The 143,723-nt window shown below is 44.8% G+C and overlaps 4 protein-coding genes across 9 annotated transcripts in view; all 4 read right to left on the reverse strand.

Moving 5' to 3' along the window:
- Positions 1–6,389: 6,389 nt before the first annotated feature.
- Positions 6,390–12,732, reverse strand: LOC115405372 (40S ribosomal protein S17-like). Its single transcript, XM_030114973.1, has 5 exons — positions 12,654–12,732; positions 11,202–11,353; positions 7,705–7,810; positions 7,556–7,621; positions 6,390–6,496 (listed from the first exon to the last, which is right to left on the reverse strand). Exons 1-5 carry the CDS (start codon positions 12,654–12,656, stop codon positions 6,419–6,421), a joined length of 405 nt encoding a protein of 134 aa, XP_029970833.1. The 5' UTR covers positions 12,657–12,732; the 3' UTR covers positions 6,390–6,418.
- Positions 12,733–13,941: 1,209 nt separating this feature from the next.
- Positions 13,942–58,516, reverse strand: csnk1g1 (casein kinase 1, gamma 1). 4 transcript variants are annotated; one of them, XM_030110082.1, is made up of 14 exons: positions 58,254–58,516; positions 45,447–45,864; positions 45,153–45,193; positions 42,114–42,183; positions 32,258–32,409; positions 30,882–31,116; positions 30,714–30,799; positions 30,102–30,186; positions 29,539–29,687; positions 29,352–29,459; positions 27,764–27,874; positions 24,494–24,600; positions 19,617–19,640; positions 13,942–17,890 (listed from the first exon to the last, which is right to left on the reverse strand). In XM_030110082.1, the coding sequence occupies exons 2-14, from the start codon at positions 45,631–45,633 to the stop codon at positions 17,836–17,838; spliced, it is 1,410 nt and encodes a 469-aa protein (XP_029965942.1). In that variant the 5' UTR covers positions 45,634–45,864; positions 58,254–58,516; the 3' UTR covers positions 13,942–17,835. The 4 variants fall into 4 exon arrangements, with proteins under 4 accessions (XP_029965942.1, XP_029966101.1, XP_029966023.1 ...); XM_030110241.1 differs by lacking the exon at positions 27,764–27,874 and having other exon boundaries at positions 58,254–58,515; XM_030110163.1 differs by lacking the exon at positions 19,617–19,640 and having other exon boundaries at positions 58,254–58,515.
- A 2,114-nt stretch (positions 58,517–60,630) lies between these two features.
- Positions 60,631–68,611, reverse strand: snx1b (sorting nexin 1b). The gene is made up of 15 exons (XM_030109379.1): positions 68,480–68,611; positions 66,902–67,073; positions 66,650–66,786; positions 66,360–66,426; positions 66,200–66,243; positions 65,969–66,110; positions 65,815–65,893; positions 65,382–65,457; positions 65,149–65,265; positions 64,734–64,827; positions 64,428–64,633; positions 64,199–64,342; positions 63,991–64,071; positions 61,980–62,051; positions 60,631–61,604 (listed from the first exon to the last, which is right to left on the reverse strand). The coding sequence occupies exons 1-15, from the start codon at positions 68,594–68,596 to the stop codon at positions 61,554–61,556; spliced, it is 1,599 nt and encodes a 532-aa protein (XP_029965239.1). The 5' UTR covers positions 68,597–68,611; the 3' UTR covers positions 60,631–61,553.
- Positions 68,612–88,080: 19,469 nt separating this feature from the next.
- Positions 88,081–143,723, reverse strand: part of neo1a (neogenin 1a) — a 205,012-nt gene continuing 149,369 nt past the window's right edge. The window contains exons 8-29 of one of the 3 annotated variants that reach the window (XM_030106726.1): positions 122,538–122,706; positions 120,229–120,383; positions 118,256–118,404; positions 116,501–116,639; positions 115,762–115,811; positions 112,290–112,434; positions 108,833–108,943; positions 108,488–108,682; positions 106,570–106,665; positions 103,085–103,317; positions 97,774–97,912; positions 95,643–95,750; positions 95,071–95,265; positions 94,254–94,286; positions 93,973–94,041; positions 93,588–93,723; positions 93,259–93,503; positions 92,450–92,542; positions 92,033–92,203; positions 90,525–90,812; positions 90,288–90,424; positions 88,081–88,751 (exon numbers count right to left, since the gene is read on the reverse strand). In XM_030106726.1, coding sequence (XP_029962586.1) covers positions 88,599–88,751; positions 90,288–90,424; positions 90,525–90,812; positions 92,033–92,203; positions 92,450–92,542; positions 93,259–93,503; positions 93,588–93,723; positions 93,973–94,041; positions 94,254–94,286; positions 95,071–95,265; positions 95,643–95,750; positions 97,774–97,912; positions 103,085–103,317; positions 106,570–106,665; positions 108,488–108,682; positions 108,833–108,943; positions 112,290–112,434; positions 115,762–115,811; positions 116,501–116,639; positions 118,256–118,404; positions 120,229–120,383; positions 122,538–122,706 — 3,209 coding nt within the window. In that variant the 3' untranslated portion in view covers positions 88,081–88,598. Of the gene's footprint in view, positions 88,752–90,287; positions 90,425–90,524; positions 90,813–92,032; positions 92,204–92,449; positions 92,543–93,258; positions 93,504–93,587; positions 93,724–93,972; positions 94,042–94,253; positions 94,287–95,070; positions 95,266–95,642; positions 95,751–97,773; positions 97,913–103,084; positions 103,318–106,569; positions 106,666–108,487; positions 108,683–108,832; positions 108,944–112,289; positions 112,435–115,761; positions 115,812–116,500; positions 116,640–118,255; positions 118,405–120,228; positions 120,384–122,537; positions 122,773–143,723 lie in introns of all 3 variants that reach the window. The other 2 variants (XM_030106658.1, XM_030106578.1) reach the window with 2 other exon arrangements.

Genomic DNA, 143,723 nt, shown 5'->3' on the forward strand with positions numbered 1-143,723 from the left:
TGTGTCGTCCCATCATGGTATTACAGCCATCCGATCCAAACCCCACAATGTTTTGAAGTGGGATGCCTGCCTCTGTGAATGACTTCATCATTTCTTCATACAGCCTTTCTGCAGTGGCTCCTTCTCTGACAAGATGTCTGTTTTCTTCCGAAAAGATCTGCACCAGCTTCCAAAACCCTGTTTGTACTCTCGTCAAAAAAGCGAACCACAACACAGAGCGTTATGACTATAGCTGGGCTGTTAACGGCGATAACACGCTGCGTTAGCGCGAGAGTCTTATCGCGCGAGAAAAAAAATGTCGCCGTTAATCTAATCTGTCCTGCACCCCGAGCCTGAGTCACACCGCGCTCCAGCTGAGCGTCAAAAAAACACACACGCGCTTTTGGCGGTGAAACACGGTCCATTCCTCATTTTTTGCCATATTGAACTCGGCCGAATTATAAGAAAAATCACGAGGAAAATGCTGGTATGAGGCACAAACTGAAATAAGGAGCGCAAATATGAAAAAAATGAAAGTGAAACATAAATCGCGTGTTTTGTCGGTGCAGCGTTTCAGCCAGCTGGGCGTTTTTCAGGCACTGAAAACACGCAAAAATAAAGTACATTTCCCTTCAACACACAATCTGGTTTAATAAAGGTTAGTATGAGGCAAAATTCGGCGTGACTGAATTTAGGCTGTCATGGAGATAGGATGAAGTTTGAGGAAGTGAGTGCGCATAAGAAACTTCTATTTTTCATCTGCTCTGTTATTGGTGGTGTGTGTGTGTGTGTGTGTGTGTGTGTGTGTGTGTGTGTGAGCGAGAGAGAGAGAGATTATATATATATAGAGTTGCCTTTTTTACTTTGTTCAGATATTATTCAAGCATGCGCAATTTATATACTGTAATTTATTTATTGATCTTGTTTATCCTTTGTTTTTATATTTAAGATTATATTTAACACAATAATCCAAAAAAATATAATGTATTGCTATACATTGTTGTTTTGGTGGTGGGGTTTGGCAGTAAATTTTTGTTGGGTGTGGGGTGGGGCTTGGGGGGAGCAGTTTGGACGGTTCTCGCCCAGGGCGCAATTGTAGCCAGAGCCGCCTCTGTACTGTCTTCTTTGTGCACTTCTTCATCAGTTGTTTATATTTGCTGGCATCTGGTCTGTTGGGGAACCACTCCATTTACTGGATCCTCTGATGGTTTACCATGAGTTCATTACTTCAAGACAGTGTCTAAATAAATGTTAGATGGAATCTGTTCAAGCAGGATATTGTCCTCGTCCAGCTCTCCTCCTGAGTGAAGCGAATGCTGTGGTCACCAGAGATCAGGCCCAAACACCATCAGCTGTTCTGACTGGGAGAGAGCCTTCATACTGGAGGAACAGTCATCCTGACTTCCTTCGCCATGTCGAATTTATTACGTGTTACAAACAGAATGATGTAAATAAATAAATGTATAAATGTGTGTAAATGTCATCCCACTGCAGAACAAGTCTACCTCCGGGTATTAATAAAGTAACCTGAACAAAGTCTTCCATGAAGTTCTGTGTCCTGGTAAAGGGTTCTGGACTACAGCTCAGCCAACACAGAACCAAAACATGTAGAGAGAAGAAACAAACGCCAGCCTCTTTTCGATCTTTGATTAGGAAAAAGTTCCCATTAATAATCCTTTTTTCAACGTTTTTATTGCGTCATCCTGATGGCTCTGCGCATGCGCACTGTCAATAGGCTGATGGCTGTTGTGGAAATTCTATTAATAAAATGCACCTGATGAGTTCCTTTTGATTCCTTTAATTCCAGTTGCAACAGGAGAGAATCACCACTGTCCTCAGTCAGGGTGAGTTCTGAAATTCTAAGACACAGACCGATATTTATACCCTGTCCTGCTGCCCTGAACCCCTGCGGCCAGGGGCAGACATGTTAATGTCATTATCATGTCTTACAGGCTGCCTTCAGTCAGGAAGGGACACATATTTAACATATGAAGTGACAAAGGAACAACTTTGGGGCGACAGTAGCTCAGATGGTAGAGCGGGTCGTCTTATAACCGGAAGGTTGGCGATTTGATCCCCACTCCCGCAGGCGTAAAACTGTCGTCGTGTCCTTGGGCAAAACACTTCACCCACCTTGCCTGGTATGAAAGTAGTGTGAGAGTAGTGTGGTTGGTGATGGTCGGAGGGGCCGATGGCGCAGACTGGCAGCCTCGCTTCCGTCAGTCTACCCCAGGGCAGCTGTGGCTACAATAGTAGCTTACCACCACCCAGTATGGTGTGAATGAATAATGCAATGTAAAGCGTCTTTGAGTGTCCAGAAAAGTGCTATATAAAATCAATGCATTATTATTATTATAACTCCAACCACCCAACCCACTTCAAGCCCCTGTGGCTGCCGATGCATCAGAGAAGAACAGCATACAGGCCACAGGCACCTCTTAGAGATTACGCCCGGTCAGGAGGAGACACATCTGCTCAAAATGCAACAGGACAAACAGGAAAGAAACCCCCATTTGGGTTTGCTTGGTGTCAGGAGTCCAGGGACCTAAGGACCTAAGTCTCCTAAGGAAGTCTACTTAAAGCTGATAACCATCACATGCATCAAATACATAAAATTTCCATTACACGGCTAACCCGACAAATGTATCATTTTAATATGTCCAAGTGTCTCCTGGTTGTTGTCCGCACTCCCGAATAACCTCCCCAGAACTCTCCATTCTCCTGAATCCCTGCTGCCTTCACCAGCTAGCATGCTAACGCTGTAAGCAAAGTTCCACTGCTGCTGGATGCTAACATCAGCTAGCATGCTAACGCTGTAAGCAAAGTTCCACCGCTGCTGGATGCTGGGTGGCGGGCTGTGGGGGTTAGGGGGTTGGGGAAGGTGCGTGTACGTGTATGTGTATATGTGTGTGGGTGTGTATGTGTGAGTATGTATGTATGTTTTTGTATGTGTGGGTATTTATGTATGTGTATGTGAGTGTGTGGGTGTGTATCTGGATATGTATGTGTATGTGTGTGACTATGTATGTGTAAGTGTGTATGTGTGTGTGGGTATGAATCTGTGAGCGTGTATGTATGTGTGTGTGGGTGTGTATCTGTAAGTATGTATGTATGTCTGTACGTGTGGGTGTATATGTGTGGGCGACTGGAGCTATGTATGAGAGGGTGCGGTGTCCTGTGGGGGGGGGGGGGGGTGGGGGGGGCGGTGGGCCTGGGGGCAGTGGGCCCTGGGTCTGGGTCCTTCTGCTGCCCCCTGTCTGTCCTCACCTTCACTCCTCCTGATGCATGATGGGCGTGGGCTTCTTGGGTTGGTGGCTCTCTGGCCATGGTCGCTGTCCGCCCTGGTCCTGGGGGGGGGGGGGCGCTCCTGGCCCGGTCCTTCATCGGGGGGCTCCTGGGTGACGGGGGTGCTGCGGCATCCCCGGACCCCCCTCTCCCCCCGCTCTCATGCACACACATGTAGGGCTTTGGGAGGCTGGCTTATCAGGTAGGGTGTGGTGGAGGGGGCCATCTAAGTGGCCCCAATCACTGCACGCTTCGGTGGCTCGCCTCTCAGTCTTAATTGCACTTAGTCATCTAACACGACCAAATACATACAAACACACACGTCGGGGGGTCTTGGCACGCCGTGTCGGGGGTGGGGCTGTTCAGGTGGATGAGACTGCTCGTTTGGCCTCACTCGCAGCACGGTGTGGTTACTGCCCCTCAAATTTTAATCGCAAACAACATATACTCCATCAACACTCACGAGACGGAGGGGGGAGAGAGGGCAATGGGGTCTTCTGCGCCCCCGTTTCCGGATTCCTTCTGGTGGGGGGTGGGGCGGGGGGGGGGGCTGTTGTTTTCCCCACAGGCCTGGGGTTTGGAGCGGCTATGGTTTGGGGGGCTGCTGGCTCTGGGGGGTGCATATCTGTCTGCGGCGGTGTTGTGGGGGGGTGGGGGCGGCAGTTGTGGGTGGCGGGGGGTCCTGGATGTGGGGTTCGGTGTTCCCTTGCCTTCCGGGGGTGTCTCCCACAGGATATGACAGTTGGATGACGCGGGAATGTGAGTGTGTTTGGGTTAGGGTTGACTGTGTGTGTGTGTGTATGTGTGTGTGTGTGTGTTTGTGTTTGTGTGTGCGCGCACGTGCTTGTTACCGTGTGCGTGAGAATGTGAGTGTGTTGGAATGTGAGTGTGTGTGTGCATTTGGTTTCGGGATGAGTGGTTGTGTGTGTGCGTGTGTGCATGTGTGTGTGTCAGTATGAGTGAGTGGTTATGAGTGTTGGGTTGGGGCGGGGGGTAGTGAGGCGGAAGAGGACAGGGGGTGGGAGGGGTGGGCCGGGCGGTGGACGGGAGGGTGGGTTCCGGGTGGGGGTCGTGGGGGGGGGTGATGCCCTGGATCTCGGGGTGCGGGGCCGGAGCACTGGGGGGTGTACTGGCCTGGGGTGGGTAGCCGCCCGTGTGGGCCGGTTCTCCCGGGTGGGTCATGGCCCTCTGCCCGGGGTGGGGGGTCGGCTCCTGGGCTCTTGGGCCTTGGGCTCTCGGCCCTGCCCGCCCCGGGCGTCCGGCGCCCGGGGTGGACCGACTCCTGCCGGTCGTGGCTCCGCGGGGCCCGGGCCCCGGGGTCCCCAGCCGGGGGTTTCCTCTGCCCCGTTTCTGGACCGGAGCGTGGGCGTCTGCCTCGGGGGGTGGCTTATATCCGGGCTCTGTGATGACCGCCGGCTGTCTGGGCTCTGAGGGCCTCTCTGGCCTGCTTCTGGCCCTCTCAGGGGTCAGAGGTCATATATGCATGATCACTATCACCATCACTGTCACTATCATATTCACATGATCACGTTGATCTTTAATCACTCTTCACATACTCGGTTACCTTGTCTTCTTGTGGTGGTGAGACTAATGGTGATCTGTAGCAGACCTCTCTTGATGCACGCCCCGAGTTTACTACTAGTTACGACTAGCTATATTAAAAAAAAAAAAAAAAGGGTTTGTGGTGTCCTTGCATTTCCTTCCTCCCCTACACCTCCTTTTATTTTTGTGGCCTGGTCTGTTCACTAATGTGGTTCGGGAAAAAAAAAAAAAAAAAAAAAATGTATGTATGGTTCTGTAATTTTCTGTGTTGGTTGTCGGCTCTGTTTTGGTGTTGTCTGGATTGGGGGTTTGGGATTGTTCTTGGTTGCGTGTGGTGCGTCAACAACACTGTTTTGTATTGTGACTTTGTACATAGGTTGCCCCCCCCGCCCCGCCCCTCCCCCCCAGTTCTCCCTCTCTTTCTGTCCCTGCTCTCTGAGCGTTTCCGTCCCGGTCCTGTCCTCAGCCATGCCGGATGCCAGCTTTAAATAAAGGCAGCAGCAGGAGGAGACTCAGTCTCGTCCTGCTGCTAACATTAAAATCTGTTCGGATAGTAAAAGGCTACAATCATACAATATTGCACGCCCCAGCTGCCGAACAGGACAAGGGAAAAGAAGAAAAAAAAACTAAATTCCTACTGGAACACAGAATCAGGACCAAATTGACACCAAAAGACTCACTTACAGCCTGGTGTTTTAGTCCATGCGACGACTCCCGAGCTGAGATTGAATATTTGTGTCTGTCACCATTCTTGTGTGGTCTTTTCCTTTTATTATGAAGTTTATCTGTTTGAACTGATTAATTAAAAAAGTAGGCTAGTGTCTTGGAAATGCCACAAGAGACTTTTTTTTTTAACTTACAAACATGTTCATCTTTACATTTTCAATAAAATCATTTGAAATTATCCCAGAAATGATCCTTTCCGGGAACATTTCTAATAATACTCTATAATTGTATTGTATTTTTTTCTTTATGAATTCTCTACATAATGTATTTTTCTTTTTACATGCACATATCAATCCCTTTGTGATTCATTGATTTTCATGTCTTTCTTTTCCGCTGTATTTTTTGACTGGGCAGCGTTTATCATAGAGAGGCTAAAATATATTCCAACAGCATCAGCCTTGTCAGTGTTTTTTGTCATGAACTGTATTTCATTCTTCAGTTTCTCCCGACTCTTCTGTTTTGCTTCGCCTACAGTGAAGTTTATTTTCTATTTCAGTGTTTCTGTGGATATCATTTGTCATTTCATTTGTTAATAATCTCACATTATTGAGTGAGGTCAAATATAATATCAATGCTGCAGAGTGAATTTATTTCCTAAAATCCTCCGAACCAGCAGGATCACTGTTCAGACGGTGTATTTCTTTGAATTTATGTCTTCTGGCATTTATTAAACGTTAAAATGACATTTGATCCGACATAGTTTAGAAGGTTAAGCTGTATTATGGATCACCTGTTTGATGTTAAACTGTTCTGGAGTAAAAGACTTGTCTTTAATATATCAGAAGGAAGATCATTTCCCCACAAAGCTCTGGGTGGAAACACGAGTCTGAGTGGAAATAAAGAAACATGGGCTCTTCCATCACTTTCATCCTTTTATTGGGAGACCTCACAGCCCTCGTGGAGTTTTGAAGCTCATCCCGATGGTCGGCTGAGTGACCTGAAGGTTTGAAAGGCCACCGAAATCCTGCAGCAGGGAGAGAGAAACATTAAAATCTCCTGTTACGTACGACACCTGTTCATGATTTAATGCTTATTTCTATAGATCTTTTTGAACTGAGATCTTGTTCTCTGAAAACTGTTATCAGTGAAAATACAGATATTTACTCTGCAGAGCGACAAATAAAAACTTCAAATTGGCTGTTATACTGGCTCAGTCCACTCAGGATGAAATCAGGCCCTCTGTGGCTCCTGAACCGAAATGTCTTTTACACAAATTTACTGTTAAATAGATTGTGGATTACATTTTTTTTAAATCTGAAAGGTATTTTTATGCATAATTTTGTGAAATTGTGAACATTTTCAGTCTGTACTCAAGTTTTCTGCACAAAAACTGAAGAAATACTTTGTGTATCCTCAAACGCAGAAGCTGAAACTTATGAAAAGTTTCCAAACTAAATAAAGTCTAAAGCTGCGTTCACACTGGCAAATGCTTTCCGCGATTTTGCGTCAAAAAACAACTGAAAACAAATCGGAACGCGTGTTCCAGCCGTGACGACACGCAACGCGTCGCAATTTAGCGTCCGACGCTGAAGTTGGGAAATCTGAACTGTGACGCGTTGCGATTTTGCGGCAAACCAATCAGAGAGCGTCTTTATGAAGACGTAGGTCAGGGAGCGGGGACCGGTGAAAGCCACACTCATCCTGGCGCAGCTCCTTGAGCAAATAGTGAAACTCGCCAAACTCTGACCGTCTGTGGATCCTATCGTGCTCCAGGCACGGCGTCCTGTCCGCCGACGGCGTCGTTGTCTGGCTTAATGAAGCAAATAAAGCCAAGCCACCCGCTCAACAGGGTTAGCCATGATGCTAAGCTAACACAGGAAATGCGGCCGGAAGCCCCGCCTTCCCACCAGACGCGATGCGTTTGGTGTGAAGGCAGCTTTTGGCCCCGCGTTGTTCAGCGTTGGACCTCAGAATTGACGCGATTTTTGATGCAAAATCGCGTTCGGTGTGAACGCAGCATAACCGTGTAATGTAAAAAGCGTTTTCCTCCTCTGAGGTCCGAAGTGAGCGTCTCCACACTCACCAGCATCTTGAGCATCTCTTTGGTGTCGGGGTCGACCTCGATCAGCTCCTGGTCCAGAGCAGAAATCTGCACAAAGAAAACAACAACAGGTCAGCGGAGGACGACGGGACGTCAGTAGAAGGAGGAGAAGCACCGGAAGCAGCAGTGACCTCGGGGACGTAGTTATCCCTCCTCTCTCTCTCCTCCTCCTGCAGCTTGATGGAGATTCCTCTGACTGGACCGCGCTGGATCCGCTTCATCAGGTGAGTCACATATCTGACAGACAGCAGCAGAGCAGACAAGGTTTCCAGTAAATCACAGATTGTTACTAAAATCCTGAAAACGGCTCTTTGGGTGATAAAGGTCACAGACCCTGTTCTCCATAAATGAAACTCTAATTTAGAAGAGCAGCTGCAGGAAACTGACAGAATCTCTCTGTTGTTCAAACGCTTTTGTTTTCTCTCTCTCTCCCGCAGAATCGGACCACTTCCATCAACAGACAGGAAACCAGCTCTGACACCAAGAGCCTGATTATATGCAACTTCTACAACAATACTTCCACGTGGAATAATTACAAAAAGCTGAGAAACAGACAAAATAAAAAAGGGGTAAAAGCACAAGAACGAGACAAGCAGTCAATAAAAACAGAGACAACAGTGTCATAAGATTTTTGTCCTAAAATATCCACTTCTGGTTCGCCGTATAAAACCAGCTGAGCTGCTCAGACACGTTTCAGCTCCATCACTCCATCTCCTCTGTCCAAAACCTCGTGTCCACTTCAACTTTTCTTGGATCATTTTTAATAGAAACTGATCCCTGAAGACGGGAAAGAGCCGAGAATCAGCTTCCAGTCACGTTTTTTCATCGGTTTTCTGCTTCCAACTCGAGAAAACCACTAACAGTCTCATACTTTAACACCAGCCCTGATTGAACCGAAGCGGAGGGAACACCGGGTCCCTCGAAGCCTTGCAAGTGGACTTTATAGCAGCTGTAGCGAAAAGACGTGACGTGGAGCACAGTGCATTATGGGTAGCGAAACAAACGAAGCCAACGGCGCAAATCACGAGAAACAGACGTGCAAAGAAAGAGCTGAAAAATATCTGGTGAGTCAGGAGCTCACTGACTGGTCAGAACTGCTAGCAGCTAGCAGCTACTGGGGCGGGGCATCCGCTGTCGGTCCGGACCAATCAGTGAGCCGCGTTCCTTCCTCATCACTGTTTGGGCCGCCGCCACCTTAAACGACCCTCTGACACAACAGCATGACGCCGCCAGGTGTTTGATCCACTCGTCAAAGAAAACCAAACCACAGTGAAGCAGCCTGACCAGGTCCTGCTTCGCAAAATACTGAACGAAAAACTAAGAAGCTTCCTGAGAACTAGGGCTGCACGATATTGGAAAAAACTGACATTGCGATTTTTTGGGGGCTTGCAATATATTGCAATATATATTGCGATATTAAAAATAGAAGAATTTTCACCAGATGACCTGAATAGCTGTATTTGGGGAGATGGCCACTTGAGAGAAATATGTGGTGTTTCATACCGCTTGTCGAGCATGCGGATCATTTTTTTAAATCCCTCTTTAATGATCCACGGTGTTCAATGGCACCATGTCTTTCGCCAGGTAAAAAGTTATTACATCCATGATTTGTCGATGCTGTTTGGAGTTCCTATCATACGGTGTTATGCCGGCAAAGGCTTCTGTAATTGTCCTGGAAATACAGGAGCTTGTGATGGCGTTTCAAATGGTCCAACAGGTTTGACGTATTACCTCGTGTTGAGGCAACCACGACGAGGCACTGTAGGCAGAGAACGTTTTTTTGTTCCGTATCATCTTTTTTTTTATAGCCGAAATACGTCCAAATTTCACATGTTGACCTTCTTTTGAGGACTAAATCCTCCGTTGCTTCCTCCTGCATGTCACCTGTGTTCAGAGTGTAGCCTGAGAGCGGCCCCTCCCCTCTCCTCTCTGCTGTGGAGGTTGGAGGGGGGCCGGTGAGTGCCGAGCAGGAGGGAGGAAGAGAGTGCGGCTGTGCTGAGCATGGAGCTTGCTGCTTTTACGAAGCAAAACAAAAGTTAAAAGTAATAATAATAATAAAAATATTGCACATCCTGCGATGTGACTATTGCACATGTGCACATTGCGATGGCGATGTTCAAACGATATATTGTGCAGGCCTACTGAGAACACTTCATCTCCATGGAAACGGGTGAAAACAACTTCTCTCAAATGCTGCCAGTCACCGTAACAACAATCCAACTTAGTGGTCCGTCCATACGTAGCCCCCACTGCTCATGTTTAGAGTGTATTGTTCTCTGCAGTGTGTGTGTGTGTGTGTGTGTGTATTTGTGTGGATTCATTACAAAAACAAACAGCTGCACCAACTCATGCTGACATGCTAACTGCACTGTTTTCAGAATTGATGTGTAAATGCAAAACTTCTAACGCTGCGTTCACACCGGACGCGTCGTGGGTGTCGTCGACGCTTGGGACGCCTCGAAGCTAACGCTTGTGAAGCTTCACGACACTTGACACCAGGTGGTCACAAAGCTCACAACGTTCGCGACGCTCTTGATGTGGGAGGCTGTGATTTCTGTTTCCAGCTATGGCGGATCGCATCAGGAGAGTGGCTTGGCTTTATTTGTTAGCTAGCTAACCCTATCCTTTCTGTTCTTGTCTCTGTAGCGGTCTGACGACGTGCCATCGTTGTCTTTCTTTTCCGGACTCCTGGTCCTGACGTAAACGACGTGAAACGTAGTGGCGTAGCACCGGAGAGATCATCTCTGATTGGTTGACGCCCAGCGGCAGCGCGTCGAAAGTTCAGTTTTCTGAACTCTCAAAAAGCGACGCTCACGGCGCTCCTGACGCCGGGGACGCGCGTCCTGGGCGTCAGACGCTCGAAAAGCTAGAAACACTTGAAAAGTCGACGCTCCTGAAGTGCTGCCCCGCCCCCCGTCGCTCGTCCACCATGGACTTTGCATAGAAAAGCGCTGCCCACGAAGCTTGCGACGCGTCCGGTGTGAACACAGCAAAACGAAAACAGAAACGATTAGTTTCCACTTGAAAAGACGCTGAAAGGTGAAACGCTGAAAGGTTAGGGTGTTACAAGTTCAGTACAACAAAATATGTTTCCATTCATGGTGTATACAGGAATCAACAACCTTAACTTACAAAATGTTTGAATATTAAAAGTATGATTAGTAACAAATTATTCAAGAAAAAAAAAAGGAAAAAGCTGTAACTAAGTCACTGTGCAGTTTGGAGTGAATTATTAAACATCCCAGCTACATAGTGCACAAAAAAATCGATCAGCAAATGCTGCATATTTACACACACAACACAGACTTCAGGAAAATATCTCTGGAGAACAATCACAGATCATCGCAGAAACAATGTAAACACTTTCAATCTGCTGGATATTTTTGTATATTTCTGGACTAAAACTGTCGTTTGACTGAACTGATGATGAATTTTTCACCGGAGCTGCTGACAGGAAACTAAACCGAGCTGCTGCTGAGTCACAGCCTTGACTTCTGTCCACGTTCTTTCTAACGATACCAGACATTTCACTCCGCGGTGCCAACTCCCGCGACCCGGAGGTCAACTGGAGGTCAACCACAAAGCCAAGCCAAAGTCCACCTGCACACACTCGCTCTCTCTCACTCACCCTGCGATCTTGTTGCGCAGAGGCTTGCTGGGGATGATGGCGATCTCCTCACACACCCTCTTGTTGGTGTGGAAGTCGCTGCCCAGGCGTGTGTAGTATTTCTCGATGATGACCCTGGCGGCCTTCTTGACGGTCTTTGTCCTGACGCGACCCTGCAGAGACGATGAGAAGAAGACTCAGTGTCCACTTCGACTCCACACAGGACCAAGACGTTACGACACAACGTGAGGAGAATCTGAGGTTTTCTATTCAAGAGGTTTATCTACGTTAACCATCAGACGGTTCCTGGAACACTTAACCCTGTTTTGACACATTAAAGTAAATCAAACTTAATTGGGGACAAAAACCGAAAGAAATACATTTTTAAAAAACCTCCAAAAAAACACTCTTTTAAGTGTTGCAAGAACATCAACAGGGTAAAAACACTGATTAGAAATTATCAAGCGCGGCTTTTTCAAAACATTTATAGGTTGCAAAGAACTTTAAATGGTCATTTGTTGAACTTGCAGCATCAAAAACATCTTAACCGGTCAAGCTACATTGACATATTTGATAGCAGCTTCACAACTCTCATACACATTACATTAGAGCTGCTGCTTGAATTTCTTAGCAGGAAGTCAGAATAACCACCCAGAGCTGGGATCGTGGTTTTCAAAACATCGACATATAAATCAAAAATTTGTAAGAAATGCTGTAGTGTGAACAGGGTCTTTAAAAACAGTTCAACATAATTACTGTGCAAAACATTATTCCTGGAGCTTAGCCTTGTCGCTGTCTACAAACAGGTGGGGTGGAAGACATTCATGATCATTATTACTTAACAGGCAACTGTGCAAAATAAAGACAATTTAAATGAGTGATGGCGTGAATGGTTTGATTTGCTACTATTGAATTACTGATTCACGGCTGACTCCCGATTTTTTTAAACTTGGAGGTGTGTAGGAATGTTTAGAGACACTTCGTTCAGGTAATTCACTGCATGTCAATTGTTTAAAAACCTAAGAAATGACTTAATAACGAACAGAAAAGTGACATTAAAGAGATTTTAAAGGGATGTCAAGCAAGTTCAGCAGAAATCTTCTAAACATTCATCCGGATTTCCCAATTGTTCAGATTTTATAAACTACTAAGTTAGCGACAGTGAAACTGCCGCATAAAGTTCAGTCTTTATGTGCAATTCGCAAGCATAAATCCTAATATTTGAAAGATAATTTAAACTTTACAGTTTTGGCTGCTGTAGTCTGAGCGGCTCTCTCCCTCCGTTAGCCAGTGACACTTTTAAAACTTTTCTACTTCAAACGTCGCCATCGTTAATCAAGACCCATATTTTGCATTTCTTTGCCTCTTTTTTGTGCAGATTAATGCTTCAGACCGCGGTGGGGATGAACACAGAGAGACGATTGAGAAGGATTGTGTGGGGAAACTGGAGTGTGGTGTTAGCGGTGTACCCACCATGTTGGCTCGGACCGGTGGAAGAGAACCAGCATCCGGTCACACCGGAAGTTTATACAGCGGCAGGTGGAGGAGCAGCGGTCAGCGCCGCACAGCGGCAGGAGGCCGGAACTGCAGAGGCAGAACAACAATGCTCCCACACAAATCTTCAGAGAAAAACTCAACATATTAAACCACGATCCGGAGAAAAATGTTAGATTAAGATGGGTTTAGCTAAAAAAGTGTTAAAGAAACAGTCTGATTAAGCATAAACACGTGCAATAAAGTGCAAAAACGCTTTCTTTTGCACAAAATGAAAACACAGAATTTTATAGAATAAACTTAACTCTTCAGGAGAGTCAAGAAGCCCACTCCTTCCCACCAATAAACCCGAATAAAATAAAAATATCAAGGAACAACTAGCAGAGAAAAAAAGCAACATCATGACCAACATTGATTCAGTCACAACAACTCTGATGAGCAGGACACAAATTAAATTTGTTCAGATTTCCACATTTTGGGCCCCTTCAAATTTGATGAAGAGCTGGATTTACTGAACTGTTACATGTTGATGTGAGTTTTTGAAGAGTCTAAAATTGAGTGTTTTGTCTGTTAGTTTCCCAGTTTGGCAAAAGGTCGATTTCAGGTCACTGGATGATACAACGTGTGGCCAAAAGGTGGAACAGTGGTTCGCTCTCACCTCACATTGAGAATGTCATGGGTTTCCGTGAGGAGTTCGCATGTTCTTCCCGTGTGTGTCAGTTTCATCATAGTGGAAAATCCTGCATGTGAGGTGAATCGCTGAGCCCTAAGTGTGTGTCTGTGCTGTGATGGACTGGAGATCCGTCCAGGGCAGATCCTGGGATTGGCTCCAGCGCCAGGTGAGCCTGCGACCCAGAACAGGATAAAGCAGTGGAGAAGATGGACAGACGGCCAGCACACTTTCCAATGGGGAAACCAACCTTAAACAAATCATAGCTCACATTTATTTTTATTAGTGTAAATTCCACGTAATTTCCAACCCAAGGTTTTAGTTTGAACAGGAATTATGATTATTTTTAATACCCAGGATTAGCTCAGATTGCAACGACCTTCAGTGCTGATCACCATAGAATACCTGACCATATTTTGCACTGAAACTTTCTTATCCAACAGTGTTTTATACTGAGTGAACTCAGTTTTCAACAAAAGCATCTTCCAGATCCTGAGGTATCTTTTACTGATAGTAATCAGTTACTCTGATTATTTTTGATCTGCTGTCAAGTAGTAACAATTCAATAAAACCCCAGAATAAGTCACACACTTGTCCCACGAGGTGGAGAGATTTTTTTATTGTACATAAAAAAGGGTGCAAACTGGAGTTTCCCTTTAGGTGTGGAGGGAATAAAAAGTGATTCTTATAAGGTTCATGTGTGACATATTGTATTATATGAATCAGAGGAGGGGGGAACAAAAAACAAAAAAAACAAACGAGGCATCTCCGATTAAAAAAAGGCCTTTTAGCATCCTGCAAATGAAAAATATGAAACAAATAAAAAGAAGAAATGTGGGTCCTTCATTCTTGAAGCCCTTGAACTAACTCATTCAAATACATTTTAGAAGTGACATTCATATTTCAACACAATAATATCTATTTACAGTTTTAAGATTCCTCTTAATCATAGCTCTAAAAAAAAAAACAAAAAAAAAAATAAACAAACGTAATGCTGAGGGGAGGATAAACTTTCAGAGCTGTACAACATGATTTTCCACAGTCTGAGAGAGAAAAATAATCAAAGAATACGTTCTTATACGGATTCCCAACAGAAACAGAAACAAAAACAAGGACTACAACTGTGAACTCTGTACAATTTACAGTTTTCAAATAATCATCACGACATTGCAGTAAGAGTCGCCCCACACCTCTCCCTCAAAGGAAAAGATACAGTAAATCCAACACAAGTCTACAGTACAGCAACCAGGCGGAGAAAGTGCCAGAGAACCCAGAAACGACCCAACACGCACGCACACACACACTCTCATACACACACTCACACACGCAGAGTGCGGGGAACAGGAGGACTGGAAGTACACCTCAGTAATATCACTAACTCTAGAAGCTGATCAGTCTTTCGACTCTGGGTTCCTCCAGGAAAACACTGCGCGACGCTCGGCGGCGGCTCCCGGCCGAGCCGCCCGGCGAGACGGTCAAATGGCGGCGGACACGGCGAGGAATGATCAGTAAGACGACAGACAGAGAAAACATTCAACTTCGTGTCTGCCTGGCACAGGTGAAAGGCGAGGAGGGCCGGTCGTCTCAGGACGGCGCTGGGGGTCGGGGGTCACAGACACAGAGAGGAGCTGGGGATGCTGCGTTCCAGTTGACTGAGAAACGCGATTTTCGGGATCAAAGATCGGGTCCCTCCATCTTTCAAATCCATTTGGAGATTTGATCAAATATATTTGTGGATCGGCACGACGCAAGAGAAGCACGGAGATTTTTCACCGTTTTCCCACATTGATTCAAGTCAAGATTCATTAAGACTGGTTACAAAAAAAAGAAAAACCAAAGGAAAGCTCCCTGGTTTAATCAGGTAAATCAGCATCATTTCTTTAAGCTGTGATGATTATGGCATGATTATAAAAACAGTAAAAACACCAAATATTTTCATAGTTTTCTGTCCATATTTTATGGGAAAATTAGCATTTCTATTAAATTTCGTATCCCAATGTCTTGTAAAGTTACCGAATCCATGTTTGACAGCATTGAAGTAATTCAAAAACCCAAAAATGAAAAATGTTTCTTCTAAAAAAACAAAACAAAAAACGAAACAATTCCATTTATTTCTCCAGCTTTAGCAATTTTCCTTATTTTATTGTAGTTGTTCGCAGGCGCTATGAATATACAGCTATATTACTTTTTTCTCTGTAGTTTTAGTTATTTATCAGTTTTAAGTTTTAATGTTCATTCTAGATTTATCTGAAGCCGTTCTGGAGCCGCGGGCTGCAGCTGGAAGTGCACAGAAGCAACTGGAAGGCAGCACGACCTTGACGCGTGACCTCTTCTGGTCGGAGACGGCGACTCGACACTCTCTGGGAACGAGCTCGGGGTCTCCAGAGGGCGAGCGCGATAAGCGTCACCTTCAAGGCGTCTCGGAACGGCCTGGAATGAGCCGCCACCCGATCCCCTCCAGCGCCGCGCGCCCGACGACGGCGGGGAAACGAAGGAAAAGGTCCCGCAGACCCTCAGATTCAAGTACTTTAGAAAACACAATAACTTAAAGACCCCCGAGTAGCGGACATATGGGGGGGGGGGTAGGGGTGTTAAGAAAAAAAAAAATAAAAAAAAAAAAAAGATCAAAAAGCTCTACAGTGTAAAAACACAGAACAAGCAGGTTTACATACTGATTCATTGATAACTTGCAACATGTACAACACTGTAATGCTAACGCTGATGAAGCAGAGTCGCTCCTCTGGGAGTGTGTGTGGGGGGTGGAGAAGAGGTGTGTGGGGTGGGGGGGGATGGCACAAATAAACGGGAGCGGGCAGACAGAAGCTCTGCACCGCGGAGGGACGGCCGATTCACACCAGGCGGCGGCAAATAAAGTCCGAAGCACGTCGGGAGTCTGGAACGGAGAGGGCGCCGACTCCAGGACTCCGGGGGAACAAATGTAGTGCGGAGCTTCTCACACCCTCTTTCCCCAAAAAACCATGGCTATTTGGAATGGAGACACACACACACACGCTCACACACACACACACACACAAAAATTCACATTAGCAATTCGATGAAAGAATGAAGCGGCGATTCGCTCTCAGTCTGGAGGAAAGGCAAGGTGACGCACTGATTCAAGGCGGTCCTCCGTCACACTGGAGAAAATGTTATGGACATGTTCACTTCGCTCGGAGGAGATGGGGGGGGGGGGGGGGCGCATCGGACAGGACACACGAGGGGGAGAAACATCTGGAACATCTGGAACACACACTAAATCACACCAAACCTCACATTTGGCATTGCTTTCTCCAAGGAAATCTTGAGTGTGCGAGTGGGAAGTCATTAACTGCTCTGTGAGTGTAGCTGGGAGCCTTTTGGCCTTTTAAATATACAAGTGAGACCCCGCCCCCGCCCCGCCCCCCCCTCCAGCCGCCATGCTGCTGGCCGGACTCCGGCTGGGCCGCCGCTCCCGGTTAAGGCATCGGACAGAAGCGTTTTCAGAGGCTGTCACGCCGGCTCCTCCTGTCAACCGTCCTCCATTATTATTATTATTATTATTGTTATTATTATAAGATGACAAGCGTTTGAAGACCCTCCCAAAGCGCTCACGTTTTGGTCATCTGGTTCGACTCCCAAACTGCAATTTCCTTCCCATGCACATGACAGATTATAGAAATGCTCCGAAGTCACTCACTCCTCCGTCCATACATTCAGTGTGTATGTCTTAGAATTAGTAGGAAAAACAAAAACTGGTGGCAACTAAAGAGATAAATAGCATAAATATCTTTTTTTTTTTTTTTTTTCATTTTGTTTTGTTTTTTTGTTGTCGGGTTTCGGCCCTGTCTGTGTCGGATCACCGCTCATCATCACAAAGACAACAGGAGTTCAAAAAAAAAAAAAAAAAAAAAAAAGAAGAAAGAAAAAGGCTGCACGAGAGTCAAAAGTAGTGTGTGTGTGGAGTGCTTGAAGCGAGCAGGACTCCTCCGACGCCCGGTCCTGTCCGGCCCTCGTCCAGGGGAAAGTGCACGGGCCGGACGGTGAGCCTGGAGGAGGCGGGAGGCCGCTCCGCTCCGCTCCGGCCTCCTCGGGTTTTACATTCAGTTCCACGTCAGGAAAGACCGACAGGAGGCTCGGGGTCAACGTGAGTCAGCAAACCAGCGAGGGGCGGAGACCGCCGGAGCTTCGCCTGGAGGGAGAACAACCCAACGAAAAGCTCTGGCTCCTCCGAGCTCAAAACGCAGAGGAGGAACCGGAGCAGACCGAAGATCCTCCTCCTGGATGGAAAAGCTTCCCGCTCCGCGGGCCGAGCTGCCAAACGTCCCGGCAGAAATGAAGACAAAAACAGAAAGGTCTCCTGTCAAAGCGTCTCGTACACGTCGACACAGCGTTTCAACAATTCACGTCCAGGTCTTCAATCGGCCGAGTCCCAGAGGGACGGCGCCCATTTGTGAACTGTGATGGACAGAGCCGGACAACACGAGGCTCGGGGCTGGGCCGCGGGCGTGGCCATCATTTGTGCCTCGGCGTGTTCTTCTTCCGTTTCCGCTTGAAGAAGCAGCAGCACCTGTGGACAGAGGCGGACAGGAAGTGAGCCGGCGGCCGGGGGCGGAGTCAGACCGAGCGGCTCGGGACAGTGTGTGAGAGTCGCCCCGGTCCAGAGGGACAGGGACCCGTTTACACCCCCGCCTCTTCAAGAGAAAACGCTCAGCTGCCGCTGTTTACACGGCAACGGCCTCCATGGAAACACCGTGTGATGTCATTGCAAAGACAGCCAGCAGGACAACCAGTTCTCGGTGTTTCCGCCGTTTCCGTGGAGACAAGACGTTTTCAAAAACGTTGCCACGTAAATACTGAATTTCCCCGAATCGAAAACACGATGCGTTTTCCCTCGAGGCGTTGTCGTGTAAACGGGGTCTCACTCACTTCTTATCGTTTTGTTTTTTTTTTGGGGGGGGGTGGGGGCGGGGTCACAGCCGTGAGGTTTTAGTACAAATCAACAGACGTTTGCACTGTCATCCACTGTGTGTGTGTGTGTGTGTGTGTGTGTGTGTGCATTTTAACACACAGACAGCAGAGGGCCATGAACACACACAGCAGCAGACGCACTGATGTGCAGGGGGTGGGGGGTGGGGTTCGGGGGTACAACAGAAAAAGATGGAGCAGTGCACACACAGTTCACGGGACACGGTGAGCCTGAACGGGCCCGTCAACACACACCACACGCAACACACACACACACACACACGAGAAAAGCAGTGGGTCAAGACGGAGGAAAGGGCTAAAGGATGCACCATGCAATCAGAGGCTAAAACCTTCAATACAGAGTGTCTGGATAAACACCACTCATGAAAGGTCCTGAAATGACAAGACTTGGGGTGTAGAGTCGGCTGACTTTATTTAGGTGTTGATGTAACTTTGCTTTAAAGACACACCATCATTTTTTTGTTTTTTTTTCGGAATTGAATATTCATTTAAAAATGAGCCACAGTCCATCTTGAGTCCAGCCCTGAGGCTAATTTAGCCCTAAATCAGGGTATCACACACATTTTAGCTCAGCAACATACAAACATAAGGCCTGTGGGCCAAGAGTGGCCCACAAGAGGCTCCAATTGGGACAAACCAGCAAGCAAATTGGATATTTTTCCAAAGAAAACACTGAATTCTTTGGGACACATTGCTTAAGAGTAACGGACACAACATGAGGCCGAGACCCGAGTGCAGAAAGTAATGATCGGTGAAGTTAGAAAACTAGCTTTAGCCTCAAAACCTCGCTGCCAGGGTGAGTTGGTAAAAACATGCAGAATGCTATTTTTGGCATTTCACTTGATTTTGAAGGTTAAAGTTGAGACTGTAGTCATTTTTGACTGTGATTGTTTGGTTTTGTGAAAATACAGACATGTACTCTGCTTCCACAACAATTTAAATTTAAAGGTTCTGATACCAGTCCGGCCCACTCAAGATGACATTTTGGGTCCCTAAGCTTGGTAGATACCACCTGACGCATAAAACTGCATTTCCTACATCTTACACGCTGGAAGCTTTAAAGTTAATGTCGTTAAGGAAACTGCCTCTCACTGGACAGGAGGCAGTGGGAGAAAAGGGCAAACTGCTGATGGTGAATACAGCTGACAGTGTTCTGGAGGGGAATACGGCACGGCTGTACCAGCGAGAGTCTGGATCATCTGTTAAACACACACACACACAATCACACGAAACTCCACTGGGCCCAGCCTAGGCTGGTCCACTCCCTGTCCCATGAGTCTGATGTGGACGAGCAGAGAGGGACTCACCACAGGTTGAGCATTTTCACGCAGCTACAGAAGAAGAAGAAGAAGAAGAAGAAGAAGAAGAGAGAGAGAGGGGGAGGAAAGAGTGTAAAGAGAAAAGAAAGATAGATTAATACAGCGAGACCAGGGTGGTGGACTGACTGGACACATGCCACACAGAACATGCACACAGACAGGACGTGTGTGGATGCAGAGGGGAAAGGTCAGAGGTTAAAGAGCAGCTCCGTGTCTCCTGGGATTACAGGGAAACGGGGCGATGCGGCACCACCACCTGCTCCCTAACATTTAAGAGAAGCGCTCCCTAATAGTGCCGTTTTTTTTCTGTGATATTTGCAAATTGAATTTTGTAACCTGAGAGCAGGAAAAGGCTCACGGCCACAAACTGACCTCTCAATCGGCGCCTCGGCTTCCTGACATTCTGCAGTTGACCAGCTGATTTGTTTACCACATTACTGCAAATTATCCTCAAAAAACAGATTCTAGATCAGCGTCTCGACGCCTCATGCACAGACTTTAATGGCGTCGTCATCGTCGTCGTTTTTATAGTTTCCGTCTTTGCATGTGAATGAGGAGATGAAAAGCCGCCTGTTCACGGTTCATTGATTTGAAACTGCTCCGCCTGATGTTTGCTCAAGAGGTGAGACATGAAGTGAATTGCATCAGAAAAGCAATCTGTATTCATCAATTGATGCTCTCATCTCACGCCACAATCAACCTGCGTGTCCAAGTATCAAAGAGACGCCGATCATCTTATCAAATAGAAAAAAACATCAAAACCAGCAGCAAGAAGCATCTCCTGCAGACTCCAGGTGCCGAATCACAGCTTACATGAGATACGAGGATATGCAAAAAGATCAAGTTTAATTATTTATTTATTTATTTAAAGTATGTATTTGGTGACAACTTACTTTGGGAAACCTCGCGTCCCACTGGACACATGGATTTATACATTTTGGCATTATGCTGAGAGATTTCCTCTGAGGTGAAATTTGTCCCTACATTGCATGTCACAGCATCATTTCCATTTCTAACATTTTTACTACATGTGCAGAATTCAATTGAAAAAAAATCAAAAATGTAATTATTGACATTTGTGCACAAACAGAGTATTTGTGAGAAATAGTTCAGTTTCTCACTGCATCGTTCAGAGCAGGGCCTTCAAACTCATTTTAATGAATGGGCAGCACAATTTGATCTACAAAACAACTGGAACTCCCAAACTCTGTCTTTGTTTCAGCAAAACAAATGTAGATATCATTAAGAAATTCACATTTAATAAACAACCCTTTTATTCAGATTTCAGGCTTGTGATTTGTTATAAAAGAACTGCAATTTCAACATGTTCTGTCTGTATTATGAACGCAAACGAGCGTCTCATTATACATTTCTACTGTTACTGTTGACATGCTTGCTCTCCACTCAATTCTTTTGCTGTCCTCAAGCTGCTGTAACAATGCTAATTCCACAATTGTGGGACAAATAAAGCGGCAACGATCAATCCCTAACCTTATCTATCTTCCTTCACACCTTCCAGCTCACAGTGGATTTTTCTGACACTATTTCCATCTTAAAAGTCACGAAACATCAGGCCACATGTATCTAGAGCTTTAAAATATAGTAGAGTATCTCATACTATGATCAGAATAACTTGTCAAATTCTACACATTATCATTAATGGACACATATTCCTCCATTTGTGTAGCACTCCTGATCAACAACTGATTCAACACACATTACAGACTAAAATGCGCCCCCGGTGGTCAAATCAATGTGCTGCAGGTAATGTCATAATGGCGCGCCTGGTTTAGATCGCTTCATTAATCTGAAATCAGATTTTTATCCCATATTTAGTGTGATATAAACAGGTTCAATGACTGTGGGAGGTGAGCAGAAGAGAAATTTAATAGATGGTATTTCTATTTTAATGAAGTGAATATGGTGCAAAGTGATATTTAATGATAATAATAATAATAATACTTTATTAAGTAATTTATTAATAATTTAACTTCAAGATCACTTGGTTAGTTTTAGTTTAGTGGCTCATTTAGCTAAAGCTTAACACAAACAACAGATCACGGACCAAACAATCCTATTGTTAATGACTTTGAAGAGTTTATATATGAGTGATTTTCTGCGAAAAGCTCCACAAGTTTGTTTTTTTCCCCATGTAAACTGCCAGAGAAAGTTGTGACCTTTAACATGCTGCAGAGGTCAAGTTTTAGAGGACAGTTAAAAGCACATCTGTACGAGACGGCGTTTCACATCAGCCCCCCGCCCTGCTATAACTCACAATGCTTTAATGCTCTTTTATTGCTCCTCCCATATATTCAGCTTTTATTGAGCTTTTATGGTTTTCATTTCCTCGGATTTTATTGGTCTTTTATTCGACTTTGGGTGTTTCCACGTCGTCATTTCCAGGTGATTGGTGCACAAAATGTGATTTTTTTTTTTTAAATTTCAATTACTATTAACCTGTTCAGACCTATCAGCCAAAACATTAAGACCACATGTCCCAAATTCACAGTGTGCGCTTTACTGCATTCTGAGCCTTTTCTATGAGCACCAGCATTAAAGTTAACGGAACTACAGGAGCTTGTCGACGGTTCACTATTTATGACAGATGTTGACCACTGCAGACCTCGAATGACCCGGGAGAGCCCCTGTCTAATACACTGCAGTGCTCTTTGGTTTTTCCCTAATTTGGAGGGAAAAAATCTGAAATGTTTTTGCTTTGTGAAGTTCGCCAGCAAGGAACTTTATATCATAATAAAAGCTAAAAAGGAGCCAGAAACTCATCCGTCTCATCCTGAGTTGAGCCTTAAAGCTGTTTAGGCCTCGTTTCCTTGACAACGTTCCACTTAAAAATGCATAATTTTTGTGTTCTTTTTTCCTCAGAGCTTTACATTTACACTGCGACATTCTGAAAATGACGTCCATTTCCATGACGATGGCAGAAACACTGAAAACAAAGTAGTTAGCATGTTGTATTTAGCTATAAATATCAACAGCGGAGAGCACGCAGCCACATGGACAGACCATGAGTATGTATTGCCATTATGGTGACTCTGTCGGGTATTCCAGCTACAAGCGATGAGCTCTAAGGAAAAGTGCGAACAGGCACCAATACGTATTTATGTGTATTGCATTAAACCACTTCCCGAGGTCATTTGGCATGGATATGCAGTGGAAACAACGTGCTTCTTGAATGTGGTCGGGGACGGCAGCGCAGCCAAAAAACATCGTACGCAGTGGACGCTGCTGGTAAATTTCTTAGGTGGGGGCTTCGTAATTCTTAAATTTCATTCAATATTCTGAGCGTTAACGTACAGTGTGTTTATAGAGCAGAGAGCTACGGACGGTATAAACTTCTCCCCGAGCAGCAGCCATCAAAAGGCGCTGGTTGGTTTGATTTTTTTTGTCATTCGTTCATACTGTTAATCAATGATTGGTGGAACGGTTACTAAAGCCATCAGGTTTTCAAGTGCTTCAAGCTATTTTATCTGCTCTTTCACTGCAGATCATTTATAGAAAATGAAGCACATATATTGTTAGGTTATTATTCTTTAGTATCAGAGTTTATTTTGTATTTTTTTTATGTTTAAGTTGTGTGGGGGGGCGGAGCCGTAAGTCATCGTCTCCTGATTCATTCTCCAAACTGGCTTGTTCTTTGGTCTTTTAACCTCCACGAGTTACAGTGAAAGGATCTCAACAGCTGATGGAAACATTTATCTCCACTGAAGCTGCAAAGGTGATGAATTAAAGTCAAAGACTCAATAAACTCGTCCCATTTATCATTTAAAAAGAGAATGTTTTGGGATTGTTTTCATATGAAATCCAGCCATGTTCAAGAGAAAATTCTTCAGCTTCTGCCCTAAAAATACAAGTTTAAAGGAACTAAAGTTACTGAGCTGGTGTATCTATCCATGAACACAGTAACTGATAATAATGAAAGAGTATTACAACAGAAGCTGCATGTGTGGAGATCCCACTACCGCCTAAACAAATGCTTTGTGTATCAACAGAGCAAATTTATTTCCCCATTTATTTCTGTATTTGGTCACATTTCAGACTTTTTTTTTTTTTTACTTCTATTGAAGTCAAAGTGTTTAATTGGTAGTTGACCAGTCTTTAAATAACCCTAACCACTCAAGTAAAGGATGTGAGTACTTCTGTTAATTCTGGGGAAACATACTAAAAATAATGCAACCCATCTGCAGAGTAAACACTGATTTATTAAATTTCATTCATCGTCTCTCAATGTTTGGCAGAATGTGATTGATTCTGATGCATTCCTTGAAGGTTCTGTTCCTGTATTCGGCTCAGATCTGTGAGTTTTGTCCTATGACGGCTGAACCATGTGACGCCGAGCTTTCACCACAGTGGGCAGCTCTGCATCTGCTGCCAGAGCAGATCCGAGATAAACTGATCCAAATCAGAGCTAATAACAGTGGTTTCAATGTGTTTTTTAAAGCCTCACGGGCAGAGGGAGATGTGACGCATGCTGTGACTTCACGTTCATAATATTAATCCATGTGACTCAGACGCCACATGGACTGTCAGCTGCCTCCTGCTACGCTACACTGGAGGATTCAGCGCCGTTATGGGCAAAAGGTACAAGTGCAGTAAATCTGTAGTGACTTTCTGTCACTGCAGTAATGTGATCGAGAGAGAGGAAGTCACACCGAGATCAAAAACCCACAAAGTGAGACGGAGAAGAGGGTCGGGACGACAGCTGGAGGTGGGTGCTGTCAAAACTCTGCACCGTGGTGAGAGAGAGAGGGAGAGACGGAGAGAGAGAGAGAGAGAGAGAGGAGCAGTGGGGAGAGAGGAAGCCACAGATGGACATGGCAGAGGAGCGTGCTCAGAGCTTTGACACATACTTGGCCTCGTCGACCACTTCCACCTCTGCCTGAGCTGTGATGGGCGCGTTGGAATGAGCCGCCAGCGGATCGTCGGCGTTCAGCTCCCCGTTGGTCGAGCTGACAACCTGTGGCACAGACCGGTGTTACTTCACACACACACACACACACCTAACACACAACACATTCGCATGGATCCACAAAACATGATGAGCAAATGTGGCAAAACACAAAGCTGCGAGGCAAAGTCTGTCTAGGTAACAGAGAGCATAAAGTTAGTTTTAACATATCATTTCTATGTATTTCCTGTTGTTTCTTGGGCCCAGATTACAATGTTGGAAGTGATAGTGCATTGTTTTAGCATTTTAATTTCAGAAAAGTTTCACGTTTTACATGGCAAACTTCTAAAAAGATAACAGTTTCCACAGAAACGACAGAAACACTGCAGTTCTCATGTACATCCACTAGTGAGTGCCGTTTGTTTCTGTAATGAAATCACTCAGGTGTGCAGAGAAGGAGAAGCTGTGAATGTTAACAGTGGACATTCCAGCCGGAGCTCCTTCATCTAGAGATGTTCCGATTCCGATACCAGTATCTGAAATTGCGCCGATACTGCTCAAAATGCTGGCATCGGTATCGGCGAGTCCTGGAGTCCAGGCACCGATCCGATGCCACGTCATTAATTAAATTAGTAATCTATTTACTGATCAGCTCCGTTAGCTCCTTTAGCTCCGTTAGCACTGACACTTCTTCTGTAATGTTTTGGCAGCCTGCATCCCGTTGGTTGCACTACCGCCATCTGCTGGTTGTTAGCTCTGACACAGTTCTTTGCCGTGCCGCTGCTGCAGCTGCTGTTCTTGAGAAGAAGAAGAATGGATCAGACGTACAGCGCCATCAAGAAGCCTACTTTTTTATTTAGAGTGCAGCTTCTGCTCGTTGGATTTTTATTTTTTGAATGTGACTTCATAGGTTAGTTTTGGACTGTAACATTTTGGAAAGTAATCTTTTAAGTTGCTGTTGAACTATTTTTTTTACTGTTCTATTTAAATGCCCTGTTCTTTTTACTATGTTATGTTTGCACCCTAATTAAAAAAATAGATTTGTTTATTAAGTTACTGTTGCACTACTGTTATTTATACTGTTTCATCTAAATTACTTCATTTTACAATATTGTGTCTGCACTTCAATTTAAAAATGCAACAACATATATTTGTAGATATAAGTTGTCGTTGCACTACTGCTTTATATTGTTCTATTTAAATTCCCTTTAATTTAAAAAATATTGGGGCTGCACTTTAAGTTATTGAAAATAATTATTCCTAGACTGATTTAGTTCAATTGTATTTGCATTGCTGTTTTTTATACTGTTCTATTTAAAAAGTAAATGGCTTGAATCTGCTGTATTGATTCATGTTTTAGAGGGTTTAACCTGAGCCAGGCCTCACCACAGTGATAATCATGTGACAGTCATGCAGGCGTTGCATGGGATTATTTTATAATGTACTGGTATCAGCTCGGTACTCGGTATCGGCCGATACCAACAGTAAAAGTATCGGAATCGGTATCGGGGGGGCAAAAAATGGTATCGGAACATCTCTACCTTCATCTCGCCGGTGCATGATTGAGTGGAGTCGGTATTCATCCTGCTGCTCAGGCTAATAAAACATGCTCACAACAACCCTGCATCCAGGTTCAAAATGCAGCAATAAAAATGTTCTTTTTAAAAAATTACATTTCAAAATCCGGAGGTATAAAATTTTGGAGCTAAATGTGAGCATTTTCTTCAGCCCTGTTCACACGGCATCATCTTCAGGTGGAAACGGTCTGTGTGAGGTTTTCCAGTAAAAGGATCTTGGAGGACGGAGTCACCCAGCCTTGAAATGTTCGACTCCAGCTGTTGTGGCTCTTCCCTCCTCAGTTTCTTCCGTTTTGTGCGAACAGCTAACTACACCGTTTTCAGTGTTTCTGATGTTTCCGTGGAAACAGACATTGTTTTCAAAACGCTGGCACGTCATGTTTTAACTTGAAACGCCGTCGAGTAGACAGGGTCTCGGACCAGAGGTTTGAAACCAACGACAGAGTTTTTTTTTTTTGTTAGTTTTTTTTTTCCCAACTCAAGTTTAATTTTGAAAGTTATCACAGAAAAAACAAGTTATTTCTCTGTAAAACTCTAGTCAGATTTAAAGAGGCTTCAGACATAAATTTCCTTCATTTGGATTTCTGGTGTTTTAAGCATTAAAGAAAAAGTTTAACAAATCTTCACAATCAAACCGTGTCGCAGCTCAGCTGTGCTGTCTGGACTGACGGCTGACTGGCCATCATGCTGCTCGCTCACTTCATTTCTCCATGAATACTCAGAGAAACAGATCCATATATACTGCAAAACTCATGAAGATCATCACATGCCTGGAATCGCTCACATTTCCATCCTGCCTCAACAGGTACGTCTTTCAAAAACACAATTTCAAATCAACACAAATAAACCTTCCTGAAGAACGGCGCAACCTTTACTGTTGGCAAGAGAGTAAAAACGTTATTGCAGGATGTGTCTTTGTGTGTAACGACTCTTTACGGCTTAAGAGCATGCACTTAGCCGGGTCATCCCGCCATGCAAGAGGCGTCTTGTTTTCTCAAGGCATGTCCAAGCGTCATGGAGAGTCGGAGGAACCCGAGATCGAAACGCTGCAACCAGAGCTGCTGCTGGCCGAGCTAAGAAATCACTCTTCTACCATCTGGGGTGGGGAGCACCAGATGACATGCATGTGGTGGAGCAGAAAAATAACATTTCCCAGCCAGGGGTAACGGGGTGGGGGAGGTTTATGGTTGTAGATCTGTCTCACAAAGAAGGTTAAAGTACTCCACAAATGATGAAAATGTTTCAAAGCCCCTACTCTATTTTTACACGGGCACTAAGAAATGTTAGCAGCAAAAAACTTCTGAATTAGTTCTACATTTCAATTTTACTACATCTTGTAAAATCTGGTCTAAAATATACAGGTTTTTAATACAGCAGAGCTTTAAGCAGCGAGCTACTGGTAGCTTGCACGACATGGCGTAAAAGAATTGGTTAATATAAGCATCTGTGGATGCACCGATGTCAGTATCGGGTCTGATACTGCACAGCACCCTCAGAGCGGTTCAACTGAACTACGTTGATCAACTCAAAACTGACCTCATGAGAGCTCAAGACATTCTAGAGATGGACTGATCCCGGATGAGACGCTATGAGACAGATCTGACTCCATGGAGACCGGGTGGGGCTGCCGGCTGATCGGGTGAGGGGGTGTATACCTGCACTGAGCCTCCGTGCCTGTCCGCTGCCAGGTGGGAGGTCAGGTAGGAGGAGTTTGCTTGGCGTGTGGGCTGCACCTCCCATGCTCCTCGTCGATCTGAGACTGCTGTCTGCTCGCGAGTCACGAGGGGTGGCGTCGGTGACGTGGGGGGAGGCGGGATTAGGGGGTGCGATGGGAGAGGGAGTGATGGAATAATGGCGTTAGGAGAGATGGGCATTTGGGAGTGCGAGGCAAGGTACCATGCAAAGCAGCATGAGATCATGAAGAAAACAAAAAGTAAACAAAATAAAGGAGTGAATTAAAATCAAAGCAAGGCTTCAGCCAAGAACTCAAACAGAAACTAATGAGTTCGAAGCCAAAATGCGGCCTCAGGCTCATTATACTTAACATATTGCAGAAAAGCTTTTTGGAAACCAGGTGGTCGTTTTTACTGCAGCGTTTAATGGTAGCAATCAATCTGTGAGCCTGCCTCAATCTGCATGATCCAAACCAGGACCGAGATACAGGTTTTCTGTGAAACCACAAACTGACCGTCTATTAGAAACACCATACAAACCAGCCTGCACCCACAAAGTCGGCACATTTCTCAATAAAAAAAAAACAACAACAAAAAATAATCTCTGCATTCACATCTGACTGATGTTAAGTCTACCTCAGTATTCTTTTTATTTTAATCTGATTTCAATAATTGGAGGAAAAACTCAGCTATTATCAAACCACAATAGCTGGTTCAGAGGTGTCAAAGTCATTATGGAGGCTGAAGACTGTAAAATACAGTAAAGTTAAGTTTTAAACGGGCAGGACTAAATCTGTAGATGCCAGATCTACTGCAGATCCACAGTAATATGTACATGCTATTTCCTAATGAGAAAATTATACCTGAAAAGATTTAAATGGCTTTAACCAAGAATATTTTTAAATGTTTTTTTTCCCTTTCATTTGAAATAAAACAACTTATTAAACAAATGAAAAAATATCAACTACTTTTGCATTCAGTTAGGATTTTCCTTGGCAGGTCCTTTTGGGTCCAGTGGGCCACGTGTTTGACACCTTAAAGCCAGACTGTACAGCACGGATGGCCAACTCTGATTCTTTTATGTGGGCAGCAATAACTTAATCATCTTATTATAAATTTTCAATTAAGGTTTTACCAGAGTTACAGCAACTAATTTAATGAAAAACATTTTTTTTGCAGGTCTAAATTAAAAAAAAAAACCCTCCAGAGGAATCCAGTAATACAGTTATTTAGAATAATTTAAATTCCTAACAAGCTAATTAATTCGTTAGCATCATGCCAATGTGAAACCAATAATCTATCAATTTTGTAATGTTTGTGGACAAGGGGGCCGTCGCCACATCTGGCCGGGGACCACCAGTCTAGTGCAACGACTGCAAACACCCCGGAAGCAATTCAAACAACACTAAGGGCACAAATTGCTTCAGCACTGGTAACAATTTTTCATCCAACAGATGAAAATATGTGGCTGTCATAAAAGCTCCAAAAACTCCCAATTTACAACTTCCAACAGTCAAACACTGTTTCACGGTCCGAACGGCACAGCAAACCGGAGGAAGGCGGGACCGACCTGGTTTCTGATGGGTTGGTGCTGCGAGGGTCGATCTCTATGCTGATGACTCTCTCTTGTGACTGCAGACGCCCCAGAGTCTATGTGGACGGATCCCACCGGCGTCGGCTGAAGGCAAGAACAATCGGTCACATCCTGCGCCCCTGGATTACCGTAAGAGCTGAGCCGAACATCATCTGCCACTTACGATCTGCCTGCCGACCCAGTCGTAGGTGTAGTCGAAGGTGTAGCCTTTCCTCTCGAACAGCTCGGTGAACAGCGTCCTCAGATATTCGTAGTCGGGCTTTTCAAAGAAGTCCAGCCGCCTCACGTATCGCAGGTAGGTGGCCATCTCCTCTGAATTATAGAAGAGAGGCATTCAACAAAAAAAATACATCACTCATTTTTTATTAACTAATCATTATTAGACGCAGATGCACACCGTTATCCATAACATTATGACCACCGAAATGAATAATGCCTATCATCTGCTCATCATGGCTCTAATTAGTTAGCTAGTTTCGACAGCTAACAAATTGCCTAGCTCCAACTGACTAGTTTTACCGACATTAACCAATCAAATCAGTGAATACAGTGAGCACTAGTCAATTACAGACAGAGTACGAAAAACCGGGCTCGGCGATGCTGCCGAGTGGTGCATCATGGGGAAGTTGGGAGTGGGTGTAAAACAATGCTGATTCAATACACCACTGGGCCAGACTGTCTGGTTTCTAATAAAACTGATGGAATGAAGACGAAACCTGGTCGCACCTGGGAAGTTTTCACACAGCACTTCGATGGGAGTGTTCCGTTTTGTGTCTCCGATCTTCTGGTATCGTTCTTTCAATGTGTCAGCCTGTGGAGTCAAAACAAGACACATCACACACCTCTGATGTACATGATTAAGCAACTATCATCAAAATGAGTTCCCGGTTAAAGATTGGCTATGAGGAAACTAGACCAGGGATTTTCCAACAGGCTGGTTGTACTCTGCAGACGAGAAGGCAGCATAATAACCTATAAGTAACTACACCTGCAAGTTTTTAACCTGAGCTAATAGGTTTAGAAAATACAGTTTCCTTTTCACAAATTACCAAATTATGAGAGGGAAAACATTTGTATTAATGTAAAACTTGATCAATTAATTTTTAATCTTTTCTATTCAGGCATTGTCATTTTGTTCTCAGTATTCATTGAGGAATATCATGATGAGCATCAATGAAGACAGAATTTTTTTTTTCTCACTTTGATGCAAAACTGTCAACATGTTTTTTCACATATTTCCAAGAAAAATTATGACTGATGATGACTGCACGGATCTGTGTATTGATTAAGGTGCACTGATACAGTAATACACGCAAAACGAGTTTGAACTCGACTGACCTTTAGTCCTTGCCACGGCAGACTCCCACGGAGGAAGTACATGAACATGTGGCCTAAGGCCTCCAGGTCATCTCGCCGGCTTTGCTCTGTATCACAGTTTTTAACAAGAGTTAAGTAAAGGCCTACAACAGAAAGGCATCAGGACACACAGCTGACGTTTCCCCTCACCTTTGCCTAAGTGTGTGTTGATGGACATGTATCGGGCGGTGCCGGTCAGGCTCTTGTGCTCCCGGTAGGGAATGTGTTTTTTGGTCTCGGGGTCGATGTACTCTTTGGCCAGGCCAAAGTCGATGATGTGAATGATGTGCTCCTTTTTGTTCCCTTGCCGACCGATGAGAAAGTTCTCGGGCTTCACGTCTCTGTAGATGAGATTTTTAGAGTGGACGTACTCCATTCGGGAAATCTGGCGAGGAAGGGAAAAAAATATGAACATTTACATCGGATCAAAATTTTAAATCAAGATGGCACATTTCAAAAACTACTCTATAAATCAGTTGTACCAAGTCTCCTGTCGGTCCTGTTCACCCTTGCAGCCTTGCATTCAACAAAAACAGCATTAAAAGTCAGTTTCGAACTGCTGTGATGCAGAACGATCCTGCTGAGACTGAAAACTACAAGCACCAGCGAGCGCCATCAAAACAAAGTTTTTATAGCATCAACCTTTAACAAAGTAGTTAAAAGTTGCTAAGAGGTTAGTGACTAATTAGAAAGAACAGCAGAACGGCTTCACCCAGACTGAGGCCGGGACGTCTGCGCAGCACCCTGCAGTCGGTTTCTGCTCTGCAACACTTTGCTCGTGTTGTGCTGGTTTGTGGGTTTTCTTGACAAACTTGCAGAAGCTCTCTATATTACAGGAGCTCTGCAAATTTTATGCTGACAAAATGAAATGCTAGAAATTTGGAGACGTGCGAGGCGCCCCGGAGGCTGGGTCCAGCCGGCCGACGCACGGCTCAGAATTCGTGAGAGTCGCTGGTAACTTTGCTCGTCCTGACAGGTTCCAGCCTCCCTGCCTCACACCAAAGGGATGCAGATAAGGACAGATTGCTCATTCGCAGACTGTGAGGGGAGACTGGTGTTGGGTCCTCCACCCCCCTGCCTGCTCTCTCGGGTGTGTGGTCTGCTGGCTCCACTTTGGAGGCAACTTTTACAGACCAGCAAGTTTTACATTACAATATTCATAAAGAGGAAACCCTGTCACACCGGCAGGGAGACAGCTGATCCACTGTCTTTAGGTGCAGGTGGAGGTGGTGGAGGAGGAGGGGAGCACCACAGAGGTGTGTTCAAGGATTTGCCTGTTTTTATGTTTTCTCAGGTCTGTTTCCCTCTCAAGATGAAATCAGGCCGTTTGGAGCCCCTGAACTGAAATGTGCTTTTTTTATCTGTTAACTGGTTCTGTGCAGGTGTCACACAGTGCGAACGCTGCACGACAGCTGTGCAGCACATGCAAGGTTTCCTGGTCAATGTCAAGGTTTTGTGTGTTTTGCCTTCAAAATAGAAATGAAAAGTGTTGTAAATATCAAGATGGATATTTCCTTTGGACCCACCAGCTGAATTGCGATCATTAGCACGGTCTTCAGTGAAAATGTCCGGTCACAAAGGTCAAAGAGGTCTTCTAGACTCGGGCCCAGCAGCTCCAGAACCATCGCGTTGTATTTCCCACAAGGCCCGAAGTAAAACACCTGAGGCACGCCTTCGGCTGGAACGCAAGAAAACATGAGATCAGAGTTGAAAAGAGACAAGAAGCCTTTTCAGAGTTTAAAATGTGAAAGAAAACCAAACTTATCAAAGATGACAGGTGATATTTTAACTGAGCGAAATGCCACTCGGATGGAGAGATAATGTCTTCAATGTTTTTCACTTCCATAAACAACAGGAAATGAAAGAACGGGGGGGTTGGCAAACGTGTTTATTATTCCTGTCTCCCTTAACTGATGATACTTCAACCCGAGGTCCAAGGTGAACTACGCAAGGACTGGAGCTGCGCCGCCGGGGGCGGAGCCCGCCGAGGTCGCCGAGGACAGAGAGAGCTGCTCAGTAGACGTTAACCCTTAAGGAGTGCCAACACCACCACGCCGCCGCCGTCCTTCCGCTGCTGCAGAGCAAATCTTTACTCGGCCTCGTATCACAACCTCCCCACTGAATCACATCCTCCCTGCTCCAAAGTCCCGTCCATCTGTCCGTTTGGCTCCGGTTCTGCTTCTTGCCACCGTGCGGCTCGGAGTCGGGTGGTGGTCAGTCCCGTGCGGCTGGGACCGGAATATTGGCAAACGTCCTTTTACTGCCGCGGGGCAATTAATTTCCCTGAAAACCTGCGGAGGGCTGAGTTCAGCCCTGCACAATATCAATATATTTTAGTGAATAATATTTATACTGTGAAAAAACAAACAAACATAAAAGCTTTCTTAAAAGGGTTTACAAGGATCAAACTTTTTTCTCTTTTTACCCCACTTTGGCAGATAAAAGGCAGTTTAGGACCTTTCATTGTTACTGGTGTAGACCTATGAATGTGGCCAGAAACTGTAAGCACAGGTGAAGCGCTACATGTTTCCAAAATAAATCCTTTTCCCTCTTCAAGAGTTCGAGGCATTTCAAAAGCTTTGCAGTGTGGAGGCAGTTCTGTCAAAAAGTCCTATTTTTAGTGACTTTCTCCATCATAAAACTTTCATTAATCTCAATTGGTGTGAACAGGAAGTGAAGCTACAAGACATCTAAATCAAAAGTATAGCGGGCAATTCTCCCGTAATCTCCTGCTGTGTCTTCTATGAACTTACATTAGCTGTTAAAATTGAGTTTCAACTGGTCAAAAAAAAAAAAAAAAAAAAAAAAACAACTTTCTGGATCCAGAGGTCAGAAAAGCATCATTTCAAGCATGGTCCTCAGATGTATGCATCTTTCAAACTCTTCTTAATCCTCGATGATTTTTTTTTTTTTTTTTTTTTTTTTTTTTTGGTGAAAAAAGGAAATTTGGCATGCAGGGGAAAGAAAGAAATCTCATCCAGCACCTTCGTTTTATCTTAAAAAAGGATTCAAACTGGCAATTGGCAAACAGTTCCGCCTTGAATCAAAACTGCGGATAAACAATGACGATGTGCAAAATCTGCAATTTCACACATGAACAATCTGCACTTACAGTAACATGGCACACACACACACACACTTGTTAATCTTTACACATCTTGTGTTTTTACAATTAATTCTATTATAGAAGTACAATAACGTTCATGCAAATGTAAAGCTGATTTTCATTTAAAAGCAATTTATCTAGCAGCAACAAGCGACTTTTTCTGAACTTATTAATTACCAAAAGCTTCAACATCAAACATCAGCAGTATGGATGATATCTGTATATATATATTTTTTTTTTAATTTGTTTTTGGATTTCAGATTTTATGCAAATACAGCTCCATGTCCAGTTTAATAGTCTGCTTTTAGCCATATGTGCGTTCTTTGTTGTTATCATGACCACATCCTGAACTGCAGTTTCAAAGAAGAGGAAATCAGGTCAAACTGCTAATTGCCTTCGGGGAGAGCAGGATTCAAAGTTTGCCTGTGCTCAATGCGAGTCCTATTAAAGAGGTCCTCTCAGAATCTTCAAAGAAAGCTTCAATCATGCAGTCCTTAAGCTGTGCTCAGTCCTGGGAAATATATAATTGCGTACAAGTTAAAGACATATGAGAGCTTTATGTCTGTCCCCAATTCTGCTTTCAACGCAGGAGCAACGAGGAGCTCCTGAGTTAAAATGGAGCAGCTTCATTATAAATACTGGCTTCACTTGCTTTTGGCCGTCATCAATGATGGGTCAACGGCACCCAAAACGCAACGAAAGTTGAGCATTTTCATGTAACGTTATTGTGTAAACAAGGCCAAAGCTGTTGTTTTAAGTCTATGTTTGCATCGCTATGTCTTCAACACCAGTGTCTGTGCTGTAAAATATTGTTTGATTATGAAATCTCGACTTAAAACCTGCACTGTTTGCATTTCTGGTGGCTTGATGGAAGTCCAGAAAAACAAACAATAAAGTCAAGACATGTCACCAATTTATGAAGGTAATATTGATAATTAATATTGAATAAATTAGTATTTTCACACAATATTTGCACCTTATGTATGCAAAAGACTTCACAGTTTCAAGGTGAATTTAAGATATGGACTCATCAACTACTAATATTACTTGAAATAATATTTAATCAACAGCATAGCACTGTAGGAAAAGTAGAAAGTACATTTTTCAAAAATTAATTATTTGGTTTCATTTTTAAGCGCGTGTATTGTCAAAGCACATTTCTCTAAGAATTCTATTAGCCGCAAAAATGAGCACAATGACCCCAAACTAACCTCATTTTTGGATAAAACACAGACTATGTCTACAAATTGCAGCAAACTGAGAAGTGTGATCTTAAAAGGAGCAAACTGCGCAAAGCACAGTCGAAACTGTACTTAAGGTAAAACTCCACACTTGAAAAATTACTCAAGAAAGCACAAGTACCCAAAAGCACTTCCTAATCACAATTATAGAAGTATCTGGAGAGATTACTTCCACCCGTCTGTGTGCTGGGTTTGTGTTTTATAAACCATGAAGACGTAGACAGAAAGAAATCCGTCTGTACAATAAAGTGAAGTGAAGTGATCAAAGTGCCATCGTAAAGCCATTTACTCTGCGCTTCCAATTTAACCAGACTGACAATAAGAGGCTGAATGCAAACTCTCATCCTAATGTGGAGGAACTCATGACATATTTATGCTGAAGACGTTTGCCTTGCCAGCTGGGTACTGGGAATCAGACTGCAGCAGGAAAAGTGGCATGGATGCTGTCAGCTCAGCATATGGGCATGTAGGAGTCCTGCTGCGCTCCATCCTGTCTTTCTGGACACCATTATGTAGTTCTGTGGGTTGCTAATTGTACCATAGGAATGAGAGCTTTGAAACCCTGGGTGGTTGTGGGAGGCCTGAAAATGTGTCAGATTGGAAATGTGCTGTAAATAAGTCCATAAACAGGAGCTTTTCAGCAGGAAAGGAACCCTGGGCTTTGGTGAACCACGGTGCATTACAGCAAAATAACCACCAGAGACTGAATGTGTGTGTCCTCTGCTGAGAAGTACACTTTAACTCAACTGCAGGCCTCAAATTTTGATGGAAGCTACCAATTTAGGAGGAACGTTTCAATGATCACGTCCAATTTTCTCAAACATCATGAGGGTAGTGCCTGGGTGGAGTACTAATCTGGGATATCAAACTTTACTGCGTTTGTACGAGCTACACGTGGCGGAGATAAAGACGTTTCAAGGAAAATGTCCAGAGCAAGGGTGTCAAAAAGAAGGCCCACATGTCTGAGAGTAGCGGACACTGAGAGGTCAGTGATGCTGCCGTGAAGGCAAGCAACCTCGATGCTGTCAAACTGGCATTAAGGCCGTGCTGTCAGGGTGAGTTTGTGAAAAGAGGCATAATGCAACAGCCATGGGAGAGGGTTACACAATACACATGTTAAAATGCTAGTAAGAAACAAAGTAATGACATTCAAGATGAGTACGGTCCCCATAGCAGTGAAGATGTACAATTTATTTCCAGAAAATATGGCAAAGGGAGAGGAGACATACAATAAAGAGGACAGGGCTCAGGACAGAGCTCTGAGGGACACCGAAATAGAGGGGCGACAGCTGGTATCTAAAGATTTTCACTGAATGAACCGAGTCATCCAGAGGGGTGTGAACTGAACCAGTCCAGCGGTGGATGGAGCAGGAGATGGTGTCAAGAGGAAGAGGATGGATGAAACTCTTCAGTCAGCTGCAATCACCAGGTCGCTGAAGACTTCAAAATATCCACTTTTTAACAAAAGACATTCTTATAACTGGATTTATTGCAAACGTAATGGAGCCTTTTTTTTTGTTTCATTTGCTCAGTAAAACCTGGCAGGAATCTCAATAAAAAGTTTCTTCGGCATCGTTTGTCTGCCGCTGAGTAAAACTACCGGGATACATTTTCCTATGCATTACTGTAATCTAATAATAAAGCTACTGGCAGCTGCCCTTTAGAACAAAGAGGGACTGAGGCAGACTGCATGAATGAATATGGCTTGTTTTGAGTCAGACCGAAAGACACTTACCTAATTTGTTCTGTACAGCGATATGCATGAGAAAATAAAACTGTGGCGGGCCCGGCACACAGCCTGGACGACTTTCTGATTTTTATTTTCATTATTATTATGCTATAATCAATCAGAGATGTTGTTGTGTAAAAAGTTCAGTCAGTCAAAGTCATGCCTGATTTGTTAAAGTCGCAACTGCACTGCAATCTTCAAAATTAGTAGCAGTAAATAAAGATTGTGTAAAGATTATATGGATCTATAAATTATGGCACCTTTGTGAAATACTGCATTGAATTACTTTAAGTTTCCTGTGTGAAGTCTGCATGATGTTCTTGTGACTGTGTGTGTTTCCACACTATAAATATGTGTTATCAGTCATGTCATCGATGGTTCAATCTAAGTGAGGCATAAGCCCCCACTCACCCAGAGCATGCTGGGAAAGCCTGACTCCCCACTGAGATTGATGGACAGAGAATATTTTACATTTCAGATTCACAGCATGTTGCACGTGCTGCATGATGGAAGAAGATATCTGGACAACGGAGACGTCGAGGTGGGGGTGCATGACCAGGTGAAATGCTCCACATGTGAAGTCCATTCACCAATTTATTATTCTTTTTAAAAGCATCAAGTCCCTGTTTGACATCAGGTCTGAACAAAACACACATCCACTTACGACTGACTGGTTTTGCTGGTCATAGATGCGACTGATAGCTAAACTTGTGCTGATCATCGTCCTGTTCATTTTTTGGATCATTTATTTGACTAGGGAGCCATTTTCATACAGCCTCTTACATCCTCTGTTTCAGACTTGTAAAACCAACAATTAACTTTTTATTGTCTAAAATTAATTAAAACCAAAGAAATGAATTCATTTCATTTTATTGGTGGAAGACTGGAGGCTTTCAGTCAACATAACTGTACAGCTGAAAAGACTGTCGCACTTCAATTCAAAGAGACACCAAATCAGCATGTAATCGCACTGTCTGGTGTTGCATTCTCATTATTGGAAGAACTCTCTATCTTGAACTCGCGTGTCTCAAACATAAAGCTCTTTGATTTTTCAATGCATATTTAAAACTCGCTCTCTTGTTTTCATAGCCAAGCTCAAACCAAACAACTGAGCGAAGTTAATTTCCTTCAACAATGATGTATGAACTGATGTGTGAAGGAACAGACAGTGGCACCAACAAAATAAACACGGGCAGCTTATTTTGGCCTGCGCTGTCTTTCCAAAGTAATATTCAGAGAAGAAATCATAATTTAGGAAAAAAAAAAAGAAAAGAGAAACACTAAAACTAATAGATTTCATCAAACAGTTCACTTTACATCCAGTTCTTTCAGTATTGAATGTAAAAAGTGTCACATTTAGATGACAATGTCTTGAAAACATCCGTTCACATGGAAACAGCAGAAAACCTGTATGTAGCTGGCACGCCAGACCACCAGCTGACACAATAGTTTTTATCTGGAATGACGCTACACACATGCGCTCAGAGAACCATACGCTATACACATTCACAGATGAGTGTCACTCGTAATCATAATCCAACCTGGTTGTCTGTCCATCTTCTCCCATTGTTAAACTACCATGTCCAGGAGAACATGGACAGGGAGTCAGGCCACTCTGGAGACAAATGTTATTGTCCGTCTACTCGTGCTTGTGTAGAGCTGTTTTCAAAGAGTTCTGTCTTCAGTGGCTCTGCGCACCGCTATCGTCTGAACGGATTCCCAAAACGCAGCAGAAGTTTTCCATTTCTACTTAAAAACAGCACGTAAACAGAGCCTCAGAGAATATTTCAAAGTGAAACGTCAAACTCCCCAGCATGTGGGCGCTCGATGACATGCGTGGATGAATCGTGAGCCGGCAGCATGTACAATCATTTACTCGATTCACTCTGACTTCACTGCTTTTACTGGCAGAGCCACTGCAATAAATGATGAGCCATGTCTCCATTTTCGCTCTCATTCACACCAGCAGCACGCTGCTAACACTAAGATAAACAGAAGTGCAGAGCACGACTGAAACGTTCTGCACCTGGATTTTCAACCGGCAAAGCTAGCGGTCTTGTCAATGACGAGAGCAAATACATAGAATAAGGTGACTGGGTTTTCTTTTACATGTCTGGGAAATCTACCAGGCTGTGTCACTATTTACTCCTTCGGACTGCAGCGGTTACAGGGATGGTTTCATGTTTCATGGCGAGGTCTTCTGAGCGTGTTCATCCACCCTTGAACAAATCGTCCTTCCCTTCAAAAACATTCTTGCCGTCTTCACAGCGACGTGTTCTAATCTCTCTTGTAAAACCAACACGGCTACACGACTCTTCCTGTTTCTGACAAATAGTCTCACATAAGTGGAAGGAGAAGCTTGATTCTTGAATTGAATCATCCTCATTAATATCCAGTGACAGCTGGTTATGCATCGGATAACAACACCTGTCTGAGCATCTGAGTCAAGCCGCATTAATTCAAAAAGGCCCTGTGACAACCACATCGGCTGGGAGGAATGTGGCACCGCACACAGCCAGGAAGAAATGAGGCCACGTTATCCCATCTGGAGGAGAGGACGGAGGCAGGTTAGTACTAAGAGAGGCAGACCCACTCTCTAAATATTTAATGAGTTTCCGCACAGTTGGCCTTTTCCAGTCCTTGCCTTTGCAAAACAATAGCCATTACTCTCTCGGTCGGGCGATCACGCACACACGTGCAGATCCAAAAAAGACCATATGTTAGAAAAGTGGCTTTTAGTGTGTATAACTACGACTGAGGACATGATCAGCTAAGATGCATGAAGCCACAAATATTCTGTCATTTCACCCACTTCCATCAAGGCAGCATTAAAAACTATGTTCCATTGTCTGTGGCGCTCCCACCCATTTCCTCCAAGACCAAGACTAAAATAAGCTGGCACTAATTTGATTCTCAGTAGTGGTCATTTAATTGTCACAAGGTTCTCGTCAGCGGCCGCTGTAGCAGCGATGCGTCAGCAGGCCTTGACTAATCTCTTGATGACAAAGTGGGAAATTTTCAGAGGAGCACGGTGACTGGATGAAAAAGTCAAGAACCACTGATTAATGTACTGTTTTATTCTGAATACTGAAGGATAAGGTTTAAAGGACACCAGGGAAAGAAAAAAAAAAGGATTCAAGACAGTTTGGGGGCATTTAAATGCAACCTTTGGTCATTATGTTAACAAAGGTGAAATATTAAGTTGAATTTTTCAAACAGAACACACCAGCCCCTGAAATCAGGAAGGTGACATCCAAAAGGCTCAAATTCGGCCCCCAAAATCAGTAACTAAACTGTGAAAATGTCAGAGATTAGAGGGTATAACACACTAATGAGACCCAAGCTGAAACATCAGTGCCGCTGTCATGAAAGCTAGCTGCCTCGTTGCTATCAAACTAGCATCAAAGCCATGCTGTCAGGGCGAGTTTATCAAAACATGTACAATCAAATAGCTGGAGGGAAGGTTTTTAGACATTTCACTGTATTCTAGACCTGAGAGAATAATCAAAATGGGCTTTATGCTGAGAAAGTGGACATTTTTTTCTAACGGTTGTTTGGGATATAGATATTTTTCTATAGTCTGCCACACAGCAAAATAAATAAATAAATAAATAAAAATATTAAAATTGAAATGTATGGGTTATTATGGCACTATTTTTCCAGTCCAGCCCATTCAAGGTGAAACTATGCTGCATGTGCCCCCTATAATAAAGTGTGCTTGACACACCTGCTTCAAATAAAACAAAATATCTAATTTAGACTGTATGTGTTGAAATATAACCTGATTATTTTGTTCATACAGGACTCAGGCTAATGAGTAAGGTGGAGTCCAAAGAAGTGTGTATGTGGGACCTAAATGGGTTACAAGTACAGAAAGATGACTCAGTATGAATGCTGATATTTCTGTGTCTGCTGCATGTGTAAATAAGTGTTTTCTGACAAAATCACCATGTCAGCCTCCAAAGATGACACATCAATGCTGCGTTCACAGCTTCTTTCCACTGAAGACACTATAAACCAACAGGGAAGTATGTTCCACAGCCAAGCCTTTTAATTCACTATGAACTGAGAAACAAATACACATCAGCATGGGTCCAATGCAACAGGCACAGAAGGCATTACGCTGCCGTCAGCTCAATCACAGTTCTTTCTATAACACATCACCTGTGTCTCAATTCAGGAGTTTATGCAATGGCATGGTTCTCTCATCAACACCACAATTCAGTTACACTGGTTGCCTGGGATTCATGTCAGTCTCGTGACCCCTTAAGTCTGGTGTCCCTCAGGGTTGTGTCCTAGGCCCCTCGCTGTTTACCGTAAATCCTCTTATAGTAGCCGGGGCTTTTATTTGTCTCAACTGTAGCTGGCACCAGGCTTTTAATGAAAGGAGGCATGTATAGAGGCTTATATTTTAAAATTTTCAAAAAGAGCAGAAAGATCTTTTGTAGCAGCATGACCCCAGTAAAATGTACTGAGCTCATTTATTGAAAACAAGTATCAAACAATACTAAAACAGTAATATACAGTAGTGCAGTTTAAAGCTGGGCAATATAATCAAATTAATTTGATTAATCTGATTTTATTTTTTGAATCGATGAAAAAAATTAAATCTCAACATTGAGTTTAATGTTTTCTGTCCCTCCGCCATTTTTACCAGACACGTGTAATACACACAGTCGCCATACCAGGAGGACTGGCGCTGTAGCACAGACTACTGTCAGTACAGCACCGTAGCGCTTCACAGAAAAAAAGAAAACAACAACAAAAAAAAAAGCTTATATTGGGAAGCGGCTTTTATGAGCTTTCTTCAAAGAAGCACCGGGTCATTAAAGGAGACGGGCTTATAATGGAATACAGGTCATTATTAGAGGATTTACGGTAGTCACTGTGTGCACATGTAAGCCACACATAGTTCCAACTCAGTGGCCGAATTTATTTACGATACTGCAATCACAACTATGAGACAACGAAACAGTCCTGAGAGACCACAAGAGCTTCAGGTACTCTTGAGCCAACCCATGTGTCTGTGTTTCTAACCACGAGGCGATACTGAAGTCATGTCAACATTTAGCAAGTCTGCTTTCAAGCAAGTTCACCACTCGGCACGTTTTCAGCGCACACGCACATTCACGTGCACAAAGTCCTGGGGATTAAGAGTCAGTTTCTGACCCAGCTCAATATCAATATGTAATCTAGGTTTGAGTAATCACTTGTTGTGGAAATGATGGAATCTCTCGACTGGAATCTCACATCAGTATTACACAATCACATGAAAACGCGGGTGAGGAAAACAGATGTGTCCTTACCTGTGGTTCCCAGGGTTTTATAGAACCGGTACTCTAAATGCAGCTGTGGCGCCCTCGACTTCACTGGTTCCTGCACAGAGCACAAATCTGAATGAAAACACTGATCACTGAAGAGGCATCCACACTTCTTATCTTCTTATCAGCACTTATTTTTGATAGAAAGAAAAGACCGCAATATTTTTAGAAATTTAAATGCACTTAAAGATATTGATGCCATGAAAGCGTAAACAGTTGATCCATCTACCATTCATGGGAAGAAAGGCAATAAAATATGATTTAGAGACGGGGCGTCAAACGCATGTTAGTCAATTTCATCTTCAGTGGACTTGACTGACTAAATAGTGCCACTGTAACTTTAATTTTTTTGGTTTTATGGTGCTAAGTGATGACAATGTCTATATTCACACAAAAACATGACCTAAAATGACTACAATCTCAAAAAATAAAGTCAATTTTTATGATACCTGATGCATTACAAATGTTTATATAAACTCACCCTCACAGCATGGCTTTGAGACTAGTTTGATAGCAACAAGGTAGCAAGCTTTCATGGCAGCATCACTGATATCTCCATTAGGTCTCAGTGTTCTGTTGCGTCTGCTACGGTTCAGAAACTTGTGGAAAAAAAAAGTTTTTTGGTTTGTTGGATCATATTGGAGCCTCTTGCTGGCTAGTTTTGGCCCGCTGGCCTTATGTTTGACAAGCCAGAAAGTATCATTAAACCTGGATTCATGTTGAGATTGCAGTAATTTCTGGTAGTAATTGTTTTTTGTGAAAATATTAGTGCTGTCAGTTTTAATCGCATTGATCGCAATTTAATCACACTGATCGCAATTAATCGTGATTAATTCATGGAGAACTGTCAACAAATAACTTTTTTAAAGTTGAGATTAATTGCAACGAAGAATCTAATCCTCATAAATCAGTCCCAATGTCAGGAAAAAACACTATTATCCTCTAGTTCTTTTCTTTGACCCAATTGGCAGACCTCAATGGATTAATCGCGATTAAAATTGACAGCACTAGAAAATACCGACATTTCCATCACATACACTCACAAAAACAAACTTTAAATTTACAGGTTATAATGCCACTGTTTTACTGGTCTGGCCAACTCAAGATGAAATCAAGCTGTATGTGACCCCTGAACTAAAACATGTGAGAGACTCCTGCTTCAAATAGAACAAAGGTGTGAGTGTGACTGACGGTGTGTCTCCATTCACCCTCACATACACTGCTAGCTTGTCTCAGGTGCATTCTGAGTGGCTGCAGCACACCCTGACCCTCAACTGGATGAAGAGGTATAAAAGATGGATGAAAAAGATCATCATAGTTCATTAATTTTACCGGCTTTGAATCTCCTCCTCCTACAGGATAGAGCTATTCACTAAATCCTGTTTGGCTCAGTGAACGCAGTTCTTTGATACAGTAGAAAAATACATTCTTTGAGTGGGCAAACACAGGGGCATGTGTCAGGAGGAACAGCAGCCACTGGAAAGACAAACTGAACGTCGACGCTGGGAATGTGCCACTTTGATCAGTGGAGCCCTACTCAAGACCACGGGGCCAAACTGTGAGCGAGCACGTCTTCAGAGCATGTTACGACTGCTTCAAATGTGCTGAAAATGACCGTGATCTTTCCATTACATGCAAGACGAGTCCTGTTTTAGGAAATTCAAAGTATGGGGACGGAGGCCACATGGGATCCTGGTTCTACTTTTTATATTATTCACTGTAAAACAGAAAGCACCATCGGCAAGAAGCACTTGAATGTACAGCTGGGGGGGGGGGGGGGGGGGGGGGGGGTTAATTGGCAAATTCTCGCTATAAAATCACAGAACAGGGACTTTACAAAAACATTGCTTAAAAGGGATTGAGTAAATACCTTTGTTTGTATAACTACCCATGATGCAACATCTTTTTTTGGTCCCCAAACAGAAGTGACCTTTTTAGTTTTAACCAAAAACAACAGGAAGATTTTCAGTTACACTTTAGTACTTCTCGATTACTGTGCCAAACATAAGGCAGGTGGACCAAAGCTGGCCCGCAACAGGCTCCAATCCAGCCCGCTAAACCACCAAGCAAACGGTAAAAAATTCAAAGGAAATGTTTAAATTTCTTAAAGGTGCATTAAGGAGTTTTTCAACTTTAAAAATACTTATTTTCTACCATAAATATGTTACACATTTTTAATGATGTGTACAATGTGCCCTGACATATTCATTACAAGTACCTCTAACAGCGCTAAATTGTCACTTGAAAGTTGCAGTGCCGGTTCGGCACCAGAGTTTTTTTGGGGAGAATTTGACAGGAATGACGTAATGCAGGCTCCGGCTGGCCTGATTGAGTTAAGTTTCGTTTTGTCCACCATTACTCCACCAGATGTTTAGTGAGCAACAACTGAGCAGGATCTTCCAGAAAGTAAGAAAAGACTGGCTTCTAGCACTGCCACAGCTCCACACAGACTCCACCAGGTAGAAGAAACTTAAAACTTACTCGACCGCTACTAAAAGAGTGAGGAAGGAGTTCCCCTCTTCCGTGCACGCAAGCCACAGGCACGAGTTTTTCACTAAGCTGCATTACGCCCAAGGCCTGCAGGGGGCGCTGTTTTGCATAAAACGTGCAAACTCCTTAAAGCACCTTTAAATTTCTGAATGTGTGTTTCATGCCAGAAAGTTTGATTAAAATGGGCTCTATAACGGGTTGTTAAGTCACTTGCAGAGTAAACTTGGGTAGTTTTCACACGACATTTCTGCTACAACTGGGATTCAAACCCTGAATCCAGACTTCAACTGATATTGCTCACTGCGGGCCGTGAAAAACCCTTAAAGAGCTGCAGTTTTGGAGACATCGACTCAAAACCAGAATATTCAATTCTGTCATAGCACTGCGTCTCTTTAGCTAGACATTTTTACACAAAATTAGAATAATACACACACTTGTCATTTCATCAGTCAGCTTTAGAAACAACACATGGACTATACAATTCACTTTTAAAAGCGCAGATGAACAACCACAATGAAAAGTGTGCACACTCACCAGTTTAATGGCTACATACTCATTCGTGTAGAGATTTTTACCTGAAATCAAACAGAAAAGTAAAGGAACATTTAAGGTGGCTTGAAGAAATACAATTCAAAAGGATTTTGCCACAAATTCATTTGCGAGAAGGTTTCGAGTAGGGAACGTCTCAATCTGTTTACACGTTCTGCAGAGAATCCAATTACAAAAAGGTCGATAACAGATTACGTAGGCTTAATAAATAATTAGGAACTGCTGCAAATAAAGTCACTTCCTTGTGTGGTAAATTATTCAACACATGACTAAACTTACCAAGCTTCAGTTCGCCGAAGTTTCCACAGCCGATCTTCTTGCCGACGCGGAAGTTGGGCCCCACCATGAGCACCCCGGAGGAGCTGGAGGAGCCGGACGGCCGGGACGAGTGTCCGCTGCGGCTTCCCTGGGACACTTTGGTGCTCCTGGCCGGCCGATCCCCATATTTGTCTCTCTGCTGCTCCATGGCGTGAGCGGCGCAAGTCGGCGTGAGCCCGGAGTGATGTACAGAGAGGCCTCCTGGGCCGGGCCCACCGCAGCCACAGCCCTGGTCACTGGCGGCGCCTGGACGGCAGAATCACTCTCATGGGACTGAAGCCGGTCGGTGCAGTCCGCTGACGCTCCTCCACGTCCTCACCCAGTCACCGCTTCAGTTGTTGGACCTCGACATCTGTCCAGCAGGGAGGAGGTGGAGACCCTGAAAGAAACGAAACGGCAGGGGGATCCGCTAGTTAAAAATAAAGAAGACTCCCATTCTGACCATGTGTGATGAGATCAGGAATAATTCATGCCATTTTTTTTGCATCTTTATTAAAAAAAAAAAAATCTAGACAACAATATGTAGGCTGAACCACGTTCACTGAATGACGGCGTTTCCTGGTAGCCATGCACAGGCCAATCAATTCATGCTGTTAGCCCACCTGAAGTGAAAAGATAATGCAGCTCATCATGACAATAACCCCACCAGACCTGCTACACATCCACTCTGTTGAAGGTTAATGCTTCAGCAAAGTTAATGAGAAATGTTCAGGGTGATTACATAGTACAAGTACTCCATTATGCTCAGTCTTGATTGTTTGGGTGGAAGTAAATCAGGGTGTCAATCATTCGGCCCGCCAAAAAGTCCAACCCGGCCCACAAGAGGACATTTGCCCGCTGAGAAAAAATCATGACATTAACCGCAATATATTTATTTGATCACCAGGGGCACGCTTTAGTTATCCTGGTTATTCTGGCCATAATATGAACTGGTTCTTTGTTTGTGCCTGCCCCTGGCAAGGGGCAAAGATTATAATTCCAGCCGGTGGTTTACTAAAAAAAAAAAACATTGCTGGAAAATTAGCCATGTGCACCACAAAAAGCACATCAAAATGTGAGGGAAATTTGGGATTGGTGTGCAATGACTTTTCACAGCGTTCTGGCAAAAGAATTCCAAGAATATCCCAAAAACCGGACACAATTTCCCCATGTAAACAGATAAGAGAGAAAAAAAAAATCATGCCCGAACAAGCCTATCATGCCTCTCTATACTTAGATGTAGAGACATCATTAAATATCAAAACGTTGCTATTTCTGTCCTCCATCCAGATGTGAAAACCTCATTTCAAAATCTTCTACTGAATCTAAACTATGAGCTTTAAAGTTTGGTAAGAATTTCAGACGCTGTTTTTGGAGTTTATGATGGGAGTGAATGGGAGAGGGCGAGAGTTGGGAGGCTGACAGTCAAAATGGATTTTTTTCATCCTGCAGGATTGACAAAGCGGGTTTTTCCCAACTTTATTGGATTCTATGGTAACTAGGAGTGTAACGGTATTTGTATTCATCCCGTACCGTCACAGTACGGGGGTCACGGGTCGGTACACACAATCACACGACGAATACACGAGTAAAAAAAAAAAAAAAAACAGTCCTGATTCCAACCTTAGATGGCGGTAATGAGCCTAAAAGCTGCCGGCCACCACCATTACCACAGAAGAAGAAGAACAAGTAGGTCCAAACATGAACAAACAAACGAAGAGGAAAGTACAAGCAGAATGAGAGATGCAGCGTGTGGCGGAGCGGATTGAAGGGGGGAGTATTTGTTCTGCATGCGTTCCCTCATACGGAGTGACGTGTGGCGTGCCAGTCAACGGGAAGCAGCACAGCCAAAAAACCAGCAGAAGAACGCCACGGTGGTGGAAAAACACTTTTTTAATAAAAAACCCCGACAGAAAAAAAACATCGGAGAGGCGAGATGGAACCAAATCGCGCAACAGCGAGTTGTATAAAGAGCCCCATAGCAGAATACAAGCGATCGCCGGCTGGTGTTATGGATTAACTGGTTCCCGTGTTAAAGAATGACGACGGAGGTCTGTAAACACATGCTGATTATAGCAGCTAAAGTAAGACTCACTAAAGACTTTAAATGTATACACTCACTGTAACTGCTATCGAAACATCGGATAGCCGACGTTCGCCAGAACGACTACATGTTTCAGTCATGAGTCACAAGTTCACACGGGCACCAGTTAATTCGAAACATCGGCATGCGGCGCAGACCTCACACCGAGACGTGCCGCTCGGCGCAGCGGTGCTGCGGCCAGGGGAGCAGCCGCTCCTTCAGCAGCGTATCATGGAGATGTTGGGACATTATTTGAGCAGATATCAGCAGATGAAAACACTCTGCTCGGCGCTGAGGACTGCTGCTGCAGAGAGGAAGACCTGGAAGTTCCTCGTGAGACTTTGTGCGCATGTCACAGGACGCTGTATAATCCGCTTCACCAGGGTCCTTGTAAACGAGGATTCATCGTGGATGCTTTGTATGCTGTACATGAATACACTCGCGTTTAATACGATTGTTTACAATCGGATTGAAAAAGCACCCATGTAAACTGGGCCAATAATGTGTCGCGTGGGAAAGCTTGGGAAAAATGTTCTGGTACATTTGTGAGCTTTTGTTACTTTTCCCCCACTGTACCGAAAAACGTACCGAACCGTGACCCTTACACCGAGGTACGTACCGTACCGTGGCTTTTGTGTACCGTTACACCCCTAATAATAACCGCTGGCCATTTTCCGACATTAAATCAAACAAAATGAGAAAAAGTAGTAGAAGTCTTTACAGATGCCTAGTTTTGTGAAAAAAAAAATAAACATAATAATAGGACCATAAACAAGAGGACATGTTCATCTACAAAAAAACCAGCCTAAATATTCTGGACTTCAGAGGTTCAGTGAACCCTTTTTTTTTTTTTAACAAAAAACTCAAGACAATTCTTTAAAGTTCGGACAATAAAAACACTAATCATCAAAATTACAACACCAATGGTAAAATTTAATTACATGACATGATGAAGATTAAACCCCTGCGTTACGAACTCTTGACTGGAATGACACTGCTGATTCCAAAGATGCAATGCAGCTCTGTATAAAAGACATTATAGCTGCTTAAAAAAAAAACTGCCTCTCTGACTCAAAATGTCAGTAAATGCAGCACAATAAAGTCAAATGAACTACAAAGTGGAACCAAATTGGGCTCAAGCATTTAATAAAGATCAAGTGCTTTGTTCGCAGGCAATGGCAGGAGCAACACAAGGCAGATATAATGCTACTGAAGTCACATCGCTACTAATATAAGAAAAATGTATTAAAAAAAAAAAAACGGTGCTGCACATTTCAGTGGAGTTCAAGCAAACGGCGGCTGGTGCAGTGCACAGACAGAAAGGAGTGATGTGGCAGGCCTTCTTTTATGGTTTTGATTCACAAAAGCACCGTGGAGCTCCGTCTGAGGTTTTTGAAATGATTTTTTTTTAATCAACTAATATTGAGATATAAATAACAGCATGCCTGAAAGAAATGCTACAACATTTCAACAAACATCCAGATTTACTGTACAGCAGAGTAAAACAATGTACGTCATATAGCCAGTGTCAGTATGGACTGTAGTGAACGGATATGCAACAAAACAAAGCACACACACAAAAAAAAGGAAAAACCCACAATTAGATCCCATTAATGCAACATTTCCAGTGCAAACATTGTCATTTCAGTAAGTGAATACACTGAACAATATGTAGCGAGCATGCCAGGCCACAAGTTGGTGCTCTTGGTTGTTTATGTAATGAAACCACACACGTGCTTCATGAACACATACGTAATAAACACTAACAATGGTGAGTACACAAACATTCGGATGGATAGACAACCAACTTGGATTGCTATTACAGGTGACTCAACTCTGAAATTACCAATTCACAGGAGAATATGGACTGGAAGTTATGACACTCTGGAAGCTGCCATTGTTGTTATTATCGTCCATCTACTTGCGCATGTACACAAGAACTATTCGCCATGGCCGTGGTGCACCTGTGCAGCAGCAGCACTTCAGACAAGTTGCGTTTTCCTCCATTTACATGGAGTAACTGTGTTTTTGGAAAGTTCCACCTTGGGAACAGCTTTCCAAAAGTTGGGGTTTTCAGTGGGTCCAAGTACTGTTGTGTAAACAGACACCTAAAATGCAAGGAAAGTTTAGAAAATGCTGCATATACAGTGCTTTAGCCATGAAAATCTATTTTCCAGACTATTGGACGGTTATTTGGCTGGTCAAGCGTTTTATTAAATGAAACCATCCACACCTTCGGGGACCACTGGATGTCATTGTATGACAACAAAAAGCTACCACAGTACCACAAAACCTCATTTATGCCCCTTTCACACTGACGTACTGCGGTACACCATGGTACAAAGTTGTACAAGAAGTAGTACTCCCATTCACAATGGACTAGGTACTGTCGAGGGAGGCAAAATGCTGGTATGTGGCTTTACAAAATTATGTAAAACCAATATGCCACAGTCCAGAGCTTTCTGATAGTGTCCGAAATGATTTTTCAGAAAATGAAACATGTTTAATTTTTTGCTGCGGTCTATGGCGGACTGGCTGGTATGGGGTTATACATGAACAGTTCGAAATCAATTGGGAAACTAACTGTCTGCGGCGATGCGAGATGTAAACATGACACGCCGTGCACCATCGCACACCGCGGTCCGCCGCTGCAGCAATACGCAGAGGTAAAAGATTCAAAGTATTAATATTAAAAACATGTAGCAGAAAGCATAAACAGCAGCAGAAAAAGGTTCAGAAGGTCTGAGAAACCTGTGAGGAACTGGACCAAAGCAGAGAAACTGGTACCGAGCTCAGTGAGCATGACAATGGCAAAATGGGTAGAAACAAATTAGAAAAATCTGAACAAAAAATACTTGGTGGGTAACTTCTAAATCATATCGGGTGCGGTCTTTCATGACAATGTCTACAACTGGCCCAAGAACAATGTGTCTATTATTCATGGAAGATAGGTGCTCAAAGACAATCGGGCTAAGACAGGAAGTTGGCAAACAAAAGGCATCCTGCATCTAGTCATTTTGAAAATTGATGAAAATGGGTCTCATGTCACTTCATTGTTTTATACCAAGTGGGCACAGGTCAGAGGTCAGAAGCACAAAAATCAAGTCAAAAAACAGCTCTGCTTATGAAACCCTGACTCCTCAGGCCTAAAGTGAAAGAAGCCTATTGCAAACGGACCCAGGTTGTAAATGCTACAGTATGCAGCTTTGACTGCTGATTTTTTGTAACTTCTTAAAGTACACATTTAAATCAAATCTGACATGTTATAAGAAAATATTCATAGTTTCATCAAAAGATAAAATTGACTCATTTCTGAAGGTCATGAGTCTTTTACGGGCTAAAAAAAAAAAAAAAAAGCCTGTTTACAAGTAGACAGTGTGAAACAAGGACAGAAAAGGCACACTGTAACAGTGCTGCAGGGCCAAACAGATAGTAATCAAGTGACAGTGGTCACACAAAACACATAACCAGTTTGAACACAAACCTTAAGCCGTAGTTTGTGATCACGAAGGCAACTCAACACCCATGGCGAGCCCGGCGGACAATGTCAGCGGGGAATATTATGTAAACAATTACATAAAAACTACGTCTGCTCGCAAGGACACCGAAGCTTAACTTGATGGACACTGGCCGGGTTTTATCAATAGCTCGGCAAAATCCTTTTTCTTTAACTTACCTCTCATCTAATGCAGATATTGACTCTTTTTACTACTACTTCATTTTATTAAAAAAAAAAAGACTGAGATGAGTCAGTACTTCTGTGACGTTTTGACTATATCTGTCAGGTCTTGTGTGTTTTGACGGTTCTGAGAAGCTCGTGTTTCAGTTCTGTGAATGTTGTGATTGGACAGTCATACTTAGGAAGTTCAGAAGTTCACTGTAATGACTACTATGAGTGCCAAACTTCATTTCTCTATTTCTGGTAGCGGTCAGATTTTCTGGATGTTATAAAAAAAAAACTGAAGAGGCATCATAATGCTAAATCATGTCCTAAATCACGATTACAGCTCATGAAGGTGGTTTTGTATTTGTTGGAAGTCCTATTCTGTTTATAATCGAGTGCAAATGGGTGTCCTGGACAATATAAATCTTGGAAATACCGCTACTTAACAATAAAGCTTTTTATTCTTTCGGTTGAAAACAAAAACAACAGCTACTACGGTTCTCATGACAATGCTGTCATTCCTGAGCATGGAAAAGGCTGCTGCTCAAAGTATTTGTGTGTGGGCTTCTGGATGACTCATGCTCGGTATTGCCGGCACAGATCTCAGCATCAAAGACAGCCAGTTTGCTCTCAAGGGCAACTGTGCACTGTTGCTATTACATAAAAACCAGGACCGGAACAACACGGCCATAAAACAGGGTTTGCAGCGGAGACCGATGGCGAGCTGTAACAGTTTCCATTGTGCAAATAATCATTTGTAGGCCACTCTAATCCAGCCAGCACCGGTGTTTGGATTAGCTCAGCTAGGTGTTTCTCCCGACGGAAGAAGACGACTCTATTATCATGCACGCACTGCGCCCGGCCTGCCTTCTACTCATTCACACCAGACTACTGCGTCTGATTAAATCAGTTCAAGAACCTGACAATAAACCAAGACACCTGTGCAGACATTAAAATAATGGCTGCAGTCTTTATGCAAATGACTCGCTTTGTTATTTTCAGCATCATTTTTCCATTTTCAAACAGCTTCACAAAACACAAACTCTTACTTGACACACTGTGCATGACGAAATCGCCACATATTCTCAAAAACGCAAATTACATTATGAGTTGTGTCAAGATGAGTAGGAATACACCGCTGAGTCACAATAACACTCCAGAACAAAGCCTTGAACTTCCAGTTGACGCCGAGCTGTTACTCTACTGTTAACGTTTTTAAAAGAAAGAAAGATATTTTATGATCCAAATGAAGTCTACTTTCACACCTGATGTTTTTTTTTTGGTCAACCCAGTTGAGTTATGGGACTGAGAGCAGTGTGACAGTGCATGTGTGAACACGACACCACGGGATGTTCCTGGTAAAGCCTTTTTTCCTTCATAAAAAGACTAGTCTCAAAACTTAATGAAAACTATGACCATTGTGTATTCAATTTCAACATATCTCATTAACTTACTGAAGAAAAGTCTGGTAAAAGTATATTTTGCCAAGACATGACGCCATTAGCTTGACACCATGGAGGATCCCACTGCCTCAGTTTGAATTGGCTGTAAGGCGAAGAGCACTACCACCAGCAACCACCATCGCTCGGTGCAGATGATCAGTCAAACTTCATTTAAACGTGTCTGAGCACCACTCCCGCTAGCGCTCATATTCTCCTCATGTTACCTGGTTTTCAGCGTCACGGGTTTCACTTGACCTGAGCACTTCCATGGGAAAGGAGGCTCTGCTGTCTAACGGCTCTGTAGCGCCGACCAGTGGCCAGTGCCTGTTCTGCATCCGTGAAAATGAATGACCAATCACAACCCTCACAGTCTGCTTATTTATTTATTTATTTATTTTTAATTTTGTGCTACTTTGATGCATCTTCAGAAATTGTTGGAAGTGTGTGTGTCAGGTGACACAGCGGCTCTGTGGAGTTGGTTTTGTGGCAACACCGTTTGTGTATCCTTTGTGTGTAGCAAAGGGCTTCACTCACTGAAACTTTCTACAAGTTATAACGATCAATAACCACTTCAGTACTGCTTTCGGTCAAACACGAATTGACAACAAGAGCAATGGAGGATCAGTTATGACACTCCTCAAGACGTCACAGAAACATTAGGCTGCGGCCAAAGCAGCAATATAAAGTTCACATTTTGGTCCGTGGCAAATGCGTTCTCTGATCTGCACTGTGAAAGAATCCAAAAGGAACATAATCTGAACCTGAATTAGTCTCAAGAATAAGTGATGATAATCCAATGCAGACATCTGGTAGGAGGCAGCCTGTTAATAAGAGTGTGTTCAGAGCTAATTTTATACAGACGCTCAGGGAATCAAGAAGGATATTAAGACATTTATCAAACACCGCACACTAAATAAAGCTAAAATTTGTTTTTCAAGGAGGATTTGAAACCGTGCGAAGAGAATTTGTCCGTTCTGTGCACGTATAGCTTCTCAGTAGGATTACACCAGCACAGCCAGTCAGACAGTTTCAGACATGTTCAGGCATGTCTAACTGAGGATTAGCATGCAGAAATAAACATTAATGCAGGGCAGGAAGCTAAAAGGCCAACAACCTCCAACTATCTCACCCTCATGATGAAGCAGTAGCTTCTTTCTGCAGTACTTTATTGAGCTGCTATAACTGAATAGAGAAACAAGAATAAAGCACATTTGTGGAAAATCCTGACATTTCAAATCTGGTTCTATCAAGCTTATGAGGGTGCAATAGTATTAACAGGAGTTATTAAAGCCAATGCAATTCAAACAGAAACTGGAAATTTCTATGAAAGGGAGAAAATTACAAGAGTGGGCTGCATTTTTGTTGCAAAATAACTCGCATGGCAGACTTGCTTCATGGTATTCACTGTTAATTTAGGAAACAGAAAACCACTGCACGCCAAAGGATTGTGCAGGAGAATCTATCCAGGCCCTCGGTGGGCTGAACAACGGGCTGGTTCAGGGATGATGAATGGCTTGCTCAGGTTTGATGAAAGGTGGGGGAATCCCCCCCCCAGCTTTATCCGGTGGAGGTGCCGTGTCTCCTGATAAATGAGGGCATGTTTGAGGAGACACACCTATTGGCACCCTACAAAGATAACTGCATTTCTCAGCGGGAGAATCCACGAGAGGCATTCATGGGATTTAATCCCCACTGCAGATCATTAACTGTTTGTTTTCCTGGGGCAAACTGAAAATGCTGAGTATGGTCATCAAGCGTTCTGAAATTGTACAGTTTAAAAGCCACGTAAACAATGAGTCAGCGTGAATAAAAAGGGATGGCACTGTGGCTCAGTGGCATGCACTCTGCCTCGCAGATGGGTTCCATTTCTTTGTCCTTATCTGCAGGTGCATGTTTCGGTGTATTGGCCAATCACATGCAAGCTCTGGGATCCATATACACAACCAAAGTGTTCTGAAGCACTGGAAATAGCTTTTAAAAAAGCAACCCAAGGTGAAACTTTTTGAAAACAATATGTCTTTGTGGAAACTCAACTTTGCCGAAACGCTGCTACTTCACATGCACATTACCTCTGCGCACGTGCAAGCAGATGGGCAATAACAATGGCGGCCTCCAGAGTGTCAAATGCTAGACTAATGCTAAGCTACTCTAGCTACTATAAGCTACTATATTTTCAATATCATGGCTGGTTTATGCTTATTAACAGATGATCAACATAACTGCCTGCTGTATGGCTTTATAACGGCATAGCCTGATGTTTGATGCAGAACTCATTTACACCGTGACATTTAACTGCCAGTGGGTTGGTCCTGTACGGCACACTAAGGCAATGCTACCAACACTGTGCACTGATTAATCAACTTGTTTAGATTCCCCACTCAATTTGCCTTTGTGCAAACGCAGTTGCGAAAATGACTAATGAGCTCACTCGCAGCAGGCAAGCGCACACAATAAATCTCACGCAATGGAAGGGAGTGCACGTCTCCAACAATCGGGAGCCGTGCACGAGCGAAACGGCTCGTCTCCAGAATCAGGATATCCCTCAGACTCTCGGCTTTGAATGACGCTGCTTCTGCATGTACAGGAAATGTCTCATATTACCAAAGATGCTCTGAAAATTGCGCTGTTATAGCTGCAGGTGAGAAGCTCTGCTGTGCTCCCCTTTGTCACGCCGTCGACACCCTTTTCTCATGGAAATGTGCATCATGCCATCTTATCTTCCAGTCTGAGGAAGGAATATTGCTTGTGAGGAAATGTTAAACAGGATATGACTATTGTTTCCATACCGCTGAGTTTACACTGCTGTGATGTGGTGGAGAGTATCAGTGGATGCACGTAAATACAAACACAGAAGTGTTTGCAGTGTAACCACAGGCGCGAGGTTTTGTTTGGTGATGCTGGAGATCAAAAGCTAAGCATATTATCAATCCATGAAAAGCTGCTGTAATTGGTTAATAGCTACTACTTTTTATATATATCATTTAAAAGTATGGCTCCTTCTATGACACAGTGAGATGGCACTGCAAAAAAAAAAGCCCAATTACAAACCAGAAATTTGCCTGTCAAAATGTCTGGAGGAAGCTGATTAGTGTCTATTAAAAGTGACTAATCTGTTGACATCTTTTCATTTTGACTGAAACATAAAGGCTGTGAGTGCAGTGATTAACCTTCAGTGGAAAGATCAGCCTGAGCGGGGGCCCTGCCAACAGTGCAGACTCCCACTGTGGCAGTGCCAGCGAACAGCTGCCTCTCTCGCCTTACAGCCGGCTGGTGTGAAGTCAAACTGGTGGGAACGGAGGAACCGAGCACCTCCACACTCCTTCACAAATTCACATAAAACAACACATGCTTACCCGGCCTTTGTGTGAACCCACATATCTGCCAGCGTAGATGCTTTTAAATCTAGATACAGCCAGATCTAATCAGGTTGAAGTGTTTATATGATGCAATTTAAATCGAACTGGAGTTTCATTGGTTTCCTTAGATCCGTTTACACGACAACGTCTCAAGTGAATGCACTCAGTATATAAGGCAACGTTTTGAAAAATGTCTGCTTACTGGGAATGCACAGTTCAACTATTTATACGGCCGACGTGTACACACACACACACACACAAACAGTAGCATTTCCCACAATTACATGATGATGCAACATTTTCAAAAATCTCCACCTTCTGAGCAGTTTTTAAAAAGCTGTATTTTCAGTGACTCCAAGCATCACTGTTATAAAAACAGATCCTCTGATACAATGAAAGTTCTGCCTCTTCACTTGAAAACAGGGCCTTGGGCCCTGCATGTAACAATGGACTGGAAACTGCATCATTTTGAATTTTTGTTTCAGAACAGTCTCACACTGAGACGGCAACATCTGGACAACTATCGTATAATTGTACAATACACTGTTTGCAATACAGCCATGCATGAATAAAACAGGGTGGTGAAAGCGGGTCATCTTCACCACATTAGAGACCATTTGACATATATAGGAAATGTGTCCCCTCCGATCCCAGTGATCCAAGTGCAAATTTGAATTTTGTTTGAGAAATCCGAAAGTTAAGCACGAGCGTAACATTTGTCACGATCTGTCAGAGGTCCTGTTGTCCATCTGACTGAACGTGTGCAGAAAGCTACTGACGGCAACCATTGTGCACACGTGCACTTAACACAGACAATGTAGCATTTCGCAAACGTTGAAGCTGTTTTCAAAAAAGTGATGCTTTCATTGACTCGCAACGTCGCTGTTGTGTGAAAAAGGATTAAAAACACAACAACAACAAAAAAAACATGAAATCCTGAAGATAGGACCTCACATTGAGTTCTACTTCATTAGTGAATTATTGCTGCTTTTTCATAACTCCACTCAGTTGCATTAGCATCACGTATCACCACCATAGCCGCCTTAAGTTATGGATGCGCAAAACAAACGGATGTGGAACCACAACAGAACCTCTTCGCGAACCAAATGGAAAACACATGGTTGAGAGTCACCATAATAACAATCTAATCTGTTCATACAAATGTCTGCGTTCTCTCGTTAGTAATTAGAGTGAACTGTTCTCCAAAACAAGCAACAGCACCCACCTGTGGCCAACATGAAAACTAGTGTTTGTGTCATTTTCATGTAAACGAACACAGTTTTCAAAGCGCTGCAGCGATAAACATAAAACTTTGAGAAAATGAACGCACGAAAACAGTTTTTACTTGTTACAGCATCGCATAAACATGGGAATCACTTCGTTCACTTGGAAACCCTGCGAGTTGGTCAACAAATACAAAACACGAAAAAAATCTCGCCCTGATAGCTCTGCACACATGTGCAGAGTCACTCTCAGAATTGGATTGCACTGATTTCCTACAGCATGCCACCATGCTATCATAGTGGAAAATGTAGTAACTAATTACTAGACCAGATAGTATTGATCCAGTAGTAAGCAATCTATGGATGATCAGATTAGGGGGGAAAATGAAAATTAGCATCACAAACTCCTAGTTGTGCTGTAAGTGCTCAAATGCATCAGGCCCTGGTTAAACCGTGCGCCATCCTGTCTTTGCAGCCTTACCTTGCAGTAGTGATATTAAGTTAAATGTGTGTGTGTGTGTGTGTGTGTGTGTGTGTGTGTGTTGCAGAGGCAGCTCGGATCTGATATGAAGATGATCGATCCTTTGTAAGCAGGCCTCCGGCTCAGTCAAAACAAGGAAGCGAGCTGGCAGCTGTGCGCCAGCGTTTCTCGGACAAAGCCAGCCAGCCTGACGGTCACATCGATCAACCAACCAGCGAGCCACCGAACCAGCAACCGAGTCAAGTTAGCACAATAACACGACTAACCAGCCGCGAGGCTAACGCTAGCAAAACATGACTTAGCCTCAGTGGTTGGTCTAGCTTCAGATGAAAAACAGCGACACTGATATTTCCTTGTAATCCATCGTACTGGGTTAAATTAAAAGCTGCAAAATAATCCATAAACAGACATTTATTAAGCGGGAAGGCTTTTAGCTAACACCCCCTGTGTGACAGCTGGACCGAGCGCAACAAGGAAATTAGCTTCATTAGCAACGAAAATATTAGCTTAAAAAAAAAAAGAAGAAGAAGAGGCTCCAACCTGAAGGCTGCTCAAACAGCGGCTCTCTCCCACCTTCCGCTTCGCCCGGCCACGGCTGCCGCTGCTCGGTCACGGAGTGTGGAGGACCGCCCGGGGCTCCGTGAGCGCCTTCTGATGCTTCACGCTAACAGCCGAGCGGCGGAGGTGGAGGAGGAGGAGGAGGTGCTGCTGGCGGCTAGCGGCTCTCTCTCCATTCTTCGTCTGCCTTCGCTGCCCGTGAAAGGTCCGAGCACTCCGGATGTAGAAGCGCGGCACCGCCCGCTCCAGCACGCACACTTCCAGGTCACAGCGATACTGGCTAATTAGGCATCACACCACCAGACATCACTCCGCCAGGGTTAACTCTTCACACGGTCTGAGGCTCCCGCTGCTGAGGCTGCTGCTGCAGGCGCCCCGGATCAGCCAGAAAACCCAGATCCCACCCAGGAACCACCGTCCTCAGCCCTGACCACCCCCCCGGACAATAACCCTGACCACCCCCTGAACCAAACACACACAAAAAGAAAAGCATAAAAAAAACTGCTGTAAATAGGTCTGACCCCCCCCCCCCACACACACACACACACAACGTTGTTCCTGATCCCCCAATAAATGCCTGATTTACCCATAAAACCCTGATCCCACCCGATCCTCCCAAAAACCCTGACTCTTCCCCCTGATTAACCCTTAATACCCCCCCAAAAAACCTTAATGCCCCCATGAATCTCCGACCCCCCCCCCCAAAAAAAAAAAAAACCCTGATTCCTCTCCTAAATAACCCCAATCAGCCCCTCAAAAACCCTGATCAATCCCAAAAACACTTCTGATGCTCTGATAAATCCATGATCTCCCACTAACAATCTATTATCCCTCTCAAAAAAACCCTCCTGTCCACCACGAAGACATTTTCCTCTGGATCCCTGCAAAAATATAACCCCCCCCCCCCCCCCCCCCCCTGCAAAAAACACCTGATTACGAAACAATCTCTGACCCTTGAACTGTCCTGTCATTCACACACTCACTAGAAACACACTAATAACAAAATTAAGAATCCTCATAGACACAATCTGAAGAAGACATAATAAAAATACAAGATGATCTGTGTTTAAAAGAAATAAACAATAACAAGAATAATAGGGGAGTAAGATAAATAACTGGAGCAAACATTCCTGAGATAATCAATTACCATGGCAAGAGATGTAACAATTATACAAATGGAAGAAATTATAATAATAAACAATGAAATTAGGAAACATACAGCAAACAATCATTACATTATTAATAATAACTGGGGAGAGAGAAATAAAAGCAGAAAATAACACAATTAAATAATAACAGAAATAGGAGAAATTAAAGAGCTTAAATACTTACAGGAATTGGAAAATATGAAAACAAACAGTCGGAACCAATAAAAGAAATTGCCAATAAAAGTAATGGAACTCTAACAGGAACAAATAACATGCTAATAATGCTCCCAGAATTATAATTACAAAAGAAGTACAAATCTTTGTGTTTAAAGGGTTCAAAATGTGAAAAGATAGAAATGCATCCAGATCATCTTTTTCACCATCATGTAATTTTCATATACTTTGAGTTTAATAAGACATTCAATATTTCAGTTAAATTGAATCCCTGCTAAATATCCGATGCTTCAGAGGTAATTCTAACTCTAAGCCATTTTCAAGAGGAGAGCTTTGTGTTCTTAAAATCACTTTAAATGATGGAGGATACCCGCGTGTTGTTTTCTTCATGTCTGAACAGTACGATCTACTGAAGTGTGTCAAATTCTTAAATGTTTCACTTGAACATCAACCAAACAATAAAGCCTGAAAACATTTTAGTCTGACTTAAAAACTCTGAAACTTGATTTAGTTTGAAAGGTGTGCGTTTTTTTTTTTTTTTTATTCCAGTAAGAATTCTATAAGTTACGTTTTACGGCACTAAGATGAGCAAGTGATGATCAGGAGAGTATTTCAATTCAGTATTTCAATAAGTCATGTCCAATGTCATATCAGTTTGATAAATCCATACTGCACATATTGTAAAACTGTCTGGGCTGCATCAAAACCAAAACTCCTCTCTCAAACCTTAAGAATCACCTTCTATTCCGTATTACTCTCATGCTGGACTTCTAGATTCTATTCTGAGTAAATAAAGAAAAAAAGCTGCTAGCTGTCCTGCAGATTGACTCATGAACATAGCCCAGGATCTAAACATAAAACCAAATAAAAAAACTCTACACACACACTGACAGAAATATACACACACACATTATATGTGTATGTATTTATATATATATATATATATATATATATATATATATATATATATATATATATATATATATATATATGAAAAAAACCTGGACTGAAAGAGATGACATTCATGCCAAACAGACGGGAGGCAAAGTGTAACCAATCCTTTATTTTTTACATCTACCTGTTTTCATGTTTTCATGGTTTAAGGAAATGTGTGTGCTGATGCAGAGTGGTTACAAAAATAAAGCCACATTATTACATGAATATGACATGACAGAAAAATAAGAAACTACATTTACGGTTAGGAAAATAACGGACCGCGTCGTTTGGATGCGTAACGGCGAACATCTGGCGACCTGCAGCAGATCCAAATGAGCTTCAGCTTCTGACGCCGACAACAATCATCTGAACCTTAATATAACAAACATCTAGGACATGTCAACAGTGGAGTTCCGCTTCACTTCTGTAAACTCACCATTCGCCTGTTCGCTTTAAAGTCTGTAGGATTTATTTCATTTTGCATGATACATTGTAACAGTGTGCTAATAATACTCCTGGCAAATACCTTCAGTCATCAATAGTGGTTTCTCTGAGTAAAAAAAAAAAAACACTTTTTCAACTATACAATGCATTTTAGTGCATCAAGAACATGACCTGACATGCATCTATAGACAAGGTCAGTTAGAGTGGAATGACTGATTGACGCCTATTCTCTACTGTAAACTGTAGACAGTATGATCTCCGGGCAGTACCTCAGTTTTAACACCTCAATATACTGGATTCAGCAACTCAAAACAAACATAAATACATCTCTCGCTGTCAGGACAGTGAGTTTTACAAATACTATGGTCGGATTCAATTCTTAAACTCCAGAACAAACGCCAAGGAAACGTGTGAATGCGGCAGCTTATTATATCAAAGACCTGTACAGGAGAAAACACGACGATTTGAAAGAAAGGATGGATGGAAGCTTCTTTCAAAAAATTGTCCTCAGTTCCTGGTAAAGAGGTAAAGTGTTCAAAAAAAAGGCAGTCGGGGTCTTTAGAAAAAGTCTCCCTCTTCATTAAGCTATTGCCTTTGCCTCCGGCAGGAACGCTTCCCAAAACTTTATAAGCTGGAATCAGAAAGAAGAAAAAGAAGAAGGTCAAAGGTTGAAGACGTGAAGGTCCAAACCTTCGACAATTTGACATGAAAGTGGCTTCTGCGGTTGCTGAAACACAGATGGCGCTAGCTTTGTAGTGTATGGTTCTGGGCACATATGTGAGTTTTCATTCCCAAACAGCCCGCAGCGCCCCCTCCTGTTCTGGCATGCTCATGACAACGTTTTCCTTGTTTCTGAGAAACGGTTCCATGTTCAGTGACTCCGAACATCGTTGGCGTGTAAACAGACCCCCAAAACGCTGCGAAAGTTTTACGTTTTCACACGAAATTATTGTCGTAAACGTGGTTTCTCTCAACATGAAAACTAGGTGGTTAAATGTTATCTTACCCGCTGCTGAGACTGCAGCATCGCCTCCAGATATTTAATGATCTGGGTCTTGAAGTCCTTGGATTTTTCTTTCTGAGAGGAGAAAAGAGAATCAAAGTTAAGTGGGAGTTCAAAAAGTTTGGCAAAACTTCTCCTTGGTAACCGGTTAGTCTTGTTTGTAACTGAACTCAAAACCCGGAGCAGACTTTTTAAAACTGTTTGGAGTTGCAAACGCATCAAATTTCAGCTCAACTACTGTAAAGCCATTTTAGCTCTGGGGCCACAAACAGGCCAGCTTCATCTGGAGTGGGTCTGACCGGGAGAACAGAAACATCATAACCTTTAAATGAAAACTTTAAAGCTTTTATTTAATTTATTTGTTGAGGAATAATGTGGATATTTGCACAAAACAAAACAATTACTATGGAAAATGACATCAATCTCAACTTAGAGCCAATTTAAATGAAACCTTCTGATGCAAAATCCAGAGAAATGTCCACGAACATGGCTCCTGTTGCTGCTGCATTATGGGTGTTTTTACAAGTTAGCTAGTTTTCATGGCAGCATCAGTGACATCTCAGCTCAGGTCTCGGTGCTGTGTCCACTATTCTTAAAAACAACAGTTCTTTGAGATTTTTCCAGTTCGCTTGCAGGATTAGAGTCTCTTATCGGCCAGTATTGGCCCACGGGCCTTATGTTTAACACCTCAGCAGTACAAAGAATTGGGAGAAGAGTCACAGGTTTGATACTTTTGTTTGGAAATATGGCCTACATATTTAATCTTTATATCTATAGTGACTGAAAAAAAGCCTTAAGATGAAAACTTGTAGATTAAAGTGTTTCTCTAGTTAATCAATACTTGTGAAAATCCACATCTCTCCACACACCCGTCAAGCCGATCATTACCCAACCACCCTCACGTGAAATCAGCATCCGCCCTTATTTTGAAATAGCAGCCCGACGCCTGATCAGACACAGTGACTCATCCACGCGGCTTTACTGATTTCCTTGACCAATCGGTTTCTCCTCTCAGGACTCCACATTCACACGCGGCTCGGATCATGCACCGCCTTCCATTTCATGCACAATAAATACCAACAACTGATTGAAGTTTCTGTCATGGAGGCTGCTCACTTCAAACCCGTGCAGGAATCCTCTGACACGCTCTCATTCAAGCACCGACGTTTCCAGCGTTTCCGTTGTTTCCGAGAAAATGGACGTCATTTTCAAAATTAAACTTTAACTTAAGGTCCTTTCAATTTGGTTCAGGGATTATTTCTATTTATTTTACTACTGTTTTTAACTGAAATGCATTTTTCCACATTTTGAAAGAACTTCAGGTTACGGTATTCATATCCGAGTCCATCAGCTGTTGACTATGATCCATTTGAGTTTTTTTTATGTTGATTTTGGGGAAAATACATTTGGACAATCAAAATGCGATTAATTATGTGTTTGTATTTTGTGTATATTTTAACATGTATGGAACTAATTAATAATAAAAAAAAAAACAGAAAAAAATTTGAGAAAATAAACCTGATGTGAATAAAGCTTCAAAATGTTTGTCTCTCATAAAAAAAAAAGACTCCATGTCGTTGAAAACTTGCCACTATGTTATGATTTCCTTTTGCATGGTCTCCTCCGTTAACTGCCACAGTTCTGTCCATTTTTACTCATACCAGTGAATGTATGTGTTTATATTTCTGACCTGGTGCGGTGCTCTACAACAGGTCACATTTAAAGAACAGATAAATGTATTTACTTCGACATTAGACCTGCACTGTATGAAAATATGTTAACGGTGAGTGAGTCTCAGCGCATATTGAGAAGTGGCTGCGTCAAGCCTGTCCTGGACCCGGGACGTTCTCCCTGTGTGTGGATTCCCTCCGAGTGTTCCGGTCTCCTCCCACAGTTCCAGGTTCATTTTCATACTTAAAGCCCTGTAAGGCCTGAATCTGAGTATCTCCTGATGGACTGCTGACCTGGAGGGATGAAAGAGCTGGAGGAGTCGTGGAGCGAACTAAATACTGACCTCGAATCTGAGCACCTCTTTGCGTACAGTCATGCCAATCCTGTCAAAATCTCGCTCGTACTGAGTGACCTTCGACTCCCACTGTGGACCAACAGGAAGAGAGGCATCAATTAATCCGAAATGAGATCTTTAGACTTGAAGTCTTTGTGAACAGCGTGGTAAAGTGTGAGCGCCGTGCTGGCTGCGTGGGAAGGAGCAGGGCTTGTACCTCGGTGATCTCTTCCTTGGCCTGCTGCAGCTTGTCGGGCTTGTTGGCCCACAGCAGCTTGGCCTCGGCCTCCCTCTTCTTCTGCAGCGTGCTCTGAGCCTCCTGCCACCGCTGCCACGCCCGCATGCGCTGGTCGAAGCAGCCCTGCGGACGTCCACGTCACATTAGACGACGGCGGGACCGAAACCCGACGCCAAAGAAAGATGGACCCTCCTCAGGGCCGGCTCACCCGCACGGCCCCCAGCAGGCGGATGTAGTCGGCGAGCAGCTCGGCGAAGATGAAGAAGTCGCTGGCGGCCTGCTCCTGGTGCAGCTGCTCCATCTTGTCCTCCACCTCGGCCAGCTGGGACAGCGCCCTGGACAGGGCCGTGTTGTCCTCGGAGTTCCCCAGCATGGCCATGCTCTTGGCGAACACGGCCGTGTTCCCGCACAGCTCTGAGTGCAACAGGAGGAGGGAGCGGAGGGCGGAGTCAGGGCGGAGTCAGGGCGTCTGGACTGAAACAGTACGGGGGGGGGAACGCCGCGGGGAACTCACCCTTCCGGTGGTTCACGAGCAGGTCCACCACGGCGTGGAGCTTCCTCAGCTGCTGCTCCTCGGCCTCCACTTCCTGGAAGCGGTCCTCAAACCACTGAGACAACAGGGACGTCCATCACGGTCATACTGCTGTCCAGCAACTCACTATAATCTTATTTTATTAGATTTTTCTTTGTTTTTATTTCAATAAAATATTCATTTTCAATCTATATTTATCATGTTTTTATTTTGCACGAGCAAACAGACTCACAAAAGAAGGGAGAACAAATCGTCTTAACATATTCATTATCGAGTCATTCTGCACTGCAGGTGAGTTAATTGCATTACAATTTTTTTTTTAATGAGATTAATCATGATGAAGGATTAATCGACGATAATATAAAAAAGAAGAGTGAATTCTTTGCGGTCTGCTCACCGTGTCGGACTCGTTCATCTTGATGGTCATCTTGTTGACGGCGTCTGAAGCTTTATTGATCATTTTGAGGAAGCCCGCCCCGCTCAGTGCCTGAGTGTTCACCGCCCTGGGGAGTGGCTAACAAACAAACAAACAAACAAACAAACAAACAAACAAACAAACAATGCAGACGTTAACACCAGGGGTTTTATATTATAGTTTGTTTTTTTTTATTTCAAATCTTCTTTACTCACATCTTCTCTCTCCAGGAACTCGCGGACGTCAGGATCTTGCAGCAATGTGGGATGAGCCACGATCCTCTGAAGATACCTGAGAAAACAAACTCCAGTCAACATTTAGAATCAATCAAAGATCAGAACTTTGAGTGTGGCTGAGGTGAAATACCTTTTCCCCTCCTGTTAATGTTAAGTTGAGTGAATGGTGAAATTAGACTGTCCCCACTTGTCATCTGTAAATAAATCACTGCATCGTTCCTTGAGGAAATCGTTTGGTCTGCCGTTTGAGGATCAGGGAAGGAAAAATGCTTCCATTTTGCTGTTGTTGTTTTCAGTGTTTCTGCTGTTTCTGTGTCAGCTGACTTTGTTTTTAAAAGACGAGAAGCTTTCCTGTATCTCTAAATGTGAATATCAACCTGTCAAAGTCTGACGGTCGTGGAGGAATCCTCACCTCTCCAGAGCTGCTCTTCTTCTCTCCACAAACTCCACCGAGGATGGATCGTCCATTCCGACCTTCACCTTGGTCATCCCTGCCGTCCGGAAATGGTCACATGATTAAAACAGGAAGTTGATAATCACGAGAACAGAGAGATATTGGCACCTACCCACGACGCTCTTCTCCGGCGGCGGTGGGATGATGCATCCGTGGAGCGACTGCTTCACTGACAGCTTCTCATAAAGGCCCAGGAAGTCGCTGAACCGTCTCCGGACCGAGAACGTCTTACTCCGGAACATAGACAAGGACGTCTGGTGGAAAACAAACGGAGTACAAGAGTCAGTCAGGATCATCACAACATGAGTGCACACAAAATACATCACAGTAAGGTGACACAGACCCTGGTGGACACTTTGTAGGCCACATATGCATTCATCCCATCTCCTGTGAGAAAACACACATATAATCAGTATTGACAGTTCAAATCATTGAGATTTCAGAGGGTGAGGTTGTGAAGATGAGCTATAAAATCACAAAGTTAGCATAATGTTCAGCCTGACCAATTTTCTCAGGGTTGGTGACGGCAACATCCACGTCGAAGCTGTCCCTGGCTTCTTCCTCCTCCAACTGTCATCGAGAAGAGAAAACATGCTGTTCAAACTGAGTGCAGTCAGATGGACCTGCAGCTGATCAAGGCTCCGCCTACTCAACCTATCAAGTGAAAACGCATCACTTTGCACTTGTATTTCAGAAAAGCTTCACGTTGTCGCTGCACGGTTTCAAAAACGATGCTGTGTAGACGGGGCTTAAAGTTCAGGTGTTACAAAAACATAGGAGCTGCGGTTGGTACCTGCTCCAAGGAGGTGGGCTGCATGGCTGCAGGGCTGGGAGTGAAGGTGGGGGCAGGCCGGGGGGCGGAGGAGGAGGTGGAGGTCTCCTTCTGAGCTGAGCTGCTGGACTTGTCTGTGCTGAGCTCCACATGTGCTTCTGCGCCAAGAAGAAGGATTTACTTACATCAACACATACACATTCATGTAGGTTCGAGGGTGCAGGACTGATGGATGCTGTCTGCTTCACACTGACAGCAGGACTGCGTCCTCACCAGCGAACAGGTCGCTGTCCTCGTCGGAGTGGACGCCGTTGGACTTGGCGGTGCTGCGTTCCTCCTCCTCCTCCTCCTGCTGCCCCTCCTCGGTGAACAGGTCTCCAGGCGCCTCCTCCTGGGCTCGGTCGGGCTGAGAAACACCCCGACTCACCGACAGTGGCGGGTTATTCTGCAGACAGCACAAAGCAGTCAGATGTGTCAGAACTTTCCACAACTTAACCCAGGGAAAAAAAAAAAAAAAAACTAAACAAAGTGGATTATTGTATCAGTGTGACTCAGCAAAACATCTGTTCAATGAGTCCTCACCAACACATGAAGGTGGAGCACATTACACCCAAGCTTCATTACCGGCTGCCTGTGTGTCAAAGGATCAACTTCAAGATCTGATTCCTGTCTATCAAGCTTTTAACAGTCTGGGGACTAAATATATCTCAGAATTACTTGTGGAATGTGAAATGTTCAGGCTCTCAGGTTTACTAAATGCTACCAGAGTCAGAAGAAACAAGGTGAAGCAGCTTTTAGTTAGTGCTGCACACCGGCCTCCTTTAAATCAGGCCTTAAAACGCCATCAAAGTCAAAGCGAGCTTTACAGTCAGTAAGACACACGATGGAATTGAAATTCCATCACACTTGCCCTCCTACGCCATAGACACGCCCCAAGGGGGGCAGGCTTTTCTGTGTGCAGTTTGCATGTTCTTCCTCTCAGTCCCGCAACATGCATGTGACGTTAGGTTAGGTTGCTGACTTTAAAATTGTCCTGGGTTTGAGTGTGTGTGGTTGTCTCTCTGGTCCTGCCCTTGCTCAGGGATTGGTTCTCGCACTCTTGAACATGTTTAAATACAAGACTGCCGGATGGATGGATATGAAGTGTGCACACGGCCTCCCTGAGGCCAGATGTGTTGTTCCACATGGGTTTGGTTTATTTCCTCACGCTTTCCAAAAAACAACAAGGCTACAAGTTGCTGCTCTTCGTGCTTGTGAAACAAACTTCTGACACTTTGAAAACATAAAGCACTGTTATTTACTCCGGGGTTTTTCTTCTCTGCATGCCTTTTCAATCCCTCTTTTCGCTGCGTTTCCCTGCGCAGCTCTGTGAGTTGAGCGTGAATGGTGGTGGAGGAATAACGTTGTCCGTTATAACACGCACTGATAAGCAGTGATGTGGCGCGGTGCAGTCATGTGAGCAGGCAGCGCATCCAAACTTCATTTTCCAGACTAATTATCGAAGTATGTGACCTTCAGCAGTTCAAACAACAACAGCTAACACAGAAAAAAACACATAACTGAGATCAAAGCCTTAATATAAACCGAGGCATGTTAAAAACAACGAGGAAACTAACCAGCTGAGTCGGAACTCTGCATTTAGTTCATTAACTCTAGATACTTGTATGAAAAAACCCAGCGTCTGAACATTTAAATCTAGATTTATTCCTCCCTTAACTGTGAGTGATTGTTTGTTATTCTGGATTAAATGCAGCTCATCTCAGATAAAGAGTCGGCTCATTTCTCGGCTCCGACTCGGATTAAATGATAAATATCAGCTTTGTAATAAACGCCACCGAGCCGGAAACCTACGCTGTTGATGAAGATGTCTTCTCCCTCGTCGCTGTCTCCGTCTGCCATGTCAGGCAGTCCCGGTTCGGGCTCCTCTGCGGGGAAAGGCGGAGGGTTCCGATCCGAGCTGGCCGCCATAGTCCGTGTTGTGGAGACGACTGGCGAACCGGAAGTGGAGCGGAGAGGCGCGGAGGCGGGGCGACGGCTGCAGCGACTCCTGCAGGCCACTGCCCGTCATTACACCTTCAAAAAAACAATCCTGATTAAACTGTTCTGCCTGCTTTTAAGGCTTTTATCAGTGCATGATTCCTCAATCGATTGGGTTTTCCCTACCACAGACAACTTTACGTATGATTGGAGCTGTGATATATGACATATAACGATATATGACTGAAAGTCTGGATTAAAAAATATACAGTACATCTTTTCATCAGTGTGACTCTAGTTTACTTCTGCAGCAATCAGCTGAGGTTGAGACTTTGACTGAAACAAAGTAATGCTCAGGAACAGCAACATGTTTCGCCATAACATCAAATCAATCAATCAGTCCAATTTTATTTGTATAGCACTTTACAACAACCAGGCTGATCAAAGTGCTGAACATGAGTAAAAACAAAACAAAATATATCATAATACATCAGACATAATACATCAGAAATGTTTGTAGCTATTGTATTTTGCACGATCTCACAAACTCACCATGACAGCATGAGTTTGAGTATGTTGTGAGGTATCATCTCTTGTCGCAGGTCTCAGTGTTATGTTATGCCTGCAACTCTTGAAGAAAATTGCTAGATTAAAAAAAAATGTGTGTGTTTTTTTTTTTTAAACATTTACCATTTGCTTGGTGGTTTGTTGGGCCGGATTGGTTAATCAAGAGGGCTGATTTTGGCCACGGCCCATAAGTTTTCCACCTGTCCTTTACACCTTTGGGAAAAAAAAAATGTCTAGAATGTTTTGTGCGGAACTTGTTTGGAACTTCCTTATAGCTCCAAACGATTTATCCTCCTGAAGAAGCACATTGAAGTCAGTCATGTTTTTTAGAAAAAAATTAATTGACTTTTTCCAGGGTTGGATTGGGGCCTGAAATTTTGGTCGATGTTTTTCAGGACTTGGGAACCAGACATCCATCTTCTCACCGTCATCACCGTCAGGCTTGGTGAAACCAGATACAAGAGAGACAGACAGCCATACACTCATGTTTACACCAGTGAGCAACTTAGTGTGAGTGACTATCCTTAAATCCCTTTTTTTGGACTGTTGGAGGAATTTCCAGAAATGATCCAGACACACGCAGGGAGAACATGCAAACTCCACACTGAAAGGCTCACATGTCAACACAAAGTTCCTGCTTTTTTCTTTTCTTACTTTCATTCTGCTTTTAAGCACCTGACCTCTTGCTCCAAACATTTTCAATACTGGTATTTTAAGGAGAATATTACCACAGATCACAGATCGGTGAGCTCTGTGAGCAGCCGTCCATGTCTAACCTGATCTGTATTGAATTAGGCCAGTGTTTTGCTGTCAGTGTCGCTGAGCATTTATCTTGAGCATCCTCAAGATAAACATTGATTTCCAAATTTCTCCCACTGGTGTGTGAAGACCTTGAACGTTATCTATCACTTGATTACATGAACTGAAGGCTGACGGATCGGTGAAAGAGCTGCAGTGGACTCTGAGTGAAATCCATCCATCGTATCCTAACAGTCTTTGGGTTTTTCGAGGAAGACGCAGTAAAACCACCAATTTGGTGGAAAGTGCATCATCTTCGTCCTTGAGTAAACTGTACTGAACTCTACAAAGTGTTTTCACTCAGAAATATTTTCTTCCATGAAGTGGAACTTGTACTTTTGGGGTAGAGATGGACTCACCTTAAGTGGCGAGGACGGCTGGAAAATGTTCCACAAACCTGAACCGACTCTTAATCCCTCTTCTTTAATGTCAGTCCAGAGAACGAGGCCAGAAGCGTCCAGCGTTAGATTTGGGACGGCTGGTTATTACAAGCAGGATTCAGTAAGAACGAAGGTGTTGCTTTGATGAACGTAAACCAGGGGTGCAAACACGTTTCGGTTCGGGGCCCCAAAACAGTCCAATTTCATCATGAGTGGGTCGGGATTAAATTTTTTCTCTGTTGATGCACACAGCGTGCATCATAAAAATGTATTTTTCACCCTCTAAACCAAGCAATTAGTACAGGAAACCAGAAAATGACTGCAATCTCAAAATTAATTAACTGTAATGATGCCATCTGTTTCATAATACAGCAAAATGTCCAAAAAACTTCTCCTGCAGCTGCTGCATTATGCACATTTTTACAAGCCTTCCCTGACAGCATGGATTTAAGCTACTTTAACGGCTGCCAGGTTGCTCGCTTTCATGGCAGCATCACAAATATTTCAACAGGGGTGTCTGTGTTGTGTTAGAGAGATAGATAGGATATTATATGTCAAACGAAAGATTTATGGCCCCCCAATAAACCCCTCCCCTTGCCATTTGTCCACCATTTGTCCAGCGTATGTCCACTGCGCATTTGTCTCCCCCCCCCCCCCCCCCCCCCCCCCAAACTTCCTTCCGTCTGAGGTCTTTTGAAGTTTTTACGACGGGTTAGGTGTTGACACATCTGAAGGGATGAGAAGGAGCCAGACAGTCGGTTAGAGGGGGATGAATTTATATTGATATGGCGGAGAAACGTGTCATGAAGAGGTTATATTACAAGCCGAGTCATCCTGGTAGTTTCGGTGGGGTAGAGCGGCTTCATAAAGCGGTTCAAGATGAGACGGGAAAGAAAGTCAGGGTGGAAGATGTGAAAGACTTCTTATCATCTCAAGACTCCTATACTCTGCATAAACCGGCTAGGATACATTTTCTAAGGAACAGAGTTTTTGTTACAAGACCTCTCAAACAGTTTCAGGCAGACCTTTGCGATAGGAAGACGGGCTCACCTTTGAGCGTGGTTGAAAGATTTAACCGAACGCTAAAGACTAGAATTTCACTGCTAAGAACACTAGACGGTACGTGGAAGTCCTACCAGACTTAGTAAAAAGCTATAACAACACTCACCACAGCAGTATAAAAATGCGCCCGGCTGATGTGCTGAAGGGCCTTCAAGTGTTTCACAATTTGTACGGTACACCTACACCACGAGACAAGAGAAAACAAAAATTTAAGGCAGGATTTAAGGTCGGCGATGTTGTCAGAATATCCAAGTTGCGAGGGGCCTTCAATAAAAAATACGAACAGAGTTTCACGGATGAAGTATTTACGGTGTCAGAATGCATTCTGCGTACTCCGCGTGTATAAGATTATGACGGCGAAGCGATCGAAGGTTCATTCTGTGAGCCGGAGCTGCAGAAAGGGAAAAAAATAGACTCATTAACATTTAACTCATTAACATTTCTCAATCATACAATTTTCAAACAGGCTGTTAGATATTACATTTTACTACAAACAGATATGTCCGGGTGTCTGTAGCACTTTAGGTGGTTATATGACCTTTTTAAAGCTCTCCAGAGGTGAACCTAAAAATTATGATCTAAACAAGAAACTCAGGTTTCATCTTAACATGTAAAGCAAATAATCAAAAGTGTTTCTATTTGTGACCTGAAGATAACCAAATCTGCTCCTAACTTGAAATTTTAAGTTACTGCTCTCAAAACTCTGAAACATGTCGTGTCCTTTGTGATAAGCATCGTGAAATTCTCTGATATTTCCCAGTTAACGTGATCACTGGAAAACCTTCACATCCACCCAAGTTCTAATATATAGATCTGAAAATACAACTCAAAAGGAGGGAAGGTTTTTAAAAAAGTGTATAAAATACAAGAAAAGGTATAAATGAATAGTAAAATCATTCAAAGACAGAGTCTCATTCTAAATATTCAAAATAAAGCCACACAAACTTAATCAGGAAGCGTAGACACGCGCTTGAATAAAAACAGAATAACTGGTTGATAATTTTCACAAACTCAAATTCAATTTTCTGTATAAGAGACAATAATGATGATGTTGTCGATGTACGCCAAACAAAACCGAGTCAGCAGGTCATGTCAGCTTTGAAAGCTGCTGTCTCACAGCTGCAGCGTAGACGGTTGGACTGTCTGAAAAAACAAACTAACAACGTTAATCTTGTAAAGCGATATTGTTGGTCACAGAAGGTGAAACTAAACAAATCCTATGTATTCCTGTGTACAGCAGAATACAAATACACAACTGTGTACCATTTCACTCTGGCTGCTACTGATACTAAGATAGCATTAACATCTGGTACAACCGGAGTTAAAGGAATGACGCTGAAATTTATTTATTTTTCCTGTGCAAATTTGTACTTCTTTGTTCCTGGTTTCAAAAATGGGGTTTATCGGTGTGGTGTTTGGAGACAGACATGACACTCTTCGGTTCAGCAATGATTAAACCACTGGTCTGATCCCCAGTTCTTTTTCCTTTGATAAGAGATACTGTTTAACTCAAACAGGATATTTCACATAGTTAATTCTTGCTTGATAAGGTTCCACAGCCTACATGATTTGCAAATACAGATTTTCTTCTCCTTTCTAACAAATCCACAGAAACATTACCAAAGAACAAAATATGACAACCCCTTGTAAGAGCAGCATTTATATCAGAACAAAGAAAGAACAAAATAAAGTGCTTAGTTTAAGAAACAAATACAATCATCAGCTTTACATACCTTCTCCTGTAGCAATTTCTTTTCTGAACAGTCTCAACCAGCTGCACAAGAAACAGAATTTCAACTCAATATACATTTTCTCACTCTTTTTCTACTCTGACAGACAGTAATCACTCCGTACTGCAGTTTGCGCCGCTGTTTTAGGTGGCGTAAAGATTAGTTGTGCGTCAACTCTTGCCTGTATCTTGTTTAAAGCACTCCCTACATATAACGTGACTCTGTTGCTCGTCTGATACTTTAAAACTGAACCATCTCTGAATTACTGAGCCACTGTTTTTTTTTTTCTTTTACTGAATGGGGTTTTTATTGGGGTGTTGTTTGGAGACACACAATGACTCCTCGTGTCAGCAGTGTTTGAACCACTGGTCTGACCCCATTTCTTTTCCTCTGATCAGGGATACTGTTTTAACAAACAGGATATTCTGCATAGTTAATTGTTGCTTGATCAGGTTCCATATCCAGCAGTCCTACATGATCTGCGTGCTGCGTCCATAATTTAGATGGAACAGACGCTCAAACTGACGGAGGTTGCAACAACACATCCAGCTGAATGAACTTCTGCTTTCATTGTATTTTGCAGGATTTTAATGAACAAAAATGCAAAGTGTCCTCATCATACGACCAAACAATAACATTTTAGTTGCTATCTTCATCATCTGGTTGTCTATGAAGAAACTGGTAACAAATGTCAAGCATTTTAGTCCCAGTGATCATTTGTAACTGCACTTTGAAGTTTTTACGATGGGTTAGGTGTTGAGGAGATGAGTAGGAGCAAGACAGACGGATAGAGGGGGTGAATTTATATTGTACTGAGAAAAGCGTGCCATGAAGAAAGTTAGGGTGGAAGATGTGAAAGATTTTTTCATCATCTCAAGACTCCTATACTCTGCATAAACCAACTAGGGTACATTTTCCAAGGAACAGAGTTTTTGTTACAAGACCTCTCAAACAGTTTCAGGCAGACCTTTGCGATAGGAAGACGGGCTCACCTTTCCTCCTCTCCTCTCTTTCATCCTCTGGTTGTCTGTGAAGAAACTGCTAACAAATGTCAAGCATTTTAGTCGCTGTCCCAATGACCATTTGTAACTGCACCGATGAATGGTTCAATGTCTCCGTGCACATCTTTTAATAATAACATCAGTCCCTCTGGAGAGAGACAAACAGTATTTGTGGACTTTGTCCGAGAATGGTTTATCTACTGGTCTGCTTGACAGGATGCTAATATTCCCTCTATTGGGAACAGTCAAGTCACCACATCAACATTTAGCAAAACAGAGGCTGCTTTCTGCCAAACAGTGAAATACTGTCCTACCATCTGATGTATGTTTGGAATGTTTTACTGTTACTCACTCTGGAGCACAAATTCTATATAATCTTAATTTTGATAGCATATCTTTTTCCTAAAAATGAAAACATTTCTAAATCACAAACACATGTTGAAATTTCCAGCCATCTCTCTCAACCGGTAACAGTTCTGACAGCGGTTCTCTTGGAGGGACACCAGAAATGCTGACAGTTTGAACAGTGTCATTACTTCATGGACAGTATATCTCCTGCTGATGAATACAAGAGAGAAATGCACCTACATTTATGAGAAACTTTTTTGGTTTCCCTTTAATGTTTAAACAAATCTTTGGTATTTTCTACCGCTGTATTTGAAACTTGTGCCTGAATAACCATCATTATTATTATTATTTGATCACCGTCAGCGTCCCAATACTGTCGGCCTCTTCATTGTGTAGAAGTTTTTCTCCACAGAAAGGAAACTGCTCTCTGTTCTGGTGTAATGTTTGTCTTTGGTACTTGTTGAGTTTTGGCCTTGATTCAACACTTGTGGCACTCCGGAGGGTCTAGCTACTTTAGCTTCATCTCTTTTTTTTTTCCCTCTGCTCACAGTCTCTGATCATTGAGGTTTCTTCCCCCTTGCCAGTGTTTGATCATTAGTATTATTATAATAACGTCGGCCCCTAAATCGTCGTTGATTTGGTCTCATCCTGTCTCGTCCTCATCCTCTGAAGCCTGGTTGTGTTGATACAAACGGTCTATACTCTCCCAGAGTTGTGTATTGTACAGCATGAATCTTAGCTTTTTCTTTTTTTCTTTTTTTGGATTTGCAAACAATCCAGTTGCATCTAATTCTCTATTCCTTTTTTAGTAATTCCACAGGACTCAATGAAAACACGTCTGGGGCTGCTAATTCTTTAAAGTATCAGCATCCTGTGTTCCCAGTCCATTAGTGATCATTGACACAAAGAAAGGTTCAGCTTTATGCGGCACTTTTAATTTTGCCTTTTCTTTCCGACATTTAAGAAATCTTTCTGCATATTCAGACACCTGTTCATCACTCCGTTTCATCTGCTAAAGTAAGAAGCTTTTCCATAACTTTGTCATGTATCGTTCACCATAAAGTCCACTCATTAGAGAACAGGAATTCCAGAGCAGTTTCTCAGCATGATCTATTTGCACAGGGGGGTTACTGACTCCATCGTAAGAATAAAGATGGCTTCACTAAGGAGCAGGAAATGGTTGTAGTACAGGCCTGCAAGAATGCCCCGGAATACAACTGGCCCCAAAAAAACAGCAACACGGGTCGATACTCAGATGCTTTAAAGAACATTCTGTGAGAAGACACGGAACGAGGGAATCTAATCTAACTTATTTCTTTCATCCGTTTGTCAACTTCTCTGATTGACCTGACCATACTAAATACACATTGGGAAAAAACTCTGTGGAAAACCACAAAAGTGTCAACTGACGCAAACAAATGGCTTTAGCACCTCTGCATGGTGAGGCTGTAAGGCCTTATTTGTACTCACTTCCAGAATCAGCACCTGTAGCGAGCTTCAAACACTCACAGCCAGACCGAGCGTCTCTACAGGCCTGATGTGCTTCTCACCTCCAGAGAATCATCGTCAGCGTCCAAGTTCCTTCAACTTCCTTAAATCAGACACAAAATACGCGTCTCTCTGCTTTTCTTCACCTAGACAGGACGCCACACTGTCAAATGACTTCCTCAGGTCAGAACACACACACACACACACACACACACACACACACACACACACACACACACACACACACACACACACACACACACACACACACACACACACACCCTTACGGTTGGGTCGTAAATGGTTCGTCAGATGAGGGCAGGTCGATGAAGGGGGGTAGAATGCTTTTTTCAACCACCATTTTGTCAGTCATGTTTTTTCAGAAACACTGAAAGAAAACCAGATTTTTTTTTGTTTGTTTGTTTTTGTTTTATTTAAAAACACACACGCACAAAGCAATTTTTTCTACCAAGTAGGAGGGAAGAAGGATTACTATTGCAACAACACATCATCAGTAGGGTAAAACTAACCTGGCTCATGACGGACATGAAACTGAAAAGGAACACACAATTTAAAGTTTCTTTAAAATTAAGAACAGTATGCCCAGCTACACAGAAATGATGACATGCAAAACTAAAAATAAGATTAGATGGAAAAAACAATACAGAACACATCAGGACAGCTCCAGGCCTGCCTCAGTTCTCATTCCAGCATTCTTTCACAATTCCAAGCTCACCAATTTTCACAACATCCAGCCCGATCAGATTGTCGTACACATCTGCAAAAGTTTCCACAAACTTTTCTTTGGATCTCATCTCTCTCAGCAACGTCTCTGCCACAGTTTTGACTCGCACATCGTCGATTTTAATGTTGCGCATGAATAACAAACATTGAATAGCAGGAATGAAACGGTCGGTACACAGTTTTTCCATCAGACGGCAAAAGTGAGTTTGATAGAAATATTCGTCCACCTGCTGTAAACAAGGATGCTGTTTCTCATTCGGATGTCTGATCTGACATCCGTAGCAAAGCTCTTCCCGGTACTTGTGAGTCACAATGTCCAGCAGATGGATGACCGCTGTTTTGACGGTTTTGATGATGGCCGAGGGCATCCAGCCGTCCAGCTCATCCTCGGATTCCTCAACCTCTGGAGTGTCAGGAGGCGAAGATGCTGGTTCCGACTCCACAAAATCCTCAGAGTCGGGGATTTGGGATTCATCCACTTGAAGGTCTCCGTCGTCAGCGCTCACCTCCCTGCTTCGATCCTCATCATCTCCCAGGGACCCTGGATCCGGGTCGCAGGTCTCGGGAATGGTGTACAGCGATCGAGAGGGACCCGGCTGAGAGTCAGGGTCCGGGGAAACGGGTGAGATCAAATTCGACGATTCATCCGCGAACATGTTGATGGGGTACTCCACCAACGGAGTTCTGCTCCACAGCGGATCGATGAGGACGCGAGAGCTGGTTCTACGGATACTCCTGATGTTCTCCATATCTTCTTGATGTGGAATGATCGATCGCAGTCTTTATAATGTGTACAGATGGCAGGAAGGTCCGTGGGGCGGGGTTAAGCAGAAAAACTGGTAGGATCGTGGACGTGGTGAACTAAAAGCTGGAGGATTGAATGGAGGCCGAAGGAAACGGGTTTTTTTTAACCGCTAGAAGGTCTTTCCAGTAGCAGCAGCTGCGAAAAAGTGAGCCGATTTTATCATCCGGTCCTCCAAACCTTTCCTTCCATGCGACCAGCGGGACATTTAGCAGTGTATGGAATACTCCGCAGCTGGTATTAAAGGTCTCCAAAGAAAACTCCTCCGAGCCTTTTTTCCCTTCGTAGCAACAAATGCAGGCGCGAAAGCACATAGTGCCTGAAACACCCGCTCTGGACTGCCACGCAATGCTGTAAAGCACTTTTTTTTTCCAAGAAGGAGACCCTGTTTGTGCATCACCCTCCACGGACTCACGCTTCAGAGGCCGACCTGGTGTCAGCGTTGGATCGACGGGCTTCGTGCCACCTTCATCAGGGTTTGCCCGAAAATGTCGAACAATCATGTGATACAGCACACCCCAGTCGTTGGAGTTCAGCATCGCTATAGAAGGTACAGCTCCCTGCTTTTCACCCTCACCTCGCTGATAGAGACAAAGCTCCCCCGTCGTGTATTTGAACACGTAGCCCCATGCACCGCGCCATCCGTAAGGTTTCAGCGGCCATTCTTCCTTCAACGATTCCGATGGACGGAGCTGGGTCCGAAGCAGGTGCATCACATGCTTCTTGGGCGCATTCGGGATGATCGGCGTCTCTTCGTACACCATGATCGGTGTGTCCCGGATGATCGGTATGAGAATTCTTTCTTGAGCCATTTTTCTTTTTCTTCCGAACTCTGTATTTTTTAATTGGAGTGATCCAACACGGGCTTGATGTATTTAACGACGCGTTTAAATAGAGACCCTTCTATAGGGAGCCCCTTCTATAGGGAGGGCGAGAGGAGGGCCCACAGGAGCGTTTTTATTTTTTTCTCCTTTCCCCCACCTCCACTGAGTCAGCATGGGGGGAGGGTGTGTGCATGTGTGTGTGTGTGTGTGTGTGTGTGTGTGTGTGTGTTCTGACCTGAGGAAGTCATTTGACAGTGTGGCGTCCTGTCTAGGTGAAGAAAAGCAGAGAGACGCGTATTTTGTGTCTGATTTAAGGAAGTTGAAGGAACTTGGACGCTGACGATGATTCTCTGGAGGTGAGAAGCACATCAGGCCTGTAGAGACGCTCGGTCTGGCTGTGAGTGTTTGAAGCTCGCTACAGGTGCTGATTCTGGAAGTGAGTACAAATAAGGCCTTACAGCCTCACCATGCAGAGGTGCTAAAGCCATTTGTTTGCGTCAGTTGACACTTTTGTGGTTTTCCACAGAGTTTTTTCCCAATGTGTATTTAGTATGGTCAGGTCAATCAGAGAAGTTGACAAACGGATGAAAGAAATAAGTTAGATTAGATTCCCTCGTTCCGTGTCTTCTCACAGAATGTTCTTTAAAGCATCTGAGTATCGACCCGTGTTGCTGTTTTTTTGGGGCCAGTTGTATTCCGGGGCATTCTTGCAGGCCTGTACTACAACCATTTCCTGCTCCTTAGTGAAGCCATCTTTATTCTTACGATGGAGTCAGTAACCCCCCTGTGCAAATAGATCATGCTGAGAAACTGCTCTGGAATTCCTGTTCTCTAATGAGTGGACTTTATGGTGAACGATACATGACAAAGTTATGGAAAAGCTTCTTACTTTAGCAGATGAAACGGAGTGATGAACAGGTGTCTGAATATGCAGAAAGATTTCTTAAATGTCGGAAAGAAAAGGCAAAATTAAAAGTGCCGCATAAAGCTGAACCTTTCTTTGTGTCAATGATCACTAATGGACTGGGAACACAGGATGCTGATACTTTAAAGAATTAGCAGCCCCAGACGTGTTTTCATTGAGTCCTGTGGAATTACTAAAAAAGGAATAGAGAATTAGATGCAACTGGATTGTTTGCAAATCCAAAAAAAGAAAAAAAGAAAAAGCTAAGATTCATGCTGTACAATACACAACTCTGGGAGAGTATAGACCGTTTGTATCAACACAACCAGGCTTCAGAGGATGAGGACGAGACAGGATGAGACCAAATCAACGACGATTTAGGGGCCGACGTTATTATAATAATACTAATGATCAAACACTGGCAAGGGGGAAGAAACCTCAATGATCAGAGACTGTGAGCAGAGGGAAAAAAAAAAGAGATGAAGCTAAAGTAGCTAGACCCTCCGGAGTGCCACAAGTGTTGAATCAAGGCCAAAACTCAACAAGTACCAAAGACAAACATTACACCAGAACAGAGAGCAGTTTCCTTTCTGTGGAGAAAAACTTCTACACAATGAAGAGGCCGACAGTATTGGGACGCTGACGGTGATCAAATAATAATAATAATGATGGTTATTCAGGCACAAGTTTCAAATACAGCGGTAGAAAATACCAAAGATTTGTTTAAACATTAAAGGGAAACCAAAAAAGTTTCTCATAAATGTAGGTGCATTTCTCTCTTGTATTCATCAGCAGGAGATATACTGTCCATGAAGTAATGACACTGTTCAAACTGTCAGCATTTCTGGTGTCCCTCCAAGAGAACCGCTGTCAGAACTGTTACCGGTTGAGAGAGATGGCTGGAAATTTCAACATGTGTTTGTGATTTAGAAATGTTTTCATTTTTAGGAAAAAGATATGCTATCAAAATTAAGATTATATAGAATTTGTGCTCCAGAGTGAGTAACAGTAAAACATTCCAAACATACATCAGATGGTAGGACAGTATTTCACTGTTTGGCAGAAAGCAGCCTCTGTTTTGCTAAATGTTGATGTGGTGACTTGACTGTTCCCAATAGAGGGAATATTAGCATCCTGTCAAGCAGACCAGTAGATAAACCATTCTCGGACAAAGTCCACAAATACTGTTTGTCTCTCTCCAGAGGGACTGATGTTATTATTAAAAGATGTGCACGGAGACATTGAACCATTCATCGGTGCAGTTACAAATGGTCATTGGGACAGCGACTAAAATGCTTGACATTTGTTAGCAGTTTCTTCACAGACAACCAGAGGATGAAAGAGAGGAGAGGAGGAAAGGTGAGCCCGTCTTCCTATCGCAAAGGTCTGCCTGAAACTGTTTGAGAGGTCTTGTAACAAAAACTCTGTTCCTTGGAAAATGTACCCTAGTTGGTTTATGCAGAGTATAGGAGTCTTGAGATGATGAAAAAATCTTTCACATCTTCCACCCTAACTTTCTTCATGGCACGCTTTTCTCAGTACAATATAAATTCACCCCCTCTATCCGTCTGTCTTGCTCCTACTCATCTCCTCAACACCTAACCCATCGTAAAAACTTCAAAGTGCAGTTACAAATGATCACTGGGACTAAAATGCTTGACATTTGTTACCAGTTTCTTCATAGACAACCAGATGATGAAGATAGCAACTAAAATGTTATTGTTTGGTCGTATGATGAGGACACTTTGCATTTTTGTTCATTAAAATCCTGCAAAATACAATGAAAGCAGAAGTTCATTCAGCTGGATGTGTTGTTGCAACCTCCGTCAGTTTGAGCGTCTGTTCCATCTAAATTATGGACGCAGCACGCAGATCATGTAGGACTGCTGGATATGGAACCTGATCAAGCAACAATTAACTATGCAGAATATCCTGTTTGTTAAAACAGTATCCCTGATCAGAGGAAAAAGAAATGGGGTCAGACCAGTGGTTCAAACACTGCTGACACGAGGAGTCATTGTGTGTCTCCAAACAACACCCCAATAAAAACCCCATTCAGTAAAAGAAAAAAAAAAACAGTGGCTCAGTAATTCAGAGATGGTTCAGTTTTAAAGTATCAGACGAGCAACAGAGTCACGTTATATGTAGGGAGTGCTTTAAACAAGATACAGGCAAGAGTTGACGCACAACTAATCTTTACGCCACCTAAAACAGCGGCGCAAACTGCAGTACGGAGTGATTACTGTCTGTCAGAGTAGAAAAAGAGTGAGAAAATGTATATTGAGTTGAAATTCTGTTTCTTGTGCAGCTGGTTGAGACTGTTCAGAAAAGAAATTGCTACAGGAGAAGGTATGTAAAGCTGATGATTGTATTTGTTTCTTAAACTAAGCACTTTATTTTGTTCTTTCTTTGTTCTGATATAAATGCTGCTCTTACAAGGGGTTGTCATATTTTGTTCTTTGGTAATGTTTCTGTGGATTTGTTAGAAAGGAGAAGAAAATCTGTATTTGCAAATCATGTAGGCTGTGGAACCTTATCAAGCAAGAATTAACTATGTGAAATATCCTGTTTGAGTTAAACAGTATCTCTTATCAAAGGAAAAAGAACTGGGGATCAGACCAGTGGTTTAATCATTGCTGAACCGAAGAGTGTCATGTCTGTCTCCAAACACCACACCGATAAACCCCATTTTTGAAACCAGGAACAAAGAAGTACAAATTTGCACAGGAAAAATAAATAAATTTCAGCGTCATTCCTTTAACTCCGGTTGTACCAGATGTTAATGCTATCTTAGTATCAGTAGCAGCCAGAGTGAAATGGTACACAGTTGTGTATTTGTATTCTGCTGTACACAGGAATACATAGGATTTGTTTAGTTTCACCTTCTGTGACCAACAATATCGCTTTACAAGATTAACGTTGTTAGTTTGTTTTTTCAGACAGTCCAACCGTCTACGCTGCAGCTGTGAGACAGCAGCTTTCAAAGCTGACATGACCTGCTGACTCGGTTTTGTTTGGCGTACATCGACAACATCATCATTATTGTCTCTTATACAGAAAATTGAATTTGAGTTTGTGAAAATTATCAACCAGTTATTCTGTTTTTATTCAAGCGCGTGTCTACGCTTCCTGATTAAGTTTGTGTGGCTTTATTTTGAATATTTAGAATGAGACTCTGTCTTTGAATGATTTTACTATTCATTTATACCTTTTCTTGTATTTTATACACTTTTTTAAAAACCTTCCCTCCTTTTGAGTTGTATTTTCAGATCTATATATTAGAACTTGGGTGGATGTGAAGGTTTTCCAGTGATCACGTTAACTGGGAAATATCAGAGAATTTCACGATGCTTATCACAAAGGACACGACATGTTTCAGAGTTTTGAGAGCAGTAACTTAAAATTTCAAGTTAGGAGCAGATTTGGTTATCTTCAGGTCACAAATAGAAACACTTTTGATTATTTGCTTTACATGTTAAGATGAAACCTGAGTTTCTTGTTTAGATCATAATTTTTAGGTTCACCTCTGGAGAGCTTTAAAAAGGTCATATAACCACCTAAAGTGCTACAGACACCCGGACATATCTGTTTGTAGTAAAATGTAATATCTAACAGCCTGTTTGAAAATTGTATGATTGAGAAATGTTAATGAGTTAAATGTTAATGAGTCTATTTTTTTCCCTTTCTGCAGCTCCGGCTCACAGAATGAACCTTCGATCGCTTCGCCGTCATAATCTTATACACGCGGAGTACGCAGAATGCATTCTGACACCGTAAATACTTCATCCGTGAAACTCTGTTCGTATTTTTTATTGAAGGCCCCTCGCAACTTGGATATTCTGACAACATCGCCGACCTTAAATCCTGCCTTAAATTTTTGTTTTCTCTTGTCTCGTGGTGTAGGTGTACCGTACAAATTGTGAAACACTTGAAGGCCCTTCAGCACATCAGCCGGGCGCATTTTTATACTGCTGTGGTGAGTGTTGTTATAGCTTTTTACTAAGTCTGGTAGGACTTCCACGTACCGTCTAGTGTTCTTAGCAGTGAAATTCTAGTCTTTAGCGTTCGGTTAAATCTTTCAACCACGCTCAAAGGTGAGCCCGTCTTCCTATCGCAAAGGTCTGCCTGAAACTGTTTGAGAGGTCTTGTAACAAAAACTCTGTTCCTTAGAAAATGTATCCTAGCCGGTTTATGCAGAGTATAGGAGTCTTGAGATGATAAGAAGTCTTTCACATCTTCCACCCTGACTTTCTTTCCCGTCTCATCTTGAACCGCTTTATGAAGCCGCTCTACCCCACCGAAACTACCAGGATGACTCGGCTTGTAATATAACCTCTTCATGACACGTTTCTCCGCCATCTCAATATAAATTCATCCCCCTCTAACCGACTGTCTGGCTCCTTCTCATCCCTTCAGATGTGTCAACACCTAACCCGTCGTAAAAACTTCAAAAGACCTCAGACGGAAGGAAGTTTGGGGGGGGGGGGGGGGGGGGGGGGGGGGGGGGGGGGGGACAAATGCGCAGTGGACATACGCTGGACAAATGGTGGACAAATGGCAAGGGGAGGGGTTTATTGGGGGGCCATAAATCTTTCGTTTGACATATAATATCCTATCTATCTCTCTTGTGTTGTTACTTTTAAGAAGTTTGTTTTTCCAACAATCACCACTTTCAGGTTTATTGGACCGGATCAGAGCCTCTTGCAGGCCTGTGTTGGTTCGCAAGCCTTATGTTTGACACCCCTTGAGAAAATAATACTTTAATTTAAAGGAAAGTTGATGTTATGGATAGAATCTCTTTATTCTTAAGTACTTTTTTTCCACTTAATCACATCAAGCGACAATCTGCTGGTCTTTTGAATTAAGTCTGCTTTTCTGTTTTCTACTTAATTCAGTAAATGTATTTAACTTTTTTGGATTATGTTTGCCTTTTTTTTTTTTTTTTTAACCACCCAGTTCCATGTTTTATTAAAGACTGGCACAGATAAGCTTTTACAATCCTATGAAAATTGCATTGTGTGGACGTCAGTAAAACTCAACAGCAAAATAATAATAAAACAACAGAATGCACGTAATCTAAATTAGCAGACCTGAAAATGAACGCCGTCCTGCGGCCAAATGCTGGTGAGCAGAACTGAAGAGATAATATTTCCCTAAAAACTCCAATTATGAAGAGGTTCTGAAGGCCTTTTTTCAGCGCACAAATAATGAGTCATTAGCTCACAGCAGCCGTTATCTGAAACACGGCATTTGGGTGCTAATGCGTGAAATACAGTGGATGCTGTCCTTTCTGCAGGATTTAATAAACTCAAGTGTTGTAAATTAAGCCTAAAAAGCAATCCCTGACTCGAGGTGCTAATTTTTGTATGGAATAATGACTGTTTGATTGACTCTTCGACGGGGATGATATCAGGGCAGAGAGCTTTGTGCCAGAGCTGTGTGTTTGGCTGGATTGGCGCGTTCGCTGATTAGCATTAGCAATCTGTGCATGTGTGATACGTGTGGTGTGAGACGTGTAACGAGGACCTGTGAACGTCTCCACCTCCGTCCAGGCTTTAGGAGTGCATCCAGTCTGTGTTTAAGCTGGACTGACGAAAAACCAGCGTGTGAGTCTGGATGACGGGGAAATAAAACCTGTGGCTTCAAACAAAGGTCTGTTGTGGTAGAAGGGAATTAAAACCCTTCTGCTGACGTCCACAAAACATCACACATCTCAGGAAACACACAAAACACACACACAAACTGGTTGAACTCAAAGAAATCCATGTACACACACAGAGACACCTTTACTGTGACGGTTGGAAAGATCTCAGCTCTGAGGTGGAAAGATGCACATGAACAGGTTCAAAGTGAGTTTCCACTGGGAAAGAGGGGAGTTTTCAGAGAGAACTCAGTCACTGGTCACAGCATCAACGTTAAAAGCAGGATCTGTCGCCACTGCTTCACGTTGGAGCTGCTCAGGACGGTCCGGCGGTTGGGAGATGTCTGGACTGATGGGAACAGAAAACGTGATAGATCAGCAGCATCACCGTCTCTTTCTGTCAAACGGTAACATCGGCTGTCTTATTACATTTTAAAAAAGGTTTAATTTTATACTTTTATAATGTAATATCCAGGCAATAGTTAGTATTAGTTAGAGAGGACCGAATGTTTTCCCTTGCTGCCTCTAAAATGTGAAACAATCTGTCTTTGCACGTCAGACAGGACTTCTGCTTCTACTGTCCACTTTTAAAATGTACTTCAACTCAGCCAGCATCTCATTTTAGGTTTCTTTGTCTTTTTAGTTGGATTTTATAGTTTTTTTTTTTGTTTTGTTTTGATTCTTTACGTCTTACGTTTGAAATTGCATGAACTGCTCTTTATTTCAGTCAAAGCTGTGTGAAAGTTCATCAGTTAAAAAAAATGGTTTGGCTCAAATTCTTTCTTACATTATTGGTAAGTTATGTCCTCTTTTTTATTTATTCCATTTAAAATGGCTCAAATTACTGCTTTGTTAGCAGGTATCACGTCAATATTGTTCACTGCTACACATGGACACACACACACACACACACACACACACACACACACACACACACACACACACACACACACACTCAATTGACTGTGCTTGTATGCACCTCAGATTATATCAGGGGTGTCAAACATATGTCCTGCGGACCAAAAAACCTGCAACCGAATCCAATTTGGGCCGCAGGCTGCAATTTACCCGCTGAGAGAAAGGATGACATTAACTGCAGTAAACTGATTTGACCACCAGGGGCGCACTTCAGTCCGGATGATGTGGTGAATCAGTTCAGGTGATCTGGATTACCACAAATGCAGAAAGACGTTGACTTTACTGGCCACTTTTACATTTGGACAGATTGTTCTGATTGTATCATGAAGCATAATTCACATATTTTGGCGTTCCAGTTCCATGTGACCACATGCTTCTAGTTATTTCAATATCATAATGCAATTATTTACTGCTTCAGACAATTTGAGATTAAATTATGTGGTATGCAGCATCGAGTACCTCAGATGAAATGAAGACGAGCAGAAACATTTACTTTGTTAGTATTCATAATAGTTTGTATACACAATGTATAGGAGCACCAATAAAAAAACATCTTTTTTTTTTCCAAACCTTTTTTTTTCAGGATTTCTTAAAAAGCCACAGATTTTGTTTTTCTACAGAAAGCAAAAAGAAAAGGAAAAAAAAAAACAGCTCTGTACATGAACACGCAACAACAGAATTCCTCATCTTGAGCTGCGAAGTGAAACGACTCGGCCGCTCGATTCATATCTCTGAAGCAGAAAGAAAAAAAATAGAACATATATATTTATATATAAAAAAAAAAACAAAAAAAAACAAGAACCAGCTGCCTGCTGCTTTACCTAGGACACTACGTTACACAAACAGCTTCTGATATTTAAAACACAAGATATGTAAGAAATGTACTTTCCAAAAATTGTGAAAAAGTGCAATACAGGTTCAACTGTTTACAACTCAATAGATTATTTCCCAAATGGAGTCCGGTCCGTTTTCTCCCCGCTGTCTTCGCATTTTCTCTTCTCCCCCCCACCCCTGAAAACAAAACAAACAAATAAAAAGAAAAACTTGTTCCTTGTTTGTATTCATAGTTAAAATCTCTTACAGTTATATTGACATTCATGACGATGTACATTGATGAGAAACATGGTATTCACAAAAGTAGAGCAAATTACTATGATTGCAAATGACAAATTTCTTTGGGTAAGAGGGTGATGAAAAACTTTTTTTTTTCTTTTTACATCAGATTTGTGTACAGAACAAGCTTCCTTTTTTTTTTTTCTTCATACAAAACCTACCAGGTTAAAAAAATAAAATAAAAATAAAATGAAAATCTGGGAGTCTCCTTCTAAAGGCCGACATCTTTTTGTCTCAGAAGCGATGAACCGATGGTGGCGTCTGGTGAGGAGCAGAAACAAATCAAACACACTCCGCCGCGGGACGATTAAGAAAAACACACGAGGTTCAGCAGAATGGACGTCTGGAACCAAATATTGGTTCTCCAAAGCGACACAATCCAAATTCTCATATAAAAGATCTGCTGGAGTAGATTCACTGACTGTTTCATTTTTATTCAAAGGAAGGGTGAGGGGTCAGCGTCCTGAGTCCTCGGTGACCCCTGACCTGTGGAGGAGAAGCGACGGCGAGCCGGAGAGATCAGCCGCCGCCGCCGTTCGACACGCAAACAACGCTGGTAAGGCTTTAAAAACGGAGCTCCCACAAACGAAGGACCAGAAAACCAGAGAGAGACGTGTGAATGTACGAAGCCGGGGGGAGAAAAGGTGACGCCCCGCCCCCGAGAAGAGGCTCCTCTCCCCTCTGTGAGGACCATCAGGACTCAGCTGTAGCCCCGCTGTCATCCCAAACAACAAACAACCATGGGTAACATCATGAGGCAGTTAAAAAAAAAAACACACACAACGTATGTACACGTTTATAAGGATATGTGTGTAAAAAAAAATACAATAATAGAAAATAATAAAAAGTCATGGCACAATATATGACACGAAGGGATGAAAGCAATAAAAACAAAACCAAGAAGACATTTCTGAATAATGTAGGCTTGTAAAAAGAGGGGAAGGGGCTGATCTCCAATGTTCACTTCACCGAAACGGCCCAACAGATACAAAACGCACAAAGAAAACACGAATCAAACGAACACTGTGTCGACCGCGCCGCGTCAGCACCGACATCAGACCAGCAGAGTTCTGGACTTCCTCCTTTGTCACTGGACATTGAATCGACCGCCGTTTTTTTTTTTTTTTTTTTTCCCCCTTTTCTTCTTCTTTTTTTGCGCGCGAGCATAAAAAACCCCTCCGTTATGGATTTTTGCTGAGGAAAAAAAAAAAAAGAAGAAAAAACAAAAAAGAATTCACAATCTTCCGGTTGTAAGCGACCAATGTTTTCAAAAGTTCATCGTCTCTGAGAATCGGGGTTTTTTTTTTTTTTTTTTTTTTTCCTCTTCTTCATATAAAGATGAAGCGTCTCACTTTTCATCCCTCTCATGGCAATCTCCTTCCTGAGACTGAGCAAGGTACGCCGGGAAAAAGGTTCCGAGGGTGTTCAGTCTGGAGGCGTGTGTGTGTGTGTGTGTGTGTGTGTGTGTGTGTGTGTGTGTGTGTGTATACACTGCAGGGGCTCGCAGCAGAGTTTCCTCGTGCGAAAAAGGCCTTTTAGTGTCCACAGGCCTCTCGCTGCAGAAGGTGTGTGTGTGTGACAGAGAGAGGGAGTGTGTGTATGTGTGTGTGTGTGTGTGTGTGTGTGTGTGTGTGTGTGTGTGTGTGTGCGCGCGTGTGTGTGTGCGCGTGCGCTCATGGCGCTGTGGTGATGGCGTTCAGGTCCTTCATGAGGCCCTCCAGGTGGGCCATCTCCTCGGTCAGCTCGTCGGGCTCGTAGCTCTGGGGGAGAGGAACAGGGTTACTGCGGGGGGCGGGGGACGGGCAGGGAGGGAGGGAGGCAAGCACCTGGAAGGAGGGAAGGAAGAGAGGAGAGAGGAGAGCAGAGGAGAGGAGGAAGGACAGGGTCAGTCAGGGGTCTGTCTGCCAGAGGACTGCAGGAGCAGGGCCGTATGGGTGAGGTGAGGCGAGCTGGGGGGGGGGGGGGGGGGGGGGGGGGGGGGGGAGGCAGGAGGGGGGGGGGGGGGGTGGACGGACGGGTCAATGGAACTGCAGACACGAAGCAGGAAGAAACCCAAAGAGAAGCAAACAACACAAGATCCGCAGCCAGACAAGGACGAAGGACGAAGGAGGGCAGAGAAATCAAAAGGTTTGATGGATGAACAGTTAATTTCATTCCAGTTAAGGGTTTTTTTTTTTTTTTTTTAAAGCGGTGAATTAAAAGTGAAATGATTCAAACGAAGCCGACAAATCAATGGTAAGAATTGAAGTTGGACAAGAATTTATAAAAAAGAGAGAGAGAGACAGAGAGAGAGACAGAGAGAGAGAGAGAGAAAGAACAAACAGAAAATGTGGTTAAAACTGATGTCGTACAATCTGGTGCTCAAAGAAAACCTGAGGCGGGGCTGGGAGGAGTGTGTGACGCAGACCAAAATATACACAAGAGGGACAATCGTGACATCTGGAATCTAAGACTATCGGCAATCATTCACTGTCAACAGCAAGAACATATCTCCGGTTTTTGCTGAAAATCCAACATCTTCAGTTCAATCCTTCCTCTGGACATTAAAGAGGAGCAGCTCAACGTTTACATGATGTTTTACGTGAAAATTCAAATCCAACTTAAAGGTGCTGTAGGCAGGATTCGGCATCTCCGCCATCTTGCTTAGGTTTACCTAAGCAAGATGGCGATTTGACCCATCTAAGATGGCGATTTGAAACTCAGCACAGCCAATCCGGTCCTGTTTTCTCTGACATCACGCCCTTACGCAAGTTAAGCCCCTCCCACAAGAACGTGTGACGAACGCCCCTCGACCAATCACGGTTGGAGCCTCATGGGCTCTTCTGATTGGTCAAAGATACCTGGAGCTGTCGAGATTCCTTTTCAGCTCAGAACAGAGACAGATGGAAGCGCTGCGCCCTGGCGGTAGAGCAATTATGCTACACTCCTAAAGGATTATCAATGGATACTCTAACATTTAATCCAAAGAAAACACAGAAAAAATAGCACTGATTAGCAAAATCCTGCCTACAGCACCTTTAAGATTCTGTTGTGTAAATGTTTTTCCTTGATGAGCTTTCTGACTTCATTTGCAGTTGTTTTGAAGAAAGTGACTAGCTGCAGCTTTTTGTAACTTCACAACATACAACTCACATAAATTATATTTCAACTGATTTTAGGGCCTGGGAGATAAAAACAAAAAAAAAAAAAAAAAAAGTTTTTTTCAACATATCTAAAAGACAAAGTGGATCTTACTTCCTCAGAAAGCAGTGGGTGTTTCACAGTATGCTGATGATGTGATTTTGTAAACATTAAAAATCCTCCATCGCTGCGTCTGAAGGGCCTGCAGCGCTCCGAGCCGCCACACGGGGCGCCATACTTACGCTGTCTACATCTTCCAGCATTTTGCTGGTTTCGGGTACGTCGGGGGCGTTGGGCACGTTGACCACCATCGGCGTTCTTGTCCTTCCCAGCGTTCCGATGGACGCCGTCTTAACCACGTGAGGGTGAGTGGGAGGCCCTGCGCGAGAAGTCCCACGGTCAGTGAAGTGAACGCAGCACGTTTGTGTGTGTGTGTGTGTGTGTGTGTGTGTGTGTGTGTGTGTGTGTGGGGCCCCCACCGGTCTGAGCCAGCAGCGGCGTGCTGGGCAGGGCGGGCGACTCGTACGACGGGTGTCCGGAGGCGGGGATGGCGGGCACGGCGAAGCTCTTGAGCGGGTGGGCGTGGGCGTGCGGGTGGGCGGAGCGGTGCGGCGGCAGGTTGCTGGAGTAGCTGGCCTCCTCCTCCGTGGTGGTGGAGCCGTGGTAGCTGCCCTCCGGGTCGGCCATGATCTCCGAGGGGCAGGAGGCCTGGGAGGAGGCGGTGGGGGGCGGGAGGGGCTCCGAGCTGGGGGTGTTCCTCACCGACTCTGGAGGGGGGGAGGGGCAGAAAGGGGGCGGAGCTTGAGCGGCAGGGTATTCACAGCACAGCGGAGCGAATCTAAAGGACTGGACTACAGATGATCACATTAACCTTTTCCGTATTGGGAAACTGCCCACATTCATTTTGTCCTCGATCCCACCGGACCGGAGGCTCTTCCTCCATAATCGATTTGATAAATTACAAGTTAACATATCGGATAAATAATTAACACAGTAATTTTTAGCGTTCGTTTCTTCTTCATCTCCCGAAAGGTCAAACTCTTCTGGTGGTTTTCTGAGGAGACACAGTCGAGTTCTGGACTAATCTAGTAGAGTCACACATTTCAGCTCCGGGGCCTCGAGCGTACAGTATGAGTGAACCAGACCAGTGAAACAGAACCATAATAACCTTTATATTAAAACTTCTGTTTTTTTTCTTTGTTGTGGCACAGATTATATGTCATGAAAATGTCAATACTTTCACCAAAAAACACACAATTACAACTGAAAAATACTAAATCTCAAGTTGAGATTTGCCTCTATGTTGAGATTCTCATCATAGAGGCAATTTTACTGAAACCCGCTGTTGAAAAAGTTTATCAAATGTCCAAAAACTGCTTTAGTTGTTGCATTCTGCATGTTTATACACACCATGGTTCAGGGGCTCGTTTGATAGAAATGAGGTTTGTTTGAAGAAAAAACAAAACAAAACATTGTTTTCTATGAAATTTTTTTCCCATTTGTTTGGTGGTTCGGCCGGATTGGAGCCTCTTTTGGGCCAGTTTTAGTCCACAGGCCTTATATTTGGCACCTTTACACTACATAATTCCGACCTAAGAAGGTATATAAAGTGTTTTTAATAAATAGAACCTTTTTAATGTGGGACATAGATGATTAATAATTGATAATCAATAATTAAAAGTCAGATTTAAAGATTTTTTTTTTTAAAGAAGAAACTGTAAAGTCTGGAGGTTTTGTGAGATCTGTGTAACTTCACAAGAGATAAGTTTGAGTAAAATGCATTAAATGGTGACTTTTAAGTCCAGACATATATTTTCAACAACGTCTTGGGAATTAAAGTTTCTCGCTTCCCTTTTCAGTGATTTCCCCGTAAGAAGAAGAGCAGTTGGTGACGAAAGAACTGAAACATGAACATTCTGATCGCAGGGACTGAAGACAGAGGCTCCCCTGTCAGGCTGCCGCCGTCCAGCAGAGGGCAGCGTCTCACCTGTGGAGTCCACCCTGTCTAAATGGGAGAGGGGGGTGACGCAGGCGTGCGAGCGGGGGTGCCCGCCCCCCTGGTGGTACAGGTAGCTGCGTGTCGGCGACGCCAGGCTGCCCATGTGATAATGGTGGTGATGGTTATCAAGGGAATGGATGGGGTGAGCACTAATCACAGCTGTGAATGGAAATGGAGACACACACACACACACACACACACACAGGACAGGATGTTTAACCAATGGTGAATGATGGGGAAGCAGATCAACATGCAGGTTTTCTGGGATAATCACACAAAAACAATAAAATAAAAATGAATGAACGTTTAATGAAAAGCATGAAATGCATTGTGCTTCAGTCTGAGTGTTTTTACTGTAAATTGGCTGAACTATACACACACTCACTCACTCACACACACACTTACGCTGAGGCGGCTGTGCGTCAAAAGGCATCATCATTTTAGGCCTCATCCCTCGCCGGCCTGCTAGTGTCGACATGCTGTCCTCTGACTCGAGGCCTAAAAGGTACGGTGGAAACCAGCCAATCAGAGAAGAGCCCTGAGAGACGCCATCGGCCCTGACTGCTCCTCAGTCAAGTCTCGGTCCTGAGTCAGTCTCTGCTTCAAAAAGCTGATTTACACAAAGTCGTGGGGTTTTTTTTTTTTGGGTGTGCAGCAACAAGACAGGAGGTGACATTTCATGTGACGTGAGAAGCGTGAAATGTTTGACATGACGATCACAGGAAAGCAGCGGAGGCCAGGGCAGCTGTGGGACACTGAGCCGGACTGCACCGAGTCGCCGATCCACCTGAACTTACAAGAAAATCGTGACTTCAATCAGCGAGAACTGATCCAGCATCCAGAGTTCGTCCGACATTTGAACTCTCTGACGATCTGCAAACGTTTGCTTTGGTGCAGCTTTCAAGAGAAAGTGCATCGACACGGACAGAAAAGTATGTAAAGGACTTGTACTGCGGTCGTAGTGTTCACAGCAGAAGTGTCTCAGAAAAGTTGCATTCCCCCCCACCCCCGTTTCCATGGCAACAGGACGGTAGCGCTATTAAAAAGAAAGATCTCTGAGATACAGTGACAACTGGCACCTTCAACATGTTTCTGGAAGCAAACAGACAAACCTGGATCCATCGGCTCACACGTCACTGGGACCCGTCCTGAAACCTCATATCTAGAGAGAACCCCCACCCGTCCCCCCCAAGCCCCCGGCGGGCGGGGCTGACCTCGGTAGGAGTTGCGGCGCTGCTGCAGGTGAGGGTTGCTCTCCAGGCCGCTGTCGGCCGGCGTGATGTCCTGCGACGTGCGGGGGATGGGCGTCTCGGTCATGACCGGGTTGGGCTCGGGGGACTTGTCCATGGGTTTGAGCTCCAGCCTCTCGTGGTGGATCCACAGGTCGGGCGGCTTCAGGTCCTTGGAGTTCCCCTTGTACTTGTGGGAGCCGTTGGAGGACTTGGAGGCGGCTCGCTTCCTGCGGGGGGATCAAACACGGCGCCTTAATCGTGAGGGGAGCCGTCGGTCGTGCGGCAGAGAGGAGGGAAGGACGACGACTCACTTCTTCTGGTGGGACGTGGTGCGCCTCGTGCACAGGAAAGCCCCCACCACCACCACGATGATGATGAAAGCCCCCACCGCGATGGTGATCACTATGACCAGCATGTAGCTGTCCCCGCCTCCGCCCCCTGGTTTACCTCAAGAGGAGAACGAGCCAGATTAGAAACCTGCCGGCGGCGGCGAGGAGGTGGGGGGGGGGGGCGACCTCGCTCCAGCCTCAAAACACCAACTCTGAGACTCCTCTGACACAAACTTCAGTCCAACAGCTGTATCAATGTCTAGAAATGTTTCAACGTGTCTGGAACAAACTAATTATGGAGTTTTAATACAATCCTGTTCGTCCGTTCTGATCGTCGCTGTTTCAACCAGAAAGACTGAAGTCTTACCGAGCGGCGTCCCCGAGTCCTGCGGGTGCTGGTTTCCCGGCGGTCCGGGCTTCGGCGGGAGGTTGGAGGCTGACAGACGGCGGGAGATAAGAGAAACATTTCAGGAAGTGATTTCAATGTCGTCACAGTTACACCGCTGTCAAAATCTCCTAAAGATTCTTTACAATCTCGTCCACAAGCACAAAACAGACTCCGCCACTCATGCAAGCCGAGCTGAGAAAGACGGAAAAACCCCCGAGGAGGAGCGGCAGGAGGGGCGGGCGGCGGCGGAGGGACTTTACCTTGGTCATTAGCCATTTTGTCAGAGGACTCAGCTTTAACGGGCCGAAAGAGCAGCGAGGGAGGGAGAGACGATAAAGAGCAAAGAAACAGACAACTGGTTAGAGGGAAGGAGCAGCGAGGGAGCAGAGACACTGGAAGAGTGGAAAACAGTGAGAAAAGGCAGCGGGCAGAGTGTTAACAGACAGCGGAAATGACAACCGCCGAGCTCACAGCCAAAACGACTGACCTGAGCTCCGGCTGCGTCTCAACAAACTGAACCTTAACTTTACTCCCTACATACATCCTCTACACCTCTCCTTCACACCACACCACTGCATTTTCATCTTCTTGCATTACTTACGGACTTGATCTGATTTGATCAAGTTGTATTTTCATATCATGAAACAGTTTTTGGATTACATGTCGATCTCACTCATTTTTATTGTACTTTGTCTTTACAGCAGTTTTACTCAACTTTATTAATCAATGAAGTTTCAATTGAGTTGAAATATCTACTTTCTCCTTACATGCGTCATTCATTTAACCTGTGACTGGTGTCAAACATATGGCCCGTGGATCATTTTTGGTCCACGGGCCACACGACTTAAGGCCACACGACCTAAAAACTACAGAGAATGAACTTTACTTTTAAACAGGAGCTTAAACGGTTTCAGATTTATCTCCTGAGTTAAACAGCTTTAACCATGTTAGCTGCACGTGCACACTGTGAGGGCGAATGTGCGGAAACGTGCTGAAAGCACCCTGATCTAGAGTCTGTTAATAGAAGCGGTTCTCCGTCCGTCCCGCCGCGGTCCGGGTCCCGAGGCTGGAACTCACTCTTGGGCGTGCGGAAGTGCACGGCCTCCGACATGGGGCCCATGCCTTTGGAGTTGCGGGCCTGGATCTTGAAGTAGTAGGTGGTGTCCAGCGTCAGCTCCTGGATCTGGTGGGTCAGCCGGTTCCCCACCACCGGCTCGATCACCCAGTCGTGGACCTCGGCGTTCACGTCCGTGCTGTAGTAGATGATGTAGCCTGACGGGAAAAACGAGACACGAACTCTGATTCTCTGCACGAAAAACCTCAGCAAACTGCATCCTGCAGGAAACACTCGGAGATTTATTGCACCGTTTGGAGAATTTTTAAGATTCATTGCAGGACTTGATCATAATGCAGCGTTTGAAATGAGATATTCTCCACAAAGCAGCCCCGCGCTAAAAGTCTGAAAACTTTCTGGGGTTTGTTTCATTTATAAATTTGATTAGTCGGTTTAGTGGAGAGCCGGTGCGCAGACATATTAACGGTTAAAGCTGAGAAGGGAAAAGAACAAGGAAAAAAAAAAAAAAACTAAACAAAACAGATATCGGAAATCGTTGAGACCACAAAACTCTGAACACCGAGCGGAGGCTCACCAGTGATTTTTCCGTTGGCCTCAGACGGAGGCTGCCAGTTGACGATGATGGTCCGAGGTTTGTTCTCTTTGCTGACCACAGTCACGTCCTTCGGGGAGGAGCTGGGAACTGAGAAGACGTTCAAGAGTTCATACGTTTAAAGACACGGTGGAAGAACTAAACAGGAACAGGAGTGTGAGATATGATGAGCCAGTGGCGTGTCTGATCAGACGATGCAGGGCTATCAGACCCTGAAGCCTGATTCCATCCTGAGTGGGAAAATAGTGCCTTACTAACCTTTAAATTTAAACTTTAAACCTTTTCCTTTCTGCGGTGCAGAGCATACCTGATGGAAATGTCGATGTTTTCACAGAAATCAAACAACTACTATGGAAAATGACTATAATCTCAAGATAAATCCAACTTTAATGAAACCTTGGATTGTGAAAAGTCCAAAAAAAAAAATACTCCTACAGCTGTTGCATTGTGGGTATTTTTACAAACAGCACAGCTTTGAGGCTAGTACTAGTTAGCTAGCTTTCATAGCAGCATGATCAATGTTGTGTTTTGTCCACTGTCGTCAAGAAATTTACACCAAAAAAGGTAGAATGGTTTTTACAACAAAAGCTGCAAAACAGGCCCTAATTGCATTGAATAGAAAATAAATGTATTAATCCCAGACCTAAGTTCTGTTCTTATCATGCCAAAGTGTTCTTAATTTAAAATTTTTGTAGATAAAGAGGCAAAATAAAATGACTGTTTTTAGTCAGTTCTGTAAAGTTGGAGCAGAAATGTCACATTTCACTATCGTCGACACAGCTTGTGAGCACAGAGAGCTGAAGGGTTAAAGAGGCTGAGAGTGAGTATGCTGAACCGTGTGACATTAGGGGAAGATCTGAGTTTTAATTTGGCTGTCGTGTGTGTGTGTGTGTGTGTGTGTGTGTGTGTGTGTGTGTGTGTGTGTGTGTGTGTGTGTGTTTATGACCTTGTGAGACAAACCCCTGGCTGGGCTGAAATAACCTCTCTCTACATCATAAAAGTTCCACTCCTTGTTCTAAACCCAATAAATCTCCCTCCAGTACTAAGAGTGAGTTTTACTTTATAATGTCAGGTTAACGTCGAGGCGTCAGCGATCACACAGTGACGTACGGGCGCCGACAGCCTCCAGCCGGCAGATTTAATTATCTGATGTATATGCAGCAAACAAATAAAGCAGGGAGAGAAGGGGGGAGAAGGGGTGTGTGTGTCTGCAGCACAGGGTGGGAGATGGATTTCAAATGACTGCATGTTGACACAGTGACACATTGAGTAATTCCAACACGGAAGTCTTCAATTTATTCGTTTTAATCGAGCTCTCTCTCTTGGAGGGTGTGTGTGTGTGTGTGTGTGTGTGTGTGTGTGTGTGTGTGTGTGTGTGTGTGTGTGTGTGTGTGTGTGTGTGAGACAGTTTACTGCCGTCTCACAGATATCATGTAAGGTAAACGGTAACGAGGTCTCGCATCCACCCCAGTTTGAAGTAATGAGTGCAGAAAAGCAGCGATAAACCAAAGGAAATGCATTTCGCTCTACAGGCTGGAGCCGTAAAAGAGTCGGCCGCTGGTTTGTGGCTCGATTACTCGTCAGGCTGAGCCGCCGTCTGGCCACAGGCCTGCAAATCAAGAGCAACGCTGCAAATGATAGTTTGTTTCAGAGCAAAACTGCACCAGTATTATTACGACACGTTATTTTCTTCACTTATAATTAGACTGATTTTACAGGCTGAAAGCGAGCTAACCGTGGATCATTTCACCGAGACAGAATAAAATATTTAAATTTCCATTATTCTGCATTGAGTTTTATTTTGAAAAGTGCTTCACTTCCCTCAGCACTTCTTTCCTGCTCTAAACTGTTTTTCTTCATGCATCGTTCGGACCTTGCTAAGGCGTTTCTGTACGCCGTCCTGCCGATCCGTGGAAACATCATGCTGTTTAAACCGGTCCGTGGTGAAAACAAAGTTGGGGAGCTGTTTTAAAGACTTGCATGGACGTGGATTAACGTTTACTGAGAGATCAGGGTGTGAGGAGGCTCAGGTGTGCCTCCTCCTTCAATCACTTCTTGCTCCCTCCCAGCCAGCATCATCTGTGTGTGTGTGTGTGTGCGCGCGCGCTCGTACTGGTCTCGAAGGTGGTGCCCTGGGCCGTCATGCTCCAGGTGCTGGTGCGCCGGCCTTTGGTCACCATGACGGAGAACTCGTACAGCGTGTTGGGCTTCAGCCCCGTCACCATGTGGTTGAGGCTGGTGGTGTTGGCCATCTGGTGGTAGAGCGGAAACAAAACACAAGAAATCAGAAACAGCGTGTGAACTGATTGTTTCAATTCACTGATGCACAAATTCAAGTAATCTGTGAAAAGCAGCATTCGCAACATCTTAAAAACCATCAAAATCACAACAGAAAGTCATTTTAATGAAACCTTTTGTTGCAAAACACAGTGAAATATCCAAAAAAAAAAAAAAAACTATATCTGTTGCATTATGGGTGTTTCTCCAATTCACCCCTGACAGCATGGCTTTCAGAATAATGCTAGTTAGCTAGCTATCATAGCAGCACCACTTAGTTCAGTGTCTGTGTTGAGTTTTGTCACTATTCTGAAGAAACTTGTTAAAAATCAATGGTTTTCTTTGAAACTTTGCACCATTTTCTTGGCGGTTTGGCCGAATTGGAGCCTCTTCCAGGCTGGATTTGGCCCACGGGCCTTTTGTTTAACACCCCTCTTCTTAAACCATTGCATGGTAGAAAAAAAGCAAGCAAGTAGATAAGAACCATTTTATTTCAATCCTAGTTTAATCTTAATTAAAAATGGTGCACGGTAATTAGTTAAAGTGCAAAGAAAAAGTTTCCATTGAAGAAAACTAAAGCTGAAGTTTCTACCCTGCTTTCATGCCGTTTCTCTGCTGCTTCTTCACGAGCCTCGCTGTTCGGCTCCACGCTTCAGTGTTTCGTTCTGTCCCCCCAGTGGACAAACAGGGAATTGCTCTAACTTTTATCACTTTATTTTTCTGCTTTTGACCCTCTGCATGGTCATCAGACTTTATAGGATTTAAATCTGACACCCCTGCTATAAAATATCCAATTCAATTAATGAAACTCCCCCTGCAGCTGCTGCATTGTGGGTATTTTGCTACAAACCCCCCGTGACAGCGTGGCTTCGAGGCTAATGCCAGTGCATCTTGAACCGGGGGTTTGAACCCGGTGAAAGTGGAGTTATGTAACGTGTCTGCGAGCCTCCGCCAGCAGGAAGCGACTCGGGCCGGTCGGCGTCCGACCCGTAGCGTTGCGTGCGACGACAGAAGCGCGGGCGTCCGCCGGGGGCTGCCAGGCGGAGGGCAGCGGGATGGGGAGAGAAAACACTCGGCAGCCGTCCCTTTAATAATGCACCAGGCTGTCTGCTCGGGCTGGCTTCAAGGGAGGCTTTAAGGTGACGGCGTCGCTGCCGGATGCACCTCCGGAGCACAAACGCAGCGGCGTGCACGCCGCGCACGCCGCCTCTTTAATACGCCTGTTAATATACTGGATTTCATTAATGGGGCCGAGACGTAATGAGCCTCTGCTTCTGTTTAATTACTGTCACAGTGTGAGAATCAAACCAATTTGGACGTCCGCTCACGGCGGCGGCGGCCTGAGCGCCGCTGTTTGTGGATTTAATGGGTTTTGTTGTGGAATATTACGACGACATCACGACAGAAGCAGCTCTGCTGGGTTTCATCGTTTTCCTCAGGATAACGGTAACAAAGCAGAAATCGCTCCTGATGAAAACAGAAAGCTGATGCAAACAAAGCTCGGCGGCAACTTCCCCAAACCACTGTCGAGTCTGAGAGCGTCGCCTTGCTACTCTGTGTGTGTGTGTGTGTGTGTGTGTGTGTGTGTGTGTGTGTGTTTATGTCTTCCTTATGGAGGATGTGTCCTCCCGTTTTTTTTGTAGTTCTCAGTTTGTCTTGTCCTTGCTGAATAATTTATCAGTGAACGCAGACCTTTATCTGAGCTTTGCATGGTCACACACTTGCACACATGCATGGAAACCACACACACACACATGCACACACTGCTTTCCATCACCGGGTGAAATGTGATCATCATATGCTGTTTTCGCACTAATAATAATATTAATGTGAAAAAGAAGACAAGGAAGAAAAAGGATGAAAAGAATGAGGAGAAAAAGGAAAGAAGAACAAAAAGAAAGAAGACGAAGGAGCAGGGAGAGCAAGAGGAAGATGAGAGGCAAAAAGAAGAAAATTAGAAGAAAAAGAAATGAAGAAGAGAAAAGGTGGAAGGAGGACAAAAGGGTAAGCAAAAAAGAGCTGAAGATGGAGAAAAAGAGGAATCTAAAGGAATAAAGGAAAAGAGGAAAGCGTAAAGGAGAAAGGAGTGAAGGATCAGAAAGAAGAGACTAAATGCCAACATCTACAGTGTGCAACATTAATTACAGATAAAAATCATGTTTTTGACCAAATGCATCAAGATGAGTAATTAAACACATTTTTCTCACTTATTAAACATAAAAAACATCAGAAATTACTTCTTAAATCTGTGAAATGTGAGGATCAGATGCTTGGTTTCCTCTGGAAAATGCCACTGAGTGTTGTGCATTATTCTGCCGTCCCTCTCGACCTTCTCACTTCTCATCTTTAATCGTCCTGTTTGCTCTTCTGGATGTTCTGCTTTCGTTCCCTTGGCCTTTCGTTTGCTCCTCGTTTAAGAAGCAGGCTGCTGGAAAACAGCAGATGAGGCCCGGTTCATCAGGTGTAGAAGTAGTAGGTGTTCGAGATCGTCCTAAAAGAAGAGTAAATACTGCTGCGAAGTGACGATAAACGGCATCTGCTGCCGTCCGTGTTGATTCAGTGTCCGGCCAAACGATGCTGCGGCGGCAGGAAGCTGGAAATGCTTCCAGGGCGAAGGAAATTTAATGAAAGATGAAAACCAAATACAAGCTCGGCTTCAAAGAGGAGAACGGCAGCATGTTCTGTGTTCGGAGGCAGCGCCGGATTGAAATAACACAGTTTTCCATTCATGTGGTGGAACACAGAGAGAGCAGGGCTAAATTTAGAATCCAAGAAAAACAATGAATTCTCCGACAATTAAAAGACGCACTGCATCGGGACGGAATATACAGGTGCTCCTCAAAAAAATAGAATAGCATGAAAAAGTTGATTTATTTCAGTAATACCATTCAGGAAGGGAAACTGGTCTAATGCACACATTCATTCCACGAAGACCGATATATTTCAAGTGTTTATTTTATTTTTGATGATTAGAACTGAAAACTAATAAAAAAACAAAACAAAACTAAGTCACCATCTCAGAAAATTTGAATATTCTGAAAAGAATCAGCCTAATAACTCAAAACACCTGCAAAAGCCTTTAAATGGTCTCTCAGTCTAGTTCCGTAGGCGACACAATCACGAGGAAGGCTGCTGACCTGACAGATGTCCTGAAGTCCGTCATCACCCCGTACACAAGGAGGGCAAGACACAAAAGGTAGTTGCAAAAGACTCTGTGTCCAAACACATTCATCGAGAGGCAAAGGGAAGGAAAAGATGTGGTAGAAAAAAAGTGTGCAAGGGACAACGACACCCTGGAGAGATACAAGCAACAATGCTTGATACTTTCAGCAGAGAATACACACACATCCATACCACACAGACAGCGATCACACCACACCGAGTCCCAATATTCACACGAAAAAACAGCTGAAGGATATTTTCACTGATTCCAGCTGCAAAATGCCAACAAGGATTTTATTTAACTGCAACTATAAAGAAACGGAGCCGCAGTGCTTCATGTGACCACTGCTTCCTGTGGAAGATCTTCAGCCTCATGTGAGACGACACTGAGCGAGTCAGATTTAACCGAGAGCTGGAGGAGAGCTGATCTCTCTCTGTAGCGCGGAATGAGAATCGCCTGTTACTCTGCTACAAACACAAACACCAGCCTGACGCTGCCCTTGAGCCCCGGAGCTGCTGAGGGAATTCGCCGCTGTACACCCTCGTATGACAATAGCCTTTTATTTCCAGCACATCGATAGATCACTGTGCTGAGTGACGGCCTGAGGCGGCGGGCCGAGGCCCCGCCGCGGCCCCGACACGCCGCCGCAGTAAATGAAGGCGAGTCTCCGACGTTCCATCACAGGTTCACAGATCCGGGTCGTTACTGAGCGGATTAGAGCGACTGCTTCATCAGTCAGAGCAGCTTCAAGCTGCTGAGAAGACGAACCAACTTTTACTTACTGTAGGTTTAAAAACCTGCAGCTTCTTTTCTGCTACGACAAAATTCACAAAAAATTCAATTTGAAAGAAAACAGAAATCAAGCTTCCAGAACTGAATAAACACAGGCGTGGATCATCAGCCATAACATTATGACCACAGCGGGAGGAGAGGAGAACACTGACATGAGGGATCCTGGTGATGAATCCATCAGCAGAGGTGTGTGTGTGTGTGTGTGTGTGTGTGTGTGTTGACCCGCAGTCTGTGTGACGTCTTGCGGGTCTGCAGTGGTCACAGTGGAGCAAAACTACCGTCTCATGCTCACTACAATATCCTCAAAAATACGATTTCATGAACCTAAAAAACACCAATTTTCAGCTTCAAATTTATTTGTTCCATCAAATTACGATTTTATTCCCTCAAATTTCCATATTGTGGCCACAAATCAATATTTTGCTCTCTCAAACTAGTCTTCAGTGGCTTCAAATCACTGTTTCGTGACCTCAGATTTCTATCGTGTTCCCCCAAACTACTATTTTGTGGCCTCAGATTATCATTGTGTTCATTCTTTGTATCATTCTCTCCAATTACTATTTTGGGGTAAACAATCAATATTTTGTTAACTCAAATTACCACTTTGTGGACACAAATCAATATTTTCTTACTTCATGAACTCAAATTATAATTTTGTTCCCTGAAATTACTATTATGTTCACTCAAATTACTATTTTGAGGCCAAAAATCAATGTTTTATGACCTCAAATTAGTATTTTATGGCTATTAGTATTTTATATCATTTAGTTCCCTTAAATTACCGTTTTGTGGCCACAAATCAATTTTTTGTTCAATCAAATTACTATTTAGTTCCCTGATTGACTATTTTATTGCCTCAAATTACTATATCATGGGCTCAAACGACCATTTGGTCCCTCAAATTACCGTTATGTAGTCAAAAATCACAATTTCCACAGCCACTACTTATTTTGTTCCCTCAAATTTTTGTAGCCACAAGTCAATATTTTGTTCCTGAAATTGCTTTTTAGTGGCTTCAAATCAACAATTTATTTCCTCAGATTACTATATTGTTCCCTCAAAATTGCTATTTCAAGGTCTCAAATTACCATTTTATTTGCCACAAATTAATATTTTATTCCCTCAAATGACTGTATAATGGCCACATATCAAAGTGAGGTTTCAGAAGACATCAGAGAAGACCGTGTCTCACCTTGACTTTGGTGTTGGCGGGGATGTTGGTCTTCCAGCGCACCGTGTAGTAGCGGTTGTCTGTGATCTTTTGGTTCTTGGGCAGCGAGTTGTCGGCCCAGGTCACCTTGATGGTGTCGTGGCTCAGCACGGAGGCCTGAACGCCCACGGGCGGCATCATGGGGGTGGGGTCTGGTACTGGGGTGTATGGAGCATGGAAGAGTTCGTACAGGTCAACATCAGGGTCGATGGGGTCTGCACGTCAACCCGCACGCATGCACACAAATTAAAATGACCAAAATTAAAAACACAACGGGAGGAAAGCAGCGTGGCGTGGCGTGGCGGACCAGACAGGTGGAGTAAAGGAAAAAAAAAAACAGGATGCAGGGGGGGATGGAGGGGAGGGAGGAACGGTTAATGTGTTAAGAACAGGAGTTGATGGCGATGGAGGGGGAGGAAGTAGAGTGGCGAGGGCGACATGGAGGGGGTTGGGAAGGGGTGAGAAGAAAGAGAGAGAAAATTCTATTAGAAAAACAGACACTGACCTCTACCGTCTACAGACCCGCTGCTAAAGTGCTTTCTATCAATAGCGACTACGGAAAGACAGGAAGTGAGAGTCCTTTCACAAGAAAAGATTACAGTAAATGGAGTGAAAGCAGATCCCCGGGATCAACATCCCCCGGCCGACACTTCATACACACATTAATACGCTTCACAGATGTTTACAGGGAGCGTTTCACCGCACGGCGGCTCGGCGTCACGTCCTTGAAAACCGCTGAAAAAGAGAAGCGAGGTTTGAAGTACGGAAGGCGCCTGCGGGCGGAGAGGAGGGTCACAGGCGAGCGCTGGCCGCCGCCGCCGCCGCCGGATGCGTTCAGTCTGCGTTTTCATCTGCAGCTCAAAGGCGTTGGGTGGAAACTCCAGCTTGATCTTCTGCGCTTTGAATCAGCACCAAGTAGCGACTAACAGGCGTCACTGGGACATGGGAAAAAAAAAAAAACTCCAGCTCGGTTTGAAGATCAGATGTTCTCTGCTGTTGTGGTTTTCTTTTTCTTTTTTTTTTTTTTGTTTGTTTTTTTCATCACTGAGTCGCATTGCGCTTCATTTTCTAACATTAAGATTTCATTTAATGGGCTGGGGAGGTGGTTTCCAGCCCGGGCTCCGGAATGGGACGCGTTAATGATTTGGCCAATTAGGGATCAGAGACGGTTTAATTCACCGGATTAACAAAATAAAATAAATTATTCAGAAATTAAAGAGCTTAATAATTATATTTTTCTCCCATACTGAACTGAAATTTCATTTCTTCCCTGAATAAAAAAATAATTCTTTGGTCGTGGACGGTTACTTTAATAAAAAGGTGTCAAAGCTATTTTAGCTCTGAAGTCACAAACAGACTAATTTCTTTTTGAGTGGGCCGGACTGGAAAAATAGAGCCGTAATAACCTTTAAATTTAAACTTTAAAGCTTTTCCTCACTGTGGCACAGAGTGTTCGCGACGACAATGTCAATATTTTCACAATTACTGTGGAAAATGACTCCAATTTCAACATAAAGTCAACTTTAATTAAATCTTCTCATGGAAAATACAAAGAATAATCCCAAAAACCGACTCCTAAAGCTGTTGCATTCTGGGTGACTTAACAATCTCTTCGAGGTTAATGCTAGTTAGCTTTATTTCTTTAAATCGCTGTTCTTTCTGCTCATGTCTGTGGGACAAACAGAACTGGAGCTCCGGGAGTCTGGTTGGTCACTCCTGATGACTGAGTGTGTGGAAGTGTGTGTGTGTTACGAAGATTCGATTATTCACGTGGCTGTACACGCCTGAGAACAACCTGCAGCCCGGCGGCAGCCCGGCCCTCACATTCTGTGTTTTATCCATAGACTGTGTGGAAAACCTCATTTCCTGCGTCTCAGTGAAGACGTCATGTTACTACGAGGCATTCAGCCGAGCTCTCAGCCCAAGTTCACCAAGTTTCTTCTTACTCTTCTTCTCTTCTTTTTTTTTTCAAAAGTAAAAAGTACTATGTAGGTCAGCTCGTCTTTTTAATCCCGACTTGAACAAACTGGCAGGAAGGGAAGGCGCCCCCGAGGATTCAGCAGCAGACGATGATGGTGGGCTTTGGTTCTGCTTTGAGAGGAAGCGTTTGGATCTGACGAGGGGTTGCCAAAGCCACCACGGGGGGTCTGCCTCTCCGTTCTCCGTGTGTGTGTGTGTGTGTGTGTGTGTGTGAGCGTGTGTGAGGGAGCTTCATAGAGAGGCGTGCAGCGTCTGACAGTGCGCGGCGGTGCGCGCGCGCTCGGCTGCCACCCCCCCTCGAAGCGTGTTGACGTGATTCGTGCCATCCCGCATCCCGCCGCTCTCCGGCTCGGCTGCTGCAGCCGAGACAAACCGGAGTGATCAAGGCCGAGCGGGGGGGGCGGCGTGCGATGGCGGGGGGTGGCGGCGGCGGTGGCGGCGGCAGGCGGGCGCAGCCCACATTCGGAGACACCCCGGGGAGCGCGGGGCTGCTCGTCTTCTGACACCGCCGCAGCAGCAGCGTGAACCCAAGGCGCCACACTCCGAGACGCCGCTCCTGCTCTAATTGTTAAAGACGCGGCGTCGTGGAGCCGCCACCCCCGGCGGAGCGTTAACGCAGCGGCGGCAAACTGTGCAAAATTCAGCTTTAGTGTTTGTGATTAACGTGTCATTTGTCAATAATGTGGGAGAGTTTTTTAAACTCTGTTCACTCCACGACGTTTCAGGTTAAAACACTTTGATTTCGTGTTTTTGTTTCAGAAAAGTTTCACCTTTACAGTTAGCGTGCTGGGCTGATATTTGCGCAGAGGAACCGCTTACGATGGCCGTGGTGCACGTGCACGTGCACAGAGGCAGGGTTTCTGCTGCCTCCACTGAAACGGAGGCAGAGCGTTTTCAAAAAGGCGTGTGAAAGAGGCCTCGTTCGCGTGACCATCACTGATCAGTCATTGCTTCCAAGACGCTCTTCTAACATTATAAAAGTCTGCGGCAGTAAACCGAGATCCAGGAAGCCGTAACCGGATGACAACAGAAGAAGAAGATCCCTGAGCTCCACATTAAATCACAGGGATAAGGATGTTTTCTGAAGCATCTTTCACAGCCGGTCGTGAAACTCTTGACACAAACGGCTCTCCGGTGTTCCAACTGTAAAAGCTGCCGCTTCCAGAGCGACGGCGCCTCGCAGTAAATCCTCCCCGTTTGGGTCTTCGCCGTTAAGTTTGACAATATTTCAGGGCGGAATATCTTTCTCCAAAACAGGACGAGCCTCTCCTGTATTCTGATATCAGGACTCTGAGGGCAGGAGCAGGATCTGAGGGTCTGATTAAACAGAAACCGGAGCCGCTGAGGGGAGAGTCCGCCACGGCGGCGAGACGCCCTGATGACCCATTTCCTCCTCCGCCGCGTTCTGACGGATAGCGGGTAAACGTCTCGCTCTCCTCTTTGCTGGAGACACGCGGCGGAAACGGCACGGTGAACAGGACTCCTACCGGACTGCGGCCTGGTGATGGCGCTCTCGTACACGGGAATCCCCTCGCCCAGGTTGTTGAAGGCCTTGAGTGTGATCACATAGTGCGAGCTGGGATCTGCCGGGAGAGAGAGAGAGAGAGAGAGAGAGAGAGAGAGAGAGAGAGAGAGAGAGAGAGAGAGAGAGAGAGAGAGAGAGAGAGAGAGAGAGAAGACATCCAATCACGCCACAATTCTCCAGACTCTCACCTCATAATTGCAATATTAAGGGAGCGAGTATTTGAACGCAATCATTCCTCTCACTGTGATTGTAATGAAGGCTTTAATTATGCATATATAGGTATTTCGCAACAAGTCCTTTCCCCCAAATCTCTCTCTGTCCAGAGATAATTTCTCCTAATCCTCTCTGAGATCCCTCCGTTTCTCTGATTACTGCTGGTGATCATATTTTATTGTGCCGTTGCAAAGCAACGGGGAAAACCGTTCACTATTCTGTATATCTATTTTGCAGATTTGCAGAGCGTAATGTTTATTAATGGTGAGTTTTCTGAGGCATTCGGCGCAAAAATCCACATGTAAAGTGATTTATAAATGATACAAATCCTCCACGCAGCAGATGCATCATTTAACATTTAAATATCTCAGAAGACTTTGGACTTCACTTGATTAAATCAGTATTTAACAGCCATTTCCTGAAAACCAAGAGACGTGCAGTCATTTGTGAGAGGATTAGGAGCGAGTCCAACATGAGACAGTCAGGGGAAAGTTAAACGTTCTGCCTTTCGCTGGCCGCAGCGTTACAGAATAACAGCATATAGAAACGAAACAGAACACTGCAGACACATGAAGATAATTTATAATCTCCAAAACATGCGTCTATCATCAGAGTCGTCAAACAGATTTCAGTACGAAGACTCTCTCTCGCATGCTGAACCTTTAAACAGCACCATAATAACCTTTCCATTTAAAATTTAAAGGTTTCCTCAGTTGTAACATGGAGTGTTTGTAAGAAAAAATTAGATATTTTTAACAAAAAAACCCCAAAACTACAGAAAATGACTAAAATCTTAAAACGAAACCAATTTTAATGAAACTTTCTGGTGTAAAAAAAAAAAAAAAATCAATATTTTATTTGAAATTTTTAATCTTTTCTCTGCGGTTTGACCGAATTGAAGCCTCCTGCTGACCGGTTTAGGCCCACGGGCTTAATGTTTGAAACCTCTGGTTTTATACACTCATTGAAAGTATTTTTCTCATTAATTCATTCTTTGGTTTCTGAAATATCAGCAGATGTTTGAGCTCTTTTCTGTATCTCTGGAGCATCTTCACCCTCTGATGCTCCTCAAGACATTATTAAATCAGCAAATTAGACATTTTTAGAAATTAGAAATCTACCGACACCAAAACACCCGTCCACGTTTGACTTTAATTAGAAAACAATTCTCCTCGGCTCCTCTGCGATTATCAAACTATCACAGAAAACAATTTGTGTAATTTCCTCACAAACGGCGCCGCTGACAACATACGGGCCGTTTTAATGAGGTAAAACTCGGTGCTGATTTTGGGTTTGATGACAGTAAGTTGGTTAAAAAAAAAAAAAAAAAGGCCGGAGCCACTTTGTTTTGATTCAGAAGTGATGACCTTTAATTATTGTGTCCCCATTAGACCAATCTGTGTAATCAGCGGCTCGGCCGAGTGGCAGAGACCATCTCATTAATTCACTAAACGCTCACTGAGGGGGACAAATGAACCTTTTCCTGGTGTTTGTGTGTCGGTGATTAAATTCAGATCGTAAAGAAACCTTATTCATGTCGTTAAATATCATAATGGATTAAACGTCAACCTTTTACTCTGGGACAAAGACAAACGAGTGTAGGGGTCAAATCGATACTGGAATATGATGGAAGTCGTGCAGGTGAGGGTTTGAGGGCGGAGCCTCACCCAGGTTCTCGATGGTGTAGTAGCGCTGCTTGTAGTCCACCTTGATGGTCTGGGCGTGGGGGCTGCCGATGCCGTAGCCGATGGTGTAGCCGCGCACCACGATGTCCTGGTTCTCCGGCGGCGTCCAGCTCACCACGATGCTGTTGACCAGTGGCCGGACGTGCAGAGAGCTGGGCTGGTCCGGCACGCGCGACTCTGAAACATTCACAGCGTTCATGTACAACAACAGATCAGGAAGATGAGACTGGTTATGCAGCTAAAGCCTTTAATATACGGAAACACAAAACTTTTCTGAAAAGAAAATTCTGTGTTTTCGACTGAAGAGAGGCCTCGACTGTTTCTCACCATCCAGGTCGCTCTCGAAGGTCTCGGCCGTGGTCCACTCGGTGGCCGGGCCCGTCCCGTTCACCGTGACGGCCGACACCCTGAAGGAGTACTCGGTCCCGCGTTCCAGACCTGCAGAGAACAGGCAGTCCGGTCAGAGTCCTCCACCCTCAGCGTCTCTGATTCGCTCTGCTCTCCGGCAGGATTTCACACGCCGTAAACAGTCGGACACATTTTAAAGTCTTCCTCATTTAAGGAGAAAATCTATGAGTCGACTGAAAGCTGCTGGAGTGCAATTAACTTTAGCTTTCTCCCAATATCATGAAAGTGACGGAGATTTGTTATTGATTGAAAAGTTTGGGTCAGGAAAAAAACAAAACAACAGGGATAGGAATGAATGAGAAACGGGCTGTAACACCAGGATGCAGAGCGGAGAGCTGACTGGTAGACCACAGGAAAACATGGAGTCCGTTTACACGACGACGGAGACGCTGAAAATGCAACTTTCTGGAAAAGCTGCAACTACAAAGGAATGCTAATTTTTGAAAAAGGTCCAATTCTGTATCTGTGGAAACGGCAGAAAACGTAACTCTTCCGCAACTCTGAGAAATGTCCCTTAGTTCCGTCTGTTAATGTTTACAGCGCCAACGTGTGGCTCGCCAAGATAATTACATTGAATTAAGAGTTTCTGCCGTTTCCGTGGCGCCTGGGTGAAGTAGTTTGCTCATCTGAGCCTCGTTTGGACTTGAAATGTGTTCATCACTGTGAAAAAAAAAAAAAAAATCTATATCTTATATTTCCTTTGAAATTTGTGACAGTTTCCTTGGTGGCTCGGTGGGCCAGATTGGACCCTCTAATGGTCCTGTGTTGGCCCACAAGCCTTATGTTTGACAACCCTGGTTTTACAGAGGCAGTGCTCAATGCTTAAGCGCCTTCATGTTAATTGTCTTCCACTCTGCTCAGAATGTTCTGCTATTTCATGATACTATTGGCTGTGTCTGAGTGAGATTGGCCAAAGGATTCTGTTATTGGTTGCTACAGGCTGTTAAAAAGCAGTTTCACACTCTGGACTGGCAGTAATATAGGACAAATTACATTAAGCGGTATCAAATACAGATTAAAAAATATACACAACCAAAACGAATGCAAAAGAGCAAATATGGACCAGAGGATTGAACATTATCCAACCGTAAATATGCGCGTTCTTCTTCTAAACACATCCATGTGAGGATACGTTATATCTGAACAGGAGTGTGTTCTACACTCCGTCCTCAGTGGCGGTGAGCTGGACGAAGACGGATGGAGTGTGTAACAGCAGGTTGCACAGAAAAGAGAAACACTGGGGGAGCGAGAAAGGGCAGAGAGAAGTGTTTGGGAGTCGGCTTATTCATATTTTACAGCTCGATGTGCTTCAGAAAGCGCTGCCTCACCGCTGGGCGCCGGCTTTGGTATTCAGGAGAGGCGGCGGCGCCTGCTGACAAATGATGTGCTGCTGTATTAATTGGCTGTAAAATTTTTCATCATCGTCATATTGTCCCATTTGCACGCTACATGCTAATCCCGTCGTCTTTTCTCTCTGTAGCCACTATTCCGGGCCGCCCCCGGGGGGGGGCGGCGGCTTCTGAAGGCTGCCTAACCATCCGTGCCTCCGAGGCTACAACATCTTCTTCTAAACGCTTTTGAACCAACAAACACCCCTCTGTTTCGCCCCCCAAGAATGTTCTCAAAAATCAACTTTTAAGTGTGTATTCTCTTTGATGCCGCCTCGCAGCGTGGGGGCCGGGGCCACTTGAAAGTTGCTGAGACAACATCCAATATTAATCATGGCTGCCGCGCATATTTTGACGGCGGCGGCGGGTAATGCCGGGGTACAGTAAGACGTGTAGCTGCGCTTTCAAAGCGTTTAAGATGAAATTTACATGGCGGGTAAATAAACAGACAAACAAGGCAGACGGCGTTTCCACTCCTCCACATGAAGACGTTAAATATTGCAGCCCGTCAAGGCGGCGTCTCAGAAACATCCTGCTGAGATGAAATGGAGGCTGATCGCCTAAAAGGCTTCATGTCAGATCTGTCCGACGCTTCAACACTCAACATCAAGACGTCTGATCCCAGAGAATGAAGAGAAGTCTGGGTTTAATTGATTCAGATTCCAGAGTTTTTCACCTAACCGTGTTGAAATCATTCCTGCAGATATTTCTGAATTTGGATTTGACGGAGTTCAGGTGAAGTGGAAACAGATGAACTTCATTTAGACGAGTGGATTTTGTGTAATACGGAGAATTTAAGACAGAGTCTGTTTCTGAAAGAATCCTGATCCAATCTAAAATAAGTTCAAAGACTGCTCCAGTGGTGACTTTTTAGAAACCACCAGACTGATTTCATAAAATCTAGATATCGAACGTCAAGGAGTGAAATCTTCAAACCAAACACACTGATTATAAAATGACCCAGATGATCCATGTAGTGTTTGTGCCTTCATGAATAATAAGACGCCCGGTGAGTGTGGGAGGCGTCGACAGACTAATGTTTTTAATGTCAGCTCGATAATCAGCTCAGCCTTCAGAGAGTTCACTCAGCTGGATCAACAAAACTTTTATTCACAGACTTTCTGATAACAGATTAGAATCTGATTTGGACTTTTCAAACAGTCTTCATTTATTTCTGTTTATCTGTCTTTTTCCTTCCTGTTTTTCTTTTGTCTTGCTAACTGTCCAGAATATGTGTCTTCATGTCTTCTTTGTCATCTTCCTTCCTTCCGGTCTGTCTTCCTTCTGCCCTTCCTGTTTTTCGTCTTCCTTCCATCCCGTCTTATTTCACTTCCTGTCTTTTTGTCCTCCTTCCTTCCAGAACGATCTCAGACGGTTTCTAAACCCTCGTCTGAATTCTCTCATTAGTTCCTGACGTCACTCACAAAACACAAAGTGAAAGTTGGATTTATTCTTGAGCGTGTCGTTAATTAGATGGAGGATGTCAGTAAATCAGACTGTTCTTCTCTTTCAAACAGTCGGAACGAAACCTCCGCCGCCTTTTCTCCCCGCTGACAGGAAGTGAAGGGTTAACAGTCTGCAGTGAAACAGATGAATTGAATCCGGTGTATTGAATATCGTCCTGCCGAGGACTCGCGGCTCAGACAGTCAATCACTCCGGCTTTATGTCCCGATAAACAGACTGCGGACGCGAAACACCGGGAGACGTATTGAGGACACGGACTCAGACGCCGCAAAACACCAGCCTGTCCCTGCCACAGATATTCAAAACGATGCTTTTTACAGGCGAGAGGGAGAGGATTGGATGAGAACATGTGTTCAACACTTCAGTATGCGTAAAATACCAGATATGTAAAAGAAGAACCTTCATTTCTAGAATTTTTCATGCCTGTTGGCAGCATAGATCGAATGTTTTGTATCAGAGAAGCAGCAGTAAACCGTGTGACCGCGGCCTCGGTGCCGTGCTTCTGACCCCGTGACCTCCTCACCGTCGATGAGCTTGAACAGCTGAGTGCCTCCCGTGGTCTCGGCCGTCTCGCTCCTGCGCGGTCCTTTCCGGTAGCGGATCTTGTAGCCGGTGATCTCGCCGTTCTGTCCGCTGAGGGGCGGCGGCTGCCACCGCAGCATGATGCTCTGCAGGGAGGCGGGAGAGAGCCAACAGTCGGTCACATCAAACCGAGCCGCTTTTAGCAACATGTGTCTAATTCCAGGCCCGCAGCTGTGAGGGGGGGGGACTTCAGAGTCCGTCACACCTTCCCACTTTCCCACCGCGCCGCAGACGGGAGGTTCCCACAAAAACACACGGCGCTGACGCACGGTGCGTGACGCACCGGGCAGAAATAAACACCAGCAGGACGGTCCTGATGAGTGAGGTGTGTGGTCAGGTGGAGCCTGCAGGGGGGGGGTCTCTCAGCGGGGGAGAACAGTTTAATTCTTCCCCACAAAAGCACAACAGCCTGAGTAGACGACTGAGACTCTGTTTAGGTGACACTTTAACTGAAAACGCAATCCGTGTGTTGACATGGTACTTTTTATTCCTCTGTGAATCTGAATAAAGTCTAATTCTGCTTTAAAATGACCATGTAAATGCCTGAAAACTTTATTCAGAATTAAGTTTAAATTGGAATTGACAGGCGGGGTTTATTATCCTTTGGAAGTGGAATCATCTTCTAATGAGGCGGCTTCATTCTGGTCGTTCTGCTCCGTCGTGATGACACCATTTTGCAAGATGGCGGCCAGCGGTCCGCGTTTCGACTCGTACGGAAACGATTTATTTAACGGCAGTTTCAGAAGAATCAGATATAATGAAACGAGTGGATCGACGGGCGCTTAATGTGGATATTTTCAAAGCTGCAGTGTCAAAGTTAATCGAGAAAGAAAGACGAGAAAAACGCTGTTGACTTCCGGGAGACGTCAGTACGTCACGGCCGCCCCGTCCAATCAGAATGCTTCAAGACCCTGGCATGAGAGAGGAGATAATCCTTTGTTTTTCCCTTTTAAACACCAAGATCATGAATAAAATTCCGAATTACACACACCCTGTAACCACACTCAGTGCTGTGTTTCAGTTTCAGTAGAGTTTGGCGTTTACATGGGAACATTTTGAAAACGACATCCATTTGTATGGAAACAGCAGAAATGCTGAAAGCGATGGTTTGCATGTCGGCACGGACTCGGCGCTGTTGGTTGTTTCTGTCATGAAACCACGCACGCAGTAAAAACCTTTAAATAGAGCTCAATGCTACTCAGGCCTCGTTTTCAAGTGTCTCGGAAACAGAAACCCAAAGCTTTGCATTTTCACTTAGAACGGTCGTCATGGAAACGAGAGCTTCATTCCCTATCACTTCTTCCCTCTTCTGCACCTGAACGGTGAAAAAGCCGATGTGGGTCGCCAAAACATGCCGATCAGGTGAAGAGAGGTGAGCCTGTTCCTGATGACGGCCGACCGGGAGGCAGAGCGCCGAACCCGGGCCGAGGACTGAGCTGGCAGCTCCATCCGGCTGAGCGCTTCGAGCTGCTAATTGCATAAACGCCTGATATCTATATCATCACACTGCAATTACAGTCTTAATGGCTGTTTGCATTCAGAATTAAACACAATAACACCAAACAGAAAGGAGCAGATGAGCGATTCCAGTAATGTCGGGGATAAAAGCCAGATGTTCGCCGAGCGTCTCCCGTCCTTTCACTGCCTTTTCCACTGCGGGCGCCGCTTTATGTTACCCTTAAAATTAGCATGAGCCTGTTTTTCTGCTCGCAGATCTGCGCTGAGGCTCCCTCAGCACGGGTGGCTAGCCCTCACTCAAGCTGGGAGTGTGTGATAGGATTGTCAGTCGGCGTCTTTGGCTCTGGCTCGACCGGCGGAGGGGCCGAACAGCGGGGGCCGGCGGACCGCTTCCCCTCCACCCCCCCCCCCCCCCTTCTGCCGGCGATGTCTCCCGTGTCGTGCGTGAGAGAAACATCTTTTGTAAAAAAAAATTTAATCCGCAGCTCGGGTGGAAGTGTACAATAACCGGGCCGTTTGAAGATGAAATGGCTGAAATGATCGGCAGCCGGGGCCAGCTCGCCGCCGCAGTAATCATCCGCGTGTTGTGAAGCCAGCAGCCTCCTCAGCAGCCTCATCTAATCACAAGTGTCACACCACAACCGCACCGAGCCCCGCTGTAATAAATCCAATTTAACAATGAAACTTAAAAAGAGAGGGAGACACCGGGAGCTCAGACCTCATCCTGTTATCTCCCATCTGAAGAGAAATTCAATCTAGATTAAAGACCTTCTGACGAGTAAATCTATTTATCCCCTCGCCTTTAAACACGCCAACCAATCAGGTGGAATTTGTTGTTTACAGGGGAGTGCTGAACTCCAATAAAGCACCGAGTGAAAATCAGAAGGCATCCGCGTTTAAGCTTTTTATCCGGATCCCGAAGCTGCTGACAGGAGTTGGCGTCCGCTGCTCCCGACCGCCACGTCTCGAAGACGCCGAGGCAGCAGGATCGTCTCACACACTTTAAATGGCGACGGAACACGTGACTGGAAATCCGATCCGGCGCTTCTCCTCAGCAGCACGGGTTCTGCAGCCTTCAGTGTGTATTTTTACACTGTTCCACTACATTTAGGCCCCGATTACACGACGGCAGCATTTCTAGCAAAAACATCCTTTTGGTGTTTTTGTTCAAGAAAATGTTCACATTCAAACTTGAAAACGATGTCTGTTTACACGGAAACGGCAGGAACACTCGAAAACAGTGCAGTTTTCAGGAGTTGGCGCTGTAGTTTGTAGTGGAATTTATTTCTATAGTGATACTTCAGAACTAAAACTCAAACTGAACTGCAGTTTGATGTGATTTCTCTAAATCTACAGCTTTTTTTTTTTGACAATAATTTTAGCTGCAATTAAAAAAAGTTGATCAACCTCATAAAAAGTTTACACCGTGACAAAAAAAGTAAATAAAGTGATCCATTTGTATATCCACCCTGCATCTGTTGTGTTTACTTCGTTAAATCAGTGCATGCATTCATACGATGCTTCATTTCCTTCCTGGACTGACTGTTCTTTTATTTTATTGATACGTGCGACGGCCTGCAGGAGAACAAGCGGCAGACGGTTCTACCTGAGGATCGTTTCAACGCGCCGGCGTCTCCCTGCAGCCGCTCAGATGTGAGCTGCAGATTGAGTTCAGATGGAGCGATACTGAGGATAAAACCTTCTGACAGGCGAGTCTCCAGCCGACGAGCAGATCGATGAGGGTTCACACACCCTCTTAACCAGCCGGGCCCACGGGCCTCTGACACTGCTAATCACACGGAGCGGCGGCGGCGGCCTGCGGGCCACGGATCTGCTCGAGCGTCTGCGTGTGGGAGCGAGCAGGTGAGGGAGGGGACGGCCAGGAGCCACTCATCTGATACGATGTGAGGAACATGTGCAGCAGGTCCTGAAGCTTTGAAGACATGGATCCTTACCTTGGAGTTCTGCACCTCCAGAGTGAGGTTCTGAGGGGGGGCGCTCGGGACTGTGAACACAACACAACACAGGGTGAGAAACCGCCTCATTCATGAATACTGCAGGTTACAACACATGCATGATTGCATGATGATGATTTTTTTTTTTTTGTTTCTGTATATTTTCCTAGATGTATACACTATCTAACTCCACGTACGCATGTATGTATATTTCTGTGGATGTATGCATTTGTAACTGTTGGTGTGAATGTGTGTGTACATTCCCATTGCATATTTGTGTATACATGTACTGCAACCCTATCTAAGTACACATATACGTATATGTTGCGCACGTGAACCCACACACGCATACAGTATGTACATATATAGATGTGTGTGTGCACACTGTATATTTATCAACAAGTGTCTACGTGTAACTATATACGTGTGTGTTTATATATGTGAATATTGCACATAATCAGTAGGTTTGTATATTTATCCAAGTGAATAATTCAGCCCTAGAAATACATGCATGTATAACTTTATGCAGGTATATATTTAACGTACAAGGGAGAATGGTTCTGATTATGTTTAAGAACATTAGTAACAATAATATAAATGGTTTCCCCCCATAAATGCACAGATAAATATCATTATACCTTATTACACCACACAGTTTTCTCATTATTCTCATGAAACTAAAACAAACTTCGAAGCAGATTTGTGAATATGTATCTATGAATGGTGGCTCTGGACTGACCGTCAGACAGCGTGCGGACCGTGACGTCCTCGGTGGACACGCCCGGGCCGTGCTTGTTGTTGGCCACCACTCGGAAGCTGTACTCCGTGTTCTTCTTCAGCCCCGTCATGGTGTAGGACTGACCGTCGATGTCCACGTCCTGCGAGGCCACGAGACGAGGCGAGAGGAGAGGAAGCAGACGGTCAGGTTTTTACAAGCGGACAGTGTGAGTACAGACCGTAGGGCCCCGTTTCCATGACGACGCGGAGATGCTCTCAACCACTTAAGACTTCCTAACTTCCTCAAATCGCTCCATCTGGTGCAGGTCAGGTTTCAGCTTGACCAAGAATTCACTCAAAGTAGAAAAAAATACATATTTACATTGAATAAATCACCTATTTGGCATGAATGTGTTGATGATGAACAAACAGAAATTGAAAAATGTATTTTTTTTTATATAATAATACTTATTATTGATGAGAAACATCAGCTGTCACAAGAGTTGTGTAGCATTATTACACAAGAAAGCAACAGTCAGATTTCAGCCTTTTTGATCCACAATACAGAATACAAAGTGTATAAAAGTTGAGGAGAGGAAGCCCCCACCTCCACCTGTCCTCATCCCCACCTCCGCCCCTCCCCCGCTCCTCTGCTGCAGCCACAACCTTAAAGCTGGCAGTAAATAAGACGGAGGAATATCTACGCTGCTGCCGGCTCTCATCACTTCATCACACTAACATCTCTGTTGTTAATTTGGCGTGAGGACGGTGTTTCCCACCGAGGCAGGCGCCGCTCTCTGCCATTGTGACTTCTTGCTGTACAAATTGGGCGCGCTGGCTCACGGCCAATTACCCCCGAGCCCGACGCCGGTCCGGCTCCTCGGCGCTGACATTAGGAGGAGACTGGGAGGGAATCTAACCTGGCTCCCTGATCGCACCCTGTGAACCCGGGCCGGGTGACCCGGGGCGACCCGGGGCCCTGCTCCGCTCCGCTCCGCCCGCAGACTTTAATATTTCATGCTCTTCCTGCACTGCGTCTCTCCACAGGCTCCTTCTCCGGGGAGCCGAGGCGTCGTTACTCACTGCGGCGGCTGACGTTTCATCCATTATCATATTAAAGGCTTTTTAATGCCTGGCTGCCACTGCCGGGCTCCACTCGATACCCGAGCGGCGGCGCTCCGCTCCTGCCGCCGAGTTCGAGGAAAAACCTGGAAGAATCGTATCTGCTTCTGCTGTATTCCTGCGCCTCAAATGATTAATCAAGAGCGCGGGCGCACAAAGAGGCTGAGCAGACGATTAGGAATCCCTTACCTCATCACAATCTGCATTACGGGAGTCTTCACTCATGTTCGTTTTATCTAATGAACCCTGCGAGCGCGTGTTGGCGGCGGCGGCGACACGCGGCACTCGCCGCTCGCACGTTTCCCCGTGACATCTTGATTCATTTCGGCTTCATTAAACCATCAATACAAAGCAAGGCGAGGTGAGGAACAACACGCTCGTCACTTAATCTCCCCGGAAAAATGTGTTTGTTTGGAAGCGTCGGGAGTTTTTACTCAATTTATCTGCATCCATCTGGATAATCTGTTTTCATTTTCATGAATCTTAATGCGTTTTTTTTTTTCCCATCACTTTCTTAATCGGTCTGTTTTTCTATCCGATTGCTTTGCACCTCTATATCATGAACTGATGGGAGATTAAAGATGATCAATTTCAGTCACGATTAACAGGAAAAACTTCTATTTTGAAGCTCCCGACGGGCGAGTCCTGCTCCCACCTGCTCGTTGCCGCCGCTCTTGTCGGTGTAGTACAGCTTGTAGGTGAGGATTTCTCCGTTCCCGGTCAGCGGTTTGTCCCAGCTGAGAGCGACGGAGGTCGGCGTGTAGGACACCGCCTGCAGGTTGGGGGCGGGGCCCGGCACTTGGACTGGAGAGAAAACGTGAACAAAATAAAAAAAAAAAAAAAAAAACATTTCTGGGAGTTTTTTAACCTTCACATCCTGTCAGTATGGCATTCCTTTACTCAGGAGTGAATTATTTATTTAAACAATGTATAAATGGCCTTTAAATTGATGACCAACTTTACATTAACAGCTTAAAGAGCAGGAAAAGTGTAGTTTGTTAGTTATGCAGCGCTCATTTTGATGAAAAACATCCAGTATCATATAACCATAAGCCCGATTTTACATTATTGGACAACAAAACAGCATTCGATTGGCAAATTTCAGCACTTTTATGATCCACAATACAGACATATTCAACACAGTTCACTTCAGAAAAAAAACAAAAAACATTTCAGTGTAATAAATGACACTTAGGGTATTCTCAACGTCAAATATGAAAAAAAAAAACATGAATTTTGATGTAAACAGTAAGTAAATCTTCATATTTTGTTGGTATTTCTGTTGAATAATCCGCCTTGATTTCAATAAACAACTTTTGGTTGAACCAATCATGTCTCCTTCCTCGTTTTTACCGACGTTAGCAGAACATAAAGAACCGGTGAACACCCAGCGTATCCTCTGAGCCCCAGACGGAGGGAGCGCCACGTTTCCACTCCGACACTGTTAATCTGATGGAAATGTGATCCCGGGTAAATCAAAGCTGACATCCGCCTCAAGCCCCACATTTCATTTCACACTGAAATACGGAGCCGAGACACAAAAATGTAAAGGACCGGCGGCTCGTATTTCGCACGCCGCGCTCTGCGTCTAAATATACGGGCGGTGACGTTACGTCTCGAGAAAAACTGGATTTAAAGATGAAACAATGACGGCGAGGTTAAAGTCCCGGCTGCCACACACACACTCATGTCTGCTCTCTCTATAAGCTGCAGCTGCAGGAGTTTCTGACAGAAGAAAGACGCTCCCATTTGTCAGAGTGTGTGTGTGCGTGTGTGTGCGTGTGTGTGTGTACAGGTGTACATCTCTGAGGAGAAGTGATTCAGGTTGTGTCTGTGAACACACACACACACTCAGATGCAGGTCAACAGTTTAAGCTGTGATTCGGAGTGCTGTAAGTGCCACAGACACACACACACACTCTCACTCGACAGAGATGTACTGCACAGGTAGAGCCCACCCTCGCCGCCCTCCCCGGGGTGGGGAGAGCATGAAGTGTGTGTGTGTGTGTGTGTGTGCTGATCCATTCGCCCTCCAACGAAGGACGCGGGCGGAGAAGCAGCGGTTGACCTACAAAGCGACAGTGACGGAGCTGCAGCCGGGCCGGGAGGACGCGGGTGGAGGGGGAACCCCCCCAAAACGTGAATGAAAGAGAGACTCAGAGCAGCAGCTGCGGCAGCCAGAGGCTCTCTCACTCACACACACACACACACACACACACACACACACACACACACACACACACACACTCTCCACCCTCTGAACCTCCCCGGGGTCAAACAGTCTCACTGAGGTGAGGAGCAGATCTCAGACATTCCTCAGGCGGAGGGGAAACAAGACCCGGCTCACGAGGAGGAGAGGGTGGTCCGGGCGGACACACACCGCCACGCTGTGTGTGTGTGCCCGGACACACACCGCCACGCTGTGTGTGTGCGCCCGGACACACACCGCCACGCTGTGTATGGCTCTTTATTTACTCGTTTGCCTGCTCTTTTCGGCTGTTTGCCTCGTCGTGCAGATGCCAACAAACCGCCTGCGGTCGTGTTTGTGCGTCCTGTTTACCAATTACACACGAATGAGCGTGTGTGTGTGTGTGTGTGTGTGTGTGTGTGTGTGTGTGTGTGTGTTACCTTCAGCCTGGGTGGCCACTTTGAGCGCCGTGGAGCTCTCGCCTTGGCCGTTGCTGTTGTGCGCCACGACCCTGAAGCGGTATTTGGTGTCTGGCATGAGGTTCTGGATGGTGACCTGCATCTCGCCCGGACGGCTGGTGTTCACCACTCGCTCCCTGATGTGCGCGCGCACACACACACACACACATAAACACAAACACACAGCAACAACAAAACACTCATGAGCTTCATTTTTGCTGAGTTACTGAAGGCAGCAGTTTACAGATGATGTTTTTCACACCTTCATTCACAATGCGGGACGATCGTAAACCCTCTGAAGATCAAGTTTACTTTTCTCACTGTCAAACTACACATTAAAAAAGAAAGTCCCATCTGGCAACATCAACCTCTGTGTGTTTTCCACCCGTGACATCAACTAGTCCAGTAGATACACAAATCACCAATGAAAACACAAAGTCACATTTAGGACACTCTGATGGGGAAATCATAGTATCTCAGATTAGTATCAATCAAATCTTATATTTCAGGACATCAGTAATCCATAGTGTGTTTTCAGACATGTTAAGCTGGATATGTGCTATACAGTGTGTGTACATGTATGTATATCTAGATGAGTGTATAGATTTCTAGTTTTCTCTTGATTCGTCGATCTGCATTTTGTGTGTTGGACATGTCTGGAACACATTAATAACAATAACGAGGAAAGAAAATTTCAGGTAATCTTTCACTATTTCTCTATTTAGCAACATTAAAAGACATAACACAATGTTTTTAAAAAGCTTTTAAAAAGGCAATAATTGTCAATAAATATTCTCTAATGCCACAGTTAAAAGTTCCAGTTTCCATATGAACGGCTCACTTCGTCTCTAAAGAAAGGCTCAGGGATATTTTTGGGTCAAAATCAGGTAGAAATGACATTTTATATGTAAGAAATGACAACATTTTAAAATATATTCAGTCTTTCTAAACTGCCCGCAGCTTTTCTACATCCATGGAAAAAGGGGATGGAAGCCTCTGAGCTTCATGAACTTCCTGCTCCGCTGAAGAAGCTGTGAGGGTTCCTCCAGCGAGCGGCTGGAAGTAATAAAATCACGGCGCTTTAAAGCCTCTCTTTCTCCAGCCCAGTTCTTCAGCGCTAACAGGTAATCCGCGGAGGAAGGAAGTGTGTTTTTAATGAATAAGCTCTCGCTGGTTTGATAAGTGCTTCAGCTTTTTCTAATTACATATGGTCAGGAGGAGCCCGAGACTCCAGCACAGATAAAGAACAAGTGGTGGGCAAAGTGAAGTTCAGGGGCCAGATGAGGCCATGTGGCTGAACTGGACCGGTCTGCAGGAGTTTTTAACAAGATATTAAAGTAGATTTCTACTATAATTAAACAGAAAGACACTCAGGGTTTCTTAAAAAAAATATATATATATATATATTGCTGATATTCAGACTGTTTACACGTTTCCAAGCAACAGGTACAACTAAACCTTTGTTGCGTTTTCAGTGTCAGTTTACACAACAACGGGGGCTCAGAGTCGCTGAAAAGTGAACTTTGTGAGAACGGCTGTCAGAGTGTAGCTTTTCTAATCCACTGAGACTGTGGCTTCATGTAAAATGGAGGGAAAACGGAACACTATGGAAACGGTTTGACTCTTTCTCCGTAATGTTTCTAAAAGCCTGGGACTCCAGCTCCATGTAAACGGGAGTAAACGCAACTTTTTCCAAAACTTTTCCACTAAAAACTCTTCGAAAGCACTTTGGTTCCATGTAAATGGGAGTAAAAGCAACGTTTCTAAAGAACTGACTATATGTCCGTGGGAACAGGGGGAAACGTAATTTTTCAAAACCAGTCCGGTTCCCTGTAAGCAATAGTAAACGCAACTTTTGAAAATGCTTGGACTATGGCTACGTGTGAACGGGAGCAAATGCAAATTTCGGAAATGCTTGGGCTCTGTTTTTTGACTCTGTCTTCATGGAAACAGGGGAAAACACAACTTTTCAGAAACGCTGCTCCTGTACATCACGTCCGTAGTAAATAGTTGCTCTGCACATGTTCAGTAGATGAACAGCAGGAACAAAGTTTTCCCAGCCCATTTTCTCCTGGCAGTTTTAGAGTTGACTCTCCTGTAGTAACAATCCAACGTTACCATCAATGTGAAAATCTGCGTTCCCCCATGTTGATGTTACGGTGTACTGTTTTCTCATATGTGTAGTTTCATGACTACACATGGCCTGGCATGCTAACTTTTCAAAACCTAAACGTCTGAATTGCCCCCACCCCGCCCCCGCCCCGCCCCGCCCCGCCCCCGCCCCACCGTACCTGCTGGTGCCCTCCTGGCTGTAGAAGACAGAGTAGGTCAGGTCGTCCCCGTGCGGCTCGGCCGGCGGCCGCCACGTCAGCTTGATGAAACGGGTGGAGACCAGCGACGCCACCACGTCCCTGGGGGCCGAGGGGGTGGGCCCCGCTGGGCCGGCGGCCCCTCCGGAGCCTGGCGTTACATGGTCAGTAGTGTTAGGAGTCAGTGAGGGGGGAGGGAAAGAGGGCAGGGCTACGTCTTCGGGTGGGGAGGGGGGAAGGAGGAGGGGGGGGAGGGGGAGGGGTGGGGGCAGAGACAGCGACAGGGAGGAGAGGAGGGGGCACGAAGGCGTCCCACAGGAACAGGTGGAGAGGAGAGGAGGTGAAATGGGTGGAATGACAGTGAAACGAAAGAAAGGAGGGGAAACAAAAAAAAGAAGAAAAAACAAAATAACAACAACGTAACAAAAAAAAGACTGTTGGTGTGACAAAGAAACCACAGAAAATCAAACACTTCTACTACACTCACGAAGCCGACAAATAAAAGCACGATACAGAGGTGGGGGACTACGGCATGCAGATCTACACACAGCGCGCTAATGTGGGGGCAGCGGGGACACAACACAGCAGCACACACTTCACACGAGTCCGCTCGCATTCGCCACTTTTCACCGTTATTTAACAAAGACCGGAGCGGATTTCAACCAGAAACAGATTTAGTTACTGGGGAAAAGTCAGGTTTTAATAACAGAGAGCAGCTGTCTGCAAACCGTCAGCATCCCGGCTTCTTTAGCTAGTTTAGCCGATTTAGACGCTGCAGTTTAGCTAGCTTAGAGAACCCAGAGCTTTCAGCTGTTTAGAGAGCTTCACCAGCTTTATCATTTAGCCGTTTTCAACACTGTTTCATCTAGTGTAACAGTTTTCTTTTTTTCTTTTTTATTTTCTTTTAGAGCGTTTTCAGCATTTTGACTTTGTTATTCCTTTTCAATTCATTTTAAGATCTTCAGTCCTTTTTGGCAATGATAAGCATTTTAGCATTTTTTGGCCGTTTTCACCGTTTTAGCCAGTTTACCACATTCGGTGCTTTTATCTTTAGTAATTATAGCCATTTCGCTGTTTTAGTAGAATTGTTTCTTTTTCTTTTGCTGATTTAGATTTTTCCGTCATTTAGGACATTTAAAATATTTAATCATGTGAGAGATTGTCAGAGTGGTAGACGTTATCGTCATTTTAACATTTTAGCTGCTTTAGAGTTTTCAGCTATTCAAGCCATTTTCGCTGATTTGAGCCATTTAGCAATTTAAACAACATCCTTGGTAGAGAAAGACAATTAGTTTTTTCCAGAATGAAACTATGTTCATAAATCCATAGTTAACTTTCATTTAATTAAACTTTACTGTACTGATTTAGAATTTATGAATTTTTATATTATCCTACATCATAATTCCTGTTATAAGTGGTTTTAACCTGTTTACCTTTGGAGATAATTCTAGTGGTTTTACATATTTTAGCTCCATTTAGCAGTTTTGGCCGCATAATGACAGAAACACTTTCCTGGATTTCTTTCCCCGTGTAGATAAATTAGCATTATTGGCAGTCTGCCCACATTGAATAAAGCTATCTTCACGAGACTCTTCTACATTTGGATTTATTCAGGGTTAATTTACGGAGAACCGCCATTCAAAATAGTAAATACATACACCAGTACCTTTGAAAAAACTGCGATTAAATTAAGGGAACAAGATAAAAACATGTATTCTCATGTCATTTTAGTGAAAGCCACAAAGAGCCACTACAGAGGAGCTGCGGATCGTGGATCCCCGTCCTTAGATCCACACAAGAAAACCATCTCATTTTTTGTTTTTTTTTTTTTTTTTTTCCCCCTCAGATCATAAAACAAGTGAAGAGAAACCACATGGTGTGAAAGAGCTGCTTCTGCAGTCTGGATCCTGTGAACTAACTCGGCCCGTCGGGTTGTTTAAGCGCTTCACATTCCACGGCACGGCCACAGAAATGCCCCTGATTTCATCTGCTGTTATTCTTTTTTCGGAGGAACAATCTGCGGTCGGCTCTGCTTTCCACGAGTCCGGCAAAGTGGGCGAAACTAAAAGTGTACGGAAAGAATGTCCATCTGGATGACATTTCCAGCTATTTGGAGGTGCGGGGACATTTGAACTGCAGGCTGAAGTTGAAATACGGGAAAAGGAGAGCTGGATGGATTCAAGCTGCTGATTATTATCCGGTGGACCCACCACCCGCCGAGGGAATCGTAGGGGCTGGGTGCAATGTGGATTGGGTGGCAGCCGACGGCAGGGTGCCCGGCGACCCGATCCTCAGACACAGAGACTAGCTCTAGGGACATGGAATGTCACCTCGTTGGGGGGGAAGGAGCCCGAGCTTGTAAGAGAGGTTGAGAGATACCGGCTAGATATAGTCGGGCTCACCTCCACACATAGCCTGGGCTCTGGAACCCAACCTCTCGAGAAGGGCTGGACTCTCCACTTCTCTGGCGTTGCCCGCGGTGAGAGGCGGCGGGCTGGTGTGGGTTTGCTTATAGCCCCGCAGCTCAGCCGCCATGTGTTGGAGTTCACCCCAGTGAACGAGAGGGTCGTATCCTTGCGCCTTCGGGTCGGGGATAGGTGCCTCACTGTTGTTTCGGCTTATGGGCCGAACAGCAGTGCAGAGTACCCGGCCTTCTTGGAGTCCCTGGGAGGGGTGCTAGACAGTGCTCCGACTGGGGACTCCATTGTTCTACTGGGGGACTTCAACGCCCACGTGGGCAGCGACAGTGAGACCTGGAAGGGGGTGATTGGATCGCATGGCCTCTCTGATCTGAACCCGAGTGGTGTTCTGTTATTGGACTTCTGTGCTAGTCACAGTTTGTCCATAACGAACACCATGTTCGAGCACAGGGGTGTCCATAAGTGCACTTGGCACCAGGACACCCTAGGGCAGAGGTCGATGATCGACTTTGTTGTCGTGTCATCTGACCTTCGGCCGCGTGTTTTGGACACTCGGGCGAAGAGAGGAGCAGAGCTGTCGACCGATCACCACCTGGTGGTGAGTTGGATTCGCTGGCGGAGGAGAAAACCGGACAGACTTGGCAGACCCAAACGTGTTGTGAGGGTCTGTTGGGAACGTCTGGTGGAACCCTCTGTCAGCATGGTTTTCAACTCCCACCTCCGGGAGAGCTTCTCTCATGTCCCGAGGGAGGTTGGAGACATTGAGTCCGAGTGGACCATGTTCTCCACCTCCATTGTCGAAGCAGCTGCCCGGAGCTGTGGTCGTAAGGTCTCTGGTGCCTGTCGTGGTGGCAACCCCCGAACCCGGTGGTGGACACCGGAGGTGAGGGCTGCCGTCAAGCTGAAGAAGGAGTCCTATCGAGCCTTGCTGGCTCATGGGACTCCCGAAGCAGCTGACGGGTACCGGCAGGCCAAGCGAACTGCAGCCCGAGCGGTTGTGGAGGCAAAAACTCGGGTCTGGGAGGAGTTCGGGGAGGCCATGGAGGAGGACTATCGGTCAGCCTCGAAGAAATTCTGGCAAACCGTCCGGCGCCTCAGGAGGGGAAAGCAGGTCTCCGCCAACACTGTTTACAGTGGAGGTGGGGAGTTGCTGACCTCAACTGGGGATATCACAGGACGGTGGAAGGAATACTTCGAGGACCTCCTCAATCCCGTCGCCACGTCTTCCGTGGAGGAAGCAGAGGCTGAGGTCTCAGAGGTGGACTCATCCATCACCCAAGCTGAAGTCACCGAGGTGGTTGGTAAGCTTCTCGGTGGCAAGGCACCGGGGGTGGATGAGATTCGCCCTGAGTACCTCAAGTCTCTGGATGTGCAGGGACTGTCTTGGTTGACACGTCTCTGCAACATCGCGTGGCAGTCGGGGACAGTGCCTCTGGATTGGCAGACCGGGGTGGTGGTCCCCCTGTTTAAAAAGGGGGACCGGAGGGTGTGCTCCAACTATAGGGGGATCACACTCCTCAGCCTCCCCGGGAAAGTCTATTCCAGGGTACTGGAGAGGAGGATCCGACCGATAGTCGAACCTCGGATTCAGGAGGAACAATGCGGTTTTCGTCCTGGTCGTGGAACAGTGGACCAGCTCTATACCCTCCATAGGGTGCTCGAGGGTTCATGGGAGTTTGCCCAACCAGTCCACATGTGTTTTGTGGACTTGGAGAAGGCATTCGACCGTGTCCCTCGTGGTGTCTTGTGGGGGGTGCTCCGGGAATACGGAGTCCGGGGCCCCCTGTTAAGGGCCGTCCGTTCTTTGTATGACCGGAGTAGGAGTCTGGTCCGCATTGCCGGCAGTAAGTCGGACCTGTTCCCGGTGCATGTTGGACTCCGGCAGGGCTGCCCTTTGTCACCGGTTCTGTTCATCATTTTTATGGACAGAATTTCTAGGTGCAGCCAGGGGCCGGAGGGGGTCCGGTTCGGGGACCACAGGATTTCATCTCTGCTTTTTGCAGATGATGTTGTCCTGTTGGCTTCATCGAACCAGGACCTACAGCATGCACTGGGGCGGTTCGCAGCCGAGTGTGAAGCGACAGGAATGAGGATCAGCACCTCCAAATCCGAGGCCATGGTCCTCGACCGGAACAAGGTGGCTTGCCCTCTCCAGGTAGGTAGAGAGACCCTAGCCCAGGTGGAGGAGTTTAAGTATCTTGGGGTCTTGTTCACGAGTGGGGGACGGATGGAGCGTGAGATTGACAGGCGGATCGGTGCAGCGGCTGCCGTGATGCAGTCGTTGTATCGATCCGTCGTGGTGAAGAAGGAGCTGAGCCGAAAGGCGAAGCTCTCGATTTACCGGTCAATCTACGTTCCCACCCTCACCTATGGTCATGAGCTTTGGGTCATGACCGAAAGGACAAGATCCCGGATACAAGCGGCCGAAATGAGCTTCCTCCGTAGGGTGGCTGGGCGCTCCCTTAGAGATAGGGTGAGGAGCTCAGTCACCAGGGAGGAGCTCGGAGTAGAGCCGCTTCTCCTCCACATCGAGAGGGGCCAGCTGAGGTGGCTCGGGCATCTGTTCAGGATGCCTCCTGGACGCCTCCCTGGGGAGGTTTTCCGGGCATGTCCCACCGGGAGGAGACCCCGGGGAAGACCCAGGACACGCTGGAGAGACTATGTCTCTCGGCTGGCCTGGGAACGCCTTGGGATCCTCCCGGAAGAGCTGGAGGAAGTGTCTGGGGACAGGGAAGTCTGGGCATCCCTGCTGAGACTGCTGCCCCCGCGACCCGGCCCCGGATAAGCGGCTGAAGATGGATGGATGGATGGATGGATGCTGATTATTATTGGAGAAACTGTGATGAAATGCAAAGCGGCCCGTAGCTTATTTGTCCGTCACTGCATGTGGAGAAAGGCCTAATTTGGTTTTTTCAGTGTCTGTTTACACTGCGAATTCCCAGAGTTCACGGACGTCTCTGATTAGATCGGAATGACAGATCTGATATTTTCTTTCCAAACCTCGCTGCACTTTCTGTGTTCTCTCACCCACTCAGATACAAAGCAAACAGGAGGAGAGTTAACTTTGGCTTTGTACTCACGTCTTGATAAGATTGAGAGTTTTGATTGGGAACACTTAAAGAAACTCAGCACTTTTCGGTTATTTTGGCTCAGCGTCACTTTGGATATGAAACTGAAGCAATGTTGAGGGGCGAAAACCTGCAGGTTCCATGGAGCTGTGCTCCATCAGATGAGGCTCCTTGTCCTGTCTCGACATAAAGGGCTGCTCCTGAGACTTGATTTGGAATAAAAATGAAGTTCATACAAGTCAGTCTGAAGATTCTGCACAATATTATCTTACAAAAAAATGGTTTCCAAACTATTTTCCCAGAATCCTCTGCAGCCTGTCTCCAAGAGCCAACGTGATTCATGATGCATCGATGTTACAGTGAAGCCAAATCCCGCCAGACAGACCCACTGTCACTGGAATATAAAGTCTTCTTAATTGAAGCATTGGGAATTTTTAAAAGTTTTCACAACATACATGTACGGCTAGCACAGTGTTGTAGTATTCGAGGCCGGTGTCAAGACCACATTTTCAACATCCTGATCCCGACTCAGTCTGGGACCTCTAAAGTCTTGGTCTATGGATGCTGGATCTGTGAGGAGATCAGTGTCATCAGACATTTTCTTGACTTTAACTTACTGATGTTGTGGTTCTGTTTGGGTTTGAACTTATTGCAGGTTTCAGAGAATCTTCCACCATCGGCCTTTCATCGGAAGTCACCTTCAGTGACGAAGCCACTGCTCCAAAGTTTGACCTTAAAAATCCCCGCCAGCGTTGTATTGTTCACCCAGTCGGAGTAATGACTGCGCGGAACAACCTGAAAGCAGGACGTCGGCAGTTTACTCTCAGCCGTCTCTCCATTTAAAACCCTGGAACGGAGCCAACGACGATGAGAAACACATCATCATCCTAATACTCTCTGACTGCAGTGTAAATTACCAGATGCTGAATAATTATCCTCGTTTATGAAGCAGACACACACACACACACACACACACACACACGCAGCCGAACTCGAACCAGGTTCAAGAGGCAAACAAAAGCTCGGGGTTTGTTTGTTGATGAGGAAGCTCTTCCTGCATCACTAAAAAGTAAAAACCCAGTCCGTGAACACCGAGGGCTCCGTGTAGCGAGAATCCACGGCGCACGCTGTCGTGCATGAGAATCCACCTCCACAAAACCTCCACACAAGCGTGAGAGCAAGGTAAACCGGAGCACTGGTGCGGACTGAAAAACAGGTCTTCAGAGTGTGAAGAAAAAAGAAAGAAATGGATGTCTTCCGTGAGAAAACTGAACAAACTGACAGCAGTCGCTGTTAACAAGTTTTCTATTTACTCCACTGTATTCATTAGGCAGATTTGTATCGGGACGATCTATATGGGAGATGAAAGATAAGATAAAATCAGCAGGAAATTAGTTATTTCCGCCTTAACATTCAGCCTGTGCGAGGCGCCCGCAGGCGATGATTCTATTAAATCTGTGGCTCTTTAAATTACTGGGATGAAAATAATGAAATTAGCAATGTGGAAATTTAGTGTGCATACTAATTGGGATTTATAAGGAGCTGGGACGGACTAAAAGCCAGAGACAGACTTGGATTTACGGGAAATGTCACGTCTGTGACGTCGAGCTGTGCCCTCGTCTACAGGGGAAGTTTGAAAAAAGTGTCATATCTCCAATGTAAAGGAGATTTTCCCATAATGCATCAGTGAAAATTTCACATCTGTGATCTTTCTGATGAAGCTGTAGCTTAGAGAGGTCAGATTAAATGTAATGATCAGATGTGATGCATTTCTATACTGTTTAGGAATAAGACTTAAAGATCACCTGGTTTACATATATGTGACTCAAATTTCCAAATATGTTCATAAAATCTGGTTGCCCCCTGTTGAACATAATGAGGCCTACTGCAGTTAGCATTAGCATTAGCTGTGTTGACGGATTCTTCTCCCCATTGTACACACATCTCACTTGCTGCCTTTTGAATTCTGTTCACATTGAGACTATTTACTGTATTACTTTAGGGTACATTTTTCACGACTTCATGGAGAAGTCAAACTATTTCTGTCCAAATTTTCACGAACTCGACCATATAGCTGTTTCAAGAAAAGAGACAACATTTTTATCTCACTTAATTTATCCTGACGGACACACAGAAAAACAATCGGCAAACCCAGCGTGACCTGTTTGCAGTGTCGTTTCATTAAAGCGTGTCTGACCTCTCAGAAGCAGCAGTTGAGCTTTCTCTGCTTTCCTTTTCATTCCTTCACTGCTCTATAATGAGGTTATGGTTTCTTATAAATACGTCTAGACATCCGCTTTGGTATCTCCACCGGTGGGCGGCTGAGCATCGCCTCTTCAAGCAGGTTGTCTTCTCTTTCTAAGATCTGTGGTTTGATCCCGCATTCCGACCTGTCTGTGTGTCAAAACTGAAACTAATCATGCACCAACTTCTCGAAAACGGTGAACAGACCTCATTGATAGAGTACATTTTACCGTCTGTTCACTCTTCCAGCGCTAGTTTGGAGCCACAACCAGACTTAGCACCAGTTCCTTTGCGTTTCCAGCTCCAGGATCTCTGTGCTGGTCCAGAACGAACCGTCATTAACGAGACCAACAGCTTCCTCCAGAGCGGCGACTCTCTCATTATACTTGCACTCAAACGGATGAGGACGTCTGCAAATATTTGCTTTTGTCAATCATTCGTGAAGCACTTTGTGAAGATTTTATAGTCTCTAAACAACCACTGCTCAATATGAGCCTGATATGATGCGATCCGGCTCAGAGAGGCTGTGAAGCCCAGCGGGTCGCGAACAGGAGGGGATATGAAACCATTACGCAGTTTGAATATTCGCGCACCTTGTCATTGTGGGTAATTGACATGCTGCGCGCTTCTCTGTCCTTCTGACAATCTGTCTTGTACATGCAGGCCAGAGACTGTTACAGTACGGAGGTGTCAGCCTCCCAGCGCTGTAGCCAAGCTCTATTCATAGCTGATTAATAGTGTCATTAGTCTCTGTGCCAGAGGTAATGAATTACTGGCATTAAGACTTAACGAGGAAGGTTACTCTGGATCCGCATAATAAATCTGGCGAACCCATACACCAAACAGTCGGGACAAAGACGTGCACAGTCCAGCATCTATCTCAATATTGGAACAAAAAAGAAAAAGCTGTTTCTGAAATTAAAATAACTGGAGCAGCGTTAAACTTCGAGTTAAAGCCTCATAACTTTTATCTGCTAATCCCTCCGAGCGTGGCTGCCACGCGGCGCCAGGCGGCGTTTTTCATCATGTGGTCTGAGTTCACTGATAAGAGCGTCATACCGCACCACCTCCACCAGGAGAGCACCAATCTACTCACTACAGAAACCTGCCAGAAGCATCCACAGGGCTGTAACTACCGATAGCCAGCCCCCCACCCCCTCCCCAATCCACGCCAAGCTCCAGCAGAATGGATTTTCTCAGGGCCGGTTTCCATGTCTAATGCAGCTCGGTAATGATGACGGCGCCGGAGACAGATGTAGCACAATGCTAATGGTCCATTACTGAGTCACTACTTTTATCTGGCACGCCGAAGAAGAATGAGCCGAGCCAGAGAGGACAATATACTCACAGAAAAACAGAAAGAGCGGCGGAGTCGAGAGCCTTCCCGAAACCCACACAAAGGAGACGGTCAATTAAAACTGTCAGTCGGTGGCGGCGTGTCGTAGCCCCGTCCCGTCCCCTCCCCGCCCCGCTGGATCTCCACCGCCACGTTCAATAAAGGCCCAAAACAAACCAATAAATACGCAACTGTCAGGATCTGTCACATTCCACACAAACAAGTTGGCCGAGTGACAAAACTGAGTGGCATCTTCCAGGGTTTGGGGTAATTACAGAGAATCGCTCGATTTCTGAACAAAGGCAAAATGCATGGAGACATACATTCATTAACCTGTTCATTCTGTCACAGATGACAGGATGCAGCTCGTGTACGTCTGGCAGACACAACGTATTGGTCCAGCGTTCCACAGCTTTGATCGTTCTTAGAGCCGCAGAAACTTCAGTGGGGACGTTCCGGTCCGGGTCTCCGTCCCTTAAAGTGTCTCACAGAAATAAAATCCAAATAAATCCAGTCAATCTGTTCTTTAAAGGGTCTAAATACAAAGCGGATGTAAGAATCAGAGCACTCAATTTGCTCTTGAGGAAGTCTCCAGGATAGAAAGTCGCTGGCTTCTCGGAGCAAAAAGGTGACAACTCTGGCTTTTTCTTCCTTCCCTCCTTTACAATCCTCTGTCTTCAAGACGAGACGGGAACAGTGAGGACGCCTGACAGCTCCAGACATCCCAGCGGCTCGCTAATGAAAACTCAGAGAGCTCACAAGTTTGCAGGGAGGACACAGTGAAGGGTGACGAGAGAAGGGAAGAAGTCTGACCATGTGGGAATCAGCCATCAAACCCTCCGATGAATGCAACTCAATCTTCTTCTCCTGCCACTTTCCCTTCTTTAGCTGATGCTCAATGAGGGAGAAGACTTGTGCGCAAACAGTGGAGATGCTCCACAGGGATCGCCCTTGTTAGGGGAGATCGCCTTTATCTCAGGACGCCGAGCTGCATTCAGACAGGTTATCCCCGGCCAAAAGCGGAGCTGACAGATCCAGGATCAGATTGCTGAAGGGCGGAGCGTATCAGCAGCTGCACACATTGGCTCTCGCCGCCATAATCAAGAGACGGTGGAGATTAAAGTGCAGCTCGGATCTCACAAAAAGCTTAAACTGACAAGGTGTTCTGACTCATCCACATAATCCACAGAGAGAAAGGGAAGTCTTTGTGCCTCCCAAAGTATCACACAGCGTCTCCTCTCAACACTTTCTGGGGCATGTTAGCGATGATAGGGGGAAAAGAAAAAAAAAGAAACGAAATCTGGCACGGTCCCCTGGAGGAAAATGAGCTTTTATTAATTAAAAGAAATACACGGCAATCTGAAGAAAGTGGGAATTTTCTCCTCGCTGAATCTTCGGTGGTGGGAAGGTTTTTTTGGGGAACGATCTGGGAGCCGTGCTGGTGGCACCGGAGGGGGGGCAGATCAGAGTGTTAAAATGAAATTAAAAGGAATTGCTGTGTTATTACTGCGGGGTCACGGGAGAAAAACTTCAAAATAAAAGTGAAAGCTGCAGCTGTCGTCTTCAAAGGTTCACAGAGGCTGAAGGCGCCGTGAAAATGGAAAACTACAGTCGCGTTTTAGAGGTCTGGTCACACAGCGACGATGCTTCGAACCATGGAAAACGCTCCGGCTCTGTCTCCATGGAAACAGTGGAAAATGCACCTTCTGTGAACCGCTGGTCCGGAACATGCTCAACAGATGAGACAAAAACGACTCCAGTTATCGCTCTGTGTCTACAGGGCTTCATTCAAAAAACAAGCAGCAGCGCCAACTAGTGGCCTGGTGTGACAACAGCATCATTTTCACAGTTTTTCCTGCTAAACGAACATCATTTATAACGTGGAAACGATGCATTTTCATTCAAAACGCAGTGTAAACGAGGCTTTAGCTAGCCTTCAGCTACTGGCAGCGATAATACTTAAATACACAGGAAGAAGCTCAAACTGTGAAAGTAAGGGGTGAAGTTTGGTTCTTTGATTTGTTTTTCCTCGCTCTCATTGGCAGAGACCCTCAGCCAAACAGGCTTTCTGAAACGATAACGCTTTACAGCAACAGTTAAACTGATTATTAGATATTGTAACAGCGGGAAAATGAGTGACGGCTGGACGCGAGCGCTGACGAGCTGCTTTGTCTTCTTTCTGAACTCCAACTGCAGCAATAAAGCAGCAGTGATGGGAAAGATTGAAAGTCGCAAACGGACCCTCCCAAATGGTGAATCTCCCACTTCCCAGCTGGATGATCGCAGCATTTATTCAGTGAACAGTTGAAAGAGGCCGATGAATGAAAGGCCTCCTGAATGCCGCGCCGCGGTCTCCGAGACGCTCCAGCAGGAGGGAGGTTGTTTGTACTTTCTTTATCAAGCGGCAAAAAGCCTCCGACGGCCCGCGCCCGTCCGTGTTTATCAACTGGAACCGCCGGCCCTTTAAATCCCTGCAGCGCTTCCCTGCTAAATGGCACAGTTTGTTCAATTTTATCTTCCTTCTCACATCCAAAATCAACATTCTCATATTCCTCAGGGGCTTACACAAACCAATAGGAGGTGTGGCGGCGGGTTTCAGCTGGGGAGCGATGCACTGACGGCGTGTCTGCCGTCGCCCCTTCGGCTACACGCTGCAAGTGTGGCTTTCATTAAAAACGTGACAGTCCCTGTTCTGGATCGGGAGAGCCTCGTGTGTGTGTGTGTGTGTGTCTGTGTGTGTGAACAGCCATTTAAACCCAAAGGACGTGCTTATTTCAACACGTGTGGGAAAACAGACGACTATAATTGAAGATCGCCGGGTGCATCAATAATTAAGCATCCACAGTGTGTATGTACAGATCCCTTCATCGTCAAACACACGGAGCCTCCTCTTCATGCTGGAGAGTTCATGTGGGGGTGACTGTTGCCCTTTCTGCCTCCACACACACACACACACACACACACTTAAAGAAACATTAGCGAACAAGAGGCCAACATCTGCTTGCTCAGACTCTATATGCAAATGAAGGTGTGTGACAGTGGTATACAATGACCCCCCCCCCCCATTTAAAACCTGCATCACATGCATCACGAGCTCCAGCATGCGTGGAGAGCGAAGCCTCTCGGGCTCCACGTCGCAGCAGATGATGCACCCAGCCGGCGCTGCTGCGCGTCTCCAGAGCGTTTCTCCAGAAGAGAGCCATCTTCCTCCTGCCTGCTTTTGTATCTCATTACCTCGGAAACACACTCAGCACAATCCAACCTTTACAGGGGGAAGCAGCGGAGTAATTGATTTGCAGGAAACAGTGTGTAACAGTGTGTACACTTGCATAAAGCGAGCGCAGCCCCACCAAAAGGCCTGGAAAGGTCAGAAATGATGTCTGCAGGAGTGGAGGCAGCTGCGCCTCCTCTTTGGAGATTTGCAGCTCATCAGACTCCCGCTAATAAAGCGGCCTCCCCGGGCCGGGCCCGCTGAGCGGGAAGGCTGCGGGGGGGCCGCAACACGCTGCGATACGCCCGTCACTGCTCTGCTCCGAGTTCACGGAAAGCGGGTAACAACGCCATTTTCACTGTTCCTGCCATGGAAACACATCGTAAACGCACAACCTTCCTAAAATGGAACAGGGTCTTGACCTCTCCCCCTCCCTGGGTCGGACCCTCTCTGCGGGGGGTTAACCTGTAAGTGGGCGTCGGCGCCAGGCCAGCTGGGCGGAGGCTGGCAGGGAGGAAGGAAAGCCCGCGGGGGGCGGCGGCCGTGAGGGGAAACTCGTGTTTTTGTGGCGATCGGCACTTCCAATTACCGCACCCAGAGGAGCGTCCACGTCCAGGAACATCGGGACGGCGTTACGGCGCGGAAAAGGTCAGACGCTGGCGAGGAGCGTGAAAGAGGGAGGAACTGACACAGTCGCACACGACGACCCTGTCCAAAACGCCGTCTGATAACAAGCCTGACCTTCAGACGCAGGTACCGCAGGCTGTTTTAATCCCCGTTCTGTTAAAAACGAGCGGCTGAGAGGCGAGGCGCCCGGAACATTCCGCACTCAGAGCGGCTCTAAATGGAGGCAGGGCCTGTCTCCACGCTCGAGTAAACACAACCCAGCGGAGAAGTTCAGCGCGTGCTGCGAGAGCCGCAGCTTGTAAACACACACACACACACACACACACACACACACTCGCGTCAGCGTCCCTGAGAGACGCAGCCGCAACACAAACACTCGCTCCGCCATCGGACGGCGAATACGCAGCAATTTCAGCTCGGGCTGATTTCTCCACTTCACAATCAATTTAGGCAACAACAATCCGTCTGATCAGCTTCCTGCAGCCTCCAGTGGGAGCGCACGCTCTGCACGAGTGTGTGTGTGTGTGTGTGTGTGTGTGTGTGTGTCTCCGCTCACACACATTTTGGGGTTTTATCCCCCAAAATTTGAATGCTAATATATTTCGCTATCGGGCAGAATTTAAAAGGTTTTATATTCACATTTACATATAATTACTATTCCACATCGAATGCTCCTCTTTGGGCTTGATGTGTTGCTTTTTCATGATCATACGAAAAAAAAAAAAAAGAATCTGACTACAGTGTTGAAAACATTACCATTATATTAGTTCAACCAATCACAGGCCAGTGATTAAAAAAATCAGTAAAATTTGAGTTATTTAAAGGGGAAATAATTGCTCTGATGTGCTGTTCAGATGTGATTGAGTCTGGAACAGTTCATCTGAAAAGAGCTACCCTTATTTTCATTAAAAAAAAATTCTCAAAACTCGACAAATCTTTTGCTAAATTTACACTATTAAACATAAAATAAACTTCAGGCTTACGGTATGTGTGTATGACGTATTAGAAGGAGGGGGAGGTCGTAGATTCAGGTTTAAATTCATTTAGATGTGGAACCAGTTCACCGGATTTAAACCCCAAACGCCGCTCAGAGCCGCTGATACAGAACTTACTGCTGCTTTCACAGCTGAGAGTCGCCTGAAGCAGGAATCCGGGTCCAAACGAAGGTCCAACTTCCTGTTTAGAGCGTATTGTCCTCTGCACACTGACTGAACAATTTTCAGCTTTTCCCATGTTATTAAAACATCATGTAAACGCAAAAACTTTTCTCAAACTGAAACGCAAAAATGTCTTTAATTTAAACGTCTAAATGATGCCTCTTCACTGAAGGAGGCCCATCAATGTAAAAAAGTTAAGCTAAATGTCTTAAAAGAGCTAAATGTCTGAAAAGAGCTGTCCTCTGTGTGTCTGAACACACAAACAGCTGCATGTGCAGGGGTTGGCAGCCATTTCCCAGAATTCCTCACTTCTTGTTGCCTTTCGATAAAAAATCATGGAAAGAAAATAGATTTTATGAAAACAGGTTTACACCTGAACGTGATATGAGACACTGCAGCAGGAACACACCTCTGTGTGTGTGTGTGTGTGTGTGTGTGTGTGTGTGTGTGTGTGTGTGTGGCACATCAAGGACAGTCAAAGGTAACCGAGGTCGGATTCAGCTTGATGATCGCAGGCTTGAATGAACACTGAAGGACCATTTAGTGGAATCAATCGGTGTAATGAGCCCGCGTCCCGGTGACCTCTCGGTGACCTCACGGAGCCGGTGACCTCCCGGATCCCTCGCCGCCAACGGCGGGGCAGAGAGAGCGTGACGGCGGAGCGCCGGGATTCCCCGAAGTGCTCCGGAGCGTTTCCTCCCGGGGTTCGGAGGGGCGGGTCTGGATGTGGAGGATTATTCTTTTTTTTTTTTTTTTGCTCTGCCGACTCGAACACCGCCGTTTCCAATCCGCTGCAGTTTAACGATGATCTACTTCCAGTTTTTTTTTTTCTCCTCCGATGGCAGCACAGGGACAGCAGGGACCGCCTTTTAAGGATCTCCATTCATCTTTCTGCCTCATATTTCAATTGAATTTCAATTTTCTGATTCGTACTAGGAGAGCAGCACAACAACGCTCCGGCATGAGGATGTGTTTGTGGATAAAACGCATCCAGAGCAGCGGATCCGTCAGGAGCATCGGGGGTCTGCGTGGAAATCATTAAAGCGATATACAGCCTCAACATGTGAATGTCTGTTTGCGTTACAGGAGAATGAAAGAAGCGACGTCTCCCCAGGCCCGGCCGAACAGACGGTGGAATTATCTGGGGCTTCGCTGGCGGCGACCGGATCAGAGCGCGGCGGCGGCTCCCTCCGTCCAGGTTGGGCTCCGTTTACGGTCAGCAGATTGTGAGAGACGCGCCTGTGACTGTGTGTTTCTTCACTCAGCTGCTGTTTGCCGCCAACAGTTCTCCTTCAAGGCCAGAATTTATCCAATATACTTCATGTTTTCATTCGTTTTCAATCAGAGAAAGCAAAATGACGCACAAGGCTGCAGATTTTAGAGGGTAATTTCTGTTTCTTTCATATAAATACACTTCTTCTGTCTGTTTTTCAGCAATTGCCGGACAAAACAAATTAACATTACAGCAGGTTTCATGCTGATAAAAAGCAGTTTTTTTGAGCATTTTCTAGAACTCTGCTTTTAAACTCACGTCTTTAAGAAGAGATCAACAGGAAGATGAATCAAAAACAGCTGCGAGGACTCAGCTGAAGACGAGGAATCTAGGCTTTAAGGCCAACGTCCATCCAGGAGACGTCATGTTTTCATTCAGATCTGCTGCAGTAACTACACAGCAGAACCGGCTTATTTAAGAAGAATCTTTTTACAGTACCACATTAAAACCGATCATATCAGCAGAGACAATAAATTGAAACTAAATTTTCCTCAATGGAGACATAAAACACTATTTATGGATCATGTAGCTGCAATTCATTGTTGACAATTACTTAAATAGCCTTTTTTTCCCCCCCCAAAACAGACTACAAATCTCTTCCCAGAAATGTAAATATGAGGCTGATATTTTTGTGGGAACAGACTGGAATACCAATAATGACAGATTAGTCTCCTAGTTTCTGGTGGAGCCCAAAAAGAGAGCGACGGCAGTGGCTGGATTCAGCTGAGGCAGTGCTTCCATTTATTTGACTTTTCTTGATCATGAAGTTCTCTGCTGCAGCCAACAGGAAGTTTTCATGTTTCTCGACACCCTGCTGGCAGGTCAGCAGCTGTTTAGCCCCGCTGTCATGTTCCGGCAGATCACAGGTCAGATCCGGGCGTCTGCCGCAGGTTTTTACAGCCAATCGAGGCTGATTCTGCAGAAGAAGTATCTGGGAAAACGCCGATTTGTGTAGAAACAGCTTGAAAGGTTTTTGCAACGAGCTTCATATCTTCTGCAGTCGTTTCATTTTTGTATTTGCAGAATGAAGCAGAACCAACTCCTGCTCAGGTGTGCCGTGATTCACCGAGTCGCTCATGAAGTCACCGCCGGTGTTACTCCCTAAATATCCCCTTCCCTGCGCCTGTCGCTGTGTCGGGCTGCGGCTTCGGGGACAACACACACACACACACACACACGCACACGCACATCATGGCAGCAGTCCTGACGGCTGCGCTCATAAATACAGAGTGATAAATGAAGGGGAGGGAGGGCACTGACGAGACATCTCCATCTCTCAGCGGGGGGCCGCCGCCGCCGCTGATCGGAGGGGAGGACAGCGCTCCTCTGTTTGCTGGCACGAGTCCGGGGGGGGGGGGGGGGGACTGATGGAGGCTCGGTCGGGTGGAGGAGGCGGAGGAAGCGGAGGTGGGAGGAGATCATGTGGAGCCAGGATTTCATGGGGCTCAGCTCTCGGGTTAATAAAAGCTCCTTTAAACGCCAGCGACAGTGTCGTCTTTCTTTCATCAGTGAAACAACGTCCTGCGTCGCCGCCGTCAGGAACGCTCGCCCGCAGCATCACAACTGCAAAAGTCATGGAGCAGCGACAAGCGGTGTCAGACACCGACTGATGTTTTTTAAACCGTATCACTCACAGTTGTTAAGTATTTAGTGTACTTTCTCTCCTTCCATTCGTCTTGACGACGTTCTCTAGCAGCAGGTAAAGAGGAGAACCTGGATCCACTGAGATCCTGCACGAAGCTAGCTGAACTACAGCTTCACTGCATCAACAACACGAGAAATCACATCCAAACGGAGGAATTCTGACTGAGGAAGGCATCAAAACCAGACAATCTAACAAATGTATTCACATGTAATTAATCACATTAAAAAAGAATGTATTCGTTTGCACGCCTCCCACTGTTTTACAAATTTATGTGAGACAACCAGATAGGATTTCATATTGATGAAGGTAAAATGTGCTTCTTCCATTTAGCTTGAGTGTTGGACGTGATTCTGGGTTTGTTCTGTGATTAGGTCATGTCTATATTTTCACATAACCAGACAATTACTTAAAAAAATGAGTCCAGTCGCAACATGAAGCCAAATAAAATGAAACCTGGTGCAAAATACGGTGAAATATCTGAAAGGCTTTCTTCTCTTGCTGCTGTTGCATTATGGATGTTTTTACAAACTAACCCTGACAGCTGGCTAGGGTTAGGCTAATGCGAGTTAGCTAGGTTTCATGACAGCATCACCAAGACCTCAACTAAGGTCTCGGGGTTGCATTGTGCCCGCTACTATTGAAGAAGAAAAAAAAGCCCAAAAGCCTGTATAATTCACTTGGTGGTTTGGCCAGATTGGAACCTCTTGCGGGCCGGTTTTGGCCCTCATGCCTCATGTTTGACAGCCCTGCATCAGTAGATCTCCAGTCCTTGGAGAGGACAGATTCAACTAACCCGAACCATCAAACACAGGAGGTCCATGAAGTGCTCAGCACTACTGCATCTACCGCTGAATGAGGATGAACGCTCAGGGAGAACATGCAAACCGTGAGCAGAAGGGCCTGGACTCTGACAGGGGGGAAAAGAGTTCCTGCTGAATGAGAGCTGAGAGCTGAGAGCTCACACGTCCACACGGGCTCTCAGCCTCTCCAGTGAAGCACCGGGCTGATGCACCAGGAGGCAAAACCACGAAGCGCCGTGGGAATAAAGTGGAGGACAGAGGAGAGATGGAGAGACTGATAAAACTCCCAGAGAGGAGCATTTTCCAGACTGAACCCGCCATATGGAACGAGCAGGAGAATGGCTATTCACATGCAAATGGGAGTGCATCTTCCATTTATGCAAACTTATGAAAGCAAAAAAAAAAAATTATATATATATATATACATGCACTTAAGTGCAAACAGTAGTGGAGTGCATCCACTTCCCTTTTGTTTACCAGAGTTGAATGGCATCTGCATTTTATACGTCAAGCTTTTTAGGTGCTTGAAGCTTAACTTGCTGTTTTTGACAAGTGGGTATTAAGTAAGAGCTGCGTGCTCAGCTGCTACGTGGGCTTCAATCTTTTAAATATGGAAATGAAAAGTATTGAATATTAAAGCAGACAGGAGTTCGCCTCTTACGCCTGTTTGTTCTAAAATGGAAATGCTATCCGCAGCCGCTCCACTTCCACAAAGTAACCATGTTATTGTGAATGTAGCCCAATGAAATGCAATATAATCCAAACACACAAAAACATTTGTTCTTATCTTTAATCTCGGAGTGCGACGCTAAAAAAAACCCCGCAAATCCACGAAGCTGCTTTGATCCTGCGTATGAAACTCTGAGGATGATAAATAACGTGACCCTCCTCCACCTCATCGCTCCGCGCTGCATTGAAACGCCACATCGTCGGCATTGTGGCCTGGTCGCTGTGCACGCTGTTTCAAAAAACTTTCCCATTCACATTAAAATGAGAAAAACACGATGTAGCGAGCAAGTCTGGCCACAAGGGGGAGCAGTTAATTACACTGCACACCTGGTCATAATGTTATGGCTAACTGGTGTTTAGTGTCACTTCCATGCTTTATTCTTTTTTAACCGTTGCTGCTGCCTGCATTAGTGGTGACGTACGTGCATAACTTTAATCTCAGTGCAGCTTTCCTGATTGAATTAAAGTGAAATTCAGTGAGTGATTAAAACAAACCTGCCTGGTGACAGCGTGGCTCCACGAAAATCAACAAATACTTGTCAACCTGTGATTCATTTTCAAGAAATGACTTGAAAACAAGCATGAAGCATGTTGCGCGCATGTAAGAAAAAAAGGTAATTATTTGCGAAAGTTTAATTATCCGGCATCCACACAACAAACCCGGAGCCGTGGGAGTGTGTCTGCTTCATGGCGCATTAAGAGGCTTTTCCTGGGCCCGAACTCCACCGTGCGATTAGGCCCCTTTTACCCACATCTGTTTGCAACTACTTGCCCCGTTCTGCACGCCGCCGTGGAAAAGTCCAGGAAATCGGTTGAAGACTGCAGTCAGAGCTCCGAGTTCTCACCTCTCCTCAGACAAAAGCCTGCGTCTGGCGAGGCTTTAAGATTCAGAGGAGAGCGGGAACGGCCAGATGTGGAAAGAGGACTGAAAGCTACAGTTACATGAATTAAACTGGACTTTAATACAAGCAAGGCCCTGGAAAAAAAACAACTTCTTGGACTTGGTAGCTTTAGCGTTTTGTCACAGTAATAGCAAACAAACATGGCCGTCTGTCTGTGTTCGCCTATTGTTAATGTTTATAGGGTGTGGGGATTTTTTTTTATATGTTTTTGTGTTTTCATTAGAAAAACAAGCAACAGTCCAAACGACTGAAACAGACACCATATTCAAAACGCAAACTTTTCTTTAACTAAAAGGCAGAGATGGTGCGTTCTCGTGTAAACGCTGTGGTTTCTTGCTTCTCCCTCTAGAAATACCTCTGTTCTTATTTCCAGCGTTCGCAGTGTGTCGAACCTGACTAAACGCCTGATGTGCGAGTCTCCGGCTGTACAGACCTGCCGACAGATAGCTGACCTGTGGGGAATCGCCAGCGGAGCGACGTTTAACCGCAGCCGGCAGCGTCAAGATGCAAAGATTACCGCCACTAATGAGTTTTAACGCAGCCTGCAGCCTCTGGGCGCCGAGGTGCAGCTCGCCCTCATTGATTTCCCTTTCGGGCGAAGACAACGTTATCCCTGCGGCGAGTCCCCGGCTCATCTCCGCCCACTGCCCGCGGGGGTTTCCTGGCCCCGAATCAGGAGGGCTCGAACCGGGCGCCCGACTGAGGCCAGGCACAAAGGGGCAGCAGAGAGCAGCAGGGCCGTGTGCGAGGTGGACAAAGACTTCCAGCTGTGTGTGTGTGTGTGTGGGGGGGGGGGGGGGGGGGGGGGGGGAGCTGTACATCCAGAGCGGCACCATTAACGCAAAGCCCCGAGTGTTGGATTATCACCGGGAGCAGGTGGCGGCGAGAGGCGAGCAGAGAGTGACAGGAGGTTCCAGGAAAGGTGACAGATGGCTGCATCGCCGAGCCGTGACCGCAGAGCCACGCAGAGGACCGACCCGTCTCAGAGCAGAGACCAGAGCGACGATGTGTTCAGAGATAACGTCAAGAACTTACAGGAGGATTTAACTTGCTTCAAAACAGCAAACTGGAACATTTTGGCGGGCCTGAAGCACCGAGTATGATTCTGTCTTCAAGTGAAAACACAAAACTTTGGCCTTGTCTTAGGGTTTGATTAAGGGAGACGTCGCGACTCAGGAGACCATAAAGTGGCCCGCGTTCTCTCCGAGGAGTCAAGTGGGTCAGTCGGCGCTGGGGAGACATCGCTGCATCGTTCCCAAATCGTCGCCTCCTCAACCTCTTTGCTCTCCAGCTGTAGTGAACAGTTCCTCTGCACATGTATGAGTAGATGGACACAAACAAAAATGGCGGCCTCCAGATCCTCAGTCTCCCAGTGGACTGCGCGGCTCGCCATGCTAGTGTTTACAGCATGTTGTGTATTTGTGTGATTCGACAGCAGATTCCAAGGTGCGTTAGAGCCTGGCATGATTCCTGGCACGTTGAGAACATTTTTCAGTATTTCTGCCATTTCCATGGAAACGGACGTCATTTTCAGAACATTGCTGCAAACTTGAAACTTCTCTGACACAAAAAACCTTGTCGTCCAAATGAGACTAGAGTGTGTTTGAATTCAAACGACTGTGAAACACTCACAGGGAAGATCCTCGCCGATACTTTTTGGATTAAACACAGATTAATTTCTTGAAAGCCTCACCCCGGGCGGACCCCTGGTTCAAGGCCAGCTGCCTCGGTTATTCTTCACATTCATCTTCGGACT

Source organism: Salarias fasciatus, chromosome 1, assembly GCF_902148845.1.
Source record: "Salarias fasciatus chromosome 1, fSalaFa1.1, whole genome shotgun sequence".
In the NCBI taxonomy this organism is placed as follows: Eukaryota; Metazoa; Chordata; class Actinopteri; order Blenniiformes; family Blenniidae; genus Salarias; species Salarias fasciatus.

Coding starts and splice junctions, on each gene's coding strand:
- csnk1g1 (XM_030110082.1), bottom strand. CDS start 45,633: ATGGAGCAGCAGAGAGACAAATATGGGGATCGGCCGGCCAGGAGCACC. Junction 30,800..30,881: donor CAACACACACTTAGGCAAAG/GTGAGGGGAAAC, acceptor ACTGTGATACAG/AGCAAAGCCGGCGAGATGAC. Junction 17,891..19,616: donor GTGAAAATGCTCAACCTGTG/GTGAGTCCCTCT, acceptor CTCTGTCCACAG/GTGCTGCTGCTTCTTCAAGC.
- LOC115405372 (XM_030114973.1), bottom strand. Junction 7,811..11,201: donor CTGCGCAACAAGATCGCAGG/GTGAGTGAGAGA, acceptor GCTGTCTGTCAG/ATATGTGACTCACCTGATGA. Junction 7,622..7,704: donor GGGATAACTACGTCCCCGAG/GTCACTGCTGCT, acceptor TTCTTTGTGCAG/ATTTCTGCTCTGGACCAGGA.
- snx1b (XM_030109379.1), bottom strand. CDS start 68,596: ATGGCGGCCAGCTCGGATCGGAACCCTCCGCCTTTCCCCGCAGAGGAG. Junction 64,828..65,148: donor AGATGAACGAGTCCGACACG/GTGAGCAGACCG, acceptor CTGTTGTCTCAG/TGGTTTGAGGACCGCTTCCA. Junction 64,343..64,427: donor GCCTGCTGGGGGCCGTGCGG/GTGAGCCGGCCC, acceptor GGACGTCCGCAG/GGCTGCTTCGACCAGCGCAT.